Source organism: Microtus oregoni, unplaced genomic scaffold (genome assembly GCF_018167655.1).
Source record: "Microtus oregoni isolate MIOR12 unplaced genomic scaffold, Mior012 000003F_ref0000135, whole genome shotgun sequence".
Classification (NCBI taxonomy): domain Eukaryota; kingdom Metazoa; phylum Chordata; class Mammalia; order Rodentia; family Cricetidae; genus Microtus; species Microtus oregoni.
In genome coordinates, this window is record NW_024543062.1 from 68,242,107 (window position 1) to 68,386,285 (window position 144,179).

At 38.9% G+C, this 144,179-nt stretch overlaps 1 protein-coding gene across 1 annotated transcript; it reads right to left on the reverse strand.

Moving 5' to 3' along the window:
* Positions 1 to 3,150: 3,150 nt before the first annotated feature.
* Positions 3,151 to 113,788, reverse strand: Ptprc (protein tyrosine phosphatase receptor type C). The gene is made up of 31 exons (XM_041648684.1): positions 113,694 to 113,788; positions 113,144 to 113,259; positions 64,273 to 64,299; positions 61,117 to 61,248; positions 59,000 to 59,125; positions 55,489 to 55,560; positions 54,092 to 54,115; positions 52,070 to 52,285; positions 50,716 to 50,853; positions 46,224 to 46,346; positions 39,634 to 39,789; positions 37,242 to 37,450; positions 34,279 to 34,339; positions 32,910 to 33,018; positions 32,273 to 32,307; positions 30,767 to 30,876; positions 29,983 to 30,073; positions 29,816 to 29,892; positions 22,430 to 22,466; positions 22,241 to 22,338; positions 21,486 to 21,611; positions 19,764 to 19,921; positions 19,134 to 19,269; positions 17,385 to 17,534; positions 13,276 to 13,366; positions 11,517 to 11,650; positions 10,179 to 10,313; positions 8,690 to 8,812; positions 8,300 to 8,475; positions 5,932 to 6,067; positions 3,151 to 4,630 (listed from the first exon to the last, which is right to left on the reverse strand). Exons 2-31 carry the CDS (start codon positions 113,214 to 113,216, stop codon positions 4,364 to 4,366), a joined length of 3,546 nt encoding a protein of 1,181 aa, XP_041504618.1. The 5' UTR covers positions 113,217 to 113,259; positions 113,694 to 113,788; the 3' UTR covers positions 3,151 to 4,363.
* Between the last annotated feature and the right edge of the window lie 30,391 nt (positions 113,789 to 144,179).

Below are 144,179 nucleotides of genomic sequence, written 5' to 3' on the forward strand. Positions count from 1 at the left end.
CCAAGAACATGGGAGATCTTTCCATTTCCTTCAATTTCTTCTTCATTTTCTTTCTTCAAAGACTTAAAGTTCTTGTCTTGTCAAATAGGTCTTTCACTTCTTTGGTTAGTGTTACCCCAATATATTTCATGTTATTTGTGGCTATTGTGAAAGGCAATATTTCTCTGATTTCTTTCTCAAGTTCTTTGTCATTTGTATATAGGAAGGCTACTGATTTTTTGAATTGCTATTGTATCCTGCCACATCACTGAAGATATTTATCACCTGTAGGAGTTCTCTGCTAGAGATTTGGAGTTACTCATATATACTATCATATCATCTGCAAATATTGAAAGTTTGACCTCTTTTTTTCCAATTTGAATCCCCTTGACCTCCTTTTGTTGTCTTATTGCTATAGCCGGAATTTCAAGAACTGTGTTGAAGAGATATGGAGAGAGTGAAGAGCCATACCCACTCCCATCCACTGGACCCTGCAAGTTATTTTTTTATTTTCAAGTAATGCTTTCATTTTAAGATATTAATTTTAGCAAGAAGAATTATATTTGAAGATGAAAGATGTAATTTTTTCTAAAGTTAATTGTACAGCTTTTAAGTGAAACAGGCATTTTTTTTCAGGTCAAATTCGTAAGATTTTGTGTGTGTGTGTGTGTGTGTGTGTGTGTGTGTGTGTGTGTGTCTTCTTAAAACAGGAGATTAAATAGCCCAAATATGAATGTTTCTCTTTGAAGAAAATCTCAGATCAGGCAAATCATTCCAGCTGTAAATTAGGTATAAGAGAAAGAAAGGTACAACCTGAGACTAGTTGTCACTGATATTTACATCTGTCGAAGTTGCCTGTTTCAGTGACTTCAGAGTGGGAAAATGACCACTTGCATATTTAGAGTATCATGATACAATGTTCCATTTTGTAACAAATTTCTATGATGAATAAAATAATTAAAATTCAGATCTATGCTAGTTAACTCTCAGACACAATAAAAAATTCAATGTTATAAAGAGAATGGGGTAAATGGATACAAAAACTTTGTCAGTTATGTGTTATAGTTACAACCATAAGCTTGAGCATTTTCTTGTGGTATGTGATGGGTTTGTGTGTGTGTGTGTGTGTGTGTGTGTGTGTGTGTGTACATGCATGGAACAAGAATGTATTCATTTATAAGGACATATGTGGTGATCAGAGGTTGGTAAAAGGACTATCGTTCTTAGTTGCTGCTCTACTTAACCATTTTGAATCAGTCTCTGTCATTTTGGCTAGACTGCCTGGCTCTCTGGTTCCTGGGATCCACCTCTCTATAACCTCTAGCCCTGGGCATGCTATCACTTACCCACTAGGTTTTCATCATGTGTGCTTGGGATATGAACTATATAATCTTTAAACTTGTGAGCAAGCACTCTAACTACTGAGCCATTTTCTTAACCAAAGAAGCTTACTTTTTTTGAAATTATATTGCAAAGACATTTTCTGGCTAATGACTTATCATAGTTTAACTTTTTGAGAATATATTAGAATGTATATCTCCTTTCTACAGCCACTTACATGGAATTTATATATAACACTATGTAGTGCTGGATTTTAAGGTTACTGAATGAGTCATTTAGTCCCAAAGAATTCTGACACCAGAAATAAACAGTGAAGAAAAAACATTCTCCTTCTGCTAAGAAAAATACTGTAACAGGACTCTCAATATTATAGCCCTAAAATGAACTAGAGGTTTTGTTTTTGTTTTTTTAAAGTAACTTTTTCTTGGTCTTTTGCTGTTGTTGTTTTTGTTTTTTACTTTGAAGGTCTTAGCATTAGTATAGTGAGGATTAGCTTCAGGAAAGCCATTTTCATGTTCCTTATGAACATAAGCCATGGCCAAAGACGCGACTTTGTTGCCCACACAAATTTCTTTTTTCAGCCTAAATATCAGACTTAGAATTCCACACTCAAGTGCATGGGTTTCTTCTTTCACTTGATGTACATTCTCATAGAACAACCGGCCTCTGAGCTACTATTTGCCACTTCTGTGATCACACCATTCCAACTACAAAGAAAATTGCTCATAGCTGCCTTTTTACATTAATATAAGCTGCTATGACTCTATTTTCTAAGTATTTATTTTGTGTATTCCAAAGAATAGCTTCAAGAAGAAGTGTGCGTTTTAAGCACAATATCCACATCTGGTGGCTGTGGCTGCAGCTGAAGTCTCTGAAGAAACACACCTACTTATAAATAATTTTTTAATAATTTTATACTTTGATGAAGTCCTAAAAATCATTTTGTAAGTTGCAGAGCTTCACATTTTTATGAATCCTGCATATTCTCGGTAGAAAACCTAACACAGACACTTGTGCAAAATTTAGATCAGCCTTCCCCCACTGTTTTCATAGAGTTCAAAGTACCACAGGTTTGAATGCAGTTGCAAATGGATTATTAAGTAAACAGTTGCAGACCTATGCTCCAGTAGATATCATTGAAGATGTAGATGCTCTTTGTATTCTGATGTCACTCACAGACAAGCACCGACACCTGCCTCCTCATGTCCCTGAACATTCTCCAGCATCAGAACTGCCTAATTCCATGATATTGGCCAGTGAAAAGCACAGAAACGTCCACAGGGGAGACTGAGGTAGGAAAGTCTGAAGGACTAGATAGAGGACTCAAAGCCTACTTTATCTTCTGATGCTTGAAACTGATCATTCTTTGTTTTTCTTATCAATGAACAAAACTTATCTCATTTTGAAGAAACAGTTTCAGTGTCAATTTTGCCCTTTTTCCTCTCTGTAAAGAGGAAGAAGGAGGCTTCTCCTGTTTAAGCATAAGTATACAGATTAAGGGCTAGTTTCATGGGATTCATTAAAGAAATAATTTGAACGCAAAATAAAACTAGCTGTACAGACACGGATGGTGTGTATTTAAGTCACTTTGAAGAACCAGACAAGGGATGCCAGGAGCAGAAAACCAAAATTAAAGGCAGTGACACTTAATGTATTCAGCTGGTACAAGAGTCACCAATGGGGCTGTTTCCATTATGCATGAGAAAATTATTATTGAAGAGATTTTATATATTAGAACCTATAGAATTAACATAAAGCAAACTTCAGATATTTTTTAAAGAATTGGGACCAGAGAAAGTATTTTGAAAGTTGTGTTTTGATTGCATTAAACAAATTTTAATAGGCACATACGTATTTCACAGATGAACATGCAACAAACTTCATATAAACAAGGAAGGTAATAGTTGAAATTTTACTATGGTTATCAATATTATTTCTTGGTAAGGGTAAACTAAACATTTACAAAATTCGAAATAGATGTGCTTTAATGAAAGTCAAAGATGGCCTTAAACATGGGAAATATGCATATTCTATCTTGTTTCTCAGGAATACTGAATTCCATAAGATACCTGTATGAGGTCTGATAAGTAAATGACCAGTGCAAACAAGTTTTCATGCTCCTGTTTTTATTTTATGTGTTTTAAAACATACATTGTATTTGTTTCAAGACAACTATTTAGGTTCAGTCATAACCTGTATACATATGATCAAGAGCATCAAGTAGTAATTTTCATTTGTTTTGTAGGCAACAGCCCATTTGCAAAGTTCTATTTCCTACATGTATACAAAATATTAGGCTCTCTTGAGATTTTTATGTTTGATTAAATATTCTTTAACAGATAGTGGTGAAATGACAGTATGTGGAGCATGAATTCTCAAATGTTAATTTAGTTAACTTTCCTGCAGCAGCTATACACACCCACAGCACTCTTATGTACTCTTCCATATCTCCAGAAATAGCATTCTAAACTACAACAGCATCAATAGAACAAGGAGGACATCTTGAGGTCATCTCAGAAATGCATACATTGGTATTCTTATAGTGCCATCATCACACTCTGTTGGTGTCTTAAAAAATGGATCCTTCAAGCAAATTAATAGTCTAGATAGAAATGTATAGTTTCTGTAGGGGAAAATGGCAATGTTTCTCACGAGCGCTTAGAATGGCTTGAAAGCACACACTCTCTCTAATGTCATGTAGCTGTCACACAGTCACTTACGCTTACACATGCACACACACACACACACACATACTCTCTCACACATACCCACACACCATACACACCCACTTACAAACACACAGATACACTCACTCATATTCACACACACACTCACACATACACACATTCTTGCTAAATGATAGATACATCTTTAAAATAAGCATAAAACTGTACAAAACATTTTGACAAAACTTAAATATTTTTCTACAGTGGCAAGGTTGGACACAGATTCCACGAACCACTGCTCAGCCATTTTCTTTCACTCATTCTAGAAAAATGGAAACAACTAATTGGAGATTGAGTTGTCCGATTTGAGCCCTTTCCTACGAAGTTAGAGTTGGGCTCGCAGGACCGTTGGCAGAATGTTCCGGCTCCTCAGTACTGTTGGCGGGCTCAGAAGCTCCCACAGCTCTGCTGCCTTCCTGGGTTTTATTCAGAGCACCACCAGGATGGACACAGTTAGCATCCTGCTTGACTTCACCCACTTCGTTATGAAATTCAATTTTGTCTTGGCTGCTGGTTTTCTTCACTTGTCCATTCTGGGCAGGATAGGTGCTGGCGATGACATCATAAAGAAACTGGTATTGCTCCTGATGAAAAAAAGCATCAAAAATGTTCTTATGTCCAGAAGAAACATGCAAGCACTGACTATCTTCTCTGAAACGTCTACGTGACAGGAAATTTTCGGCTGTGTTTTTACCAGGAGCTTATATCTGACTTCCCATTATGTGGAATCAGAGGAGGGGTGGGTACCTGGTGAAAAACACCAAATAGGGGACTCTCCCCACTACACCTCATGGGGTGACTGAGCCCTAGCCTCTGCCATGATGTTGTTTTCATGCCCATGCTCATAGCTAATGTGCCCAAGTCATTTATGAATGCTAATAGGAATCGCTTCATTCAAGACACTTGCTCAAATCCCCACAAAGTTCCCCTTTTCACCTTCGTGTACTTTCTATGTCAATATAATTATTTAATTATTTAATATTACCTGCCTTTAAGTTTCTTTACAGCCAATATTCTTCTCAGGTATTCAAGTACTTTTAAAAATCTATATGTGTAAACTCAATGTACATGAAAACTATATATTTAGGTGAGAAATTATATTGAGAATAGTTACTGAATTGCTATATTCAACTCTGGTTACCATTGCAACCAGAGGATACACTGTTTGCATACATGTAACAATACTGTTTCCCATTGTATACACTTTTCCCAGTACAAATTGCATGCCTCTTAATTCTGGGCTGGCCTCAGGATTGTGTTGGTTGGAAGCCATATCGTGGTAATTCTACGTTGAGACTTCAAGAGGTCGTACACCCCTTTCTGCTTATGCTCTTAATGTTCTGCCATTTTGTAAGCTTGAGTTAGCCTTCGGCATGTAGCAACTGGCAACTCATTCCTGCTGTCAAAGGTAAATGCAGGCACTTGACAATTTACTGGAGGCAGAGATTTTTTTTAGGTCGACAAGATCAAAGTGGATACATCAGCTGACAGCAGAAATAAACCTGGGTCTCATTGGCTAACCCTGGGGAACACAGCAGATCAATAGAATATCTCTAAAATGTCGTGATGTTATTGAAGTCTAAATTTGGGGTTGGTTTGTTATACAAGACTAGTTGGTAAATGACTAAAGGAAGGAAAAATAAACACTGAGTGGTTATTTAACGGTGTAACTAAATAACTAGTCACAACAAATTGCTGACAAACTCTAATAAGGTCTTACTTATATTAATTATCCTTCATTGTGGTTTAGAATGTAAAAATAAATGGGAAAATAGAAAAAAGAGGAGAGAATGGAAGCGATGAAAATGTGAATAGAGAAGAGGAGAAGGGAAAGCGTGCAAAGGGAAACACAGAGGACTTGAAAGCAACATCCCTGGACACTTACATAGGTGCCCACCATCCCTGGCCGCGCTTTTCGAAGAGATTTTACCACTTGGAAAACATCAACCACTTCTTCTGTTTCTGCACTTTCCAAGAGATTGAACAAAGCACAAAACAACCCCGTCTGCTGGGATCCATCTCTGCCAAAAGAACAAGAGATATTTTTTTAAGTAGAAAATGAAATAATTCAACATTTTAAAGAAAAAAAAATGCTATTAACCCTGAGAGATGGGAATGTTTTTATTTCACATATACTAAAGGCATCTTTCTCTAATTTTTTAAGGACCAAATTAGTTTCTATGTATGCATTTGTTCTCTGACCCCTTCATACATGACATGGGCTACACACACACACACACACAAAAATTGTCAAACTTTAAAATTAATAGCTTAAAGTATGTTTTCTTACTGTGGAATATTGCTTCTGTACACTGTAGAGATGTATCACTCTCATTGGTTAATAAAAAGCTGACAGGTTGGTAGCTGGATAGAAAGTTAGGCAGGTATTTGAGGGCAGACTTATCTACTACATGACTGTGACATTGCTGATTCTGCCATTTCATGAGACATAGATTTGACATTAAAAATATACTTTCTTCTGTTCAGTGCTTTGTATCTTTAAACCCACTTTTAGTAATGTCTTGGGTTGTTAGAACTAATATGAGAAAGTCAATTTGATAAGAGAAGAAGCCAAGATTTAAGAAGCGTAGAAGCACGTTCTGAAGCAGATGAAGCCCAAGTCCTAGCCCCACGTTGCCTCCCTTCTCGGCTTCTCTGTCTACCACTTCTAACAGGGTTTCACTTCCACACCAGTGGGGAAACAATGCTTGACAGAATTACTTACTAAAACAAGGGCATCTGAATAATTTACCAACCACGGGAGGAAGAATGAATAAGGGTAGACAACGCAACAAGTTTCATCTCAGACCTCAAGCCATCAGCAAGTATTCTGGTCAGCCCTTGCTAAGAAATGTACAGTGGTACCCTAACCAATACACTGAAGCCTCAACTTCTGTCCTTTGGTTTTCTTTCCACATAATTTCACTTTAAAATGGCAAATAATCCCGAAAAAGCTATACGAATGAGGGCTTGTTCCTGACTCCGGGATGCCAATAAAGAGGACTTACACAACTTGTAAAAGGATTTTGTCAGATTTACAGCATTAATCCTATATTAGGATTGCTTTTAATTTATCATGTATTTTAATTTTTTCTACAAAGTTTTCATATTATGTATCTTTTCTATATGTCTTGAGGAAGTTAGTTAGCTCTCTGCTACGGAAGACACTAAGTGTCTGCATAGAAAGAACTATTGAGATTAAATATTATCTCTATGAGTGCTCTTGAGGAGCATGGCAGAAATGGGCTTAACATCAAGGTGCCAAGCACTGAAACTTCGGTTTGTGTTTAAATTAAGGGCATGTGGGAAGGCACAGTAGATAGAGGTGCTTGTACTCAGTTCTGGTCACCTGAGTTGATTATTGAATCCCACAAAGTAACAGAAAAAAGTGGTTCTGACAGCTGTTCTCTGACCCTATCATACATGGCATGGGCTACACACACACACATACACACACACACACAATTTTGTCAAAGTTTAAAGTATATTTTCTTGCTGTGGAATATTGCTTCTGTACACTGTAGAGATGTATCACTCTAGTTGGTTAATAAAAAACTGCCAGGTTGGTAGCTGGATAGAAAGTTCCCATCATTCAAACTGAGAATGATGGGAAAAGGGAGGGCAGGCAGGGTTGAGGGAGATGCCAGCCAACTGCTCAGCAAGCAGGATGTGTAACAAATGAGGTACCAAGCCAAGAGTCATGTGGCAAGGCATAAATAGCAATATGGGCTAATGTAAGTATAAGAGGTAGCTAGTATCAAGCCTGAGCTATTGGCTGAGCATTTATAATTCATATTCAGCCTCTGAGTCAGTTATCTGGGACCAGGCAGTTAGGACAGGAAATGTCTGTTTACACTTACTGGAAACAAATCTTTCAGCTCTCAGTAATATCCAGTAGACTGACACAGTGCACCTGAGTCTATGCATAATGAAATCTATCAGCCAATCCATTCCTGCATTTCTCTCTCATTCACCTGTTCATTTGCCACATATAACATTCCTGGTCTAAGGCTAGGCAGTGGAGAATCAAAGATTATTTGAAATGATATTAAACAGCTACAAGTCTAGAGTAACTGCTTTTACAACCTTCATTATTTATAGTATTATTGTAGGTATAATGCAGGTGATTGACACAAGGGGAATTGCTTCATGGGGATTGTCACCAGTCACACAGTTTGCGTATCAGGAGAATAGATTGCAAAAGAAGTAAAGAAGCCTGCCAACTATAGAGTACATCCTGTCAGCCCTCCTACCTGCAGTGAACTAGGATTGGTGCGTGCTTGTGATACTTCATCCCTTCAGGGCAACTCTTGGGAATCTTCTGCTTGAGGTTCTGAATCATAGACACCAGTTCCTTAGGTTCTGAAGGAAGCTCTTCCCCACTCCATGTCGTGCACTGGTACTGGTACACCATTCTGGGCTCCTTTCTCTGCAATCAGAGGTGAAGGGAACATTAATGCAAAGGAAATTCAGTCCAGTTTATCCTTTGACAGTTGCATTTTTTCACAGTTGCTTTCATTCAGATAACTTGCAGCTTTTATTCAGAACCATTATATAGGCAGTGGCCCTGATGGCATCAAATATTAAGCTTGCCATCAGACTAATTACATCATAAGTAAATATGTGCAAAAGTATTTACGGACCTTAGAATGTCTCAGTTCAAACATGCGGATAGTGTAGGCTGAGGATTTGCTGGTGTCTTTGATCACCACTTCCATGTCTCCATACGTCTGCTTTCCTTCTCCCCAGTATTGAGCGCAGACTTCCTGGATAAAAAACAAAACATGACTTACCAGGTTCTTCTCAGATCTTGGGTTTTCTCTCTAAGGCATCCAACATCCCTTCTCTCTTCTTACCTCTTTCTTATTAAATGGAAATGAATGTTTTCTAAAATTGAAACCTTTATATGAATCTAAAATCTACTTTAAATACAGTGAAGATCCTTTCACTGAACGGTGTTTGGTTTGGAGGGATTAAGGTAATCTAAGGGTAGTTTTGTTGTCTCTGGAAGAGGATTTTGGGATTTGTCCCATATTTTAAAGCCCGATTATCTAACGTCTTCAAAATGTTATAGAATGACCTGACATCAACTGGACCCTTCCAACAACTTGGGCCCCACTCTTCTCCACTGGTCTTTCAGAACAGAGTTTGTGTTGCTCAAAGACTTCACCCATTATCTTGATGACCAACTCTACGAGAAGCTACATTGAGGCAACACCTAAGTAAATAAAGGATCCGACTGGAGAACAAAGAACCACAGATCTCTGCATACTACCATCCCATAACTGCTGATGATGCACAGGGCCACTGACAGAAGACAAAGGTAGAGGGAGGGAGCGGGAGTTGGAGAGAAATGGAGAGGGTGAGGGACGAAAGTCGGAGACAGAGAAGACAGAGAAAAGGGGACTGAGCAGAAAGGATCTGTAGACGAGAGAAGTAAAAGAAAATGGGGAAATGAAGGCAGAGACAGTAATGAGTCGTGGTGCCTGCTTATAAGGGTTTTACTAAATAAGTCTTGCCACATGTCAGAACTAAAATTCTATCACATGATCTACAACTGGGGAATTTTATTGGTGTCTCTAGGTTCTAAGAAAATACCAAACATATGTCACATGGTTTAAGTAAAATGAGTGCATGGTATGCTTACCCCCAATTGCATAATTTTATGGCAACAATATCATGTAGAAATAAAGAAGGAAGGATATAGCTGAAGATTTCAAAAGGTTTTGTCTTTCTAGAAGAATGGGGTTAGAAAGAGCAAAGGAGCATCCTTTAGGAACAAAGGATGTTTGCATATTAAGAATGCCAGATAGTAAAAGCTCTGCACATAAATAAACTTGTCAGGAGAAGAGAGTGGATTTTACCATATAAATATACGACAAATATACAAAGGTAAAACCTTCCACCATGTAGGTTCTCTCCTCCCCACAACCAGGGATTGAGAAAATGTCAGAATCCACATGTAAGATAATGGAGCCAACCTGACAATGGGCCCAGGAACAGTAGTGCATTGGACTGTGTCACAGAGGAATCAAAACATAGCGAACACAGCAATAAACAAGGAATCCGAGAATGGAGAATGATGTGACGCAATCAAGGGTTTTCTAACATGGTGCTCTCCAAAGTACAAACCTGGCCTCCACTTGTTAACTCTGTCAACATCACAATGACCTTGACCTTCCTTTGGAATACCATCTGCCAGAAGTCACCAACAGTCTCTTTCAGTGGCCCCTGAGTGGCGATCATCAGCTCTGGTTTCCAGTAACTCTAAAAATCACAAAGGTGGGAATTGGTTAGTGCTGCCATCAAAAACAGACTTGTAAACCAAACGATACCAAATTTTGAAATATAGCTGATTTGGTATCATTGCCATTTATAGAAAGTTATGATTCTCAAGTCCAGGAAAAAATGCAGCATCTTTTTATAAAACAGCTAATAATATGAAATTATACTTACAATATGCAATGCTAAAAATAATTTTTCTTTGAAAAATTTTTTCTCCATTAGTTATTTAATTATAAAGATGAATTAACATAAGCTTTTAAAATTATTCTATCATTCATCTACTTAACTTGTGACATAGCATGATGTGATATAAAATAGCATAATTAACCTAATACTCATGAAAGTGTGAGCTGCAGGAAGATCTAGAGAAGAAATAAATCTAACTGAATACTCATGTCTTTACTGGATCCCTTATTTAGTTTTTTTGGTTTAGCTGTTGTTTTCCAAAAAGGTGTATGATATAAAGCCATCAGAGAGACTTTCAAAATTCTGGCATGTAACTATCAAGACTAATAAGCTCAGTGCTGGGGTGGCCCTTACAATAATAAATAACTAATGCTAGTTATCACTGTATCGTCCTACAAATTTGTTTTGCTGATTTGAATAGCTAATGCCTTCTAATAGTTACATTTATTCTAATTTTATTTTTAAAACTAGCATGCCTTTATGTTTGATATAAAATAAGCAATAGCATTTTCTCATCCCGAATCAACTGATAAAATTTGAACTTTTTTGTTTCGTTTGATATGTTTAAAATGGTATCACCAGGTGAAAGTTTTCTGCCTCTGAACACGTGGTTATCACCGAGCTCATCAGCTGTGTATAATACTGCCTAAGAAATGGCCCTAACGACAGACATAATCTCAAAGGGTCAGATCCTGGTCTGGAAGTGCAGGTACCCACCATTACAAACAATGCATTGATGTATTTGCTGGAGTGCAGGTACCCACCATTACAAAGGATGCAGTGATGTACTTGCTGGAGTGCAGGTACCCACCATCACAAAGGATGCAGTGATGTACTTGCTGGAGTGCAGGTACCCACCATTACAAAGGATGCAGAGATGTATCTGCTGGAGTGTAGGTACCCGCCATTACAAAGGATGCAGTGATGTATTTGCTGGAGTGGAGGTACCCACCATTACAAAGGATGCAGTGATGTATTTGCTGGAGTGGAGGTACCCACCATTACAAAGGATGCATTGATGTACTTGCTGGTTTCCTCCGAGTCACTGTCATCATCAGAAGACTCCTCAGACTCAGGCTCGCTCTCTTTGCTCATCTCCAGCTCGTGCTTCAGTGGCACTCTGTTAAAGTCATCTATGGAAAAACAAACGGTAGCAAGTCTTCCCAGAAAAGTAGGCGGGACTGAGGACAGAGATCACCTACGGAGAATGCTCTCAGCATGAACACAATCCGGGGCTCAATGAAAAACTCAAATGAAAAAAAATCAAATTTCTGACTGACAGACTCGTAGAAATGAAAGGAAATGCAGAATTAATTGTACTGGTTTAATGTCAATAAGAGTCTAATCATTAAGTTATTCAATACTTAATAATTTAAAATTAGTTTCAGAAGTCTAAAAATGAAGAAAGTACCCCCAAAAGATTTCAGTAATAAAAGCACAGGTCATACGTAGTGATATTTCATTTGTATTTTAATAAATAAAGCTTGCCTGAAGTTCAGAGAGTAAAACAGCCGCACTGGTCAGCCTTACAGACCAGGCAGTGGTGATACACATGTTTAATCCCAGTAGCCACACTAGTTTGCCACAGAAACCAGGTAGTAGTGGTGCATGCCTTTAATCCCAGAACTAGATAAAAATATAAAACAGGAGAAGGCGGCATCTCTCACACACAGTCTCATTCTGAGATTCCTGGAGGCAGGATTACCATTTAGGACTGAGGTAGATGTAAAAGCTGGTGGCCGGCTGTTTTGCTTTTCTGACCCTCAGGTTGAACCCCAATTTCCATCTCTGGGTTTTTATTAATTGTGCTATAGGCATGAGAAATAGCATCATTATTCTCCAATTGATTGTTCAGGGTTTGATATGAACACTTTCGTTGTGTGTGGACTATCACTGTTCTGGTTACTATAACTTAAAACTTAATATTCTTAGACTTTTGTTTTCATTATCATTTAATTAACATTAAATAACAATGTCTCCTAAGTACATTTTAGATTAATTACTATTTAGTTTTATTTAGTACTAAAGCATCCTTTGTTACTCAATATTTTAAATTAGTAAAAAAATTCAGCTGATGTATTTATCTACATTATTATCGATTCTGTATTTTAATTGTATTAACAAGGACTTCTACATAAATTAAGTAGGTCAGCCATATGTTGATTTGATTCATCTGGTTGTCTTGTTTATTAGCTTGGCTTATATTTCACCTGTGCTAATTTTGGTATAGGCAGCTGGATGCAGCCAAAGCAGCACCAGGTGTGATCTCGTCAACAAGCTTAAAAAGAAGTAAAGCTTTAAAATTGTTTCTAGTTCAATGTGGGAAATTTAGCGATTGATGGTTTATTGAACATTTCCACCATTTATCAATCTCTCAGATATCAGTGGTAAAGAAAACAGATGACTGTTAAAATTTCTGCTGTTTGGTGATTACCTTGACATATACTAAAGATGAAATAAAACAAACAAAGGAGAGTAATCCTTTTTTTTTTGTCCCTGTTCAGAGGCTTCATATTCTTAGAACTAACTTATTTCTGTTTTATTTTTTATCAAGTTGGGGGGAGCTGTTGGGGGCAGAAAACACACTTCATACTGTCTGTCTTCTGAAAATACTGGGATCCAAATAATCTGCTAAAACTAAATTTTAGATAGCCCACAAATCTCTTATTGATCTTCAATCAAGTGTATGCTGTACACTAAATAAGTTCAAACATGGCTTAACTTTATCTGATGCAAGATATAAAAGTAAATTACATACATGGAACAACATTAGAATTCCTGTTTTTCTTTTTATTTTCGTCTTGATTTCCAATGTGTTGTGTTCTCCAGCTCCTGTATGAAGGAAGTCTCTAAGAAAAACAAACAACAATCCTCCTTTAAAACTTAAATATTTCCATAATTATTGTAGCCTAGATATCACTCAAAGATGAGAACTTCATCAATGACTATGAAACGTATGTAACTCCCCACGGGTGAAAGTTTTTAAATTTGACACTGAAACTTTCCTTTGTATTATTCACAAATTTAGTAGCTCTCACATGTTGAAGTGGGACGGAAAAGTGACATTCGTACCCAATAGAATCTGCTTCTTAGTTAAGAGATGCCTTATCACAAGGTAATATAGCTTGTTCTTCCATCAGACAAAACCACAAAATACAGATTTTCATTAATATCCATCATGCAATAGCAAATTATTTTATATGAACAGGTATGGGTCAAAAAGAAAGGTGCCCAAAGAATGTAAGACCCCATCCATTTGGAGACAGAGCAAGGATAAAACAATTCAAACTCATTTGAAAAATTGTCGTTTGAAAAGAGATGCTTACACAAAGAGAACCTTCGTAGCAGGGTATCTCAGCTATGCTATCTAGAGGAGTATTTTACAAATCTCAGCCATGGAGTCATACAGAGACAGTTGCAGCTGTTATCTAAGAGGTTCAGGCTATGTCTCCAGCTGGTCAAAGGACCTGACATTGTCCATGTGACAATAATTTTTCAGGCATGAAAGATGCAAGGGTGTGGATGTTAACAAATTTTCCAGTAAGTTTCCAAAAGCCACTGAAGCCATTCAGTGTGTATCCAGGTTAGATGCCCTACATGGAACTCTGGAGTGATCTGGGTGTGGAGCTGCGAGGTTGCAACCTAAGTTGCAGTGGGTACTTCGGGATTCTGAAGATGCCTGATGTGTGCCATTTGTCACCGCGGGGCGGTGGCGAGACGGCCTGTGATGGAACCCTGAGAACAACCTCTTCTATTATGCTTTCTCCTCCATAATGGACTAAGCCATCAAAGCATGAGCCAAATTAAACCTTTACTCCCTCCTGCTTTGTCTAACCCTAAGTGGTCTTTTTTTATTGGTACTTGGTCACAGCAAGTATAAACATAAGAAACATAGAAAACCAGTTATGTTGAAAACACCATATCATATTGAGAGTGGCCACTCAACAGCCCCTCTCCTCGAGTAGTAAGAACCTCATTTTCTAAGAGGAACTGATAGATCGTCTTCCAATAGTGAGGTTTGAAGGATTGTTTACTCTTCAATCCCTGATTCTTTCAAGTGCCCACAAACCTAAGTCTCTCATTGAAGGTGACAGTGTACAGGGCAGTATATTACTAGCTAGGTGAAGAGGCTACTGATGAAGAGGCCACTGACACTTCATAGTGGAATAAGTAAGGGCAGGGTCCCAGGCTCAATGCATATGATCTTGGATAAAGTTAGAGTATATAGGAAATGAAAGATTATTTGAAAGGGGGCTCTGTGATGCAGCTTCCTTGAGGTCATTATCTACGATGGTCAAGGGTTTTGCACTGATTCATTTAGTTGGAGACATCTATACTATTTATCCCTTTACTTGTGCTCTGCAAGTAAGCCCAGTAGACGAACTAGTTCCTTGGATTAAACTCTGATAGAATTGTGACTTGGGTTTCTTGTTGGGTGTCCTGTCTGGGGTGAACAGACATCTGTTCGTGTTTCCACAAGAAAAGCCAACGGCACTGTGGTATCTCTGCAAATCCCTTTCTCTCAATGTTCTGATGTACAAGATCTGTCTTCAGTGAGGCTGTATCCTGATCCCCTTCTCCCAACAGTTTTTTCCTTTCCATTTTAGGAGATATCACTTGATACCACCAAGAAACTGAATCATTGTTAATCTTTAATTTCTTTGCCTCATATTTTGAATAACAATTACATATTCTCTTTGTTCCCTGCTTCTATTTATACAAATTTTATCCTCACAAAACCCAAAGAATCTAACTTTCTGTCTTTCCCTTGTATTATAGTACTCACTATTCACCATCATTCACTCAGAGGCATCAGCTACTAATTTCAAGATCATCCGACCTCATTATTTTTTGACCTGGTGAGTAATGGACTCTCTTCCATAAAATGATTATCTCCTTGCTCAAACCAGCATTGATGAAATAATATACATAGTCTTGCTGTAGCTTGATACTTTATTCTCACCCCTGGAATTCATCTTTCTACTTCTCACCCACCCAGTTTCACCACTGCACCTTTGTCTATTTGGTCACAAACATTACATAATGTCTAAACTATGACTCGAACCATTCATGTTATTAAAAATCACTCTTCTTCCTAGTCATTTATTCTAGCAACTTGCTCCTAGAAATTTGTGGTTTTTTACCAAAGTCTTCCATATACAGTTATTATCACTTTCTGTCTTGTTTACACGTGACCTCTTCATATGTCATCATCCACTGCTAATAGACATTCATTTACAAAGATCATCAACTCTGTTGCTGTTTTACTTTTACATAACCATTTTTCAGATCTACGTGGGTTTACACAGCCTCTATCTCCAGAGAACTCAATCAAAATCATGGAATGATTCTCTTTCAAATCATGGCCATAAACATCAGATGATCACACAATAACTTCTGACAATTTTATTATCTTTGAAATAACTATTTTTTATTCTTTCTTCCTCCCCACGTATTAAGATCTATTTTGCCTTTCTTCCCCTGATTTCCCTCAATTCTCCAATGATGATTTTGGTTTATAATTCCTCCATAAATTAAAGGCAATTGGGGATGAAGCAATGTAACAACATTCATTTTGATATGATTATCCTGTGTAGTAGACATATTTTGGAACATCCTACTATTCCTCGCAAACATATATAATTATGTGTCAATTAAACATTTTCAATATATTACCAAATAAAGGATACTTATAGACGACTATTTACTTCCACTTTTTGACACCTCATCACCACATTTACCAGCCACTCTGCATCTCTGTCCTCATTGTCTTCTGCTTGCTTGTCCCCAGCCTCTACATTCTGTCTGTTTGGGTGGAGTAATTCTCCAGTCTCTAGATTCTGTCTGCTTGGATTGAGTAAGGTCTCTAGGTCTCTTCCAGACCTGTCCCATATCTACTTACAAAGCACTTTGACTCTTGTGCCTATAAATGTCCATAGTACCCAGCAGAAATTGAATCATACATGTTCAGCAAAAAGTGAATCCCTTTTTCTTTTAGTGAATATGCATACAAGTGTTTACCTTGACTATACCAGCATCATCAGACAAAAGTTATTCATGTGTGCCTTTGTGGGCTTGTGGTCAGTCAATCAGCTCAAAGGAAAGGAAATAATGCTAAAGCTCTTTGATGTTCAGTCTCGTGCTGTGACTGCTGGTCCCCCAGAATAGGGAAGACAGTAGAACTTGGAACCATTAGATGCTGGCCCCATCCTCCAAGCTCAGCCCCATTTTCATCCAAATGGTCATGTGGTCTGCATCCGATAAAAACATATCCCTTCTCTTACGAAAGTAAATGTCTCAGTAAACTGGAAATTACAGGTGGAAGGGATAAATTCACACCGCTTTTGACGATGAAGTTGCTTAAGAATGGCTATGTCAACACACTGAAATCACAGCAAACTAAGTGTCCAGTTAGCTTTCAGACAACCATTTAATAAAGAAGTGGAGACACACAGACTTAGTTTTTATGTTCTGTCTACCTGTTCCAGCCAGCTCAACTTCCTAATCAGTTGTAAAGTCTTCTAATTATTTCCTTTCGAAACCAAAACCAGATGTAGTCTTTAAAGGTAAGATGTTGCATTTACATTGCCTGTGGCAGGCCATTCTGTGGCTGTCGTGAATATTTTGAAACTCTTCATCTAAGCTTAGTGAAACAAGAGTTGTAAACTCAGCCTTCAGGGTTTAAACAAGCCTCTTACATAACTGGTTATAAATTTAGACTTTTTTTTTTTTAAAGAACTCTCAGAGTCTTAGCTTCCTCATCTGTGCTTCACTGGTTTGTAGTCAAATAATCAGCAAGGACTTCAAGAACAGGCAACATTCTGCGAAGCTACTTATAACCATTGACAGTGCCGTGACGATTGCTACCTGGAATTCAGCCTCCAGAGGAGAGGGGTCACTGGGAGGATCTTTCTTCTTCATGTTCTGTAGACAGGAATGTAACTCACACAAGTTCACTTCTGTTTCTCCAAACTGATTGTATTCCACCAAGGCCTGATGGATCAAGATGTACTGTGCCTGCAAGAAGAAAAGAACAACATACATAATTAACGTGCACTATAGACGCTTCTGTGTCACTAATACAGAGTTTCCACATTGGGAAGCTGTGTGAGAAAAGAATATTGATATTTTAGCATACAGTCTTGAAATTGACTCTCACAATTTTCTAGACTATGAATAAACTGCATTTAAAGCTAAAATTCCAAAAAAATGCCTTGTCATATAGATTATCAAATGTATGTGACCTTCATTTTAGGCCTAGATTTTTAATGACTCATAGTCTATTACTTCATTCAGTTATTAATATTGAGATTGAAATAAATATTATTCAAAATTATAATAATTTTCAGTAAGAAAAGTAGGTTGATATCCAATAGAACTTATTATTCAAAGTTAGCATTTCTTTTCAATGAATACTTGAGATCTAGTATGTCAAACTTAAATTTAGCAATTCTAAACATTTTTGTTATCTCATTTGAGTCCTTTTTTGTTTGTTTTCGTTTAAGAAAAATATATAATTCTGATAAGCTTTTAATCTGCCATCTCTAGTTTGACATGTCTTTTGACTGATTATTTTCGGGGTATCACTTATTTTTATGAATCTGCCCTCTTGTCTATTTATTCACAAACACACAAATACATGTACTTCACTGATATTGGTTCCCCTGTGGTATCCATCTCTGTATCCAACCACATAGAGAAATACACACTGGATCGTTCTCTCCAACACTGCAAGTCATTGGCTGTGATTTTTTCATTCCCCACTATAGGTATTTAGATTATTTCCAATATTTTGTTATTCTAACTATCCTAAATCCAAGGATCATTCCTGCACTTGTTTCTGGTTATGATCATTCACACAGGCAAATTTCTACTGTTGCCACACAGACATTTGCAATAAAAATTATCACTTCCAGTTAGCCAATGTCATGTCTCATACATGCAATATGTCTAAGTGCTTCAACTTATACTTTTCTTTTACCCATTTTTTTGTAGTTGTTATATGAGATAATTACTGACTTTATCTCAGTACTATTTCCATTTTGTGGATAGTTGATCTGATGTATAGAAAGAACAAAAGAAATCCAATAGTATATAAAATAAGCAATTCAGGGCCTCTATTTGAATTTCTGAACTCTAGTCCAAAGAGCCAGGTTCTTGAAGGGTGTGGTGGTTCCTAACTCTTAGCCTTGCACTTGGGATGCTGAGGCAGGAGTTCTGCAACGAATTCAAGGTCAGGTAGCTGTATAGTGAGATCCTGTGTGGGATAAACAAAACAAAAGATGCTCTAAGCCCCTACATTATTCTGTCTGCTTAATGTCATGAAAAGCTACCAACACTGTTTCCTCTTTTTTTTTTATCATGTTCAGGCATGTAAATGATTTCACTGTTTTGGGACTATCTAAAGCTTATAAGGTTTGCATGGTATGTTTCAACACAAGCACAAAGTGATTCTAGTGGTGATTAGCTCATTTTAGTTCTCAGAAGTTGAAATATCTTCTTTTTCCACTGTTTGAAGTTATAATGATATGGATTTCTTTTACACTCCCAATCCTCATCCCTGAATATTTAGTCATCAAACAATAATAAACCTACTCATGAAAAGTTTGACTTTACCTCCACTTGTACCATGAGGCATCTCTGTCGCCTTAGCTTGACGACATAGCCGTAAACATCCACTTTGCCCTCTGCTTCCAAGCCTTCTAGCATGGCATCAATTCCAATGTAGGTTCCTGTGCGCCCAACACCAGCACTAGAGGAATAAGTATAAAAGTGAGGTGAGAGGTATACCAGATGACTCAGTGAGTGAAAGAGCCCGGCTGACAAGACTAACATGACTTTGATCCTTGAATTCCACTTAAAGGTGGAAGGAGAGAACTACATCCTAAAGCTGCCCTCTATTTGAACACCACACACACACACACACACACAATTTTTTAAAAGGAATAAAAATGTAACTCATGTTCACAAGGAGGAAGAGGAGCAGCCATCAAGGGTAGGCAATAAGGCAAATTCCATCTTAAGTATTATTTACATATTTACATTCAGGTCCTTGCTATTTATTTCATAAATCATAACATCAGTTTATGCCCCCAGAATTATAAAATGTCAGTTTACAAGAACAGCTGTTTGAGAAATGAATCTTAGTAGATTGTCAGCAAAACAGCACTAGCCAATCCATGTCCCTAGCTGCCCAACAGAAGGGTCGCACAGAGCCACAGGGGATCCTGCCCTGCCAGTCCTTACCTGCAGTGCACAACGATGGGGCCGCTGAAGAAATTGCTGAAAGCATTAACCCTCCGTCGAAGTTTGAGGAGCAGGTGGGGGTCTTCAGGAACCCCATGATCTGGCCAGCTGGTAAACTGAATGTGTGTCACGTCTCTTCCAGTGGCTTTTTCTTTTTTCTGGTCAAGAGATGATGCATTCTTTGAGATGTCTTCTTTCAAAGCAAACTCAAGGGGATAAGAATGGAAAAAAAGAGGACCTGTGCAATAGGTTCCTCATGTAACTACCCCCAAACCTTTGCCTCAGACACTCTCTTCTGTGCCTTTCCAATTTCCTGTCCCAGGAGAAGTTATACTAGCCTCACATGCCCCACCCAGTCAATGAGTGATGAGCAGAGTCAGGAAGAGGAAGGAAAGTGGAAACTTCTCAGACTTTCTATCCTATGATATTAAAGTTAAAAATAATAAAATAAAATATAACGAGAGACTAGAAAAGATAGTGGAGAGGTGTAGGTGGATGTTTTGAAACTAAGCAAACACTGTCCTCATAGCATATTAGAATTCAGCTGTTTGGTTTCCTGCCAAACAGGACTATTTTGCACATGCAAAAAGTATAATTAATCACTTGATTTGCATTCTGTTCTGTAGATTATCACACAGAGAATTATCCACTTTCAAAAGATAGATAATAAAAAAGTTTGCTTGTAAGTTTCCAATAGAAATTATAAAAATCCATTAAGATAGATACCTCAGAAAAGTTGTAGTGACCAGCTAGGCATCAACCCCTAAACAGCTCCTCCATATATATATACAATGGGGACCTTTGTCAAACATGCATTTTTCTATTGGCAATAAATAGGACTGTTTATCCCCAAGAGCAGAACAAGAAGGCTGTAGGAGAAATAGCTAGCAGACCTGTACTTTTGGTTTTTGTTTTACTGAAGATGTATCTGAACTTTGCACAAACAAAGTTAAACTCAAATAAGAAATGCACATTTAAATTGCACTACTAAGATATACATGATAAATTAAAGTGTGTTTGTTACATTCAGAATGGTGCACTGTTACTATCTAATAATAAAACCTTGTTGTCACTGTAAACTAAAAGTCTAAGCCTTTCTGACTCCCCATTTTGACAACTCAGCCTAAGGCAACTACTAATCTATTTTCTGCATTTATAGATTCCTCTATCTGGAAATTTCCTGAAAATAGAATTACACAATATGAGATGACCTCCATTTCAACTCTTTCCAAGGCCATGCTGACCTCATTCTTTGCTGAACTGAATACTACCTCTCTCTCTCTCTCTCTCTCTCTCTCTCTCTCTCTCTCTCTCTCTCTCCTGTATAGTTGTAACTTAGTACTTCTCAAAATGCTCATACAATATGCCATTTATTTAAAGTATTTTTTTTCATAATGCATAGACTATTGACAAGCAGGATTGTTTGTTTTGCCACTTAATAACCTCGTCACTGACTCAGCATCTTGCAGACCCTCTTGTTACTGCTTCAGAGGTCCAGCATAGCAGGTACTTGTGATTCTTGTAGGCAAGCAATGCATCAATCAGCAATCCGAATTCTATCCTGTCAGTTTTCATGGCTATTTCAACCTGGCTCTTTCTCCTAAAGATCCTTAAAAATAATTTTTCCCAAATGGGTTTTAGCTCTTCACATATAATATTCCTTAGCTGCACTTTTATAAAATGTCATGCCAAGCCAAAAGTTACATAATGAAAGGCACCCACATGTGTGATGTTCAGCTTCTGAATGATGTAATCAGGACATATTTTGTGCTCGATAATCTTCACCACGACATCTCTGAAAGCCCGGGTGCCTTCCTCCATGCATGGCCAGTACTCTGCACACTTGTTCTGTGGTTTAAAAAAAATCACTCATGACTCCAAAGTATCATAAAACAGTTTCTGCTTACTCCTAAAACATCGACAATCAAAAATCTATTCAACTGATGTCCCCCCCCCAAGCATTTGCAAATTATTTTAATAACGTGCACTTTGAGCTGAAATGTATTCTATTTCCCACTACGGTTTCTGGATGGGTGTGTCTTAGCAATTAGTCGAAGAACAATCTGCCCGGCCATCAACATCTATTACAAGAAGACTGCAAAAAATCATTAGCAAAAGATGGTCACTTTCAGGCTCTGGTTTCCACCTCTCTCCACACTGTATTATGTGGGTGTCCACTGTCTACCCAAGGTCAGTTTGCTGTGATCATTCACAAAGAGTTGTGAAGCTGGCACGTTGCAATGTACAGAACTTACCAATAAAAGCCTCAAAACCAATGCACTTTACAATTACACACACACACACACACACACACACACACACACAAACTTTGCATACAGATTGAGCTTTTCTACCTGGATGAAAATGTCGATAAAATGTTAACAAGATTAAAACAGAGAATTGTCTGTATTATTCATATGAGATGCAGCTCAGCATTTCCTTTCCCAAGTTCCAACCTCAGCCTTCTGGGCTCTTACCCTGTTTCCTTCTTCACATCGTGTGACCATGACAATAACTGTGGCTTTTTGTTCCCAGATCATCCTCCAGAAGTCATCCACCGTTTCATCCCGGGGTCCTAGAAGTTAAGTACAAGTTACAAGATGCTTTCTTAGAGATGCTGCAAAACCAGTTTCCAGGAATAACTGCAGGATTTGGAAATAAGTTACCTTGTGCAGCAATGTATTTTCTTGGTTCTTTGAAGCCCTGATCAAAACACACAAAGAAAAGAAAGCATTTATAGAAAACCTGTTCATGCAAAACTCTGAATCACAAGAAGTTGACATGGCTCTATCGTGGTTGTGAACACATCTGGCCATTTCGAGATCATAGTAGGGAGCATTTAACGATACAGAGCAGGTTAGTTAGCATTTGCAAACAGCATGCCTGACCTACATATATGTTTGCCACCATTTATAATTAGACTTCCTCTCCTCTGAGATGGTGAGGAATTAGCAAGATGAGTCCAGATTTTCCCTGTTTATAATCTGCCTGCCCCACAGTATCCTCTGCTATTTAAACCTTTTTACCAGTCATGGAGTTCTTTTTCAGAATTTTATTCAATTCCCTGCAATAAATTCCCCAGGGAACACACCTATACTTCGACTTTTTAACTATTACTGGAACATGCCTTGGATTCCCTGGAGTCCTTTTATATCATTCCAGATATGAAAAATAAAAACATTCATTATCTGTAATGACTGCTTTCTCTGCTCCACTGACTAAGACAAGGAGGCAGTGCAGACACAGATAAAATATGCTAATTCCTTGCAAAATACTCTCAAGCACTTTACATTTACCTTGGTAAATAGGGAAATTCCGTAAGAAGAGTTAGTGTTGCCATTGCTTGAAATTTTGCCCATCAGGTATATGAATCCTCATTTAACTTAGTAAGTCTCTTGATAGTATCAGTCATTTATTCATAAAGTCTAGGCTTGGTAGCTATAGTTTGTCAAGAGCCTACGTAGGAACTGACAAGATCTGCTTTCCGGATGGTTGGAGCTCAGTTAGAGAAACATAATTATAGCTCAATCCTATCATTAGCATATATATTTGAACAGAATATGTAGGCTATCTATTTTTAGAGCCTACCTAAAACCTCACAAAATCTCTAACATTGCCATATCTGCTCTGAGTTACATTCCTTTGAAAGAGAAGACACTTGGAAAATAAATCTGTGTATTCAAAAAAAAAAAAAAACTTGGTCACTATAACGGTTGTGACTGCAGAGATCACTTGCTAACATCAATTAAAATGAAGGTGACCAATGACCAATGACTAACTTATTTTGGGAACCACTCTTCACATGTGAAAGTGTTGCTTACTACTGGAAACAAGCTTTACAGAGAACATGAGAATAAGAGTTTATATTATGAAGATCATTCACACATTCAGGAAAAAAATGTTAGATACTAGGGCATGGTTTTCAGAAAGAATAAAAAAATATTAGGTACCAAACATATTTGATGAGAGACAGGTATCCTCAGAGACCACCTGGGGATGCAATCCCAGTCCTGATTCTAGAAAAACTGGAACTATTTTACCATGTGTTGTGGGAGTTGAACCATCCCTGCATCTCAGAGATGAAGCCGACTTGATCATGTGGATGATGGTTCTGATGTATGCTCGGTTTTGATTTTCCAGTATTTTATTTAGTATTTTTGCATCAATGTTTATGAATAAGTTTGGTCTGTAATTCTTTTTCTTAGTAACGTCTTTCTGTAGTTTGGGTATCAGGGTAATTGTAGCCTCATAAAAAGTTTGGCAATGTTCCTTTTGTTTCTATTGTGTAGAATAGTTTGAGGAGTATTGGTATTAGTTCTTTGAAAATCTTGTAGAATTCTGAGCTGAAACCATCTGGTACTGGGCTTTTTTTGGTTGGGAGACTTTTGATGACTGTTTTATTTCTTCAGCAGTTATAGATCTGTTTATTTTATTATCTGGTCTTGATTTATTTTGGCAAGTGATATTTATCCAGAAAATTGTCCATTTCTTTAAGTTTTCAAATTTTGTGGAGTACAGGTTTGCAAAATATGACCTGATGATTCTCTGTATTTCTTCCATGTCTGTTGTTATGTCCCTCTTTTCATTTCTGATTTAGTTAATTTGGATAGTCTCTCTCTGTCTTTTGTTTTATTTAATTAATATATGGAAATCACAGAAGATGCTGATTGATAAACAGAAAATGCATTTAGCAAGTTGCAGTATGTTACCCAGTAGCCATAATCACTTATGTGAATGACTTAACCCTGGAAAGCCATATAATATCTCAAAAAGTGACTTTATTAATGATTAAAACACAGATGTCAAGGGTATATGTATTTATGAATGATTTAACTAGAAAATATATCTGAATTAGTTTATTCTCTTATACAGATTTATTTGTAGTTGATCAAATTATTATTCCCAAATTTTATATTTGTCTGGATCCCTAAATGTGCTTTTAAATGAAAGTGGTGTCTTTGCAAATCTGGGAGTAAAAATGATGTCTTAGGATGTAATGACCAGTGTCCATATGAGTGAAATGGGTTGGTTATGAAAATACGGGAGCTGAAACAGGCAAGAAGGACATGAGGTGGAGGCAGAGACTAGAGAGAGACAGTTATTAGTGAGCAGAAACAAGGATAGATAGAAGCCTCCAGAAGCCAAAGGTGGCAAAATAGGATTTTTCTCCCAGAGAACTTGAGTGAACATGGCTCTACTGATACCTTGCTTTGAAAATTTTAAGTTCAGGAACTCAGAGAATAGAATTATGTTATTTTCCTGGTACTAATTTATAATATTTTCTTATGCCAGATCTCAGAAATGAATATATGTGCGTGTGTGTCCACATTAGTAAAAGAAACATTACTAAAGCTTAAATCGCATATCAAACCCCACACATTAATAGTAGTAGACATTGGGCAACAATAGGCAGGTCAACCAGACAGAAACTTAACAGAGAAAGAAGAGAACTAGCAGATGTAATGACTCAAATGGACTTAACAGACGTCTACAGAGCATTCCACCCAAAAGAATATATCTTTTTCTTAGCACCCCATGGAACCTTCTCTAAAATTGACCACATACTCAGTAACAAAGCAAACCCCAACAGATACCAAAAAATAAAATGGAATAACCCCCTGTAACCTATCAAATCACCATGATTTAGAGTTAGAATTTAACACCAACACTAAATGCAGAAAGTCTACAAACTAATGAAAATTAATCAGTGGTCAATTGAACCAACCCTGGGTCAAGGAAGAAAGAAAGAAAGATTAAAAACTTTCTAGAATTAAATGACAATGAAGACAATATACTCAAACCTATGGGACACTATGAAAGCAGTGCTAAGAGGAAAGTTCATAACTAAGGGCCTACATAAAAAAGTAGAGAAATCTCACTCTAGTGACTTAACAGCACACTTGAAAGCTCTAGAACAAAAGGAAGCAGACTCACCCCGGAGGAGTAGATGATAGGAAATAATCAAATTGAGGGCTGAAATCAATAAAATAGAAATAAAGAAAACAATACAAAGAATCAAGGAAACCAAGAACTGGTTCTTTGGGAAAATCAACAAGATAGACAAACCCTTATCCAAACTAATCAAAAGGCAGAGAGAGAGAACATCCAATTAACAAAATCAGAAATGAAAAGGAGATATAACAACAGAAACTGAAGAAATCCAGAGAATCATTAGGTCATACTACAAAAAACCTGTATTCTACACAATTGGAAAATGTAAAAGAAACAGAGAATTTTCTGGATAGGTACCACATACAAAAATTTAATAAAGACCAGGTGAACAATTTAAATAGACCTATAACCTGCAAGGAAATAGAAGCAGTAATCAAAAGCTTCCCAAGGGGGGGGGGGGGGAAAGCCCAGGGCCAGAAGATTTCAGTGCAGAATTCTACCAAAACTTCATAGAAGAGCTAATATCTATACTCCTCAAAGTGTTATACATAATAGAAACAGAAGGAACATTGACAAATTCTTTTTGTGAGGCTACAGTTACTCTGATATCAAAACTACACAAAGACGTGACCAAGAAAGAGAATTAGAGACCAATCTCAGTCATGAACATTCTCAATAAAATACTGGCACACCGAATCCAAAAACACATAAAAAAAATCATTCACTGTGATCAAGTTGGCTTCATTCCAGATATGCAGGGATGGTTCAACATACAAAAATCTATCAATGTAATCCACCATATAAATAAACTGAAAGAAGAAAACCTTATGATCATCTCAATAGTTGCTAAAAAAAAAGCATTCAACAATATCCAACACCTCTTCTGATAAAGGTAGTGGAGAGATCAGGGATACAAGAACATATCTAAACAGAATAAAAGCAATATACAGCAAGCCAGCAGCAAACATCAAATTAAAAGGTGAGAAAATTAATCCAATTCCACTAAAACCAGGAACAAGAGAAAGCTGTCCACTTTCTCCAAATCTATCCAATATAGTTTTTGAAGTTCTGCCTAGAGCAATAAGATAACAAAAGAAGATCAAGGAGATTCAGATTTGAATGAAAGAAGTCAAACTTTTGCTATTTGCAGATGACATGATAGTGTATATAAGTGACCCCAAAAACTCTAGCAGGGAACCCTTACAGTTGAAAAATACCTTCAGTAATGTGGTAATGTACAAGGTCAATTCAAAAAATTCTGATGGAAGAAGGTCATTGGTTAATAAGAAACTGCCTTGGCCCTTTTGATAGGACAGCAGCTTACATAGGCAGAGTAGACAGAACAGAATGCTGGGAGAAAGAAGCCAAGTCAGGCAGTTGCCATAATTCTCCCACTCCAGACAGACACAGGTTAAGATCTTTCCTGGGAAGCCAGCTCGCGGTGCTACACAGAATATTAGAAATGGGTTAGATCAATATGTAAGAGCTAGCCAATAAGAGGTTAAAACTAATGGGCCAAGCAGTGTTTAAAAGAATACAGTTTCCGTGTAATTATTTCTGGTAAAGCTAGCAGGGTGGCGGGAAGCGGCCTGCTGCTCCTCACAACAAAATTCAGTAGCCCTTCTATGTACCAAAGATAAAGAAGCTGAGAAGGAAATCAGAGAAATATTGCCCTTCACAATAGCCACAAATAACATAAAATATCTTGGGTAACACTAACCAAAGAAGTGAAAGGCCTGTTCAACAAGAACTTTAAGTCATTGAAGAAAGAAATTGAATAAGTTGCCATAAAATGGAAAGATCTCCCATGCTCTTGGATAGGAAGGAATAACATAATAAAAATTCCTACCAAAAGCCATCAGTGGATTTAATGCAATCCCCATCAAAATTCCAAGACAATTTTTCACAGACCTTGAAAGAACAATAATCAAGTTATACGGATCACAAAAAAAAAAAAAACTAAGATAGCCAAAACAACCCTGAAACTTATCCAAAACACTAAAGGAACATCCAGAGGATTCACAATCCCTGACATCAAGCTCTATTATAGAGCTACAGTAATGAAAACAGCTTGGTATTGGCATAAAAACAGAGATGTTGACCAAAGAAATCAAATCAAAGACCTGGATATTAATCCACACACCTATGAACACCTGATTTTTGACAAAGAAGTTAAAATTATACAATGGAAAAGATAGCATTTTCAAATGGTGCTGGCATAACTGGATGTCAACATATAGATAAATGGAAAAGATTTATATCTATCTCCGTGCACAAAACACAAGTCCAAATGCTTTAAAGGCCTCAATATAAATCCTACCACACAGAAACTGACAGAAGAGAAACTGGGAAGTAGCCTTCAATACATGGGTACAGGTGACTACTTCTTATATATAACACCAGTAGCACAGACAATGAGAACAACAAAAAATAAATGGGACCTCTTGAAACTGAGAAGCTTCTGTAAAGCAAAGGACACATTCACTAAGACAAAAAAAGACAGCCAACTGAATGAGAAAATATCTTTACCAACCTTACATCAGACAGAGGACTGATCTCCAAAATATACGAAGAACTCAAGAAATTAGAGATCAAAATACCAGATAATCCAATTTTAAAAATGGGGTACAGAACTAAACAGAGAATTCTCAATATAAGAATATCAAATAGCCCAAAGACAAATAAATGTTCCACATCTGTTGCCATCAGGGAAATGTAAATGAAAACAATTCTAAGACACCATCTTATGCCAGTCAGAATGGTTAATATAAAAACACCAACAATAGTTTATGCTGGAGAGAATGTGGAGTAAGGGGAATACACCTCCATTGCTGATGGGAATGCAAACTTGAAAATTCACTCTGGAACTCAGTATGGCAGTTTCTCAGAAAATTGGGGATCAACCTACCTCACAATCCAACAATATCACTCTTGGGCATATACCCAAGGTATGCCCAATCATATTACAAGGACATCTGTTCAACTATGTTCATAGCAACATTATTTGTAATAATCAGAACCTGGAAACAACCTAGAAACCCCTCAACCAAACAGTGGATAAAGAAAATGTGGTACATTTACACAATGGAGCTCACCAACTCTGGCCAGACAGCGAAGAAACCGGCATAGGACCAAACTGAACTCTCTGAGTGTGAATGACAGATGTATGGTTGGAGCAGTCTGCTGGGCCACTGGCAGTGACACAAGGATTTATCACTTTTTGGCTTTTTGGGAACCCATTCTTTTTGGATGGATACCTTGCTCAACCTAGATATAGTAGGAAGGACCTTGGACCTTCCCCAAAGCAGTGTGCCTTGCCCTCTCTCGGGGGACAGGGTGGAAGAAATGGGAGGAGGGGAGGGAGTAGGAACTAGTATTTGTGTATAAAATGAAGAATAAGATGGCTTGTTTTCTTTAAAAAAAAACAAAAAACAAAATAAAAAAGGAACTATGAATCCATGAGGACTCACCTCTACCCAGAAGAAAAAACTCCATAGAGTGGGTAAGGAGATGTTCTCAGCCATACATATGTGTTTCCCAACTGTGCAAAATTCATTAGTTCACAGGAAGCAAGCTTAATTGAAAATTATATAAGCCAAATTTGTAAGTGTTTTAATAAATTCTGTCTAGATATTTTCAATTTGGATAACTACACAGGAGATGAGCAACATCAGTGGAGAAAGCGGCTACTGCAGTGCCTTGTAGAACAGAAGCACAACAGTTTGGAATCAAGCAGACCTGAACTTCAACTCAGTTAAAACCTTTACCAATTTCATTAGTGTCTTAATAACTAAAGAACCCGGGCTTCCCATCCTCATCTATCTAGAGGGCATAGTGTACTCAGATGAAGAAATACAGAGTTCTTATGAGAAATGTGTGCAGAGAGTTTAATGCACAGCAAAGAGCAGGTTTTAATCTTGGCTAAGAAGAAGCACTATTTACTTCTAGCACCAGCAAGCATATACATAACTATTTTTGCAAACATTAATGTTTTTGTTGTAGGTTTCAGTGTTGTTACGGGTTTAACTGAAAATATTTCTAAGAACTTCCCTAAAGTTTTCCAGAAACAGTAAAGGAACTCAATGGAACACATACATACAAAGAAAATGAACATTTCCAGCAGCCAAAAGAGGCTATAAGGTAACAACATATTTACTCACGTCAATGTAGCTGGCATTTATGTAGGTGGACCCTGCATCTCCATTTATTTCAGAGAGTTCAACACGGTTATAATCATCTGTTTAAAGAAAAGAACACTTCAATATTGAAATACCGAGTAGTCACGCTCTGTCAGCGTAAAGAAGCTCAGATCCCTATGTGCACTCACAGGGAAGGATGTCAACATAGCGGTTCTTATTCTGGTTGTGGGGTTTCCGGGCATCTTTGATAGAAAACTTGCTGAATACCCGTGGAATGCTCTGAAAGACACAAGGATTCTTGGGGTTACAGAAGATTCTGAAAAGAAGAAGGAGAAGGAGGAAGAAGGAGATGAAAATAGAGGGAGGAAGGGAGAAAGGGAGGGAGGGAGGAAGGGAGGGAGGAAGGAATGTTAAGTTAGTTTCCCCTTTGCCAGTTGTCACTGGAGCTAAATGAGGTAACTTATAAATATATCCTTTCTACTGACAAACATGCTAAATAAAGTAGCTGAAATTAATTTTATTATGTATTTTTCAAAAAGCCCACATCTTTCCTATAAAATTAATGACAGATAAATTAAATTAGAAAATAATTTCAGAAAAATGTTTTAATCCTACATTAAAAATATACAATAATCAATGTGACACTCAAAACTTTAGTTCATGACTAATCATTAGATAGCCATATAGAACATAAGAACAAAATGAACCCAATATGTTTTGTGACAGGACTTCATAATCAGTTACAATGCACTAAAACAGTATACTATGATGTTTACTAGTTTTATATTGTGAATGATCTTGCACCCTTAATGAGTCTCTCATCTGTAAATATTGCAGTAACATATGTCTGTATTGTATTACTGTGTTCTGTGGGTAAATTATTAAGGCAAATGGTTGTGCAAATATACTTAACATGTAATCATCTTGATGACTATGTGGAATTTCTTACCCTGTATCAACGGTGACACATACCTGAAATTCAGCCAGAAACAGTCTTCCCTCATCAGCAATCTTTCTTTTATACGTTTCCAACAAAACATCAGCATGAATTGGCTCCACATCCATCAGTTGCTTTTCCTCATCTATAAACAAGTTAGATTCAAGACCAGTGTTGTGCCTGTCTCTCGGATATGCACACATTAACAGAATTTACAGCTTGAACTGAATCCTTAACAATTTTCTTCTCTTCACCTTTGTGGGAAATTTCATTCCCATGGAAGTATTTGCTTATAAATTAATGGCTTTTAAATCTTGCACGTAAATCATTTTCTGACTTTGTACTAGTCTCTTTACTAGAATGAGCTTCTCCTTTTCCTATGCCTAGGTAAAAGGCCCCTAAAAAATTTTCACTATTGTTAGACATCCATGGTTTTGACTGGTGACATGGAATGGATATTAATTGACATTTTTCTAAATTCCATGATTATGATTTTTCTCATCAACATGCTAAAAAAATATCCACCCAGCAGCTCTATTCCCACCCTCCATTTTTAACTTTTGTACATTATTACAATTATAGAGATGATAAGAGAAAGTGATTAATATTTTTCTGTTCATCATTCATCTTAATTTTGTTACAGTATATTATCAAGCATAATATATTCATCTTTTGTATCTCAAGAATATTTAAAAAATTAAGTACATTGTGAAACAACTTTTTATGATTTAAAGAGTGTAGATGGGTATTTTTTATTTTTATTTTTAAGTTTTCTTGTGGTTTTCCTGGAATTTGGTTTCTGGAATAAAGTTTGCTTCTGGTTTATTCAACTTTGGTGGTTTGTGTGACCTCCCCTGTATCCAACATCTTAGGTAGTGGAAATAAGCTACTTCAATTTTTGTAAACATAGTCTAAACATCTTTAATGGTTTTTCCTGGTTCTGTCTTTAAAACATAAAGAAATTTTATAAAGACTGGAAGAAGGAATGGCCTTATTTTATATATCGTCCATCTTATTTATCATTGTGCCTTCAGTGGGAGGATCCACCATCCCAGTCTGGCAGAACCTGAAAGTATTCCACATCACTTCCTCACTGTAGAATATCATCTGCTCTTCCATTCTTCCTTCTTTGCTAGTTTGTCTGAGGTTTCCCAGCAGTCTTGGGCAACTGAATTCCTGCACCCTCCACAAGCAATTTTCTATCATTTATCTTTATACAGAACTATGCACATTACCCAGCTTAACGTTTACCAAACTGTTCCTACTCATCAATAGACCTGGCTTCTTCTATTAGAAACCCAAACCTTAAAGGGCAAAGACCATGGCCTGTCACTATGGTACTCTCAGTGCCATGGATAATATTTGTGATACCTTGAGGACTTCACATAGACGGCTACTTTTCCAGAAACGTAAATTTGCTTCAAAATTTGTCAGTGGACAAATTTCATGTTTGATTTTTTTAAAATACACAGCTCTTATTTAAAATAAGAGATTGTAAATTTAGAAAATAAATCTCAATGGTAAAAATTATTTATACTCACCCCTTGTAACAAGTTCTTGTTGTTCATCTAAATTGCTGTGAAAATAAAAAACATGGAATTCACTCGAAGATCAACTTAACTGAGCAAACAGTGTTTTATCAATGTAGTGAGTGACAGGAGAAATAGAGGTAAGGATAAGAGAAAAGGGGGTAGGGAAATTAGGAAAGGGGGAAAACAAAAGGATGTAAAGTGGAAGAGATAAAACAAGAATTTGGGGAGACTGAAGAAAGCAAGTGAGGGGAGAGAAAGTAACCAAGGATTGCTTGTAAATTTCAGAAGGATGAGAATGAGTCAAGAGAGTCCTTCTAGTTTTCAGAAATATTTATCTTCTTGGGCAAAAGAAAAAAATGAATACACTTCCCAGAATGTCCCTCCTTTTGCATTTGATGTCCTCAGATTACTTTCATCTACTGAGAATTAAAAGAGAAGGTACACCTTCTTTCCACTGAATAGTATCAAAACAGGCCTACAGTATCACTAGCAAATGTAGTGAGTATAAGTACTTACAGTTAGCCAATAATTCCACGTGAAGTCAGGAACTGAAGTCTTCTCTCATTGCTTGGTCAATGCATTTTGGACAACAGCTTGTGACATTATTATAACCACTATTACCTCCTAATTCAACATTGTCTCTTACCTGGATCTTTTCCTACGCAGATCATAGATTTTATACAGAACAACAAGCAGGGCTATTGTTGTCACAACAATCAGAAATATCAGGAATGTAATCAGTGCTTTAGCATTATCTGGAAATAAAAAGTGACACACAAGAACTTATGAGGTCAAGTACTTTGCTAGACAATGTGACTGACCTTCATGAACTAGAATTTTAGTGTTTTTCATTTATGGTAAAGATTCAAAGCTAAAATTTTAGAATAAGATAAAATACATTAGAGTCTTGATTGTGCAGTGATGGGCTCTGTTATTTCAACATCCCCAAGGCATTTATATTTAAAGAGACTAATTAGAATATAGATGAGCCTTCCATTGCTTCTCATTAAATACTGTACTTTTGTAAAAAACTATCATTTAGATTTAATTCCCTTTCACAGTCTCATTTTAAAGGGATCAATGAGGTAATGTAGTTATTACAGCTTTCAGAAAGAAACTCCTAGTTTACCATTGAGCACAGAAGTGGGTAGCCTCCTAAGGGATTCATAAAAGCTTCTACCCCACAAAGATAAATCTCTTACATGCTCATTGGGGAATAGAACCAATTAACCAAGAGACAAAATTTATTTCATTTGACAGTGAGGATTAACACTTTCCCTAGTCTGAGTTTTCACAAAGAATCAATGTGAACCACACGCCTAGGGCAAGCAGGATTGGTATATCTTTATTCTGGGTCACTTGCCATCCTTTCCATGCCCACAATGGAAAGATAATAAACCTATGCAGTGACATCAAGCTTTGAGTCCTGGAGACAGGCTGTTGGGCTTCCATCTTAGTTCTTACTTCCTGGAAAGGAATTTGGCCAGAATCCTATTATCTTTGCACCTTAGTTCCTTGATTCCTAAAATGAGGCTAAATAGTGTAATTCCCGTAAATGATGGACTGTGAATAATGTAGAAAAAAGTAGCTATCCACAATTTTCCGGGCCCCAATTTTTATGCTTTATTATCTATAATGATGCTGTAGACACGTAAGGTATCTTAGAAAATGAAATGTCATCAGCACACACACCAGTAGCAAAATTTATGTTGAACATCACAGTTTGGAAAGCAGTCCCATTTAAAAGAACTACCAAAAATATCTGTCAGTGCAAATAAATATTCTAAAAATTTATAGTAAAGACAACATTCATTTAGTGACTAAATTATCAAATCTATTAATTTCATTTTATGACACTGTATTTTAATGTCTTTACTTGGATTTTTGAAAATTGCAGGTATTTATATTATGTGTATAAGCAACTAAGGAGTCAGTCTATAGATGTAAAATGGCACACCTTGCTCAAACAGATGCATACAGATAGAGGTGGAAAAAAATAGGCCAGGATGACTTACAAGATGTTGATTCATTTTTAACAACTGCTTCTCCCTGATACTTTCCATTGAAAAAGGAGACCTAAATTTCAGTTAAAACAAAAAAAAGAAAGAGAAAAAAATTCAATTTTCTCTATAAGTGTTCGTGGCATGTTATAAAATGTACATTATTTCTCATAAATGCTGCTTGTTTTAATTAAAACCTCCTGAGTAAAAGCTGAGACTTTACAGTTATTTCATTGTACACAGTCAAAGAGTTTGAAAGGGGGTTGACCTCTCTTAGGAATGGCATCAATAACAAATGGAAATGGAAGAACACAGTCCAAGAAATGAATCCAGAAGGAATGATTTTAAGTTATAGTAAATAGACAAAAAATAACATTGTCTATTAATATGCTAGCAGGCTCACGTTTATTTTTAAAGTAAATTTTTATTTACAAGAGTGGGGTATGGAATGTGCATGTTTTTGAAGGTAAAGACATGGACAAATTGCAATGTGGAAATAATTAGCATAAACACCTAGAGCTCATAAAATTTAATACAAATAAAGAAAATCAGCTTGATATAAACAGAAACTGAAAGGGGTGCTGAAACAAGACTACTGATGCCACATAAATTATGCAAAAATAGATCTGAATGACACCATTACAATGAACTGACATGATGTGACAACCATGGCAATCATTCACGGAAGCCTTCACTCTCTATATATGTGAATATAGGATTTCCCAGTATCCATAAACCAGATTGTGTCAATTACCTGTTATAAAGTAATATAATTCACAGCAATATAATTTTAAACTCCACAGATTAGATATAGTACAGATAAAACTGCTTGCTCCACAAGCCTGACAACCTGAATTCAATCCCTTGAGCCCATGGTAGAAGGGGAGAATTGACTTCCCAGACACGTCCTCCAACTTCCCTTTATGTGCACTATAGCATATAGTGGTCACGTCCACATATGCATGTGCCTTCATTAGATAAACTAAAACTGATGAAGAAAATCTCCTCGGAGGAATGGGATCATCACTGTGATACACCTGAGCACATGACCTCACTTCTTTGGAAATAGTTTGTGAGAAGATAGAAGAGTTTGGAGATTCATTCTAAAGATGGCCGAGAATGTTTTAAGAAGAACATAATACATAATTCTTGTAGGAATCAGAAGACCAGAGTGTCAAGAGAATGGCAAATAGTAAATGCCCAGCTCATGGTGTTACAAGACTTGTAGGGAACCAAGACTGAATGTATCAGCTACATAATACATTTTGGCAAAGAATCTGGCTACATTCTGTCTGTGGCTGAGAAACTGAGCAGTAGTGAACTAAAAAGAAATGGATTCATCTCTTCTGTGGAGTAAATCTCATGGTAGCACAGTGTTCAGGCTGTAGGAGGGCTACTGCTTACTGCTCTCATACATCAATTCAGGGAGAAAGAGGAGAAACACGAAAATGTGAAGTTCGGTGGAGAAAATATGTGAGCAAGTTTAAAGGGGAAGATCGTACTAGGTGGAAGATAATGGATTCAAAGTTATACACTTGGGTGTCAAGTTCACAAAGAGACTTATGAGGGTTAATATTGATTATTGCTTTGACAGATCTAGAATCACCTAAGAAATATATTCCTAGGCATGTCTGTGAGGGAGTAAAGTTAACTGAACAGAGAAAACCAACCCAAAATGCAGCAACATTGACCTACCAGGTAGAGGGTCCTAAATGGAACAATTATAAGAGAGCAAGCTAAGCACCAAAATTCATCTCTTTCTGCTTTCAGAATACAGGTACAATGCAACCAGTTCTATCAGGCTCCTGATATAATGCCTTCCCTCAAACTAGAAGTCAAAGAAAGACTATCTTTCTATAAGTTGATCTTTTCATGTATTGAGCAGAAAGTACTAAAGACTTTAAAGGAAGTTGCTATTTACTGAAAAACATGTTTACTGAATTCTGTGTATATTAGAGTTCAATATAGTTATCATTCATGGAATATGATAAAACCATATGATAGAACCCCATGGCACTATTGGAAGTTAAGTAACAAAAATGTGGAAAGGCGAGCATAATGAAATAATACAGAAAAAAAAATTTGCTGAACTTTCTTAGAAATGGTGATTTTATCTAATGCATAGAAATTTTCATTACAAATAACAGAAAGGTCTTTATAATGCCCAGTCCGTGGTGAAATTATAGATATTTAAAGATTCCTGGCATTTATTTTATGTTCAAATGTTTTCTTGAATTTGTTTCTGGTATTTTTTTAATTTCAAAGCACATATAAAATTTTGTAGCTGAAAACAATAAAAATAAATATTTAGCAAAGTAAAGATCTGCTACCCATGAATTGTCTCCTACTAGATGATATGGGAGGTCCTTCTGTGTATGTGTTGCTTTTATTGGTTAATGAATAAAGAAACTGCCTTGGCCTGTTGATAGGGCAGAACTTAGGTAGGCAGAGAAAACTGGACTGAACGCTGGGAGAAGGAAGGTAGATAGAGAGAAGACATAGTGCCATTGCCTGAGACAGAGGTGTTGAAACCTTGCAACCTCCTGGTAATACACAGATTACTAGAGATGTGTTAAATTAAGATGTAAGAGCTAGCAAATAAAAATTAGAGCTAATGGGCCAAGCAGTGATTTAATCAATATCTGTATCTGTGTGGTTATTTTGGGTCTAAGCTAGCTGGGTGGCAAGGAAAAACAAACGGCTCCCTCCAACAACCAGGCACACAAGCAATAACTTCCCTACAGTTTTCATTTTGAAGTTGCAAATACTCTAATAAAATTTTGCCTTAAAACCTTGCTTTTCATTCCAGAAATAAAAAGCCTAGCATCAAATTTTGGAATGTTCTAAAGTGTTGATTTCACAAGTTATCAGAGATCTTTAAATTCATATGAGATTGACCTCAGTGCCATGTAAGTGCTGAGGCTGAAACACTGTGCTGCAGTGGGGGAAAGCAGTGATGATGGAAAACAGTAGCTTACCAAAAATGTATAGTCAGTTGAATAGTAGAGATCCTTTAAGTCAAATCTGCATGTGGTTTCGTTGAAAGTCTTAGGTGAAGAACGTTCACTTTTGACTTCCAAAATGTAAAATTTCTCGGGGCCATTAATTTCATGAGGAGGTTCACATGTGACGCTTATAGCATTTTCTGACATCCGGATGGCTTTCACTTTATTGACCTTGCTTGGCCCTATCAAAATAAAGAAATGTGTGTTATCTTAATCGTTCGATATGCGAGAATTTAAAGAACTTGAAACCTGAGTACAGTGTAAATCAGTTTAAATATTGGTTTGCACACAAGAACACAGATTCAAAATCTATGTCAAAAATCTAAAAAAATAAATCACCTCTTCATTAAGTATTAATGTATAAAAGCTTGCTGGAAGTCTTGAGAATTTGCACAATTCCTGAAGAACGGGATTCGGACTAAATAGCACTGCAAAGTGAGAAGGAGGCAGGGCGAGGAAGGATGACAGAGAAACATGTATAAGTCCCCTCTACACCCCAGGCCCTCCTATTCTCATGAGTCTTCCACTCAACCAGGTAAGATTCCTGAAGCAACAAACCACTTTCATTTGCTCTGACATCCCAGAAACCTGGGAAGGCAACAGTACCATACAGTTGTAGGACTTGGAAATGTTTCAATATTTTTATTAATTCTTTGAGAATTTCATACAAAGTATGTTTGAGCCTATTCATACATGTATGCCCCAGCTCCTCCTCTAACCATCCGCTTGGCACTGTCACCCTTCCCTATTCAGCTTTGAGTTTTACTCCTATTCTTCTTGCCCCCATTAAGCTAGTTCTTGGACTTGGGGCCTGTCCTAATGTGCGGTCAGCCTATTAAAGAAAGCTGACTTTCCTCTGGTAGTATCAAATGCCAACAGTTCCTGAGCTAGGGATGGGATCATGTGCACACTTTTCCTCTCTCTGACAGAATTTTAGGATTTGGACATTTAAATCATGGGCCTAAGTGACATGGAGAATTTTTTTCTCCATGAATCTGGAGCTCATTAGGCCCTACAACCATAGCTCCTACCCTTCCCCCAGACTCTTTCCTCTTCCCTGCTCCTAATTGAAATTAGCAGTTACTGGACACTAATCTTGCTTTGTTTCTGCAAATTATGTGAACACAGCACTGGGAAGCAAAGCCACTGAAGTTCTCAGTCTACAACACGACATAAATAAAGGCCGCATATTGTGAAATGTTGTGTCATGTGAATAGAAGCCAGGGCTCTGTAGGGCATCATAAGCATCGCGGTGCACTTCATGTTTCTAGATAGGAAATTTGCTGGGGACGCAAGGAGGATTGAATGCTTGAAGTCTTACAAAGCACATTGGCTCATGATGCCTCCAAATTTCTTCCTTCAACCCTGTGACTTTATCTAATAAGGACAGTAAACCATGATTAGCAGTTTTAAAATATTTTTTCTAAAATTATTTAAAACCTTAGATGCTGGGTCAAAGGAGAAGGGAGGGTAGAAGGGGAAGAGGAGAGGAGAAGGGGAGGGATGAGGAGAACTTGAGGAAATGGGATAGTCGAGATGAAGAAAGGATAGAGATGAGAGCAAGGAAAGAAATATCTTGATTGAGGGAGCCATTATAGGGTTAGCAGAAACTTGACTCTAGAGAAATTCCAAGGAATCCACAAGGATGATCCCAGCTAAGACCATAAGCAATAGAGGAGAGGGGGCCCATTCTTGACTTGCCCTGTAATTAGACTGATTAATATCTTAAATATCACCATAGAACCATCATCCACAACTGATGGAACAGATTCAGAGACCCACATCAGAGCTTTGGAGTGAGCTCCCAAACTCAAGCTGAAGGGTGGGAGGAATGAGAATATGAGCAACGAGGTTAAGACCATGATGGTTTCACCTACTCAAACAGTTTACCTGAGCTAATAGGAGCTCACCAACTCCAGCTGGATTGGGAAGGAACAAGCATAGGACCCTCTGAATGTGGTTGACAGCTGCATGGCTGGGACAGACTGAGGAGCCACTGGCAGTAGCACCAGGATATATTCCTACAGCATGCACTGGCTTTTTGGGATTCTATTCTCTTTGGATGCATACCTTGTTCAGCCTAGATATAGTATGGAGGGCCTTGGACCTTCACCAAAGCAATGTGCCTTACCCTCTCTGAGGATTATATGGGTGGCGGGGGAGGATGTGTGGAGGGAATGGGAGGGAGGGAGGGACTGGGAATTTGGATTGTTTATTTTAATCTAATAAATTTTAAAAAAATTAGATGCTAACAAACATGCCAGGCCCATGTATTCTCAAACAAAGTAGAAAGATCAATGTACATAAACATGGCATTTGTTGTTCTTGACCATTCATGGAAACAACATTAAAGCGAAGCACTTACGAGCCGCTTTTGTCTGAAAGAAGCATTGCTCGGCACTCCCATTGCGTTGCACCTTGCCCTTGACATAGGCGTGGAGGGACACTCTATAATATGTATAAGGTTTCAGCTGGATCACTTCAGCACGGCTCTCAGTCCCTTCCAACTCTTTACAATTTTCTAAAATTAAAAAGAAAAAAAATTAGTAAGTTTCTGGAAGCCAGGATCCCTATGCATATAACTTGATTTTTACATGATAGAATTTCAAGGAGACTCCAAGTATTGAGTGAATTTATATATGAAGACAAGCGCTGCATGTTGCCTCTCACCTGTGTTCCCAGCTCCACATCTTTAGATGTGAGTCTATGACCTGGAGTAATTGCAGAAACGAGGAAAACACAGAGGAACTGGGAAGAGGGTTCTAGAGAGGGACAGCAGGATATAGGTGATATGAAATGGGACATGAGAGACTTGAAGGGGGCTTTAATGGGGAAGGGAGAACAACACAGAAAAGGAGAAAGACACAGGAAAGAGGGAAGGGGACATGAACCACTAAGGATTCTTGAAGAAGACATTTATTATTATCATTACTTTATATTTACCCATATGTGGTAAATATGTTGCAGGTATGATCCTATTGCTAATGACACCTCATAATTCACTGTGTCATGAGAATGAGGGAAGACTTGGTGAGGAGTCAGAGCACTTAAGCTAGAACTGACCTGGAAGCCTCCTCCCTGAGAACTAGCTTTCACAGTACCAGAGATGACATGCAAGCCACTGAGGAAGGACAACAATCGCGGTGTCATCTATGAATCACAACAATGACCAACACACCAGGGCATGCCTAAGGGTGCAACAGTGGTTCTCTTATCTTGGCAGTACTCAATTGCTGTCTAATTGGACTTAAGACCCACTTAACGGGAGAAAAATTATCCTGGTGCTGTAAACATAGTCAGCTACATGTGGTTAGAAATTGGTCATAGACTCTAGAGGAACACTACCTCTGGCAATATCCTAAACCAGCATTCTGCCTAACTGAATTCTAAATATCTATTGTTATACTAAGGTAAGTGTAGCTTTTACCCATCATCAAAGAAACTTATTTTTGTGCAGAAAGAGCCCATTACAGAAAACCACAACTTGTCAAATAGCAGAAAACACCTGACAGTGAGTGTTCAGCTCCAGTTAATGTATCAATAACACATCTCCTGCACCTTAGGCTCAGGGGATATCAAGGAAGAGGGGGAGCAAGAGGACTTAAAAGTCAGAGGACCAAGAAGTCTGCCGTGTAATTGTGTCCTCTAGCTAGGACAGGAAACCTGCGCTGATGAGATTTCAACACCAGAGCTACCTGATGAGACCTGAACAACCTGACAACAGTTGACATCCAAACCCAGATGGGGGAAACTTCACTGGGCCCAACCTTAAACTAAGAGCTACAAGGTGTTAACAACTGTTGAGATCAGAATAACCCGTCTTCTTTAGGATGATCCTTTTGATTGGTTATTTGATAGCAAGTGATATGCAGGCAACCCTGAATGGACTCAGAAGGCTGTATTTTTATATTTCTTAACTTATGTGTATACGTAGCAAAAATTAAATATGAGAACAGTGTGAGATTTTTTAGAGAAAGGACCAGGAGAAGCATAAAAAAGAAGAAAGGGAGGGAAATGAGGGAAATGGTCTCTGTGCTTTAATTATATATACATATAAATATATATGAGAAAGCAATACAAACAATATTGAAATTTCATTGAATAACTTCAATCATTCTGACAATCTCAAAGCATGCAACATTATGATTACATATCATTAATGCATATTCCATTAACTTAAACATATTTGTGGAGATTTTCTCTTCTGGCACAAGACGGGCCCCAGTGAACACTACAAAACCTTCATTGTTTTCATCACAGCTTTTCTGATACTTAACTCTGACCTTAGAGCATCAATGGGAACTACTGCCTTTCAGGAGAGAAGCCCTCAAATCACCAATAACAAGGCTTACTGTTTCACATTATTTTAAGGCTGTAGAAATTCATGGGGCCATGAGAATGAGGGAAGACCTGATTACGATAGCTGAAATCTGGACTTTGCAAGGAAAGATGGGTTAGACTGAAAGAGAAAAACTAGATATCTGGGGGCAGGGGAGAGTCTAATCCCTGGACTGTGCATGCTCTACAAGCATGTTGCTGTTGAGTTGCACTGCCACAAAACATTAGAAATGAAAAAAAAAGGATGTTTTGAGCCTATGGACAAACATGACTAGCATAGCAGATTTTGGCTATATAAATGAAGAGGAGAAGTCAAGACTTAGATATACCATAGGGCATAGCTTGAAAAGCTAATACGTGTTAAATGGGAAATCATTGACACAAGTTGACATTTTAGTTGAAAAAAAATATAGCAAAGAAATTATAAGCAGCATATTATCAGACAGAAGTTACAATGATAACAATAACACCAAAATGTGATCAATGACTCTGTACATGTGACAGTCACTGTTTATGTGATGGATAAGTTAATTGATTTAACCCTCACCATAGTTACAAAGTTGGTATTTACCACATCATTGGATTTTATAGAAAAATGAACCTAAGGAAATTAAGCTACTTGTCCATGACCGCAGGTAAGGAAAATGAAGCCAGAATGGAGCTTAGAAACTGAAGAATAGAATTTGAGCTCCTGCATTTATCATTTCACCTGCCCTCTGGAGAAAAGCAGGAAATAAATACCCACAGTGGGGTGAAGCCTGAATTTCATCTTGAGAACATACTTCTCTGGTGTCTTTCAGGAACAGTATCAAGAAAGACTCAACCCAAACAGATCACCAAATTTCTATAGTGGAATATCACCATGGAAGTCCCAATAGTAAGGGACAGAAGGTAGTTTCTGTAATGGTATCTGTGTCTCAGGATTCCCCAAAGCCTGGGTATAGTGAGGTTACTTTCTAGATTGGGTCTGATTTATACGTAGTGGGAATCCTCTCCAAAAATGCTGCACAAATGAAGGGTCAGATGACACCCTATGACCCAGGCCTTCTGCTATGTTTTTATATGGTGTCTGGTTTTTAGGATAATTCTTCATCACTGGGACAATATCCAGGGGTTAAGGGTGCTGATCTCCAGCTCTGCTTGGCTTTTATTTAGTGACCTAAATTCATGAGCTTGTGTACCCAATCTCACAAGCATTCTGCATCAGAACATAGCTTCTTAACGTAAGTCAATGAAGCTTGTATTTTACCTAATGCAACAAAAGCGAAATGGTTCATCTTAGTTTTGAACAATAAATCTGAAGATTTTTTTTGAAGAGGTAACTTAGTGTATAGGCAGAATGTTTGGGATGTTTGTTTCAAATTACTAAGAATTTCTAGCTTTGGTTGAAAGGCTTTGTCATAGTTAATCTTGATTGACAACTTCATTGGATTGAGAGAGGCCTTAAAATTGGTAAGTCACACTTGTATGTCTATGAGGTGTTGTGGGACATGATTGACACATGATTCTGTGAAACGAGTGAGACAGATCTGCCCTGGATATGGATATGTGGAATAAGGATGAAGCTCGGTCAAGAATGAAGGGCAGACTCTTTTTGAGTGGGTATGGCTTTTTCTGGTGCCTTCACATACCTTTTTAAGATCTGAACACAGCTTGTGGTGGTGACCCTACAGGAGGCTTTTAGGCCTTCGCTTTTGTATTATGGTCCCTCTTTTCTGAGGATCCGAACCTCTTGAACTAAACAACTACTGCTTTTCCTGTCTCTGCAGCTGGCCGCTGGACACTGAAGGACAACCCAGTCTTAGACTGTGTTAGCTAATCTAATAATTGTTATTCACATCATCTTGATTTTCTTCTGGTAAAGAACCCTCACTAACATATTCCACAATACTTTACATGAACACTCTTGGTTCCTTCATGAACCCAAATACTTTCAGGTCTCAGAGGAACAAACTGTGTGAAACAGAAGAATATCACTAGGTGGTGGTGGTGCAGGCCTTTAATCCCAGTACTTGGGAGGCAGAGACAGAGGCAGGCAGATTTCTCACTTTAAGACCAGCCTGGTCTACAAAAACTAGTTTCAGGACAGGCTCTAAAGCTACAGAGAAACCCTATCTTGGAAAAAAAAAAAAAAAGCAAAACGCAAAACTAGAAACACCTAGAAAGGTTGGGATTTTTTTTTTCACCAGTGTTTTATATTTATTTTATACAGACTAACACAAGGAATGAACTGATAATTTCCAGACTTGATCTCTAAATGTGTCTTCATGGGCATTATTTCAAACAGTGTAGACGTGGGTGTCCCAAGAGGATTATCGAAAACATACAGATATCCAAGGGCCATTGCAATGTCAAAAGAGACAAATAAAAAGTCATATTTAAAGGATATACATACACAATGATTCCTAACATCATCAGAGTTTCTTTTCTTTTTTCTTTTTTTTTTTTTTTGTGTGTGTGTGTGTGGGGGTGATTTTCGAAACAGGGTTTCTCTTTAGTTTTGGGTACCTGTCCTGGAACTAGCTCTTGTAGACCATGCTAGTTTCAAAATGTATTTAATAGCTCTTAAAAAACAATCCTTTAAATGCACAAAGTTGAAAATGTGTCTTCCTCAATGACTGGGGGGGGGGTCTTCCTGTCACGTGGTGCCATTAAGTTGATGACACAAACTTGAAGCTCCTCAATAAATAACATATGGTAGATATGGTAAAAACGCGAATGCAGGAAGCTCACCTGAAGTTGCTGAAAAATCATCTAACATTGTGTTAATCTGATTTTCATCATACAAACAGCTCTCTTGAGATATGAGACCATTATCAAAAATTCTTGAAGGAGAACATAAAAAAAATCACCAGCTGTCCCAAGGGAAATAAATAATGGACATATCCTCTTCTATTTTCTAACTTTTGGAGATACTGAAACAGTTACATCATGAAATTTTGAGATAAAATGTGAACTTTGATTTAAAGGAATTCATTTCAAAGATTTAGACCTGTGAATTCTGAATGGGGCTTTTCTCCTGGACTAGTGTGCACAGTTCATAGGATTGAATGATGCTGTGATCCTGGTAGATAAACTGGATGCTAATCTCCCTGCAGTACACCTTAGACACGAGTGAGAAAACAGAGGCCAAGCAGCAACTTTGGGTTGCAGGCAACACATTTTAACTGCAGTCGGAGATATTGGACCAGAGACCAGCTTCAATAGATCTTTAAGGTGGTGTTGACGCCATCCAGAGTGGACACTCAATTAACTTACTAGCGCAAAGTTTGGGAGAATGGAAGATACATTATCATCCAAGTTCCCTTCATTCCCCTTGAACCATGTGCAAGCATTATGCCTGGACAGATGTCTATTTAAGTAACAGTAAGAAAAGACCTTATACTGACTGCAGACAAGCAAAACTCTCCCAACTTAATAATTCATCCTGTCCTTTACCCTAGTTATTCAATTCAGTACAAATATAGATTTTTCAGACTCTACAAAGTTCAAATAAGCCACATACACATGTAACTCTACCAAATACTATCATAAAAACAGTGCAGTAGAAAATATCCCGAAGTAGGAATGCAGCAAAATAGAGTAGTAGGAGAATCTTAAAAACAGAAAGAAACCCCAACAGTGCACTCCTGAAGAAGCCAAGCAGAAACTTCCATAAAACACATGTCTGATGAAGCAGGGGACATAAGGAGCCCCTCCATTTTATCTTCCTAGAATCTCTATTTCTCTTGTCTTTTCAATCTTATCAGATTCTCAAATGGACCGTTTATATTTCTTGCCCATAACACTTTGGCTAAGGACAACATGCCTCTTAACTTCCTTTTAGTCATTGGATTATTATGACTTCAAGAATAGGGGAAAATGCTATCAAAACATACGAGTATACAAAAATGTTCTTTTAGCTTTCAAATTTTGTAACTTATGTCTGATTTCTTCCAGCCAAACCCAGAGAGGACTCAGTGAGTGCTCTGTTCATTGCGACCTCAGCGCAGAGGTAAAGAGCTGTCCAATGTGCAGGCTTCCCTGAGAGGCAGTAATTGTCCATGTTGCTTTCTATAAATGTTCTAGACATTTGGTCTTCTCCAGGAGATAACTGTTCATTTAAGCAGAATGATCTAAAGCTAGTCATGCTGAATTTTGGGGACTCCATCAATTCCGAAGCAGACTAATTAAGGACTATAAGTGACCCAAGTTCCCACTTTCAGCAGCTAAATGGGATGGTGATCATTTGTTTGAACCCAATATTGTGTGTCTGCATTTGTCTGTGTGTTTATCTAGGAGCTTCAGTGGGGAGTTCAAGATAGTACAGACCAATTACATAGAATTTGTAGGATGTATTATAAATAATTGTTTAGAATTTTTTCCTTCCCTGGGTTCTCAAATGTCAAGATTAAAGTTAAGAAAGATTAAGAAAAATATGCAAGTGTTAGAAATATTCTTGATTTTTGCTACATCTGAGGCAGGAAAGTCATTTGTGAATAACAGTTCTGAAACAGAGCACAGAAATCTCACCATTCACATAAAAGCCCTACAGCCCCCAGGTTAAAACCATAGTCCCAGCATTTAAAAATTCTTGATTTTTTTTCCTTTGTGGGAATTACATTTTTACAAAATTACCTGAACTGGTCTTATTGGAACACAAATAATATCCATTGAGAAAAGTTGAGGGGCGATCCCAGATAACTAATGTTTTGTTCTCAGTTACATTCTCACATAAAACCTTCCTGGGTTTCTCTGGAACTGTTAAAAAAAGAAAGAAAAAGAAAAAAGTTACAATGCAAAAATAAGTCACTGAAAAAAATAGTATTTACGTAACAAGATGGAATCACTAACAGCCATCTTTTGATTGATTGTGAATTAATAAAATCTCAGTGAAGTAGTGTGGGAGAATGGTCTGTATTCTATTAATTATATTTTAAATAAAGGATGATTGGTCAGTAGCGAGGCAGGAAGTATAGACAGGACAACCAGACAGGAAGTAGAGGCAGGTCAATGAGAACAGGAGAATTCTGGGAATGAGGAAGCCCATTCCTCTGCAGTCCTGATCCATCCACAGAAGGAGCAAGATGTGATTGCCTCGCTGAAAAAGGTACCAAGCCATGTGGCTAACACAGATAAGAATAATGGGCTAATATATGTTATAAGAGTTAATAAGAAGCCTGAGCTAACGGGCCAATCAGTTTATAGTTAATTTGTAATTTTCTTTGGGACTTAACAATTGCAAGAACCAGGCAGAACAAGGACCAGGCAGGACAGAAACCTCAGACAACAGTGAAGTCCTTAGATTTCTACTGTATTCTTTAGATAAGATTTCTTTCATAGAGTCTATTTTGTTCCAATACAGCAGTAGGAAATCTAGTATCCCACTGATTTGAAGAATTCCTGAGAATATTCTCTTCTCATGGATGCTGGTGTTGAGATATTTTGATATTTTAAGATATTATTGTGTGAAATCATTCAAACAAAATCAATGATACTTGCTTAAGGTGTAGCTTGATGAATTATGAATGTATGCATCCATGTGCTATATCACAATACTGAAAACTTTCTATTGTCCTTCTATGTCACTTAACAGTCAAAATGAGCCCCCTGAGACACATATAGCATATTCTACTTACTTTCTACTGCTTAAGATTGAATATAACTTTGTTTTTATTGTACATAAATAGAATTAAACAGTAATATTTTTCACAAATTATATTAGTTTTAATATAAGACTTGGATATTTTTTGCACATCATAACTGTGTTTTTTTAGTCATCAGTAAGACTATGGCTTGTATGTTGAATATCACAACATGTCTTGGTGGGAAGTTGGAGAGGTAAGACCTAGTGAAAAATCTTTGGGCCATTGGAAGTACACCCTCAGATGGAATCAAGGGTCCCCATCCCTCTCTTTTCTTTTTCCTTATTGATACAAGTGATGAGTAGTTCCCTTCAAGATACATCCCTACCATTCATTGTCATCTGGTGTCCCTACCAGAAACCTAGTGCCACAAAGTCAACCAGCACAGGTCTGAAATTTCCAACCTCAGAATCTAAATGAATATTTTATCTTTATGTGGTTACTGTCTTACTAGAGCAAGGAAAGATAAGCAATGCTCTTACTTATGCCATAATTTCTCTATTACTAAACACTTGGTGGCTGTTTGACCTCTTTCCAAGAGTGGATATGTAGGCACACATCCACTTTTCCTTGCAGATATAGAATTTCTATATTCTCATCAATAATGTTGCCAGTGTTTTGTTAGTAGATGTGTATACAATCTCCATCTGGTTTTGACTTTAATTTTCCAGATGGCTAATGAGGTCGAGCAGTTTTCCCCTGGACTCGGTCACCATTTGTATATCTTTTGCTAAAAGCATAGTCTAAATGCTTCCCTGTATTTCAATTGGAATATTTGGTGTCTTGTTTTGTAACTGGAAGGTTTTTCTATATATTTTGGGAAATTGTCCTTGTCAAATATAAACAAATCATGGCTACTTTGCCACAGTACACAATTTATATGTTATTTCATTCAGTCATTTCAATGAGACAGAGTATTATTCAACTATGAACTCAAATTTACAGATAATTTTATAATTCTTGCTTTTTTCCTAAGAAAATACAAATAGTATCTCACATGGTTTTGATTAGGTACTTCATAACTTTAGCTTTTAGAGCAACAGTACATTTGTATGTGTTGAGATCCAATGGCTGATTGCCATTTGATATACTTGCTCTATAGGGATACTAAAACAGTTAACTGACATGCCTTGTATTTTATTAAATATAAACATTGTTCTTTTTAAGATTCCCCATTATATTACATTGATTTTAAAAAGTTGGACTTATCTTGGTTTGTTTATTTACTTATTTGTATAACTGTGTCCATGTGTGTCCATGTATGTATGTGTGTTCATGTATGTGCGTGCACCTGTGTGTGTGTGTGTGTGCATGTGTGTGTGCATACCTTCTATCATATGCATCCTGTGAACAAGTTCAGGTCTTCAGGCTTGGCAGCAAGCACCTTTACCCACTGAACAATCTGCCTGACCTCACTCTAAGTTTTTAATACCCAACATGATAGTAAACCTGTCTTCCTACCCTGCAGCTTCCTTTGCTCTTGGTATAGTTAATGTCAGTTTGGAAAAATAGGAGATGTGGATTTGGACATCCCCTATGGCTTCAACTATGAAACAAATTAGAGTCATGTTAGTATAAGACCAGGTAATCGTAATGCACTTTGTTATTGCTCTGGTTGTTTTCAACAACAGAATTGCATGCATCTCAAGCAAGCCTTCCCACACTGTGCAGGTCTCACTTTTCAACCTGGCATCATCCCACCTCAACCTCCCAAGCACCTATGCTGGGATATCTACCATAATACCTAGCTTTCTGCCTCTCTGTCTCTCTCTGCCACCTCCCTCTCTCCTCCCTTCTCTCCCTCCCTCTCTCCCCCTTCTTTCCCCCTTTCCTACTGCTTCTCTTCTCCTTTTCCTCTACTGATATATACAAATATGTTTTCTAGAAATGTCTCTACTGTTTGTGAGCAATGATACCTTTTGTCTTTGTCATAGTTGATTATTCATTAATCATCATAAAAATTAATATTTACCAGCAAATTTTACATTTAATTGGGATTTATCTCTTCTCTCTTTCCAACTGCTGTTAATTTCAGAACCCCTTTCCATTTGTTAAGTTTTATCTTGTAATTAATTAGAATGCAAAAATTTGGTAGCCACAGTTCATATCTTATACTTCACACTTAGATTTGTCTGAATTATATTGGTCAATTTGTTTACTTCACTCTTCTGTCAGAATCAGGACATGTCTGGGGGAGATGCATAAGAACACAGACTGAAGGGTGTTCTAAAAGGGAGGGCAAAGGAAATGAAGAAAGTAGGAATGATCCATGTCCATCATCTCAACCCTTTCCAGCAGTCTTGCAACATATACAATTAAAACAACAGAAAGAACAACTTTAAGTTTGTAGAATTTACTTTTAAATTCACCTTAAAATTCGTTTAAAATTTTTCTTCTCTGATATGCTTTCTGTAACTTGATATCATTATTTTCTGTGATTTCCCAAATAATGTAAGCCCAAAGAAGAAACAGAAATTCTGTTTATCTTATAAATGTAAGTAATGTACTCACTCCTCAAATCGGTCTCCACAGTTTTATTTTCTTGGACAAGTATCACATTGTTATATAGGACTTCTGCAGCACATGTGTAATATGTTTGGGGTTCAAGACTGGGTAAGAAAATTTTTTGAGAATATCCTTGAGAATCTGCAAGAAATAAGTATTGCACATGGGTATATGCAGTGACACATAGTGTAAGGCCTTCTTTCCTGACACCATTTTTTTTAAGACTTACTGTTGGGGTGAAGCCTCTGCAAATAGCAATACTAACTCAACTTCGTTGAGAAAGCAGGACGACACCTCACTTAGCCTTTGCTTAAGAAGTTTTAGATTTTTAAAATTGATAGCTCATAATATACTTGTTTCTGCTTTGGACACAATGCTTGAAGCATAACCTAGCAACTTCTCGTTGGCACGATGATGACAATCAGGGCCATACATTTCTTTTCTGCCCCTTCTGCCTCTGCATGTGTGCACAGAGGGTCACGTGCATCTCTCTGCCTATCTCACTGAATTCAAGTATTTCTAAAAAGAAACGCTGCTTCATTACGAACCCAAATTCCTTCCTAAAAGCACTTGTTTTCTTGTTACCTCCATATTCTTGAACTTGCAAATGATTTTCATTGATGAGAGTCAGAAAACGTAACCTCTGGATTTATATAATACCATGCTTCCTTTCTACAAAATATGGACATCATCATTCTTTTATAATTTCCTCATCTTATCATCCTTTCAATGATGTCTGGCATATAGCAGTAATCAAGAAAATTCAATTCATTAATTTTCAATTTTTTTCAATAGTTACCATCCACGGTTGTTGGTTTTTTTTTTTCTATTTTGTGAATTCGTTTGAGTGACAGATACTGGAGTTATTGTATTCTAATTTACCACAGACCACTGAGGGTCAGGGGAGGAGGACAAGCATATATATAGAAAGAACATTTAAACCAGGCGTGATGATAGAATTTCTCTACTCAGTACCTTACCTGCAGTATCATTACAGTGAAATTTGTATGTAATTTTTGTGTCGTCACAGGCAGAGGGCTCTGTTTTCCACTCCAAGCAAATTGTAGTATTAGCATATATTTGTTCTGTGCAGTCATGGAGGGTAAACTTCTCAGTTCCTGTCAAGAGAACAGAGAAGTGTCCTTAGGTTACACCTCTGGTGTGAAGGTGTGGTACCGACTATAGACTCTGAATCACACCCATGAAGCCCAGTTTTAAAAGCATGAGGTTGCATTGGGAGAAACCTAATAACTCCCTGGGCTTGGTGCTCCTTGATTATCTAGTTCCCAATCCTAATTTTTAATTTTTCTTTGTTTCAGTTGACACATAATTCGACAAATTTGCATACTATATGGTGTTTGGATATATCTATATAATACATACTTCCCAATTACAGACAGTCTGTCTATCACCTCAGACATTTGCCATTCACTAGGGAAGACAGCATTTTTTTTTGGACCACATATTTTTAATAGAAATGTGTGCTGTTTTTCAATAGAATCCACACCGCTTTTATAAATGAAACTCAAGGAAAAGATAGATAAAATAGCTGATTTTTCCCATTTGAAAAAAAAATTCTTTGAGGTTTTGATACTTGTTTGTTGGTCTGTTTTGAGTTTTTAGAGATACGGTCTCATCTTGTAGCTCAGGCTAGCTTAGAACACACTATACTAGCCCAGGCTGACTTTGAACACAGAAACTGACCTTCCACATGCTGGAATTACAATTTTGATATTAACATAACTAGAACTCTCCCTTTGATTTTTTTCAAAAATATTAGATGTTTAAGTTTGTTCTTTTCACTGATATATATAAGAAACTTCTGGCAGGGGAAGTGGAAAGGGACAAAAAGAATATTTTGAATTTAAAAAGAAAACCTAGAAATCTCGTTTAATTATTTCACAAAATAGCCTGTTTATAATTCAAAGCAACCCCTTTTTGTTGTTTGTGTGTGTGCTTGTTTTGTTTGTTTGTTTTGTTTTGAGAAAGGGTTTCTCTGTCTAGCCCTGGAACTTGCTCTGTATACAAAACTGGCCAGGAACTCAGATCCACCTGTCTCTGCCTTCCTAGTGCTGGGATTAAAGGTGTGCTTCACCACTGCCCAGCTAGGAACCTTTTTGTTAAAGAAACAAGACAAGCAGGTGATGGTTCTAAAGAGTAAGTATGTAATTCTTCATGCTCTCCAGGGTTCTCAGCAGGAAACTCATTCTTATCAATGCTGACTTGCTTTCTCTTGGCTCTTTTCTCTAACCACATTAGCCCCCAGGCACACCATAACACACATATGAAATCACACTGATAGAATTATACAGATAGAAAGAAATTGACATTCACCTGGTGGTACATCTAGTTTTATAATTTTAGCTGGAGTACATGAGTCATCAAATACATTGAAATTTTTCTCTGAGCATTCTTCTAGATATTTAAGCTCTTCACAATCCACAGGTTTACATAGATTTTGTGGAGGATTGTCATATACTGGCTTTGCCTCAAAAGACTTATTGCTACTGTTATATTCGTAATGAACAGTAATGTTCACAAATTTTTCATCTGGAAAGAAAAAAAGAAAATTAGTATTATCACTATTCAGAATGAATGAGAATACATTGGATAAGAATGCCTTAATATACTCTTTTGTGCAGAGAAAGATCTGCAAAAGAGTGAATTTATTAAGTATGCAACAAACAGAAGTAAAAGAACGATTGGCAAATATCGAATAAAAGCAGCAGATAAGACACCAAAATATCACCAAATCAGGTTATAGATTTTGATACAATATCTTCAGGAATATGTAAGATATAAGAAAAGTATTATGGGCCCCATGTCATTATTACATAATTCCTTTTTCTGATGAAGGTCCCAGTTTATGCTGAGATAACTGTTGGATTGACATCTGTCTTGCCTAGTAAACTGTAAAGTCCATGAGAGCAAAAGCTAGTCTATTTCAATCTTCATCATCAGTTCAGGTTCATGATTGTGTATCTGTCTGTTATTAGCAAGAATTCGATAATTACTTGTTGAATTAACTGACAGACAAGTTTATCTGCTTATGAACTCATATGCAAAAAAAAAACCCTTCTGGCTTTATAGCTACTCTTGTTTTTTAAAATGTCCTTATAAATCATTTAGTTCTCTCGTCATGAATTATTCAGAGAACAAAAGTTCTCACTCATTGCATTACATATATATTATTATGCATAATAATAAATTCTTCATAAAACCTTTTGACTAGTATCAACAATTTCTATTGCTTGGTGAAAATTTCTTTTAAACAACTGTTAATTTCCATACATAGTTTAAAATTGTTTTTTGTGTATATGTGTGTTTGTATGTATGTGTACATGTATGTGTTCATCTGTGCATGTATGTGAAGGAGTGAGCATACACATGGGTGCATTAGCATGGAGACTGGAGATTGACATCAGGCATCTTCCTCTATTTCTTTTGATTTAATTTTATGGGTCTTTCTCTGATGGAGCAAGAGTATCAGGCCAATAGCTCCAAGGATCATCCTACATCCACCCCAGCAATAGGATGGCAGGCACCTGCTACCAAGCTCACCTTTTAATGTGGGTATTGAGGATCAGAACTCACCTCCCAGTGGTTGTGTGGCAAGCACTTTACCCTCATCTTTGTAGCCCCTATTTACTTGTTTTTATTTTACAAAACTATGTGCCCTTTGTCTTAAACACTAGGAGTACAAAGACAAATCAAATGAAATTGGTTTTTAGAAAAGCAAAGTATTAAATTGAGATGGACACAGACTGAAACAAGAGTTAAGCAAAGACATAAAAATAAGATGAGACAGGATAGAAGACCAAAAAGAGACATCTATTCAGATTGGAGCACAGGAAGAACTCCAGATGATTTGGATTGATTTTTTCAAGTATGAGCAAGATGTCAGAAAACAAATGAAGGAGCCAAAATAAAGAGGTATGGAAGGGCTCCAAAGGCAGAAGAAGAAAAGCAGAGAATATACAGTCAGGAGTAAAGACACATGCAGCACCATATGACTCAAGGCAAGAGTATAAGTGAGGAGGTGGTCATGCAGAGGGAGAGGAAAGGGACTTGAGCTTCAGACATCATGATAAGGAAACAAACCAATGGAGGTTGACCTTGACTCTGAGTGAATGGGGGCATAACTGCATGATGAGTTTCAAGCAGATATGGAAGGGTAACACTGGCCATGAAGAAGAACCACAAGGAGAGGAAGAACATGAAAAGTAGTGACTCACTATATAGAGTTAACCATGAGAGACAGAAATAGTGTGTGCTAAGTTTGAAAGCTTGGAAGAGAGAAATGATTGAAATAATGTTCCCAAGTGACAGAGGCTGTCTTTGGGTCAAGAAACTTACCACAAGTTTTGGGTCTAGTAGTAGCTGTAATAGAGATGAAAAAAAAAGACAATTATTGACACGTTATTTTAGAATGTGTCTGCTCTGTTCATCTTTGAAAATCTGTTTCATAGACTTTTTGTAAACTGGAAAGTCTACCTGCTTAGGCTTAACAATAATGCAATTTGCTTAATATCTTATTTTCACCTCATATATGCAAATGTTATAAACTAATGAGAAAACTGTAAATCATCTTAATTAACATATATAATAAACACAACTGTGACTGTTATTATACGTAGACTTTTGGGTACAGATCTGATGCCAGCATGGGACAGGACCAAATCTAAAAACTGTCAACATATTCTAAGTCTTCATTCACTTCGTTGGTCTCAAACTGCATTGCCATAGTTATAGCCCTTGTAAAGCAATGCTCTGTTTTTGTTTTTCCTTTAAATCAGATGATAATAATAAAGGCCTATTTGCTCCCAGGTTTAACCTCTGTAAGCTTCCCACACCCAAGATCCAGGGTAGCTAATTGATCTCACAGAAATGACCTTGTATTAATCCTTGTATTAATATATGCATTTAACTCAGAGATTTTCAACCTTCCTAATGCTATGATCCTTAATACTGTTCTTCATGTTATAGTGCCACCAACCATAAAATTATTTTTGTTGCTACTTCATAACTGTAATTTTGCTACTGTTATGAATCATAATGTAAATATCTAATATTTCTGATGGTCGTAGGTGACTCCTGTAAAAGTGTCCTTTAACCTCCAGGATGAAAACCACTGATTTAACTGAAAAAGTGGGAGTCTGAGTCTTTGGAAGCAAAAGGACTTCTGATAATCTTCTCAAAATTGGAAGAATCTGGGGATCATGGTGGGCTTGCCATCACTGGCTTCATGATCCTAGGCAATGTCATTGCCACAGATCTTCCAGGAGGTGTCGCACCTTCGTCTTTATGCTCCTCAGTAACTAAGTGAAAACGGCATCAGTCCCCTACCTCCTCTCAATGGAAAGGGTAGAGGCTTTGATAAAATTACTCATCGTACACTATAAATGCTCCCCAAAGAAATTAAGTTCTAACAGACTTGGCTACTGCGTATGTGGGTTCTTATAAATGCCACAACTCTTGGTAGGCATGGCAGTGACACAGGAGCCTCTTGGTCGTAGCTACTTGGCTATTGCTTATGTGGGTTCTCATAAATGCCACGACTCTTTGTAGGTAAGGCAGTGATGCTATAGGTTCGTGGTCCCAGCTACAAATGTGCTACACTAGTGTCTAGATTCTGATCCATGTCCAGAAGTCCACAAAGAAGGCAGACTCAAGTAGACAAAACCAGAGAGCCTGTGAGGACATGCCCAACAGTGGCAGAGATGTGCCTGTGTGACTGGAGGTAAGGTTGTCACCTATTGTGTTGCTTGCAGTGACAGTGCTTGCAAGGTCCTGAGTGGATGGTGCAGTGGCTGTAAGGTTGGCACCTGCGAGGAAATGAACAGAAGGATAAACGTTAATGAGTTTGTTGTCTTGAAGCTTGAGGAAAAGCTCTTTCCTGAAGATAATTTGCTGAGTGATTCTTTCCTCATTTGAATCGATACTTTCCAAAACAGCAAAGAGAGTCAAAAATTGATATATGAATTGGTTCAGAAAATACACATTTCAAGTAACTGTTAATATTTTATTACAACTTAAAGAGCAAGTTATTCACTCCTTAGTATAATTCTTACCTGAAAAACAATTTTCCCATTTTCCTCAAACTCGTATTTTCTATTGAATTACAGCTTTCCTTATTTTAGATACGAATTAGACTAATTAGACCGGTGGAATGTATAGTCTTCAAATCAATTTTATGAAATGAGTTTATTAGGGTTACTTTCATGAAAAGGAAAGTGAGTTACTTATCCAAGATTATCTAGAAACCTGAGGCAGCTGTATTTGATCACAGAGCTACAGGCCATTAATGTATATTATCCACTTCTTTGTCATGATCTTTACAATAATAATAGTAAAACTGCACTTATCCCCCAAAAGTTTCCTCACAAGTTTCTTTTGGCTAATTTCTTATCGAGATGATTTTTTTTTATGGATGGGAAATCTGAAAATAGTATTGGGAGTAAAATAAGAGCTACATTCAAGTTTGGAGCCTCCGTAGCCGAAAACATATACCAGATAATGGCCAGACCTGAGGAGAAATCTGTGGTGCTGATGTTGGAGGTGTGTGCAGGTGAGGCAGCAGAGCTGTTGAGTGCAAGGGAGTGGGTGGCTGTAGGATGGGCTGTATCTGCAGGAGAGGTCCCCAGTGCAGTCGTCGCCCCTGGCACACCTGTAATCAGAAGGGTCACCAACACTGTCACTCCGTCATGCCACATGCTGACATAGATATGATTGCAGAACTAAGACAGAGGAATGAGCTATCTGGTATACCTACTGCAGTAAAATGTATAACCAAACCCTAACTATAACCCTAACCCATCACATAGTCCTAATTCCATAGACTGTGCTGTCAATATGAGAACTTGCCAAAAGATGAACTCAGAGACAGACACATAGAAACCTATACGACTTGGGTATCAGTTGAGAGAAAACAAACAAAAATAAACAGTTTGGGCTTTGGGAAATATCTTGGTTATCCCAAGGAGGTCCAACCTCCTAGTCAAATGTTGTCTTACTTGGTATTAAAAATATTTTGGAGAGAAGGGAAGGACGATGTCTTGGAGATGAGAAGGCCATACAGAGTAAGCACGAGTCTGAATATAAAAGGGTTGCCTCCATAAGATTGTGTGGGAGATAGCATGCCTAGCACCTGCTTAGAGTCACAGGTTGCTGTGCCACTCTGGGGAGGGAAGCCCTGTGTACAGGTGCTCAGTGCCAGTTTCCCTGAATTTGAGCTAAATGGTCTCCTGCCTGCACAGCAGCTGAGCCCCGGGCTTTGTATCCTTATTGACTTCTGGTCACAACATTTCCTAAGCAGGCTCCCATGCCAGGAAGATATCAGATTGGTTTTATATAAACACACTGCCCATTATGCTGCTATCATCTCCTCATTTCCTGATTTTTGGCAGAGCACCAAGTGAGGTAGCTAAAAGAACTGCATGTCCTGCTTAGAATTTCAGTGTCAGGCTTCAGGGCATTTCATGCCTGTTCCATGTTTCCCCCAAACATTGCAGTCGGAGCTCAGGACCAGACAATCCATGTGTGGCCCTTAATTACCCATCCAATGACCAGCACTGTGTTAGCTGTCATGGAGAAAGCAACAGAAAACGTGAGCTACCTCCTAATGGGGTTCTTGCCGGAGGACTTCTCTGTCAAGATCTCCAGGTTCAGCGATGGGAACTTGGCCTCACATGGGAGGCCAGTGTGTGCGTGTTTCAGTGCACAGTGCTCTGTTTCATCAGTGGCCTGTGAGTGTGACCTAAACTGCTTTGCTGAAAATGTGCCAAACATCTTCCATTGGCAAATGGATGGAGTCTGTAAGTGATCGCACACATGGTTTGGGAGATGGGAATGAATTTCCTTGCCAATTGAGTTTGTTCTTGGCCTACTCTTCAAACAGCCCTGAACTCTCCCAGCTGTAAGGAAAGCATGGAGTGGAATGAAGAGGGAGCATCCACCTACTAGTTCCAGAAATAAGCGAAGGATTGGATCCACAGTAAAAGGAGGGTAGGAAGGGTTGTGCATGCTGCCTTTTCAAGTGTCATTTCTACACAAACTGGACACTCGAGGAATCCCCAAAGCAGCTGGCTCTGCTTATTAGACTTCCACCTTCTCTACTGCTTCTCCCTCTTTCTAGACCCTTCTCCCTGCTGACCACCTCTTGTGCCTCTGATGTCGAGAGACCCCACTCTACTGTCTTCAGAATCCCTAGCTTCTGTCTTCATTTGAAAACTACATTTTTCTTATTAAGTAGGAAATCCCTCGCCCCCACTTAAGAATGGCATTTACCATTTATAATTACATTGATTGCACAGAGTAGACCTTCTAATTAGTGAAACTAGCCAATGTGCCAAGAAGATTTTTTTGCTCACGGTAGAGCAGGCTGGTTTGTGTGGCTAGCAGCCCTCAGAGCGGGCTTCTGTTCATGGCTTCTTCCCTTCCCTGCTGTCTAAGTCTGCATTTACTGAAAAGCACCAGCCCCAATTTGCTCTACTGGAGTGACGGGATCAGATGAAGCCACTCTGTGCACTGTTTGAAGCGTGCACACTGCCTGTACTGGTGTTTTAGGCCAAGGGAACAGTATTAGTGTTTCAAAATAACAATTACTGTGTATGGACTTGAACTCAATGCTTGATTTCATTCTGAAGCAAGACTTTTTCCTGCCAGCCAGCAAGTCTCTGTTACATGTCTAACTCACGGCCAAGCTCTCAGGCCACTGAATGTATATGTGTGATATTATGGAATTATGACCTAAGAAAGGACATACTTCTCTTTGTGCCATATAAAAGGACACCATGAAGTTATTTAGACTCTGGTTTGGGAGAAGATAGGAAAGAATATGTTTCATTGTTTAAAGAACAGATAAGAAAAAGGAATCTTGAAGTCTGCCTGGGAAATACGAGCATCTGCTTCCCCTTTTCTCACTCCCTAAGTGATAGACAATGACATTATGGTAATTAGTTTTCAGTCCACCTTTTAGATAAGAAATCTTTCATTCCTGATAGATGTTTGTTGGCTCAAGGTATTAAGAATTCACATATATTAGTCTTTATTACTAGAGAATGAAGTCTTCACAAACTGTAACTGCAAGTGCACAAACAAGGAACATTGTCATGTCATAGCCTCCATCCCTGAGCGGTATTTCATCTCTGTCACAATAACCTTTGCCATCTGGTTTTGCAGCCTAAGGATAACCATAACATCTAATTCCTCAAGTGGCGACTGTCCATACTCTTTATATCTGTGCATGTCTAAAGGACACCAAACCTGGTGAGGCAGGCCTACCCGAAGTAGGCATGAGTGTGGGGGGATCAGCCTGGTTGCTGAGTGTCTGGGTGTCAGTTCCTCCGGCAGAGGGCGTCTGCAGGTGAGGCAGCGGCGTGGATGCATGACCTGAGGTTAGAAAGTGAGATGGTTAAGTCAATCTCTGCTGCTCCTGGCAATTTAAAAGCTCCGAGAAAACCACCCGGAGCAAAGTTGTCACAGTGTGAGGTGACCCGATTTATTAATCTCTTGAAGTTTCCTTCAAGGCAGAAAAGTGTCTCCTGGGTTCTTAGTTGCAGATTCCTCCCCAAGAAGACGCACATGCCCAGCTTTGTTCATTGACTCCCCAATCCCTGAAAGGTTACTGGGTTCTCTGACAGCTCTGTAGACTGATGCCAGCGAAAGTCTGCCTTTATAGACAGAATAGTAGAGAACTCCAAAATTCTAAAACATACTAAATTACTGTTTACAGACTCACGAAGGAGGAGAAGGATAATGCTCAAACACGTATGACAGCCGGAACATATTTGAAAAGATGCTTATCACTGTGAAGTATTGCAGAAATGTAAAATCAACAGGAAGCATTTAAATTGCCCTACGAGCAGTTTTAACAGATTGATAATATCCAGCATTGGAAAAATTGTGGAGATAGTCAGGCATGCATGCTTACATATACATGAATTTAATTACATCTGAAAACTACTGATCGATCCTGAATATAAATTATACAACTTTCCTCAGCACACCATTGAAATATCACTAGATAGCAATTCCATTCTAGAAAAGAAAATATGCTCTTTTGTTTGGAAGAATATGAAAATTTCCAAGCAAATCTCACCATCAAATTGTGCCAAGAAATATTTGATATTACTCATCCTTAATCCCAGTTCATCTCCCTGTCCCACCCCCTGCAGCCTTTTCCTGAGATGGGCAATCTGAAACCCTGTGTGTGGTTTTAATGTACTGAAAGTACACCGTGTGCATAAAAGAGAGATGCCGCATATGTGTGTCTTGTGTGTATGAAATGAGACTGGAAATGGAAACATGTGTGTCACCACATGTTCTACCCAAGCCCAGTGGGCTTTGCCCTTACACTACCATGGGCATTGAACCATCTGTTCTGAAGGGCACACCGGTTCTAAGAGACCACTCGGCTGGTGGCAAGGATAAAGATGAGTTACATACGAAGTCCTGCGTTTGCTAACAGAGTTGCTCACTGATGTAAACTGCTTCCTTCCTAGCAGGCGTGCTCAGCATCGTCCTGGAGACACTGAACTGTCTGTGTCGGTGTTGCGTATGCCTGTCACTTTTTTAGACCAGGATAAATGGTTCTGGTAGGGAGTAGACTCACTGACTGTCGTAGAAAGCATGTTTGGAAGCCTATTCGCCTAAGAAAACGGCATCACTGATGGGATTCCAGAAACATGTGCACAGCTTCCTGGCTGGCAAGTCTCAACTCCCACTCCTGATGGTTACTTATAAACATAGCTGCAGGACCTTAAATTCCACGACTAGATTTCCCAATTCTGTTTTCCTTCTCTTTTAAGAATTGAAATAATGCAAATATCGCTGGAAAAATTTCACCACCCCAAACTGAATTCTCTGAGTTGATTGTTAAAAATAGTTGCCCATCTTCAGTTTTTCCGATCATGTGAGCCTAGAACGAAACTAAGAAATGGGAATAGCCCACTTCAGAGGAACTGCAAGGAAGTCTAGGAGCGGCAAAGCAGAACTGTCACCCGCCTAGTGCAGCAGGAGGCTATGGTCAGTCCATGGGCAGCTGTGGACACACAAGGACAACAGAGAGCCTTCCCTGGTTTTACTTACAGGATCATCTTCCCTTAGCCCATTTCCATCTATAGTGTCATGTCTGAGCTCTTTCCCCTCAGCAACCTTCACAGATGCCTAATATCTCCTGCACTTTACTTACCTGACGAAAACCGAATGCGTAGAAACTGTATGTATTACTTAAATTTTAAAAATTTGATCACCCTAGAAAGTTTTTAAAGGGCACATTCATCTCCAGTATCATTTTTGTTAGGGATGTCTGTGTGACAACCTTTCGTAATAAGATATCAACATTATCCAAGTTTCTGGGGAGACCTGGGTCAAATGGTCACCTGGAAAATAGGTGGTCTCTGAGGAGCCATTCTCTCTTTCAGAGATGCTTGAGGGTGTGAGGTCAGTGGTGTGAGCAGGTAAAGGGCTACTGTGAGTCAGAGGAAGGGTCTTCTCTGATGGGTTCGGTCCTGCTACGTTAATGGGTGATGAAAGAGAACAAACATGTGAATCATGTCCCAAAATGCCCACTCATATGCATGTACTAACATATATATAGTACATGTATATAATGTCCCAACTCCACACACAGAGATCAGGCTTACACACACACACACACACACACACACACACACACAAAGACATACACACACATACACACTGGCATACATGCACACATACTTACACATACATACATACTATGTAAAAATATACACATAGAGAAATATATATATCACACAGTTATCTATATTCAGGTATGCACACATATGCACATATACACACATACCCATACCCATTCAAATACACACACATATTTATCACCATATGTCTATAGATTTTAATAATGCATAACATTATAGATACAAATTATATAATAAGAGTTAAAAATAAAATTGAGGAAATGGACTCAAAAGAAACTCCCCTTAGCTCACTTCTCATTTAATTGTTGGGTAGCTACCAAAACCAACCTGATTCAGAAGACTGTAACCCAGGGAGTAAGATGTCTAACGGAAATCTGAAAATACTTACAAATGATAAGTAACCGTGGAAAAGGATAAAGCCAGAAATAAATTATTAGGAGAGTTAGGATTCAGAGTGGGAAAAATATGAAAAGTCTAGATGAATCAGGTGGACTGGTCGTACCTGCAGCTCCATCTTTCAAAAGGCTGAGGCAAAGGATTGCAAGTTCTAGGTCAATTTGAAATACATAAAAAGTTCCTGTCTACAAACAAAATTTTATGTATGTGCTGATTCAATAAATAAATCAATGGAAACAAGGAGAGTTAAGTGGGTAAAATCTGGAAAACAAAATTCACAAACACAAGTGTGAATGATCTGCTTTTATGAAAAATATCCAAACGTGTTTGACTTTGTAACTAGACACATGGTACTGAAATGCAGCTGTTCTCACTCACTGTTTTACAGGAGTGATGGGACAGGAGGGAGTGATGGGGCAGGAGGGAGTGATGGGGCAGGAGGGAGTGATGGGGCAGGAGGGAGTGATGGGGCAGGAGGGAGTGATGGACAAACGTGTGCGGGGTACAGACGGCAACTGCTGTCTGCAGGGGAATTAGCACAATGGAGTAAGTCTAACATTGCTTTCCTTTCTTTAAGATGTATTTCTTTTTGTGAAACAACTAACTACATCAAACTTAGTTTTTAAAGCTATCATGTTCTCTTGGAGAATATAAGGATGCATTTTACCTAAATATATCATGGGTAACATGTATTAACTTCTTTGAATAGTAAAATGTGCATTTTTGAATATCCAGTTTATCAAAACTGGGTGCATTTGAACTAGAGGCAAGCCACACGTCTTGTCTTCAAGGTCATGATTCTGACCTAATGTCTTTCACCCACCATGTTCTGAATAAAAAGAAGAAAGGACTAGATAAAAAGAAAAGTGCAAAGCAGAAGGAGTGTGTGGGAGATTCGGAAAGGTGTTCAGAGAAGTTACCTCATGTAGAAACATTAATGTATTTGCACACACTGAAGTTCAAGTTTCACAAGGAGAATTTACAACTGTAAGTTTGCCAATTCCCTATTGTCCTCAAATTCTCGCTTTGAACACTCTACATTTCCATCAATTATCTTCCCATTGCTAATATCTGCGGGGAGGCGCCATGTTCCTTTGCATTATGGTTCATAATTCTAACTTAATTCATCCCAATCTGCTTGATTATGGTTATGCAGAAATAATGAAACTCGTAGAAGGGTAAGGAGTAGACTGCCATCCTATCCCACACCCAGCCCTCTTCTGCAACAAAATCTCATCTATGTGGCTGAGAGTAACTTGGTATGTTGTAAAGGAAAATGCCATATTTCATTTAAGAAGTTGGAAAGAACCAACCAGAACCTGTTATACAGGAAGTGCTTTATGAAAACTCTCTGCCATACAATGAAACTATAAATTCTATTATTAAACATTGGAATTTTTTTTAAAAAAAAAATGCTTCTCTGTTTAACTCAGGAGTAGGATTAGTTAGTATTAGTATAGTGTTTCAGCATTCTGGAAAACTTACATTGAATGACAGATAATCCCACGAATAATCCAATTTTGGACTGTGCTACATATGTTCCATTTGAAATGTGGAGCAAATTAAGTTTAAATCCCTAAATTTAAATTGCTCACGCAGTTGTATTTTGTGGTTTCACTCACCTCCTTAAGACACACTGTCAACCCCATTGTTAGTCAAAGAGCAAGCATTTACAGCAGTGATAACATGTAAGGGGGTCAATTTCTCCTTAGCCACCTGCAGGTCAATTCCTCTATAATTTGGCACTTGATGAATTTTAATGTGCTGGCAGCGTCATCATTATTTAAATTTGCTTTTCTCAAAACTCAGAAGCTTTTAGAAAAAATAACTTAATGTATAGTAGGAAATTTTGCAAACAATTAATACAAAATCTTAATATCAAACAGATTTTCAAGCATAATTGGGAGAAGGGCAAATGACTCTTGAAAAAATATTATAAAATTAATTTTTACCTATATGAGAACATATATAATTAAATTATAAATGTAAGCAAATTCTAGAACCAACTAATTTATAAAATACATTAGTCTTTAAGTATTTGTGAAATTGTATTTAGGCTTCTCTCTACTTCCCTAATTCAAATTCCCTAATTAAATTTTATACCATATATTCTGACCACAGTTTTTTATTCATATTCAAAACTTAACTCATGTTGATTCATACAGCTTTTGAATTTATTTACCATGTTGAATTTTAAGGGGGCTAGAAACATGCTGTCACTTCTGTCAATTTTAAATAAAGTTAAAGTTTTATTAAGCACAGTAAATTTAAAAGTATATTCAAATACTTAGTAAACTTTATATACAGACAGGCTTGTAAGAACGTGTGAAACTCAGGAACCATACAGTACTATTAACTTTCTTCTTCAAACTTACTTCTTTGCCAAATAAATAAATACTTATATCTATATTAAGTACATGATTGTTATAACAAAAATAAAAGTTAAACATTAATTCTTACCAGTAGTGGTTGAAATCTTATCTTGCCCTGAAAAATATAAAATTAAATAAAATTTTAGAAAGTTTCAGATTTAAAACAAGCATGTAATTTTTATATATCATAGATGCATATTTATTTTCAGCATATTTTATCTTAATGATATTAAGTTCCTGTTTTATTTTTTCTGAGAGTTTCGCTCTTCTGAAGACAGCTACATGCTGACCTAATGTATTTAATGTGTGGCCCTAAAGGAATAAGAACGTGGGAGTTTTCTCACAGTTCGGAGTGAGTCAGTGAGGTGATGTCTCTAAGTGGGGGGTTAAAAGGAAACATTTGAACGTTGAATCACATTCATAATACAGAAAGTGAACACGAGGCCAAGCTAAGATAGAGGCAGAAAAATGCAAAGACTACACCAAGTACAAAAGATAATGGCGATGTCCTATATAAGAAAGTGACACTGGGGAATAAGTGGGAGACAGAGCATCTGTGAAACACTCAGAGAGAAGCCGCAAGGGCTTCCCACGTCTTTGGAAGAGAGAAGGCAGGCTGAAGCAAAGGTGAAGGTCACATGGGTGTTTCTACACATTTCTGAGTTGCTGAAGAGGGACTGTGGACATTTTCGTTGAACTGAAAAGGAAAGAAAATTCAAGAGAGAGAGGAGAGTTAGATATGCTGATGATTTTATGTGAAATCCTCCAGAAGCATCTGCTTGAAGAGTTCAGGGCTCGGGCTACACTTCACTGAGGCACACGGGTGGACTGGGTGGACGCTGTAGCTCTGGGTGTGAAGCAGATCCCCAAACAAAAGTCCAGGACAGAACCCGGAGGTTAAGTGAGCGACCAGGAGCAGGCCAGCAGAGATGATGAAGCACTCCCCAGAAGAGAAAAGATGCGGACAGAGATGTTTCAGGAGAGGTTTCACAGAGACAATGAGGAAATGACATGCATCAGATGGGCCTGTCACGTGTTTCCACACGTGGTACAGGGAAGCTGTGTGAGTGTGAGGGAAGCCGGGTCTGGTCCCCTGTGAAATGAGAGGATTCGTCACCCTTCCTCCTAAGAGACGAACAGAAACAGGAGGAAGCTATTTTCTCTGGAGAAAAAGCAATGCTGGGAAAGCAAGCAGACTTCAGGAGGAAAAAGAGACGGCCCAGTAATAAAGATCGCTGCCTGTCAAGAGGTTTTCCTTTTTTAAACAGAAGAAATCTGAGAAATTCTTCTCCCCTCAAGTACAATCAGAGATGCGTCCTTGTTTTACGTGTACATGTGTCTAGGTGTTTATATACCTGTATGTCCAGATAAATAAGCTGAAAGGTGAAACTGCATAGATTTCTTTGTCTTCTACTTTCCTCTCTACCATCCACACTTAAGTACTATCATCGCTCATCAGTGAGCATTTCTTTTGGGCCACACAGCATGGAGTGATTTCATCATTGTGCTAATAATCATAGAGTATATTTTCATGATTAAAAAGGGCTGTAATGTCACCGGGTGACAGAATTAAGGACCAACTGCGACTGAGACACTGCTATTTGGCTTACGACTGCATCGTTTTGAAAACCTAGTCAGTTTGTTCTTTTTTATTTTATCTAATTTTATTTTCCTGTTAAAAACATTTCTGTCCTCTGAACCATTCTAACTTCCTTCTAAGTTTCTTAGAATCATGTTGATTGGCAAAAGAGATAATAGAAATAAACAAAGTATTAATATATCCATAATTAATAGACCACATTTTAAATAACATGCAAAATCACTTGTGGTAATTGGGAAGAATATAGCATTTCTAAAAGCTTAAAATATTCAAATTAGCTTGACTATATGAAACCATAACAAACAGTATCCTGTCCTTCTCTTGTGAGATATCTAAACTTGTCTAGAAATTGTTTGATACACCCCTTCTCAATACCAGCATTTGGCTCACTCAAGTTTAGGAAGTAATTATTGTTTTGTTGGTTTGCTGTTAGAACCAAGAGTCAACCATGACAAAGGCATGATCCTCACCTTGAAAAGCCAAGAATGCAAAATACAAATTATCTAGTAGTCTGAAAACACATTGAAATCATATCTGTAACCTATTTAGAGCAATAATCGACAGTCGGCAAGAACTGGACTATTCTAATGAAGAAGAAAAGAGTGAGAAGCTACTGTAGTGGGGTACGTGTTATCTGCTATGTAATCACGGGCAGAGGAATCCTTCGATGACTTTGAGCATAGAGTAAACATGAAGGAGAAGGAAAGCCCACGTGGTGACAGTTTCTAGGCATGAGCTCAAGAGTAGGCATTGCAGGCCCTGACAAGGTATTGAATGTTCGCCTGAAGATGGCAGAAACCACAGGATCGATGGATACGGAGAATAAAACAAATAACAACTCTAGTTACAGGGACAAGAGGAATGTTAGAGTAGATTCTATTACTACAGCATTCATTTTGGAGACCATTCTGCTGCATGGGACAAGCTTATTGAAGTATATGATAAACGACTGTAACCTTACAACTTACCACATGTTCAGAAGAAAAAGCTAGCAATGAATCAAAGGTGTGAAGGCACACTTGTACATATAGCGGAGTAGTGTATGCACGTGTTCATGTGTGCACAGGGACAAATGTGTGTTGGGGGAGCCAGTAGTCAATGCTAGCTGTCCTCTTCAGTCACTTTCCACCTTAATTTTGGAGACAGGGTCTCCCACTGAACCTAGTATTCATTGACTCAGCTCCCCAAGGAGTCAGATCTCTCTGCTATTCCAACACTGGGCTCAAAGGTGAATGTCATTGTCCGCTATGTTCAGCTAGTCTGGATTTATCCCATGCTTTTTCAGACCTAGGCCAGCTGGCCTTGGTGAGATCCCAATAGAACATCCCCATTGTCTTAGTGTGTGGGTGCACCCCTCGTGGTCCTGAGTTCCTTGCTCGTGCTCCGTCTCCTTCTGCTCCTGATTTGGACCTTGAGATTTCTGTCCGGTGCTCCCGTGTGGGTCTCTGTCTCTGTCTCCTTTCATCGCCTGATGAAGGTTAATATTCCTGAGGATGCCTATGTGTTTGTCTTTGGATTCACCTTATTTAGCTTCTCTAGGAACATGAATTATAGGCTCAATGTCCTTTATTTATGGCTAGAAACCATATATGAGTGAGTACATCCCATGTTCCTCTTTTTGGGTCTGGCTTACCTCACTCAGGATAGAACATAGCGGACAATGAGGAATACTGAGAACTCAAGAACAATTGCGGTGGGTTTTTGATCCTACTGCACGTACTGGCTTTGTGGGAGCCTAGGCAGTTTGAATGCTCACCTTAGGAGACCTGGATAGAGGTGGGCAGTCCTTGGGCTTCCCACAGGTCAGGGAACCCTGATTGCTCTTCGAGCAGATGAGGGGGGGGGGACTTGATCGGGGGAGGGGGAGGGAAATGGGAAGCGGTTGTGGGGACGAGGCAGAAATTCTTAATAAATAAATAAATTAAAATAAAAAATAAAAAATAAAAAAAAAAAAAAAAGGTGAATGTCACTGCACCCACCTTATTAGCTGTTTCACGTGGCTATGGGACATCCAAACTCATGTCTTTATGCTTGCGGGGCAAGCACATTCATGACTGACTCATCTCGCCAGCCCCTGTGCCTGTGATGTTAACAAAGGCCTTTAAGAACTAAAGTGTACTTTCTAGAAATACTTCCCTTTTTTCAATCGATTTTTATTGAGTTCTACATTTTTCTCTGCTTCCCTCCCTGCCTCCTCTTTCTCCTTCAGCCCTCTCCCAAGGTCCCCATGCTCCCAATTTACTCAGGAGATCTTGTCTTTTTCTACTTCGCATGTAGATTAGATCTATGTAAGTCTCTCTTAGAGTCCTCATTGTTGTCTAAGTTCTCTAGGATTGTGATCAAATGGCAACTATTCCTTGTACCACCCTCATAGGAAGTGTCTCATAAAGTGAATATAATTCAATCAAATCTTCTATAACATTATTTTGATGAAAAATCAGTAACAGACACAAACATCCAAAAGCGTCAAGGTAAGCACTTCAGCTGGGAACTGCATTCTGAAGCTTGGTTATAGGTTAACATCTACATATCTGATCTAACTAAGGTTTAATATTTAAGGTCTCCCAAATTCTTTCATCTTTAGCGTGATAAAATTTAATATCCATGGAAACCCCGTATTTAAAGATAGATCATGCTTTCATCTCTTCTCTATTGATGTGTACTGTCTCCATAAAGACTTCTCAAGTCGCTAGCATCTTTTCTCTTACACTCGCTTATTGCAATACAACGTTAAACTTCTTCATTCTGAAACCTTAGTAAAATACTACCACTTACCTTTTATCTATAAAATATTACATACAGACACAGAAACACACACACACACACACACACCTTAACCTGTTTTAAAAGGAAATTCCAGTACCCAAGAACTACGTTTTAGAGTCAATGTAAGACCAAAATTACTTGCTTTGTTCCCAAAAGCATTCCCAGCAGATTTTAAGCTCCCGTCGCACTCTTATTAAATGTGATACACAAAATTGAAAAAAATTAGCCTGTCAAAAAAAATCTTTTAGCATGACTCTAAGGTTTTTTAAAAATAAGAAACTACTCCAAAATATAAAGTAATCACTGTAAGAAACTATGCATTCCCCTCAGGAGTACACAGCATGTATGAATGTTCCCAGGTATTCTTGTGTCAAATGAAAAATACAAAATAAATCTGAAAGCAGGAGTGCAATGAAGTTTCCCTACCTAAGTAGCCTAATTAAAAAGCCTCTATCTGAAAGCCATGCATTTTTATGCATGGACCATTTCAGACATTTTGCATATAATAACAGCTACCTCTGTATACATACCAAATAGGCCAGAAGGTAAAAGACTTCCCATATATATTCATAGGAGCTGTGCTACTAACTAGCTACAATTTCTATTTTGTTCTTTCTATTTCTATGACATTTCTGGAATTCTTTCTAAATCACCTGTGTAATTGTCTATTGTATTCCCTGTGCTCACATTAACAGATTGCCATCAAAATCGTAAGTAGATGCAACCAGGATTCTTACACAGGAAGACCTGAAATGATTGGATTTGTGGAGCATTTAGTTAAAACATGGCCCTCTCATTTGACTGGTTCCAGGGTCACAGATTAGCCATCTGGAGCCATGCAGAGCCAATGAGTCCAGGTATCGTTCGGATCTGTTCCCTGATAGACAGCACTCTCCACCCCAGGCTCATAAAAGCAACCATTTATTGTCAATACAATTGGTATTAGAAATCAAACCTTTGCATAGTGTTTCCTGACCAGTGAAACTAGGACAACATGTTAGTAAAAGTAGCATCACATATATATGAGCAGAATTTGAAAAAAATAAAAATAGCTGAAGAAAAATACATGAAAAGGCAGTATAAATTTAAAGAGTTCATGTACTGGTAGGACACAGTAAATAGAAAAAAAATCACTTTTCTAAAGCTATGAATTTCAGGTTCTTTTCTAAAATCTATAAACACAGCAAGTGCTCTACTCCGTGTCTTCATGTGTCACAGAACGCTTAGGCAGCTCTCTTGCGTTCTTTTCTTTAGCAACGTTTCAGTAGATGGCGCCAGAGCACCAGAAATCGGTACATCATCACCTGGTGAGTGTTTCCCCATTATATTCCTGTTGTGAATTACCAGTGGAATTGACTAGATACATTAAACACGTGAGCACGGAGATAAGAGAACCCTTGATCTTCAAAGCTCTGTTATTCTAACACGTGTATTGTTAACTGAATTTACCTTTCCCAATATGTTTCTTTTACAACTCGAAAGGTTGAAATGATTGCAAATCAAAGTTACCTTGAAGTCACACCCCTAAGTCTGCCATGAGAGATTTAAGAAAAGCAGGAATCAATTTGAGTGGAAATGACATTTCAAAGGATATACTTGGGCTTTAAATACCACCCAGTCCACCACTAACCTCCTTTCCAAAATAAAAAAAAAGAAAGAAAGAGAACCCCGCGGAATAGCATTTGTGAGGGGATTTCAGCCAGCCTGCTTTGCAGAGGCAGAAGAGTCAAGCAGAATAGATGAAATAAATACTTACTCTGAGTATTAGTTTAAAAGAAATTGGAGTGTTTTCAAGATTTAGAACGTGTATCTGCATAACTACCCTCCGTGGTTACAAAGGCTATTTGATACTGGGATCAGTAGCTAGAGAGAGCTAGAAGAGCGAGTACACTTTCTCTTTTTACAAGGCATGACAATACCAAGAGTCACAAATAAAAACAAAGGATTATATCTACTCTACAAATTAGGTATATGATGTAGTCTATAACGACCACCAAATTAGGATCAAGATTGCGTAAACCGGGCGGTGATGGCGCACGCCTTTAATCCCAGCACTCGGGAGGCAGAGACAGGCAGATCTCTGTTGAGTTCGAGGCCAGCCTGGTCTACAAGAGCTAGTTCCAGGACAGGAACGAAAAAAGCTACAGAGAAACCTTGTCTCGAAAAAATCAAAAAAAAAAAAAAAAAGATTGCGTAAGCTGTGCACCGTAGCACAAGCATGCAGTCCCAGATATTCCAGAGGCTACAGCATGAGTCACAACTCCCAAACCAGACTAGACTGCTGACTGAAGCCTAGGAGAGCCAGGCAATGTGGTAAGATTGTATCTTGGGTGGATGGGTGGGGGAACAGAAAAGGTAAAGTAAAAAGAAATAAGCAAGGTGAGAGTTCTGTGAGGATTGCTCAGTGGATAGCTTTTGCTTAGCATGCGAGAACCCCAGGGTTCCATCTCCGGTACTTCCAAAAGAAAAAAACAAAAACAAAGAAAAAATTTTAGAGAACTATAGGAATAGGAAGTAGCCTTTCCTGCTTCCATCCACTCCTCGGTAAGTGAACACTGACAGCAAACAATTCGCTGAAATCCTATTACAATCAGATACTGCCAATGTCACTTTGCCGTCAGTTGTTTTTAATCTCATCAACCCAATAAGCTGTGCAAGTCAGCACTTCTTCTCTATATTTTATAGGGAATCAAGCGGAGAGCAGAAATGGCTGGCTTGCGGTCACATGATGGCATTTTAGATTTGAAGCAGTGTGTGTTTAACCATAGTCCTTGTTCTTTTTATCAGCTCTATGTTAATCATGGATGTGTCAGCATTGTTCCTTGAGTCTGGAGTGAAAGAATGACTGCCCGTCTCTAGAAAGCAATGTTATACTCACAGGCCAGCAGAAGACTCCCCGGGTGTCTGTTGAGGTAGAGTCCAGTTGGTGGGAAAGAACACTAAGATGTAGAGAGTGCATGCCTTTCTGCTGTGGTTTAATCCCAGGAGGGGCTCTGAATCTACTAGCCTCACCAAACTCAGAGAATTTAACATATATTCATTCAGGCTTCACTCATTGATACATCGGACATCAAAGAAATACAAGACAGACGGACAACAGGATGAACTGGAGAGTAACTGGAGACAAACAGAAGCAATACATAGAGCAGGAGAAATTAGAACCAACTCTAACTCACAACCTCAAAACTGGGATGCATTGTCTCTGGGAGCAATGAGCAGGGGATGAATAGAGCAGGCATTCAAAATGGAAAGAAAGATTTAAAAGACACTGTCTAGTCCGGATTTATCCCATGCTTTTTCAGATAGAACATCCCCATTGTCTTAGTGTGTGGGTGCACCCCTCGTGGTCCTGAGTTCCTTGCTTGTGCTCCCTCTCCTTCTGCTCCTGATTTAGACCTTGAGATTTCTGTCCGGTGCTCCCATGTGGGTCTCTGTCTCTGTCTCCTTTCATCGCCTGATGAAGGTTAATATTCATGAGGATGCCTATGTGTTTGTCTTTGGATTCACCTTCTTATTTAGCTTCTCTAGGAACATGAATTATAAGCTCAATGTCCTTTATTTATGGCTAGAAACCAAATATGAGTGAGTACATCCCATGTTCCTCTTTTTGGGTCTGGCCTACCTCACTCAGGATAGTGTTTTCTATTTCCATCCATTTGTATGCAAAATTCAAGAAGTCCTTGTTTTTTACTGCTGAGTAATACTCTAATATGTATATATTCCATACTTTCTTCATCCATTCTTCCGTTGAACATAGCGGACAATGAGGAATACTGAGAATTCAAGAACAATTGCAGTGGGTTTTTGATCCTACTGCACGTACTGGCTTTGTGGGAGCCTAGGCAGTTTGGATGCTCACCTTACGAGACCTGGATAGAGGTGGGCAGTCCTTGGGCTTCCCACAGGTCAGGGAACCCTGATTGCTCTTCGAGCAGATGAGGGAGGGGGACTTGATCGGGGGAGGGGGAGGGAAATGGCAAGCGGTTGCGGGGACGAAGCAGAAATCCTTAATAAATAATTAAATTTAAATAAAAAAAATAAAATATAGTTTTGTAAACCACACAATATAATTAATACACTGTTATCAAATACCAAAAAGGCATGTTCAAGTTGAGAACAGAAATACAAGAGTCAAGGTTGGGCAATATGATTGGTATTGAGCGCTAATCTTGCTGACTGTAGGCGGCATACTGCAATTAAACATTCAACCCTAGCTTCCACACTATCCTAAAACTATAAATCACAAATAAGGAAAGTGTTAGTATGCAAAATACAGGTGAGGACAAAACCGGGAAATGTTTAATGAATGAAGGCACTTTAAAATCGAAGGATACATTGTTTTTCAATGCAGGAATCATGTCTACCTCTCTTCTAAAGTCATGGAGTTATCCCAATCTATTTGTAATTATAGATGATTCTGTGTAACACACCTGTAAAACCTTAAAAACTTGTGCTTTTCAGTATTTTGATTTTGACTAAATGTATCACCCTGTCAATTTCAATATGTTAACTAAATAATTAAATAAGAAACAGAGAGTTGGGAAAGACTGGAAAGCTGGGCACAGTGGCACATAGTGAACCCCCCCCCCCAACTGGGAGGGTCTGGGACTCAAGATCATCCTTACATCATTGTAAACTCCAGATAAGCCTGGACTCCACGAGACTCTAAGGAACAAAAATAAAAATAAATAAATCCAGGAGCCATGTAAGCAAAACCGATGTTTCTCCTTTTATTCTTTTTTATCTGGTAACACATATCTACACTTAAGGGAAGCAATGGTCACTTCCTATGTAATGATGGCAGCATCAATGTGTAATACTGGCAGCATCAGGGTCTTTGAACTTGATGACCACATTTTAAAACCGCTCATGTTCAAAGCATTGAGAGTTGAGGCAGGAGACTAATGAGTTTGAGGCCATCTTGGGCTATGATGGGACCTCTTCTCAAAAGTCATCCTCATCTCAATGCCTTCCTCGGCCATTATCAGAGAAGCCTCCTCCTGCCCTCCTGCAGTGGATGGGAACAAATAGTGTCCACATTCAGACATTGAGCGGAGAGAACGTGGAACATACAGCCCTAAATGGGGTGTCTCCATCAGGGAACCCTGAAGAAGATAAGGTGGAAAGAGTATAATAGCCAGAGGGGATGGAGACACTAGGAGAACAAGGCTCTCTACACCAACTGAGCAAAGCTCATATTGGCTCACGGAGACTGAAGCAGTGAGCACAGAGTCTACACAGGTCTGCACCAGATCCTCTGTGTATATATTATAGCTTCCAGTTTAGTGGTTTTTATGGGACTCTTGAGTGTGGCAAAGAGTGTGTGTTTCTAATTCTCATGCCTTCTCTTGGACTTTTCTTCCTGCTGTTGGTTTTCCTTGTCCAACTTCGATGTGATGCTTTTTGTTTTGTCTTGTATTTTATTTTGTTATGTTTTGTTGTTGTCTCTTAGAAGCCTGTTCTTTTCTAAGGAGAGACAGAAAGGGAATGGATCCAGATGGGAGGGAGTTCTGGTGGAACAGGGAGGAGTAAAGGGAGGGGAAACTTTAATCAGGCTGTATCATATGAGCAAAGAATCTATTTTTTTTTTTAAAAAAGGGGGGGGAACACTTTGAAAAAAATCATCATCGTCGTCTCCCCAAAATGTTTGTCATTGCTCTGACATCCTGCAGGATAGCTAGGAGTATGAGCACAACAGATCTGTGGGGAGCACAGCTGAAGATGCTTTAGATAGCATCAATTATGGATATCTGTGCACGTGTATATGCTTCTGCATAATCAGTATCGTAATCCTGACTGCTTTAAAAGACGCATCCCGCGTTTGTGTTACTAGCTGACTGAGGACCATGTTGACAGCACAGGCTCTATACAGAAATGCTGATGTGGAAAGCTGTAGTGTGACCCGTTGTCCTTGTTATTTTCTTAAGCTGTGGCCAGGACTCGGGTGGAGAAGTGAGGAAGAACTGCTGGTGGCAATAATCCCCACCCACACACTCATCTAAAACAGTTCCCCTGGTAGGCTTATTCTCAGACTTAGGATGTCTATTTTAGTCTTGTGTAGCTATCTATTTTCCATTCTTTAAATCCAGGCGTGTATACCTGATGTACAGAATATGTGCCAGGTAGCAGAAATTGTTTAAGTATACTCACTACCATTTTAGTACGCATGTTTTTGTAACTCCCTGCTTCCTCTGAAACAGACTAAGAGCATAGTCAAAGAATTATACAGAATCACCAACATGGGCTGGAACTGGTGGTAAAATTGTTGTATTGCTTTCAGTGCCCAGGAATAATCATCATGATTTACTAAGCAGATACTAGATGTATGGCACTGTAGTGAATGATGCTAAATTATACTTCACAGAACATTACAGAAATTTTCTATAATAGATAGCATTGCCCTCTCTCTCAGATAGAGCTAAAGATCTTAAATAAATACATGCAAAGCTAAAGTACTTAAGGTAGTAAAGTATAGACTTAACTGAAGATCTGCTTGATATAAAAAAAAAGCCCAGGCTTATTAAATCACACTGTGATATCAGGAAAAAAAATCATATTAAATGTAGTCCTTGTGCTGAAGAGCTACGAGACAGTCAACAATGATCAAGGTATCTTGTGTAGATCATCAACATGGAATCCAGCGTATGACATATTAAAATGGATCAGTGTCTTCTTTCGTTTCATTTTGTGTTGTTTGAGAGCAAGTCTAGTGAAATAGCTGAAGCCCCTTCTGAAGCTGGGATGCAGCCTTGAGCTGCTCTGCACTTCCTAACACTCCTGCCACAGTCTCCCAAGTTCTAAGGTTATAGTCATGCACTCCCACTTCCAACAGACCGGATCATTGAAAACGAAACTGTTAGCAAGGCACTCTACATACGATACAGATACACAATGCAATTGTATTCGGCTATGACGAAGAGTCAGTAACAACCGTCACAGGAAAATGGATCAAATTAGGGATTATGTTCAGTGAAATAAGCCAGACTGGAAAAGATAGATATCACATGTTTTCTTCTTATGTGGAACTGTCTCTCTCTCCCTCTCCCTCTCCCTCTCCCTCTCTTCCTCTCCCTCTCTCCCTCTCCCTCTCTCCCTCTCCCTCTCTCCCTCTCCCTCTCTCCCCCTCTCCCCCTCTCCCCCCTCTCCCCCTCTCCCCCTCCCCCTCCCCCTCCCCCTCCCCCTCTCTCTCTCTCTCTCTCTCTCTCTCTCTCTCCGTGTGTGTGTGTGTGTGTGTGTGAGAGAGAGAGAGAGAGAGAGACAGAGAGAGACAGAGACAGAGAGAGACAGAGACAGAGAGAGAGAGAGAGAGAGAGAGAGAGAGAGAGAAACATACAAATGGCATAAAAACGGGAAATGGTCAATGAGACGGAAGAAAGAAGAGGGGGAGAGAGGCTATTGAAGGTTAATGGATTATATAAGACAGTGGTTCTCAAACTCCTGATGCTGTATGTAGCTCTTTGATACAGTTCCTCATGTTGTGGCAGTCCCCAATAATCAATTATTTTCCTTGCTACTTCATAACTAATTTTGTTACCGTTATGGATCACGATGTAAATATCTGTATTTTCTGATGTCTTAAAAGACCCCCGTGAAAGGGTTATTGATGCCCCCAAAAAGTTCATGACCCCCAGATTGAGAACTGCTGAGATAAGACATAAGAGCAGAGCAGAGAGAAAGACTATTGGGGGAGGAGGGAGACCAGTAAGAGGAGGAAAGGGGTACCAGGATGTCACTGTTGGGGAAAGACAGACTTTAATGATGTCTATGTATAAAAATGCCCAAATTAAACCCATTGCTTTGAATACTAACTAAAAAAAATCAATAAAAATGCAAATTCTCAGATGGTGATGGTAAAAAGAGAAAATCCCTTTGTTTAAAAAAAAAATAGAAGAGAAAATGAATAGCCTGAGAGACTGAAGCAAGAACATCAGCTCGTCTTCCCTTTCACCCAAACCCTCAAAGAAAGAAGTAGGAAAATAAGCTTAGAAATGTCTTTTTATCAGCATTTCCATGATTTAAAACAAAACAGCAGCAAAAGATGGTGTCATAGCTTCAGCAGCTCTAAGCCATGGGTTAAGGTACTGCATGGTGAGGAGGGTGAGCTTGCCTGAAGCTCTTCCGTGTATCTTTCTGAACACTGAGAAGGTGTGTGTGAGTGTGTGTGTGTGTGTGTGTGTGAGTGTGTGTGTCTGTGTGTGAATGTGTGTGTGAATGTGTGTGTGTGTGAGTGTGTGTGTGTGTGTGTGTGTGTGAGTGAGTGTGTGAGTGTGTGTGTCTGTGTGTGAATGTGTGTGTGTGAGTGTGTGTGTGTGTGTGTGTGTGTGTTAGGTCAAATAACAAATAAAAAAAAGAGCACCACATTGTGGGAAGTCTACCAAACTCTTCTCCATCTCATGAACAGCATCAAATGGCTCCCAAGGCTTCATCAAGTCCCCCAACCTCCTCAAAGCTGTGGATAATCAAAGCCAAGGCTGATAAATGCCCAACTTATTTCTCCTTATTCCTCAGTCATGAAAAGTGCAGAACAGAAACACTTGGCTTCCTTTCAAAATCATTAAAGAGCAGGCATAATGGGAAAAGCAAGAGAGGCAGCTCTCAAGCAGGAGAGGATTTCAGTGTGCTGTTCTCGCCCCGCTGCTGTTTGCAAAAGCTAAAGGCTCACAGCAGTGCCTTCACTGCCCTTGTGGTTTCTCCTCCGCGCACACTTCTGTTTTTCTTATTCTGAGTCTTTAGAGGAAAGGAAGAGGTGCAGCTCATGCGGTTAAGCACACAAGAGCTTCCAAATGGTGCAACCGGTTGCCATAGCACCAGCATAATCAGCTCTATCTCGGGGTAAAACCGCAACTTCTCTAGTTCATGTTGAAGCTGCCTGGTTGTACATTTAACTGGTACAAAACACTGAATTTCAGGTTTACTTGGCTGGGCTCTAGTGAAGTCATATTTCAAAGATGAGGCTCCGTTTGTGTAACAACTGGTTTGGGTTCAGGAGCACTCCATTTTGCAAGCCACTCACAAAAGATATTTTAACATAAACAAAAAACATTAAATCCCATCTAATATTTAAAAACGTAAGCACTACCCACTTCGGTCAGCATTTGCATTTCACTAAGAACCGCACAATGAAAATTGGAGTGGACAGACTATACAATAGGAAACATCCAACTGAAACTAGAACATATTCCTTTTCATCCAAGATTATGAAAACTTTCAGAGATTATCAGGCAAAGATTTCCTGTTCTTGTGAAGAGTCCTCTATTATCATGTATGAAAATAATGCCCATCTTTAGGAAATATCATAGGGCAGTCTTTGTAATTTAATGAGTTGGATGATTTCCTTAATATTACACCTAATAGAACCATGAAAACAAGGCCTGAAAGAAGTGTGCCGGGACATTTCTCTTCCTGTCCACATAAACAAATGCCCATTTGTCCCATGTGGAAACATTTTTTCCATGTTGAGGATTTTTACTGATGTTCTTTGTGATATAGAAATGTATTAATATAGCCTATCAATGTTCATAAATAATATTGGGATTATGAGACACTTTCTGTTTAGTTGCTTAAGAAAAACTCATATTGGACCAATTCCTTAAACTTCTTGTCAGCAGAAAAGTACTGCCTGTCTAGAGTAAAATAAGTAGCACACTGAATCCTGCTACCTGGTACAGTATCTTCCAGAATCTTCATATTAGCCCTATTTCAGTGATTCTCAATCTGTGGGTCGCAGACCTCAAGGAGATCACATATCAGATATCCTGAATAGCAGATATTTATATTACAATTCATAACAGTAGCAAAATTACCATTATGAGGTAGCAACGGAATAATGTTATGGTTGTGGGTCACCACAGCATGAAGAACTATATCAGAGGGTCATAGCATTAGGAAGGTTGAGAACCACTGATCTAAATGTTAGAAGAATCATCCTTTCTCCAGGAAGCCTTTCCGAGTTTCCTACCTGGAAATTCAGTTAGAATAGCCCTTGCCTAACATCCAGGAGGCTCAGATGAAACCCCCAACAGTGCCGTGAACAGGTATGGTGGCATCTGCCTGTAACTCTGGTAATCAGGAAGTAGACACAAGAGACTCAGAAGTTTGAGCTCATCCTCATACTTGGCTACCAAGAGAATTCAAGGCCATTCTGGCCTAAGGAGACCCTGTAAAAATCAACAAACCCCAAATCCCAACCTGGATCCAGTTTTCCTTCTCCCCAGCCCCGGATTTCCAATCCTCAGATGTTCTTTTTATTTGTTCTTTGGAGACAGAATCTCATGTAGCCCAAACTTTACTCAAACCCTTTGTGTAACCGATGGTAACCTTTAATTTAGGACCTCCTCACTCCACTCTTTTAATGTTGGCATTCCTGACAAGCACCACCATGCCAGGTTCCTGTGATGCTGGGAATCGAACTGAGGGCTTCATGCACGCTAGTCAAGCACTTGCTCCAGCGAGTCACTCTTGAGATTTGAGAAACTTTCTATTTTATCAGGTTTATAAGCTGCTTAAAGACTGTTAGATGAACAGGTCTCAACCTGTGGGTCACAGCCCTTTGGGGTCAAATGACCCTTTCATGGGAATTGTCTATAACCATTGGAAAACACAAATGTTTTACATTACAATTTATAACAATAGCAAAACTATGAAGTAGCAAAACTATATGTTTGAAGGTCACCACAACATAAAAAAAATTATGTTAAATGGTTGCAGCATTTGGAAGGTTGAGAACCGCTTCTCTATTTGATGAATGATGCTATTCTGGATCTATTAAATGAGAAGGAAAGATATGGATGGCTTAAGTAAGTTGCTTCATAATTGAGTAAACAACAGCACCAACCCTCAATCCCAGGCCAGTCAGAGTACAAAGTCTGATTTTCTCAAAACTTCATAATACTTTCCTTTAGTCTTAGAGGATTCTGAAAATCCATTCCCTGTCCTTTTCCTCAAGTTTGAAACAAAGACCTTGACCACCTGACCCCGGAAGTCCTCTGTCTCCTTGTCCATATCTGCCTTTTACCCTAGGTCAGCATCATCCCACCCGACGCACATGCTTTATGTGCATTTCGTAACTGTCAACTTCCCCAGCTCCCCCAAGCACTCTGCAGCATTCTCTTTAAAGCATCCTGTTATGCTTCTTTCCCATTAAAATATTTTAGTAGCAAACTCCACACTCTTTGCTACTTCCATCCGTTCATCTTCAGTTACAGGAAGGTTATAGTATCAACTTATGGGGCTGCTCTGACTCATTCCGGGGAGGCTGCATTCTTTGTGTCCCAGAGTGTCTGGTCTATGATAAGAAAGCAGTAAATGGTTCTGATGGACACTTAGTTCCTTTGGTCCCATCACCCTAAAATTGCAACAATCGTGTGTTGAAATACACTGTGAGAAAATGCATGTGTGGGTTTCCCTTTCATCAGATACTGCTGTGTTCCCTGTTGACAGTTCGGTGCACTTCTGGATTTTCATACATGTCTACACTCACATTCAAGTACTGGAGAACAAAATGAAAACTGATAATCCAAAAATATGAATACCTGCTTTGAGCAATAAACTGGAATTTGTAGCGTGGTGTAACTAACTTGGTTTTGAACCCGAACTGAGCCAATCGGGATTGTGTTCAGGTTTTAAAAACCAAGCAATCCCAATCTTGGACTACTGGATACGTGCATGTACATAGAAATGAAATCACTCTACTCAATAAGCTTCTCAGCATCCGTGTTCATTTCAGTTCTGCTGACAGTAGCCAGGAAATGGAAACCTAAGTGCCCATGAACACATATAAAAAGACAGAAAATGAGTTACACTGTAGAAGAATACCATTCATTCGCAAACAAGATGGAATCCTGCCTTAGGTATGAGTGATGTCGGAAAGTCTGGTTAGGTGAAGTTAACTAGGTAAAGACAATAATCTTAATCACATGAATCTAAAAAGTTTGAGACATAAAATCAGTGAGGACTATGACTATTAGAGTTTGCTGAGGAGAAGGGAGAGGCGGAGGAGGCAGATGCTCAACAGTTGTACAAAGGCACAATTAAACAGGGGGATTTGGAAAAATGGTACATAGTTAAAGTGATCTAGAAAAGAGTTTTGAATATTTTAAATGATTGAGGTAATAAATAAATTACTTTGATTTGATTAATGTTATATATATATAATCAAATCATCACACTGTATACATAAATTTGTACAAGCATCATTAATTGAAAATAAAGTAAGCAATATTGTAAACTTTTGTCCACAGACCAAAAATCATGGCATCTAGTTCATATGTGACTTGTTAAAATTATTTAAAAAATGCAAGAAGGGAATTTGGCATTACAAACAGGGAGGGTGAGAATGGTTGTTTATTGCAGTTCATTTCTTTGATCATCAAACCAAGTTCCATGCTATTATAAATTAGGCATCTAAGATGGCTACCATCGGCCATAAGATTTCTGCAAAATTCTTCTAATTGTTGCAGTATAACTTCCTCATGTTGAACAAAAACACCGAGTGACATTCCCAGATAACAGTACTCATTGTACCCTTCAACCTGAACACAACTATCACATTTGGTGTTGTAAGTTATCACATGCCTTTCGTGTGTCCCCTCGTTTCATGGCAAGCTTTAAAGAGATGTTATCAAAAATGACACTTGTGAGTGACAATCAGGATAACCCTACAGGCCACCTGGTTTCCAAGCAGTCACTTGCAGGTCTATCTCTATGCAGTGGGGTCTGCTACCCTCAGGGAAGCATTTCTGAGTCCCAGGCCCCTGGATGTTCTCAGAGCAATGCCAGGTAAGCCAGGCTCTGGGACTATTTCCTGAAGGTCACCAGGAAACTCTGTCACTCCAACTCAGCAGACACTGGTTTCTTATCCTGGACAACTGTCCAATAAAATTTTCACAGTCGAATGGGAAAAGTGAAGGTCATTTTGTAGATTCATGTTTACTAATCATCCTCCTAATTGACTCAGGCATTTTCAAATGTCAAAGACACTTCATGTTTATGCTGAGCCTATCATAAGAGAGCTCCACTAAAACTTCAGAAGCTTGCTTCCTTTTGGGCTCCTGGTAGCCAGCATCAGCCTGTCCCTCATCAATGTCAGCATGGACGAGATTGAGCTAATGAAACAAGCATGGCAGCTGCTTGCCCTTCACAGTCATTGGAGGGTAAATTAAGCTAAATTGCCCATATTCGGTCTATTTTGATTCACGTCCTTCACCACAGCATTGGCACCTGCACTCCAAATCACAGCCATAGCCTTGGCTTGAGGAGACACTAGTGGAGAAGTGGGATTCTTGTCACAGTGCTTTGCTGAAACAATGCTCTCAGGCTCCTCTGTGGATCCTTTCAAACGAAATCAGCAGTTTCCACAAATCTCCCCCACCTGCTCATTGCAGTACTTGGCTACTGGTTTAATAAAGCTGTCATTAAAAGAAGGCTCTCACCTTCCTTTAGAGGTGATACGGTCTCTAGGGGGAAACACATCATTTGACTATGTTGGTGGGATGTTTCTGATCTGGAGCACAAGGGAGGCTGGGTGAGGAGGAAGAGGAGGAGGAGCCTGAGTCTTCCTGTGCTACACATAGTGAGAAGCTGTTCTAAAATCAAAATGGAAGGTGGGGCAAGTGAGCAGAAGGAAGAAAGGAGAAGGGAAGGAAGGAACTGGGTTTCTGTTTGAATTAACATCTTCCCAGTGTGGTCTCATTAATGTGACTTATGGCATGGGAAGATAACTTTTGTGTGGTGTGAGACAGTAGAAATCCAGTTCCTGGCATAGTCTGCCACCTCCTGACAAAGAGATTCGGTAGAGGACTGTTATAAAGATTTTCATGAAGTACTTGTGGAGTGTTTATTTTTTTCCACAGCATTTTGTCTCATAATAATCTAACTAGATTACTCCAAATGAGGAGAGAATCAGGCTGAAGCTAGCTAGTTTCTTGTTAGCACGAGTTGACAAATGGCATGTGCTTTTCAACAAAATAAATACTTGATGTTGGTCACAAATTAAAGGCGAGTTTACAGGGTAGAACTACAGTTTACTGTTTCATAAGGTGTCTGGGGCTGAGAAATAGTTTAGAAACATCAAGGATGACTCTGAAGTATTACATTGGATCTTTAAACACTGAAATTTGGCCTTCGAGTCACAGAAATATTTTAATTAAAACACGAAGCCCAGGTTGTCTGGTTTCTGATAACTTTTTGATTGAGTTAATACCAATCTTGAAAGTGTGGTGAGAACTCTGGCAGCCTATTGCATAGGAAATAATTCTGTGAGTTGAAGACAGAAACTTTAGTGCAGCCGCCTAGAGGACACACGCCACTACATTAGCATCCACTGCTGTTCACTGTTGATGGATACCATCCCCTGAACTCCTGAATTTCTATTACTTAAATTGTTATAATAAATGTATCACTTTAATTATGAATTGGTGTTGATTGTTCCTATAATAAAGTTATTTGAAGCCATATTTTCTCTGAGTGTTTTCTAATGAAGTTCTTCACCTGATGAGGACTAAACTGAGTAACCTTATATCTTGCCTTTGGAGCAAGCACTGTGTCCAAGATCCACAGTTTGAAGATGCTTGTATAAAAAGAAGGCACATTTTGCTGAATTGGAATGGCTGTTCTGCTTCATGCACTAACTGCAAAGACTGGTGACACCTTCAAAAAGAGAGAGGGTGAAATGGCAGAGTTAAGTAAGCGAACATTGGGATTGTATGGAGGTTCCCAGCTGCAGTAGAAATGGTGTCAGTAATGATGAGAACTTGAAAAGTCTGATGTCTACCCATCTGTCTGCATGTTAACGTGCAGTAGTATTCTGCTGAAGGGCTCTAGTGTGCTTCCACGCATCCACTGTTCTGATGTCTACCCATCTGTCTGCATGTTAACGTGCAGTAGTATTCTGCTGAAGGGCTCTAGTGTGCTTCCACGCATCCACTGTTCCTTTACATAGCAGCACACCATTCTCTGCAAGTTCTGCTACTAAATTGCAAAGGTTTTAGGGCTCCTCCCAGTCTGTTACTACTTCAAGGTTACTGTTTCTGTAACAGATGTCCTGTCAGACTGTGAGTTGTTACTTGACAGTGAGTGGGGATGCTTAAGGTCCAGTGCCAAGTCTGTCTTTTAGCATTGCATGGACTAGATCCTACCAGTGTGTTTTCCTTTTTATCTGAGCACTTGGGAAGGTGAAGAAAGCCTATCTTGTCATGGTGTGGTGAGCATCAGAGATTAATTTTGTAGGGAATCAGCTACCAATTAGCCCCTCCAGGGTGATAGACAGGCAAACTGAACGCAACAAATGACCACCTACAGAAAGGGTGTCACATGCATCTGGTGAAAGTTGTTTTAGAAGGAACTCTGTACTCTCTAACACTCACGAGAGTAAATGTTCAACTCCCTTCACTGCACAATATGGGATGTGGATGACTCTCTGTGTTCATGGGGCAGCAGTGAAGAAAGCATAGAGGTCTCAGCTTCAGGATGGCTGTGAGCATTCAGCAGTATGTTCTTCATGGGAAACTATGCAATTCTAAAAAGCACATTAGTTTTGATAGCAAAATGACTTGCAATTAGCATCCGCGTTCAAGAAAGAACTTAAATATCCAGATCACACGTAATATAATCTAGATTTAAGAATATTCACACATCTACCAGGAACTCAACGGTTTGAGGCTATAAGAGAAAAAACAGAGCCTCTATCACCAATCAGAGAAGCCCAAGGGAAGTGTCATTAACACATGCGCCATGGAGCCCTGTGCTAGATACTATAGTAGAAAATAAAACTCAATTTTAAAAAGACACAGGATTCAAACAAAGGCTATAATTTAGTTAGTAGCACTGTACCTCTGACTTTTATCCCTAACAAATGTGCATTTTGACAAATATTGCTATCAGCAGAAGCTGAGCAGGGCATGGGCTGGGGATCCATACTTTCTCTGGAATGCTTCTATAATCTAAAGGGATTTCCAAGTTACATGTTTATTTTTTAAAACAGTCTTAGTTAACACTTTGACGAAATATAAAACAACTTATTTTTCATCTTTTGAACTAAGTGTTTTTGAAATTGCAAATGTCAAGAGAACATTAGGGAAGTACGTGTAACCGTGGCCCATCTTTACAATAGACACCAGCATGGCGGGGCTCAAGACTGCAGAAGAAGCCAGGACACATACCAACACTTCAGGAACAAGAAAATCTCATGGCTAAAGCATAGTAATGCTATCTCTTCTGTCCTCCATGCTCAAGCTTGCTTTATAAAATCACCTTTCACCCTTTGTGAGTTTCTCTTCCAATGGTGGCATCGGATGCTCTGCTGCCTTCTTTATGGGTGGCAGCAATAATTCCTGCACTCAAGAGATGGGCTTGAGGTTCTGCTGTGGCCCTAAACATGGGAAGTGGCGTAAGACCAACGAGACCTTGTCATGTTCTAGTCGAGAAAATGAAATTCTGGTGACAAAAGGCTTCCAGGTGCAACTGGAAAGGCTGAGCAGCAGCCTTGGGCTGCCAGGAAGTCAGTGGAGAACTGGGTTTGTGTAAAGGGGAAGTCAGGAGTACAAGGTTAGTCATGAAGCTGTGGACCAAGGGCCTGTAAAATGGTTTAAACTGTCTTGAAACAGTTCCTGCAGCAATTAGCAGGTAAAAAAGAAGAAAAGGAGGAGGAGGAAGATAAGGAAGAGAGCGACTCATGGATTAAACCCTAAGGAATTTATTATCTCACAGATCTGAGTTAATTTCACCTTAACCTGTAATGTTCAACCTAAAATTCCATCCTTAGTTTTGTTCTGGCATCTGGAGAGTAAGGGTCTAACCACTTGCTTGATCTCAAAATGACTGTTTGTTACATTCAAAAAAATATCCCCAGAGACAAGACAGGAATCTAGCCTGGGGATTTGTCTTTTTTAAGATGAGAGGAACAGTTTCCTTAAGATGGTTTCATGTCTCATTGGTCTAACAGCACTGCCAAAGAGAAGGAACTCACCAAGATTGACTCTGACCAATCAGAATCTAAGCTCAGGTTTCAAAAAATGGTAAGACCCACCTACAAGTTCATAACAGGTAAAGACCCAAATAGTTATCCTTTGCAACTGAAGGTTTCCTTAGCCAAAACACACAAACAAACAAGCAACAACAAACAATAGAGTTGTGGAGGATGTCAACCCCAGAGACTCCTGTCAAAATACAAGTCGTCCAAGTCAGAGTTGTGGCAATGAAAGCAGTGGACACTTTCAAAGATGAGAGTAAGGAGGAAAAATTAGTGCTTTACCTCTGAAAACAGCCCTATGAGAAATGGAGAGATTCAGAACATGACCTAGATTTTTAGTGGGAGTGAGTGGGTAGAAACCTATAGACAGAATGGAAGAACAAGGCAGGCCAACCAAAGTTTTGAGTTCAATTTTGATAAAGCTGGACATGTGGTATCAATGGGACATGTGTAGGTGGCGTCAAGTAGATAGCTGGGAATGCAGGCCTTTCCTATAGAAGAAGCTGGAGGCAGACAGAGAAATCATCTTGTAGAAGACAAATTAAGCTGGGGAATAGGCGATGTCATTGAGATAGTATGGAAGGAGAAGGGGTAGGTCCCTAGAATACATACCAACACAAACTCCAGGAGCTAGAAGTAAGGAAAACTAAGAGCTCTGAGTAGAAGCTGGGAGAGACCAGATTTTCAGAAAGCAAGCTATCTCTCATATGTTCAAAACCCTCTGAAAGGTGATGTCAAGCAAATGCTTGAACTTGGTCTACTGGATTTAATTGATTAAAGAAAGGATCCAAAAAAGATGCTGTTGCTGTGTGCATGCCAGTACTTTCGGGGTCCAGCAAGGAGAAGCACAGTGCTGGCGAGTAAGGGAGATGACCCTGTACAGACTGAAGACAGATGAAAACTGATGGTCTCATTCAGAACCCCTGACTAGCCTGAACCTCCGTGGAGACCGAGCTGGCATTGAACTCGCTTGAGGTCATCCCATCTCTGTCTGTCAGCTGTTGGCATTATAGGAATGTGCCACCATGCCCAGATGACACCAAAACAAATCTTTTAAAATTCTGAGAAGCACAAGAAAGAGCTCAAGGGTACTAACTTGGAGGTCCTATTCTGGTTTGTGTTTATTTTCTCTTATTTGATTTCTTTATGCCTATTTGTGTCCTAGTGAGAGAAAAAAAGGATTTGAACTTGGGTAGGTGGGGAAATAAGGAGGATCTAGAATGAGCTGGGGGGAAACTATAATTAAAGTGCATTATATGAAAAAGCCTATTTATTAAAAAATAAATAAATAATAAGTTAAGCCTTTAATGCTTGTAAGAAAATGTGATAAGCAATAATGCAATAAGTAGTCCCCTGTCTTGTGTTATTTCACCTTCTCTAGTTCCAGTTACCCCTGGGTTAGCACTGTAGCCAAACTGAAAAAAAAATGAAAAAAATCAGAAATTAAAATATTAATTTTTTTTAAAAAAAGAAGAAAGATAAGGTAGACAGAGACCAATTATTTGCTATTTACATTACCATTATTATTCTCCACAAATCAGATTTTAATATATAGCAATATATTCTATATCAATTAATATATTATCATATAGTTTATATTTGGCTGATACATACATTTAAGTATTGGGGATGTCTATGTTTTAAACATGGTGTACAAATATTGCCATTTCATTCTAGACCAGAATTATTGGATATTTATATATTTTCTCTCTCTGCTCCGGTTCACTTTGCTTTTAAGAACCAAGGGTGTGAACAGTCCTTTTCATCCCTTTCCCGCAGCAGGGTTTTGCTGAACTACTAATCCTTAAGCCTGGAGCTATGCAGGCTGGTATTTAGGAAGTTGAACATGTTTTTGCACCTAGTAAAATCAGAAGATGCTGCTCAATAATTATAAATATTTCTCTGTGGGGTTTTAGGTGGACACAGTTGATTCTTAGGAAGAGAAGCTAAGAAAACCAACAGGAACATTTTACTTGATATATCAGACCGCATCCGCTGTGTGCCCTGACTGAGCTACGCCACAGCTTCTTTCGCTTCTGACCTACCTTACACACGTCTGCATCTTTATAAAAGCTCCTGAGACAAATCTTAAATAAAAGCCTATGACATCTTAACATGGGGGAAGAAGTACTTTGGCAGCTCTAAATTGAAACTCTTCTATCAGAAAAGCAAAAAATGTATTGATTATTTTTTATTGTTAGTGAATTTCATGTGTGCATGCAAATTGTTTGATCAAGTCCTCCTATTTCCTTCTTATTTAATTTCTCTCTCTACTGCGGCCTCCCAAATTCATGTTTTGTTTTGTTGTAAAACCCATCAAGTCCACTTAGTACTGTCAATATGTACTTGAATACAGGTCTACCTCCTAGAGTATGACTAGCCTCTTGGAATCTGCATCCTTATGCTAAAGTCTAAAAGAAAGTCCACCTACGTACCTGATAAAGTGCACCAAATGAGACTCTCGGGATATGGAACATAAGAAGAGAAGAGGAAGAGGTGGTACTTTGGGTAAAGTGGTATCATCATTTAACAGGCTTTAAAGACCCTAGGTTTCATTTAACAAAAACCTTAGATTTTATAGCTCTCTCGCTGTGTCTCTTTGCATTCCTACATGAGAGGTATGCTGATCATTTGCTCTGCAGAGGGAAATCCTAGATTAGAAATGGGCTCTGCTTCAAATACCATGACTGGAATGACATCCCAAACTGGCACACTAGGCAGATATTACAAAGAAAGGCCCACATGGTTTCACGGTGGCCACAAATATAAATAAGGTCATTATCAGGGTTCAAATTGTGGTAGATTTGTGAGTTTGCTTGGCAGTGACTAATCCTTAGAACTGATTCTTTCGTAACCACTGCACGTGTTGGCTCTGCCAGTTTGCCAGCCTTTTCCGGGCTCAAACCCGCTTACCTGTGCCCAGTGCCTTCCTCTTACAGTGGCCGCCCTCCATTTCGTAAGTGTGCTCGGTCTCACTGCCCAATCCTAAGACTCCTCAAACTACAGAACTCATTTTTAAAAAGTATCTTAAGAATGTAAAAAAAATGCCTTTTTAGTCATCTTCATAAATCCTTTCCTTTAGTACCACCTCTTCCTTGCACTTGTCTTAAGCTCAACCTTTTGAAGCCACTGTTAGGTGGCTTCAGAAAGTGGTTCATTTGTAGAAGGCCTGGTACCAAGCCTTCGTGTTCTTCAGCTTGACAAACAGCTGCCAGTGAAGCATGCCCTTGCTGCCTGGGGATTTTGCTGCTGTGTTTAGGTACAGATGGTGGGTGTCTGCTCTCCTCTCCCAATTTTCCCTTTAGGGAATTCTAAATCCTCTTAATTCCTTCTTAGAAAAAGAATACAGTCCTAGACAGGGACTCCAAACTCTCAGTGGCCACTCCCTTGTTTCTTTCTACAGAGTTTCTGCAGAGTTGCTTTTCTCTGCACAACTAGTTTCACGTTCAGCCATGGACACTTGTCATCCAGCCTGAAAAATATATGAATCTCCTCCTCCTTTCTCTCCCTCTTCCTCCTCTTCTTCTTTCTCTTCTTCTCTTCCTCCTCCCCCCTCCTCTTCTATCCCCTACCCTGGTACAAGTCTTCCTAATTCCTCATAATCCAGCCTCACCTTAACCTTGATCATGTCTCTTTCTGCCAAACCATGTGAAGAGATTTGTTATTTATTACCTTCCAAGTGCAGGGACCTTTGTCAATGCTCAGCCCTTCTTTCTGTCTCCATCCCACAGCATCTTGATTACAGCTCTCTGCACAAAAGTCCACACTTCTTAGGTTTAAGCATCTTTTATTTTTTTCTAGGTCCTAGATCCTTTCTTCGTATTCATGAAGGAAACTTATACACTGTCTTCAAAGCCCTGTTACATGTCAATCATTTTAGACACTATAACACTTTGTTCATGTATTTCTATAAAATGATAAAAGGTAACCCTATGCTATCAAGTCTGTTTTTTGCTTAATGCTTCTTCTTATACGGTTGTCCCTGAAGAGTCTACCTCAGTGTTCTACTCCTAGGGCAATGTACTTTAACTTGCACTTCTGCTTGAAGGATCAGCAACAGGATAAAACCTGGACAATACTCTAATTCTGCACACAGATGTAGTCCCAATAGCTTCACTTCCCTATCATGGGGTTTATTTTCATATGTTTCCATCCTGGCCAAGGCCTAGAATGCCTGCGACATAATAATCCCTGCAAATCTTAGGATCTAAATTGTCTCACTCCTCTGGATATCCTGGCTCTTACAAATATGCTTACACATTTTACGGTGTGCTATGCATTGCCATTTGTATACGTATTTTCAAGACGAAGATCAGGGTTTTTCTTGTCTATGGTTTTACTGGACCTGACTTTACTTTCCAGTTAGCTAACATCTGTAGCACAGAAGTGAATGGTGGATCCCACCCCTCAGTCCATCAGCCATGCAGCTAAGACAAAACACTGGATTTCAAAACTTATGTGGACAGGTTCCTCAGTCAAGAATTACTCTCATTTAAGAAAATACCATTTTTTCCTTTGTCTTTGTACATTATGGAAAATCATCATACAAAAGGGCCTTATGAGGTGGTGTCAGTCACAGCTCTGGCAACTAACAGGCACAGCACATTTTTCAAACCTATTTGGAACCTAATTCTTCCATGTTTCACTCTAAAATAGAGTCTTTAAAACAAATGTATTTTATTTCCCAATACCTCTCCCACCATTTCTAGCAATGAGTCATCTTGGAATACATTTCTAGCCCAATAAATCTCTGGGGAAGGTTTCAGCCTCTTAAGGAAAGACAAAAGCATTACTGCTATTTTGTCCTTTCTGTTCTTTTCTAGAAGGCTGATGAAAGGGGCGAGTGTGTGGCGGCCTCAGGAGACAGACAATGTGGCAGGTAAGCAGGAAGGGCACCCCGAATGTAGTGACAGAGAAGGGGCTGCTGATTGTCTGGCTTAGGACACAGCTCTACCCCAGGCTAGCCTCTGTTTCTGTCACTCCATTGCATTTTACCTCGTATGACATCTGGACAGAAAGATAACTGATACAGCAATCTATAGAACTTTATTGAGAGGTCTTTTTTTTTTTGGAATAAAATTGCTTAACTAGGGCTGGGGAAATGGCTCAGTGGTTAAGAACCAGGGGTTCTATTCCCAGCACCCACATGGAAATTCACAACTGTCTGTAGTTCCAGCTCCAGGAAATCTGAAACCTTCGTATAGGCATGCATGTGGGCAAAAACCCCAATGCACATGAAATAAAAATTTAAAATTTTCTTAACTAAATATGAGTTCAACTCATATTTTTTAAATATTTAATTTAAATATTTAAATTTTTATTTCATGTGCACTGCTGGTTTTGCCCACATGTATGTCTATTTGAGGATGTAGCCCAGAGTGAAAATGTTCACTATTTTCTCTTCCTCTCAGTTTTGATTTTTGCTCATTGAACTTTTCTTAACTTTAGCTTAGTTAGTTACATTCTCCTAAAAGAGTAGGTAAGATTTTGTTTGTAAAGAACAATTTCATTTATATAAAGTGATTAACATACTGAAAAATTTTCTACCCTTCCTCTCAGATACTATAAGTTGTCATTTATCTATATTGTACTAATCTAACTGTAATGAGTCCCGGCCACTTCTATAGACGCTGGTATATTGTATTTTTCCTTTATTGTTCTTTTGATTTTTCCAACAATTCTCTTATTTTGTAATTTTCTATCAAAGTGATTTTGACGTGAGAATTGATCATACAATGTCATACATTCTCCATATTCTTGAGTACATATTATAAAATACCACTTAAAATTATCCAATTTCAATAAACTTTCTCTACTATGTTGTAAAACAAAAAAAAAATGACAAATGAAAATGGACCTAGTATTTTAAAAGTATATTCATGGTGGAAATATGCCTTGGAAAACCCATCACACCAAGGTCGCATTGCTCATGGGGTGCTGTATGTATGCCATTGGTTTTACTATTGAGGACTCAGCCCTGTCCTGCATGCTCTCAATTATTCTTCCTACACACTAAAGGTTGTCCTTTCATCACAGCCTCACCTGAGTTACAAGTTAACAAGAATTCTTGTTATTTTACATTTACTACAGCACCAATGTAAGATTACTAAATAATTTAATTCTCTTATTTTTTTTATAAAATAGGCTAGTTTTATAAGTAATCTGTAAAAGCCTTTAATTCAGTAAAGATCTATTAAGACCAAGAAATCTATTCTGAGGCTATCATGATCACCGATCTACATTGATTATGATCATGATCTACACTGATTCATTCTCTGTTTCCTACAAGAGTGTAATATGTGCGCGCACACACACACTCATGAGACACACACACATGACACACATACGTCTCTCACACTCCACATCACACAGCCACGTGTTTTACTGCTATTATTCAAGTCTGTGTAAACAGATGTCCTGTATCTTTAAATATGAGTACTTGAGCAGATTGAGTGGTAATTTATTCTTTGTAAGTAAACACATACACACACACGCACACACACACACACACACACAGACATACACATTGTCTTCCTAGGGTGGAAAAGAGATTCATCTACCTCTTCATCCATGTTTTCGTTATTATAAAATTATCTTAAAGACACGATAATATTATATTAGCCCACAATGACCTCAAACCCATGATCCTCTGTCTGTGCCCTCTGCCATTTATCCTCAATATATCAGTCAGAACTTACTTACCCCACAGACTCAACCATCTGAGCTGTGGTATTTGTTACTAGGCCTTGCACATCTTTACACACTTCTGTTGTGTTTACCAATCAGACAATGAGAAACCAGGGGAGGTAGTTAGGCACACTCAGTAGGATACTACATTGTAGACATCAGGATTAAAATTAGTTCACCTGCAGGTAGGGTCTGGCTCAGGGGTGCTGCCATTTTCAGCGGAATATGCTACATTTGGAGATCTGCCATTTCACCTATTTCATTCTTATGCCCAATCCTCAAAGTACACATAATGTCAAATGCCATCCATTAAAATTATAATGAGTAACACAAGGTATATCTCTAGAAAAAAAACTTTTTTTGTTACTGTTTGTAACCCCTTCAGATCCAAAAGAAACTTTCCAAATGAGAGGCCTAAATCCATCTTCTTAGGGCAATGATACCAAAGTCTTTCTCTTTTCATCAAAAACCATGACTGATGTTTGCATTGCACAAAACTGAAAGATGCATTATTGTGCAGGGCCAACGCAGTGGCAGAGTGGGGTGTTGGTCCTCAAGATAACAATCAAGGCTGAAGGTGACCAGGGAGAAAGTTTGTTGTCTTCCCAAGCGACTGCTAGAGAGGTTCACACAGGCAAGCTGAAGGCCAGAGCAGCTCGGAACACCTGACTGAGAGCCTTCTGGGCTCTCAGAACACTCGCAAGCAGTTAAAGACATCTTCACCGGACTGCATCAAGTCATGTGATGGTCTTCAGCATGTCCACTTCTTAGCTACTATGAAAAACACTACTAAAAAAGCGGGGAAAGCAGTTCTGTTTTCTACTGAGAAGTGAGTAGGCAGCGTCTGCCTTTTGCCCTCACGACTCGGCTGCAAACCTACCAGGACACATGCCTAGACTTACCCTCCAAAGGACAAGTAGAGACCTTGTTTTTCTCACTCACAGCATCTTTAGATCTACCGTTTTCTATTAAAACGAATGCTAGCACTATAAATGCACTGCTCAACTATGGCAGAGTTAACTTCGGGCAACTCTTCCAGGCAAGTACTTCTCATCCTCATACAGCTCCTTTGAAATATGGGAAGATGCTCTGTTCCCTATTTCTCACAGCTGACCACAGGCATAAATAAAAGACCATAACCCCCTCCATGATCCACAGGCCAATTCTCTGAGGGGTTGTGTATGTGTGCCTTTACTTTCACACAAATTGATAAAATCTGTAGTAGAAAATCGCTTAAGTAATTTTATTTTGCATTTTGGCTACTTCCTTATATTCTTGTTTTTATATAAACTGTCCCTTAGATGACAAAAAAGCATGTAGAATGTAAAAACATGTGCATTTAGAAATACTAAATTGTTTACTGTGATTATTAATACAGGAAACTTTTCTTGTATTCTTGAACATGCAGCATGCTCTTTTGTGTGAACTCCTTTGCTTGCCAGGTAGCATGTTGCCATACTTAAAGGAATGACTAAAAATATAGCAGCAGTGATAATGATTGTAGCATGCATCTGTCTGTGGCCAATCACTTTACTCCTTAGTACTTACAAAGTAGACAATCAAGAAATGATCATTTAGAGCTAGTGAAACTGGAGTACAAAATGTTTAACTAACTTCCCAAACGAATGAAGACAGAGCTGAGATCTGATTCAGGAAGTCCGACTATTAAAGTCTGCTGTCTCAATGGCCACAAGCTACTTTGCATAGCAAACTTACATACTATGGTCACCACACTAGATCTGATTGAGAGCAGTTGCAAGACTCCAGCGTCCTTACTCAGACCACTTTCATTAAACCAAGTTTAACTCTATGGACTCCTTCAGCTTTTGCCAGAAGCTTGCTGGCACCTCGAGAAATTACTCAGACTGAGGACTGGACTGAGCACATCTAGTTCAACAAACCCATCTGTGCCTTTTTATACTTGGAAGACTTTAAAGCTTGCTTAATTAGATAATGGGATCATGTAGTTAATGGTGCTCCTGACGGCTCTACATTTAAAAAAAAAAAACAGAAAAAGTTAAAGACCATTATCATTCAAATTGTAAGCACTAGCAAGCTTGCTTTGGCTCTGCTTATAGCCTGAAAAGAATAGAATTCAGCTAGGTACAGAGGGGAGCAGGTGTACTCAGCAGGGCTCGGGCCCAGGTAGTGCAGAATTACACAAAGGAAGTAGGCTAAGTTCAGTCTCGCCTGCAGCGCCATTGTGCTACCAGAGTGTCTTCATTCATAGGAAGGTGATCCTGGGCTCAGGGGTCCAGCACACTTCCTAACTGCGGAGACTTGGGAAGTAGGACACAGGCTCTCTCTCTCTCTCTCTCTCTCTCTCTCTCTCTCTCGCTCTCTCTCTCAAGCTGCAATTCACAAGTATTCACGGTGTTCATTCTGCCCAGTGACTCCTGCATAAGGGAGAGTCAGTCGTTGGCCCAGAATCAAACTTGAGAAAAAAATTTAATTTTTCCAGTTCCTTACTGAAGTATTTTGATGCTATACTTCAATAGACTGACATTTGAAAAACAGAAACATAACTGAAGAGCTAAAAGTCTCAGCTGTGTCTGTTAACATTGTCCTTGGAGGAAAAGAAAAGAGTGTTCTGTGGCCAGTCACAAAGCTGAAAATCAGACAAACATGAGGAGGGACATACTCTTCATGGATTTCAATAATCCTACTGAATTTCTCTTTTCTTCTTTCTTTTTTCCATTTCCCTCAATGTTTCTCATTTCTATCAAAAATCTAATCCAATTACAACATTTTAGACAGAAATCCATTCACTGTTAACAACTACAAAAGATTCTGATGAAATGATAAAAATGCTCACTTTTATACTTATGTATGCACACACACATATCAAAACACGATCTTGGAAAAATATTGAGACTAATGATTCTTTCAAGTGTTTTGGGATCGATTCTTCATCTCCTATTAGTTATACAGTCACAACTGTCTAAATCTTATAAACTAAAGATTATGTAACCCAGAAATAAAAACACGTTCATTTGCCCCAGAGTTACTGCAAAATGAGGTGAATGAGTTAATATATTCGTCACATATAACACCTTTGAGTACAGTAGATGTTTATTATTACCAACTGTTTTGATAATCACTCTTTTTAGGTCATTGCTATTAATACAATAGGCAACCCACCATGGATCAAACACATGGCTCACATCTGGATAAGCTGATCACGACATCACCAGTTTGTCATACAGAAATAATAAAGGATGAAATTTTATAATTTATGGCAACATCGACTGACCTATAGGAAAATAAACCAAGCACAGAGGTAACACATGGTCTCATTCATAGGTAGAATTTTAAAGAGTTGACTCCATAAAAGGAGAGGGTAGAATATGGATTATCAGATGATGGGGAGCCAAGTGAGACTGGCAGGCGCAAAGTTACAAGTAGATGGGAAGAAACTTAGGACCAGTGTTCTGCTATGCAGTGAGGGGATTATAATTCATGGTAATGAGTTATGCATTTCAAAATAAACAGAAGAGAGGTCTGTAAGTGTTCTCACAAGACAAGATGGTTGTATGAGGTTATGTGTATGCTAATTACTCTTCATTGATAATCATAGGAATCAAATCATCACACTGAAATCCATAACTGTGTCTCACAATTGCATGTATACCATGAGTAGCCAATCAGCATGGACATGCTAACTTTTTAAGAGACAGTTTGGGGAAGATATTATGTAGGGTTTTTTTTTTTCAGTAAAATTACCAGGTCCTAAGGGTGCTGTTTCCAGTGCCCTTCACTGGAGAAGGAACTGAAATTTTGCTGAAGGGGGAAGGGGATGGAGATATGGAAGGTGAGATACAGAACAAAGAGAAAATAAGAGCAAGCATAGGATGTTCTGTTCTAAGAAAGGACAGCATCGGTGAAGATGTCACAAACATGTTCAAATGTTTGCAGTATTGCCGTGTTCCATGCTGCTCTGGGGACATAATCTCAGCCTCATGGCTGAAGTCGGTGTTTTCAAAACATGTTCGAGACACTCGTGGTGTCCCAAAGAGCCACCTCTCATGCATTCTCTGAATTACAAATGAGGATTATTGAGTAGTACATATACTATTATTTTTATGATAATACCAAAAAGCAATTTTGTCTCCCTCATTCTCTCAGTAGTAAATGATCTTTCTAGAAATGATAAAGCATCTCACATGCAGGAAGGTGGGTAGGAAAGCAAATGGGGCTTCCTGGCACTTCTCTAAGCAGACAGTTTAAAGAAGAAGAATAACTTGTAAAACTGCAAGGTATGGTAGCACACGCCTTTAATCCCAACGCTCTGAAGGCAGAGGCAGGCAGATCTCTAAGTTTGAGCCCAGCCTGATCAACAGAACAGCTCCAAATCTGCCAGTGCTACACGGAGAAACCACGTCTGGAAATAAAAAACTAAACAAATAAACCAAAAAAGTTTGTAATAACTGCAACACTAAGTCTACTAAATGTTTTTCGTATGTGTGTCATTTCTATTAGTACATATTGGGTCTATTATTATTATTAAAACATCTATTTTAACTGTTATCCTTACAGTAAAGTACACATAACACACTCAGAAACCGTAGAATCCACAGTTGTGTTTGAGGATGAAACTGTTTTGAAGACTGTTCAAGGAATCCTGACTAAAAGGTCTGAGAGCCTCAGGTCAGGTTATAGTACAAGATTTTGAAAATACGAATTTAAATTCCTTTGAGTAGTTGAAGGATTCTGACTGGGTCCCTTAACATAGCCTGGAAAATGTTGGAATAGTGAGGATGGATGGGAGAAGCCTTACAGACATTGGCCCTAATGGCTGACCTCTAAAATTTCTTTCAACTCCACCATGAAAAAAAATCAAAAAAGATAAGGCGTTTACTAAATGTATTGTTTTCAAAGACTTGGTGTGAAAGTTAGCAAAGAGGCATATGTGGTTAGAGGTGGAAGATTGAGGGTAGCGCAGCAGGTGCAGAACCCGAGGGCGGCAGGATGCCACATTTTGAATCATCCTACTAGCAGTGGCTTCAAGATGGACAGTCTCATGAGACACTGGGGTGGGGGGACAACACTGGGAAGTCATCTACATTTGATTGTGGGCTCCCTTCTTAGGAAGAAGGAGAATGGGGTCTAGATGACCCTTCTGCGTTTCTCTGTGCCTTCTAGAAACTATAAGCTCAGACTCTTCCTGAAAGAAAGATGAACACAAGCCCAGACAGCCTCAGGCTTTGCCATAGCAGAAAACCTTGTGACCTCGGGCCGTTGCCTTAAGTATAACACACCTGGTCCTCAGATGCATATTTATCTTTTATACAACTTCATATAAAATTTTTTTACCACAACGTGTGACATGTTCACAGAAGAGGAAATGTAAAGGATAATGACGAGTGTTAAAAATACACCTGCAGCTGGAGAAACAGCTCAAACCAGAGCGCATGCTTAGTAAGTATGAGGCCCCGAGCTCAGTCAAAAGCATCTCAAAGAGGAAAAATACAAAACACATTAGGATTTAATAAGAATTCGGGAGCAATAACACACCTAACAGTTAATTAGACAAATAGCAGTAGTTTTACCTATGAAAATAGCATGTTTCTTATGATGATGAAATTTAATGCGAAGGGCAATTCAGATTTATGCTAGGAAGAACTGAGGCAAGCAGGTTTTTTACAAAGCCATCTGCCAGGATCTATGAAGAAGCCTCAACTTTTTCTAGTCTTTTACACAAATTTTTCAGGTCTAGAACTCAGTCTTAGAAATTAGACTCTCTCCCCTACCTCCCTCTCTCTCTCACACACACACTTCTGTCTAATTATGAAAGATGCTACCATACATGTCTAAGGGTCAACAGTATGGGAAAGGTAGGAACATTCGTATCCATTCAGGAAGAGGGCGGAGATGGGAGACAAAGGCTCTTAAACAGTGACTCTAACTTGTCAGAGGCTGAGTGAAGCCACCCATTGGCGATCTGGAGCTGGGAAAAAGCCTAAGAGACAGAACTCAGCAGAAAGTGGACTTCCACTGACTTCTGGTATTTCTATTTTGGTGAGAATTGAGGAAAAACTACAAGCAAAAAGATTTCTCATAGTATTGTGTAACTTCTGCTTCCGGACTCAGTCAGAATCTAGAAACAGCAAGAGAATTTGAAATGAAAACACTATTTATTGGAGTTATAAGCGATTTTGACTAGTAAATGGGGACATGCACACATACATTTCATCTCAGGTGTATGTATGATTTTAGGGCAGTATTTACAAGAAATTATTTTTATTTAAATGAGAGTGGTTGATTAACAAGGACACCAGGGTAATTTTCACTCTCTAGTAACTATATGTTTTAGATCAGAGCGTAAACTTCACTTTATGGAAAAGCTAAACCAAAGCATTTAACCTGAACTTGGATACACATATATGCAATCTGAGTAACATGTTCTTATTTCATCCTGGGGTGGGCTTTACACATCCTATAAACACAAACAACAGAACTTCCATTTTAGGCAAAATCAATTTTGTTTCCCTTTTCTGGACTCATCACCTTGTCTAATATTCTTTTCTGTTATTGTAAGGCACGCGTCTGTCCCCTTTAAAGATTTTTAGTCACAGGATGTGGTGCCTCCGTTTCGACGCCCATCTGGAAGACTGTGAACAATGTCTGAGCCCTTCTCCCACCTCACAGAAACTAGACTTCCTTATGTACCCACTCTGCAACCCGCCTCCATGACGTGACTTTCTTGCAAAACACAATGTCAGTTAACTTCCTCAGGGAAGGTGGAGCAATGGATGAGAAGATAGCCCTGTGCTGCGGAACAGAGTTCTACACACTGGCTGCTTTGTCTGGCACCAGCTGCTAGTCTGGTATCTAAGATACCTCAGTGGTCCCAGAGCAGACTACTGCATCTGTACTAGGCCCTCATCCTTTAGCAACAGGTACCAGGACCAGGAAGAGCAGTGGATAAGAAGGACAGAGGTAGGAAAGAAAGAGAAGCAACAATATTTTTCATTTAAAAACTAGAGCTAGCAGATCCCGACTTCTTCCATTTACAAAGAGTAGAAACACATCTATAACCATTAGTGTTTTCTGTCCCAAAAAACATTATTTAAAATCATTACCTACATGGTTGCAGGGATCTCTTTTAAAGAGAACTCTGCCCAGTGGATACCTATGACTTAGAGCCTGTGTTTCTGAAACAACAGCAAACTGCCTTTAGCTCATGCAGTTGTGGGTGTTTGCATAATTCTCCCAGTGAATACATGGTAATACCGACTTGTTAACCCATCCTCATTTATCTTTGTAACTGACAATATTCTCACCTGTAAATGTTTCTGAACTCTTGAAGTTTTTATAAACGAAGCGATGCTCCCTTTGAATCCCGTATACAGCACTCAATAAACTCCATGCAAATGTGTCATTTAGAAGCAGTGATATCCATAAAAGAGATTCCCATTCCTTCCTATCCCATTATATGTTGTACAAAAAAATAATGCATTTGACTACATCTACACCATACAATCTCCATGAAAGTAAAAGAGAAATAAGCCATGAAAACAAAAGACTACTACACTGAATTAATTGAATTGTTTTGATAGATCTGTTTCATTATGATTTCTCCTTAAAACATATTTCCTCCAGTGCTCATGTATCTGTAACTCATAGTACCTTTAAGCAAGAAATAGTAGGTGTTTGTAATTTTAATTTTAATATTTGTCATTTTCTATAAAATGCAGTTTTGCTTTTATTAAAATGCTACTGTTATACACACATTCTTCTGGACTTCCTGAGACCTTCCTTCACCTCGTTTTCTCACGTTACAGAGTTTATTATTTTATTCTCTGATACCAAGGAAGTGTGGTTGAAAGGAAGAAAGAGGAAAGGAAATTAAAATATCTTTAGAGAGGGGCTTAACCAAAGGACTGAACGATACTACTGTATTTTAACAACTGAAGCTACATGCATAAAGTCTCACCAACACAACTGCCTTCCATGAGCTGACCAAGACCAGCAACAGAAGTGCCGAAGTATAGGGGTGGCGGACACCAGGTCTCAGCCCTAAGCAAAGAACTACAGGCAATGCTGAGAACAGGGGAAAGAGCCTTCCCCAGGGAACAACACACCAGTAGGTTATCCGGTACCAAACAGTCAACTCTGAAAACATACATTATAATAACATTACACAACTGAGCAGGGTATATTTAGAAAATTAAATGTACATATGCATATATGCATGTACCAACAATTCATGGAAAAACAGGCCAGGAATTTGAAAGAGCAAGGATGGGTACATGGAGGGAAGGAGGAGATGGGAAATGATGTAATTATATTATCATCTCAAAAGTCAAAGCAATAATAAAATAAATGTTAGTACATTGGAACAGTTGTAAAGCAAAACAACAAATTAAAATAGAAAATGTATAGTTGTCTATCTTCACAAAACCAAAACTTGTACTGAGAATCTATATCAGTTTATATATTATACACACCTTTATTTCTCTTTTATTTACTATGAAATAAGAGAATAAATAAGAGTAAAAATTTAACTATGACTTGGCTGTTGCAATCCATCCACCAAACTTATCTGAATGGAGGAGAACAAACTATAAGGTTTGGGGGTTGCTTTTCTTTTCTTTTTCCTGCATAAAAAGAATTTTAATCTGATCCATGTGCCATCATTATTGTGAACTTCTGGACATTTTAACAACATTTTGATGGACCTTAAATCAATTAACACTATAAAGGAAAACATCTGTAGCCCTAATGTTTTTCAATGTAGCTCTCAATATTTTTTAAAGAAATTTTTTTAAAAAAATGTACTTAATTTGAAAAGCCATTGAAAACGCCACAGTTACCTGCAAGTTATGACAGCCATTATTAGACTCCGGCCACTTTCCCAACAAGCATGAAGCACACATATCTGTAAGAGGATAATTAGGAGAGCCAGGGGAGGAAGTGGCCCTTTCCCATCAGATCCAGGTGTTCAGGCCATTAAACGGTGGCCAAGAGTAATGCGCACATTCTGATCTCCCTAGAAATGAGACTGTCTAAGGAAATTCCCAGCCAAAAGAGGTTTGTAAAATGAGGTTTGTTTTACATTTGTTTTAAAATTACTAAACTTTCTGTTTCAACTTCATTTATGGGGATAGAGTCATAGATAATTAAAATTAAAAACCGATGAGTGTGGTTTTCTGTTTGCCAAAACTACATTTATGTGAATATTTTTTTCTAAGTTATAGCAATCTTGTCTTTGATTAAATGATACATCTATGAGAAGTTTTTTTTTTTTTTTTTTTTTTTTATGAACACTGACCAAACATAGCCTGGCTTTGTACAAAACCTCTTTGTGAGTTGCATTCATCATTTTTTTTACTGTTGTTCTTAATACAGATGCCTTTCAAAACAGATTGATTTAAAAATAGGAATCTACATAAAAATTGCTGGGCATTTATTTTTTTCTTTTGATTTAAAATAATAACATATCAACTATCGATTGCTTTGAAAGCAAGATTTCACCTTACGGCCCAACTCTTGAAGAACCGAGTGGAAGCTACACATATTAGTAACAGCAGAATTCCAACCACTTTATAAACTCCCAAACACTTAATAGTGTGCTATCCCTTGTACCGTCCCACCCGTTAGCCTTATGAAAAGCTTTCACATTGATTTTCTGTAGTCACTCCACATTTAAAAGCATAAATATTGAAATGGATGCTAAGAGAATGGGTCCCATTAAAAGAATGAGGAAAGGAATTTGTGTTTGAGCAGTGTATACACCTATTTTCTTACAAGTTGACTGAGATACATGGGAAGCTATGTATAATTAAATGGACATGCATAGAAAATATCTCCAATTTTACAGCACTCCCGGAAACAGAATGTGACAGAACTGGCACACTTAGACTTGACTGCTCAAACAATTTTTATGATCTCGTTCTCCATCTTTGAAGTCCCCCTCATGCTGTATCCGACTTGTTTCGCTTCCAGCGCTTTGAGGCGCCACTGGTCTTTGATCTCTCACTGGCCATCCTCCATGTTGGTTTTTCCACGCCTTCTCGCTGCCCTCACAAACCACTGTCTATGCTCAGAAAAGGGAAAAATCTGCTCTTTCAAAGGCTTTGGTGACTTCCTCTTATACGTCAACCTGTAAGTATCTGAAGGGTTCCATCTGGGCTAAGACTGCCTGCCACCCAGCACGGGCTGTCCACAGCTGTTCACATTTATAGAGAAGACACTCCTCTATCATTTCAACAGAATGATATCTCTACCTCCCACTTTTACCCCTGGACCAAAAACGTAGTGCTGGGGCATGTGGTAGAGCTAACGCTTCTGGGGACAGATTGCTTGCATTTCCCAACCTTACGTTTACATTGTCACTGCTTATGCAATGCAGGTTTCTCTACCTTGCAGCAGTCATGTTTTCTGGTGCACAGTTGGTACAGACTACATGTGTGATGCTCTATTTCTCGAACACTGGAGTATTTGTCTCCCTCCATCCCTCCTCATTCATTTGCTGCACTGATTATTCTTTCAGACAGGGCTGCAGCAGATGTGCCCAGGTTGCCCCTTTATGGCTCTATGAAAAGTAAGAGCAGTAAGAAAAGACTGCATTACTTCCTCTCCAGTGTCATTTCATATGTCTCACTACAGACATCACAGACAACTGGCAAAGCATCTAGTGTCTGCTTTAAACTTAATAAAAAGACAACAAACAAAATAAGTGCCCAAAACACTTAGATCACTCATTTCTTTGACTTTAGACACATGTGGCTTCCCTTATTGAAATGACTGGCCAAGGGCCTAGAGGCTTAGCTCAGTGGTAGGGTACGTGCCAAGAGCACTTAAGGACCTGGGTTTTGATTCCAAGCAATGGCAGATTGCAATTGTGTATATTTAAGTAATTTGTAGAGAAACAAGCATACAGATACTTAGCATTACTTCCCTTTCCTTATTTATTCTTCCTCAATTTTAGTATTTATTATTACAGCAAGGAAAATTAAATATAGATATTTCCTTTTAGAATATATTACTGGCACATTAAATATTGTTATCTCCTTTGAGAATATGGCACTGGTCCATTGCCTACTTATCTGGAAAACTCTTTCCTCATAGTTAGCTCTCTCATTAACTAGTTATCAGTGAAGATGCAAACACGTTGTACTTAAATAAAAACTGAAAAAACAAACGAGCAAAATTTTACCATGCCTGAAGTCAAATGCTGCATGTCTCATGTTAGTCACCTGACTAAGGCTTATTCCCATGGGCACAATTCGTAATCATCAAGGGTATTAGTGCCTACCTAACACGTGCCAACTTGATAGTCAATTGGTTTCCAAATTTTTCAACAAAATGGAAAATTTTAAATTTGGTTTAGAAACAACCTTTTAAACAACAACAAGAACAACAACGACAACAAAAATCTTACAACAAAGCCCCATGTCTCCAGTAAAAGGTACTTTTAACTATCTTCATCACAGTGCATGAAAATAAAACACAGACCAAAGTGGGGGTCGCAATGACTCCTCTGCCTCACTTTCAAGAAGGGAAAGGATTTGGGAATTTTATGTGCACTTAAATGATGTATCGGTGCACACCAGCAGATGTGCTCAGTCCTTCACACTCATACAAGACAAATCTGTTTTCTTCTCCTCTCTGACTGCCTTGTTTCCCCAGCAGTCCTCTTCAGCATCATTTTCCATGTTCATGTCCCTTTCCTGAAGCTACTTTTCTCAGTTCCATGTAAATGTCTCTCTCCCCCAACACACACACACACACACACACACACACACACACACACACACCCCAATTCTTCCTGTTCTGATTGGTTTACATTTAACCTATTTTCTTTACAGCATCCTGAGTAGTGTAGTTAACCAATAAGATTAGATAGACCTCTTCTTAAAGATTCCAAATGGCATCTTCTCAGCATCCTCATGTCAAATTCTATTTGTTTTGTTTTGTTGTTTTGAGACAGTGTCTTACTATGTAACCCTGGCTGTCCTGTAACTCATTTTGTAGACCCAACTGGCCTCAAACTCATAGAGATCTGCCTGCCTCTGCCTCCCAAGTACTGGTTTGAAGGTGTGCACCAACATGTCCCACTTATGGAGAACTCTATACTTGCTCCTGTTCCTCTTTCTGCTTACCATGACACTGCACTTGACCTTTCTGTGCCTTAAACACACTAATTCGTTTGCTTTAACCTTTTTGCCTGCCAAACTCTAATCACCTCATATTCTCCTTCATGTCAGTCAACCAGTGGCTCAATGACTTGTCCTCAAGGAGATCCTCCTTGACTATTGCATTTAAAGAAACAGGCACTCCTGCATCTGGCCTTCTCCCGTATTACGCCATTGAATGGTTGCTATAGCCTTTATTAACATGTGACCATTTCTCAATCACTTCTCCTTTCTCAAATGTGATCTCCCTTTGCATGGAGGTGGTGCCTTTTCTTCTTTAGAACAATTTCCTCACTCTGAAAGCAACTGATTCAGCGAAGAGATTATCTCACTTAATATTTCCTGTTATTATTCCCATGTCACACCTGAAGAAACTGATGTCTTGATGTGTAATTTCCACAGTTTCCTGGCAGCAGGGCTACAGGAGAATCTAGGTTAGATTTTAAGACTGACTTTTTCTGTACATGACTGGATCTGATGTTACCACCATCTAGTCTGTGCTACCAGGCATAGCTCCCACACACGGCCCCTGTTTATCTGCTAACCTTCCCTTATGTCACTCCCTCCCAGAGTCAAGACCCTGAATCAACCCATTAACTGGTTGTTAGCCATTGTATGATTTTTAACCACTAAACTATCTCTCCAACCCTCTATTATATGTTGTATTCATACCTAAAGTATCCATAATAAAATTCAGGTCCTAACGACCCAGGTCATTGGAAATGAGGCATATTCAAGAATCATAGGGTGTAAGTTCACACTTGACCTTAGAGGGAAGAAGGGTATTTATAAATCCATGTCGAAAAAGTCAACAATTGTGACTTACAATTTTCTGACGGGCAATCTGTATTTATTATATTAAGGCATCAGTAAATATCTTGCTTTCTTGCTTTCCCTGAAGCTGAGCCTGCCTGTTTCTGGAGTGGAAATGTGCCAGTGCCTCTGTGAGATGTCTCTGGTGTGCTCGGGGGTGACTGTGGAAAAACGAGCTGGTGCCTGTACTTCCTGAACACTGTGTGTTTTCCATGATCAAGGTACTGAACAAAGGTCAAATTACTTCCCTTGCACTTCAAAACAAAAAAGAGACACTCGAGTAAATTACTCAGTGCCTCTCATTTTGTGTAATCTCAAAAGCAAGTTAAATGAGGGGGGAACATCCTCATATACCCACCTTCAGAGAGACTCCACCCTGTGCTCTCTCAGCCTCCTGTGTTCTCATCACATTACTTTTGAATCAGTTAGGAAACACATCTTAATCAAAGATGCTTTTTGCACTTTTCAACAGAGTTGAATCTCAAATGAGTTAGATTTGGCCAAAGATGTCCAAGAGACCCAGTGGGCAATGGTGCATGGAAGGAGCTATACCAAGTGGGTGGAATCTGTGGCTCTCGCCGCACATGGAGGAGCTCTTAGCTGGCCAGTTACCATTTCCTCCTGCTGTGTTTTACATATGAACACTGTCAGCCTCCAAGTACCTGGTTACCAAGCTGGAACCGTAGCAAGACTGACTGAACACTAAACAAAGAGACTGATAGACAGAGCCCAGGTAAAATGGAGGTCTCCCCGTTACCACGCCAATCCCTAATCTGTGACTTGCTAATGACTGTGTAGTGTTACCCTGGAATGCACATTAAGCCAGGAGCTGCTTATGGGGTAGGAAAACAGATGTCTCTCTTCAGACTTTTCTCCATGTAAGTACTTTCTGCTGAAAAGAAATCACAAAACAAGTATGGCAAACCCCAGTGGTTGCCAGTTCCTATTAGTGTCTATCTTTTTTTCTCATAAAGCATGCAATCACCTGCACAGACACTGCGGGTTCTAGAATATCTTCCACTCAAGTGTCTACACACACACACAGAAAAAAAATCCAGTTGCACTGGCATCCTGAAGACAGTTTACGAAAGTAGAAGAGATACGTTTTGTTAATTTGTTTGTTGAGTAGTATGTCTTAAAATAGTTACTTAAAAATGTATTTATAAAAAGTTATCACCGCCAATAATTATCTTCATCAAAGTACATTACTGCTTTGAGTAAGAACCGTTGAGTCTACAGTGGGAAACGGAAGACTCATAATCTCGTCTTAGCCAACACGCTGCTGATCACAGACTTTATGTGGACTGGTGAAAGGTGTGACGTTCGTGGGTGCTGTGGGGAGAATTCAATCACCAAAATCTGATTCATCAGATTCCGGATTAAATAAATGAATGGATTGAGTTGACCTAGTTAAATGAAATACTGAAGTCTATTTTAGGTCTTGGGTGCCCATAATCTACTTCTCTTTGTTTGGGAAATCTCACCTTCATTTTACTCTGACTCTGTTTATGTCTGTATTTCTAATTTGTCTGAAACAATAATGGTTTATTCAGAGAAATAAGAGGGTTTTATTCATAGCATGTGATATAAAGAGGGGGTGCATAATGTTAGCATCTGCACAGTTTCTTCTCTTTCTTGACATTCCTACCACATAGGAAATCTCAGAGCAATTTACATAAACAACAACAATAAAAGGGCAGGATTTAAATTATTCCTATGATCTGGTAAGTGCTTTATACACACAGAACAGGGTCACAAGGTCACATTCAGAGACCACCCAGCCCTTCATAGAGCAAGCAGTGTAGACAAATCAACCATGGTAAATAAGAAAGAATCCAGTGATGGCTACTGGGGTTCTGTAGGTCCAGAGAGAAAGGAGGAGAAGTGGGGCAAAGAGAGGGAGAAGAGGAAAGGCAGAAAGGAAGAGAGAATGCCCCTAGAGACTCCCCACAGAGTCCCCACAGACTGGCATAGAATGAAGTGGAGAGGGGAAGCCATTACAGGGATATGACACTAGAGATAAATTTTGAAAACCAATTATAATTTGCTCACTTGAGGGCAAAAAAAAACCCACACAGATGAAAGGAAAGCATGGCCAACCTTTGAGAGACAAAGACATTTTTCTTAGAAGAATTCAAGTTAGAATAATAGATAAAGCCCCAGATGTGCAGACAGTTCAACAAAACTTGTGTCCACAGTGCTAATTGCTTTCATTTTTATTAAACACAAGCAGCCACAGAGGGATGCTTTGACACTTCCCATCCATCATTTTCTACTCTAATGCTGTTCCTTAGTCCCTGCTCCACTGAGGAATAAGGAACTAGAGTAAGGTGCATATGCTAATCAGAATGCTATGCAAATGAGCGATCATTGATCAAACTAATTCTAGCTGACTCAAGAGCAATCTTACAAATGACATTCCCATTGGCTACCAAGAAATAACTAAACTTCTTTCTTAAAGAAAAAAAGAAATAGAAATAGAAAAACTCAAGATGCATCTGGCTGAAGGGGCTCTCACCTCACCATGTGGCCAGGAACTAATCCAACAGATGCTTCCCAGTGCTCACACTGCCCCAGACTAGTTTGAGAAAACATGAAGGAATTGGATTTTGTTGTACTGCACGTGACACTAAAACTCCAAAATAAAGTTTGAGACAGTGGAGCTGATCTACTGGGAGCTCACCAAGGCCAGCTGGACTGTGACCGAAAAAGCACGGGATAAAACCGGACTCTCTGAACATGGCGAACAATGAGGGCCGATGAGACGCCAAGGACAATGGCACGGGGTTTTGATCCTACTTAATGTGCTGGCTTTGTGGGAGCCTAGCCAGTTTGGATGTTCACCTTCCTAGATATGGACGGAGGGGGGAGGACCTAGGACTTAACACAGGGCAGGGAACCCGGACTGCTCTGTGGACTGGAGAGGGAGGGGGAGAGGAGTGGGGGGAGGGGGAGAAGGGTGGGAGGAGGGGGAGGGAAATGGGAGGCTGGGAGGAGGTGGAAACTTGTTTTTTGTTTATGTTTTTTTTCTTCTTTTCTTAATAAAAAAAATTATAATCACAAAAAAAACTAACAGTGACTGTAAGAACACTTAAAAAGTGCTTATTGTTAAGAATTAGACCATTTTTCAATTACATTTATTCATAAAACTAAATATGGCTAAGGCTATGTGCACAAAATCCAATGACCACTGCAACTTTTAGTTTTGTGTATTTGGATATTATACATCAACCGATATCATACGATGCTGCTAAGTGAATAATCTGAAATGTTTAACTTGTGTTTTGTAATCCTCTCTAAGAAGTCCCATCTGTGTGAGGAGAAGCTTTGCTGATCCCTCAGGGATAGGCAACTGCTATGGGGTTTGGTGTCCAGTACTGAAAAACTAGTAGTTTGCTTGGAGAGAAATTGAGTTCATCACAATTTCTTTCCGCATGAATAATTTAATAGACAATGTCTTTATTAACGTCATATACACCAACAAAATGAATCACCCTGGTAGATACACTATTTGTCTACTCTGATTAGAGTCTACTGTCCCACTAAATAGGAGAAATGACTCTCAGGCACTCAGCAAACTTTGTGTGTTCAGTTTCTCCCATTCACCTTTAAAGGGAACCCCAGACCAGCAACATGAGCACCCAAACTAGTGTTTACCAAGACTGACCCACAGGTTAATGCTGCTACGTATGTGCCTTCCCTCTTCCTTCCTGATTCCCCTTTCTGGGGGCATCTTTCTCTGAAGAATGAACCTCATCAACAAGATCCTAGCAAGAGACTTTCAAGGGAAAATAGTCTCAAAACATGCATTTCTAGGAAGTCAGGGATATTCTTCCCAACAGGAAATCAAATAGATATGAAAAAGGTAAATAGCAAGGAAGGATCAAAGTGTAAACACATTAATTAAAAATAAATTAATGCGACCATAACAAAATTTCTATTTTCACTTTCTCAGTTTGCCTTTTAATTGCTTTTATTTGCTTATTTTCTCTTTCTGTCCTTCCTCTCTGAGATTTCCCCCTCCCTGTCTACACCTTCTCCCCCTCTTCTCCCTTCCTCCCCTTTTCTTCTCTATAGTCATCATCATCATTATCTACAGTTTTATCAAGGAGTTCCATAAGATACTTACAAACTAACCAGATCTCAGATAAAAATTCGGATATAGAATTTCAGAAAGATATAATATATAGTTTCTACTTTCATGTAGGGTACAGGCAGTTAAAAACCACTGGTTCATTTATTTCTGTCATCATCACAATAATTGAAATAATCCTTGACAGATTCCAGGGAAAAGTGGTAGAAAGTATTGGAGGGAAAATGGGAGTTATGGAACCTTAAAGGCCTGGAGGGCGTAGGGAACTGGATGTTGAAACCACAAACACACACACACACACACACACACACACACAAAAAAAAAAAACACTTGTTCTTTTTGAATCAGTCATGGAAAATATGGGAAATGGAAAGAGAGAAGGAGGGAAAGGGAGGAGAGGGAAAAGGAGGAGAGCGGATTAAAAGGGAGAGGAGGGGAGGAGAGGGGACAGGACAGGATGGGAGGAGAAGAGAGGAGGAGAGAGAAGGGGAGGGGGAAGCTGTTCAGGAAGAGGAATGTGAAATAGGAGAGGGGACAAAGACCAACACCCGCTATTTGCACACATGGCTGAATCAATGCCATGATTGTGTACAGTACATGCTGACATTTTATAAACAGAAAATACAGCTAATGAGGAAATCTCAAGATCCCTTCCTGTCCCAGCTTTAATACTTTAAAATATATGAAGAAAGAATGAGATTCATACTAGTGGGAAAAAAATCTGTCATGTGTTACAGACAAAAGATAATGAAGCCTGGAAATGAGATCTCAACAGACAGATATTTTTTTTTTCATTTTTATTTTTTCAGTCTGTGGAACACATGCGTGAATTCACTGTGGAAAAGAGCGCTTCCATTTCTGAAGGACTGGTTTGGAGGCTGGAAATAAGCTCCCAAGCACTGAGGGTGTAATCAGTCTGGATTGAGGAAAACTTGCCCTGCTGCAACACTTACTTACGGAACCCCAGCACTGAGCAGCTAAGTGTATGGAGAGCCCAGCAGGCAGACATGAGAGATGACAGCAACGCACAAAGAAGGCACTGTGTATATGTGTTATGTGGGCATATCTACAAGTATGTATGTGCACACGGACAGTGTAAATCCATCTATGTTCTACGCTCATTGCTTGTCACGTTGGGAAGACACCAAATTGAATGGAGAAGGCAGCACACCACTCTTATCCTGAGCTCAGAGTGCCCCGCAGGAGAAAGGAACCCCTCATTTCTAATCCACCTTTCCTTTCCTCTAACAAACGCTTTTCTCATTCAAGCAACGACAAGGGTCACAGAAAACACTTTAGCAGTTCAAAAAAAAAAAAAAATAGTAAGTTGCCATTTCCATAGCCCAGGCTTTCCTGTTATTTTCAGAACTTAGTAGGAATGCTTGTCAAATTCAATAAATAATTTATATCAAATGCTTGCAGTATACAAGGCCAAGTACATATTTTTTACATTAGATACTTTAATGTTGATGGAAAATTAAGAATTGTGCTCAGGAAGTGAGTTTTCACTGTTCTGACTCATAACAGAACTCACTGCACACTCTTGAGGGCACAACCGAAGGCGCTGTGAGCCGTTAGCTGATGGGTGGCAGATAGGCCTCGCATTAGCACTTCATTAGAGGCAAAAACCCTGCACCCTACCTGCACTCTCTACGCCATCCTTATGCCCTAGCATTAGTTAGAACTTTTGAACAAGCATCCTGTGCCCAACTGTTGTGGCAAAGGGTCAGAGAGCAGGGGGATCAGAGACATCTTGTAAATATGAACACAGCATCGCTGTTGGTCTGTAAGAATTTATTTGACATTGGTCGCATGCAGATTTTAGGGGTTAAATAACATGCTGGAGTGGAGTAAATTTTCCACTGATGTCTCATTTCTATTTTACTGTACTTCTTTATGTTTCTAAAGCACTTAATAAAAAGCTGCTGCCTAAAATTTTATTTCCTATAGATACTGAATTAATTTAACATGCAGAGATAAAATAAGTGGATATCTAAGTCATTTGTTTGTTAATAAAGTGTACACTTCAGAGCTTTCATAAATTCAAATAATAAATTCACAAGTGTGTAAACTGAGTCTAAAATGTGTCTAGAAATGCTAAAAACACCGTTTTCTAATAATATGGTTATTGTACCTATGTATCTTCCAAAATAAGCACACATATTTAGAGAGACTACCAATGTTTTTTAGAGAAGTATTTACCCTCGGTGTTTTGGGAGAAATTGTGGTAAACTTGATCTTTTGAAATCTTTCTATAAGCTACCTAGCACCTATCCATCATCTGTGTATGGATTAATAATCTATTTCCATCTAGTTACTTATAGAATAAAATATTTAGCCAAGTTGATTTAAAGGTTTCTAGATCCCTTCATGCACTCTTTGATGACAAATTCAAATATATTTCTTCTGCTAAAAATACTAAATATCCTGATTTAAAACTTTGAGGGTGATTTGCTCCGAGGCCTGAAGGTATCTTTCATACCCATTTTAAAGGAATTGGTAACTTACCCTGAGAGGGGATTTACAGTGGAAGTATGTTGATTTATGATGAAATGCCTATGTATAACCTTAAGTTCTTCTCCATAATTTTCTTTAGAGTACAAAAATTATAGAGGGATGATAACATGAGAACTTGTTCGCATATTATGACAAGAATCTCTAGTTCTGTGTAGTTTTAAAAACTAATCTTTATGTTGAAAACCTAAACCAAGCAAATTCATAACTTATGAAAGTGGATTTTTAAAATTTCTCTGTACAATTAAAGACATAACAAATTTATTGTGATAATAACAACAAAAAGTTCTCTCTGGCTGCATTTCTTTTCCAGGTCATAGATGACCAAAACAATAATTTAATAACCACTTGACACATTCAGCAGCTAGTTAGCGCCCTGACTCTCAGAGGAAAGCGAAAGAGCAGTAAACATAAAAAAGTAATAAATTTGAATAGTGATTAGATTTAATATTTTTCCTATTTAAAAGGATCTTGAAATTTCTATAAAGACTCATTGTCAATGCCCTTTGATTAAAAAAAAGGATGGCTTTAGGTTAAATATTATAAAGAGAAATGTTATTAGTCACTTAATAATTAACAAAACACATCCCAAACTGAAACAACGCAAGACATATCTATTGACCAGATCACATGTGGAGGAAGATCTCTAACTTAAGCAAGAAAGCCAGAACACAGACTTTGTGTGATTCTTTGGAATTTTAATATTTCCTTTTTCAGAGCTGTGCTATCTAGCTATCTACCCATCACCCAGGAAGGGCAGTGGCTTTGCCAGAATTTCCACAGCAAAATTCATAAGAACCATTGTTGAGGAACTAAAATAATTCACTCAAAATGTCTTCTGAGGTAAACGACATGAAATGTTCAAATTTTTGAAAGCATCTCACTCATCTGTGAGCCTTTCTGTAGCCAAGTATTTGAGACCCTATTTTAATAACCATCAACATTTGAGGAAGTCACCTCCCATCTGAAGAGACTGGCTTCCGTACAACCAAAGTCGTCTCACGATTTTAAACTGTTCCTACTCTGCCCAAAAGCATAAAAACTGACTTATTTAACAATTCCTTTGACTGTCATAGACACATGTTCAGGTCTGTTGCTTTAGCGACATCCTCGAACAGTTGGAAAATAGAGAGAGAGCAAGACTTTCCTATCAAATTGTGCCTCTTCCCCGCAAACAGTTATGTCTTCTGAACAGAAACAGCATATGCTGTATCTGTTGCCGTGCAATGCTCCTCTGAGCCACAGCCTTGACCACGGAGTAGTGGGCCTTCTTCCTTTCAGTCTCCATCACACACCATTTAAAAATATTCATTTCAATCCAGCCTTCCCCGCAAAAGGAACAAAACACAACGAAGTAAAAATGAATATTGAAATGCTTACCTGTGACAAACACTTCTGTGTCCAGAAAGGCAAAGCCAAAGGCCAGAAGTTTGAGCCACAAATAGATGGTCATATCTGGAGATCAGCTGTGTCCCTAAGAAATAGCACGCGTCCCCCTGAAAGGCAAAATAATGGTTATCTCTTTAGAAGTTGGACTCTGTAAAAGCTAACTCAAAGTAAGAAATGAACGCACACTTTGCACTGTGTCTTATCAGATGAGGAGCAGGTTTCCTTCTCTGTTACCCTAAGAACAAACCACTTGCTAGCTGCTTGCACTGCTAAATGGTGATGTCAGATTCGGTTTTACTAACTTCTCCAAAAATACTGTAAAGGGTCCTCTTCGCAGGAAGTTAAAAAAAAAAAGCGTTCAAAGTCAGTGCAATGGCTTACTTCCTTAATTCACGTATTACGCTGTTGGTAGATCTTCTCAATTTTCCTGTAAGGGGAAACAGTCTCAAACTACTTAAATGTTACTCCTTTATAATATTCTTTTGAGACAATTGACTCATAATTGATACATCCATCCCCAAATCATCAATAATTTTCTTACCCAAGAGATGACAACACAGATTCCCCATGGGTAGATCAACATCAGGGCTGGCAAGGTAATACAGTGACTAAGCTGGTACGAGGCATCGATGCTCGTTTCAGATGACCAAGTGAACCAAACTAACTTTCTGCTATGTCTGCCAACTCCTGCTATCTATGATAAGGAGCTCAGGCCCAAATGATACACCAGTTTGCTCAGCTGCGTGGCTTCCCTATGCAACACTACCCCCACTGGACTTAAGGAGCTTCCCAGATTGTTTTGTTTGTTTTGGTTTCATTTGGTTATATGCAGGTGTCATTGTGAACAGTGGCATCAGAAACCCTTTTCTGCCCAAGTGAGTTCTGCTTCCTGGAAGGAATGCTTCTACATTTGGTACCACTCTTTTCTATTCATCAGTGACGGGAGAGAAACAAAAACAAGGATTGTCTTTCACAAGGTTAACACGTTTCTTTTTATCACAATACCTTACCACCCCCCACACACACACACACACTCCTGCTCAGTTCCACAGGAACACCATTTTTACATCCTTTCCCCCACTCCCTCTCTTCCCAGAACCCCTCCCGTGTCCAACCTACTGTTGATTCTCAAATTCATGGCCTTCTTTTCTTTAACTATTATGTTATACTACACACACGCACACACACACACACACACACACACACACCCTACTGAGTTTGGTGTTGTGTGCGTGTATGTGTGTGAAGGTCTGTGTAGGAGCGTGCATAGGTGTTTGTGTCTGCGTCTATGTCCATGTGTGTCTATGTGTGTTTAGGATCGACTGTATCACTTAACTACTTAAGGAACTCACCCTGCAGAAGACTAATTCTCACTCTCAGCAGTCCTTACCTACTTTTAGTGCTTCGTCTGGAGTGGAGGCCTCTGAGATTTCCCCCACCAACCTTAGCATGTCAACTGTTTGCTCATTTTTTCAGGTCTTGTTAATTTAGCAAGCTGCTGTTGAGGTTTCATGAATGTGTGTTTCCTGCCATGTTAAAAGACATTACCTTGCAGCGGGCTTCCTGGTTTTTTTTTTTTTTTTTTTTTTTTGGCTCTTCCACTCCTTCTGCTCCCTCTTTTGTAATGTTTCCTGAGCGTTGAGTATAGGGCTGGTGTGACAGATGCATCAATTGGGACTGGACACCTCAAGGTCAGTTGTTCTCCGCTTTTGACTGGTTGTGGCTTCCTGTAATGGTCTCCGTCTACTGCAAAGAGAAGCAAGTATCTTTGATGAGGACTGAATGCTACACTTAGCTACAGGTGTAAGGATGAGCATTTACAATGCTTTCCATGGTGTGATGGCATGCATAGTAGGTTTACCAATAAGAATATGTTCACTGATATTAAAAAAAAGGCACTGTGAAGTCAATAGAACAATTAAATGAATCTGGTACTATTATGTTATCTACCTGAATTTAAAAGTAAAATAGCACATTCACAACTCATTGTTTGAAATACATAAGTAATGTGTGGGAAATGGGTAGGCAGTCAAAGCCCCAAAGTGACTATAATCCCCAATAAGAAAAAGTTGTAGGGATTTGGATTTTTGTAAGTGTGTGTGTGTGTGTGTGTGTGTGCGCGCGCATGTGTACATGTGCTCACCCTTATCTGAGCATGTGGATGTAGGAGGTTACTGTTGGTATCTTCTCTCATTTTCCATGTAAATTTTTGAGTCAGCGTCTCTCCCTGAGCCTGCACCCGGCATTTAGGCTAGACTAAGTAGCCAGCGAACCCCTGTCTCTGAGCCCCAGCACTGAGGTTACACACATGCACAGTCACTTTGACATGGGCTCTAGGGATCCAAAATCAGGTACTCATGCTTGCATAATGAGCACTTTACCCAGGGACCCATGTCCCCAGCACCCTGCAGACACATTGTTCATAATTCAAACTTGTTTTCCTCTTTCTTTGATTTCAAGGAGCCGCAGGATTAGACTTGCATTCCCCTTTGTGCATGGAAATAACCTTATAGCTTATACTCTAGGTAATAAAATTTTCAGACCTCAAGGAACCACGCTAATTTTGTATGTACCCCAAATTATATATAATACATGTAAGCTCTGCTACTTGGACTGACAATACTCTCTACAAGATCCATAGACTATCTGACCAAACTTCCAATACAAGACAGGAGAAACCTCTCTTTGAGTTGGTCAGGATAATCCATATAACTGTCAAAATGATACAGACTATTGCTCTGCCCTCGGTTGCCTCACAGAGATTGAAGGTAAGTTCCCGTTGCTGAAGGTACCACACACTTTGGACACAGGGCTCAGATCTAATCTGAAAGTCTCCTTCCTGTGGGCTAGCTTTCACTGTACCATCTGCCTGAGGAGAAAAGACATAAATAGTCCTACCCAGCTAGCTGTGGCACCTAGGAACCACAGTAATGACCAACATGGCAAGACATGCCGAATGGTACGATAGTGGCTCTCATATCTGGGTGGTGATCAGCAGTCTAGCTGGACTTTAGGTGCATTCAGCAGGAGGGAAATTATGCCTCATACTGGGAACCTAGCCAGATACCTGGGGCTAGTGAGGTCATAGACCTTCGCGGGAACCAACTACTCTCACTTTACCAGAGCAGAATAATCCTTAAGTCCAGCGTTCTAACACTTATCTTTACACTTAACAGATAAGTGTAGCTCTCATCCCCATGTCAAAGGAGAGAGAATCAACTGCTCAAATGCAGAGATCAATCAATTGTGGAAAGCCTCAAGGAACCACGCTATTTTTGTATTTACCTCAAATTATATATAATACACATAAGCTCTGCTATAACCTGTATGGGTATCAAAAATCCTGCATGTTCTTATGTTGTCTTTAAATGTTTTGACTGTTAAGAGATACTAGATTATAAAAACTGATAGATTCAACCAATCTATATATTTTAATGATGACTTCAAATTTTAAATCAAAAGATATGCTACTTTGGGGGAGAGGCTATATATTTATTTCCACAGGAAATGAGAGACTGTGGATTCACTCAGGGTTAAAGAAAATCAGGTTTTTGCCCGGCAATCTTGTCTACTTCCCATAACCAGGAGGATAGCTATATGTTTTTCTTTGGGTTCACCTTCTTATTGAGCTTGGGGGTGGGGTGGGAGAGGGGTAAGAGGAGATGGGGAGAGAAAAGTGAGAAGGGGAGGATAGGGGAACTTAGGGAAACGGGATGATTGGGATAAAGGAAGGTTGAATTGAGCAGGGAAGCACAGATCTTAATTAAGGGAGCCCATCTTAGGGTTGGCAAGAGACTTGGACCTAAAGGGGCTCCCAGGTGCCCAGGGTGATGTCACCAGTTAGTTCCTGGGGCATCTGAGGATAGGGAACCTGAAATGACCCTATCCTATAGCAATACTGATGAATATCTTGCAAATCACCATAGAACCTTCATCTGGCGATGGATGGAGATAGAGACAGAGACCCACACTGGAGCACCGGACTGAGCTCCCAATGTTCCAATGAGGAACAGAAGGAGGGAAAATATGATCAAAGAAGTCAGGACCACAAGGGGTGCACCCACCCACGGAGACAGTGTGGCTGATCTATTGGGAGCTCACCAAGGCCAGCTGGACTGTGACTGAAAAAGTATGGGATAAAACCGGACTCTCTGAATATGGCAGACAATGAGGGCTGATGAGAAGCCAAGGACAATGGCACTGGGTTTTGATCCTACTTCATGCTCTGGCTTTGTGGGAGCCTAGCCAGTTTGGATGTTCACCTTCTTAGACCAGGATGGAGGGGGGAGGACTTTGGATTTTCCACAGGGCAGGGAACCCTGACTGCTCTTTGGACTGGAGAGGAAGGGGGAGAGGAGTGGGAGGAAGGGGAGGGAAATGGGAGGCTGGGAGGAGGCGGAAATTTTTTTTCAATTAAAAAAAATTAAAAAAAATAAAAAGAAAAAAAAAGAAAATCAGGTTTGATCAAGGAAGACCCCCTAAAATCCTGATTATAGACATAAAAGATAAACCTAAAAGAACTACAAAACACATGATACATATTTTCCCTGCTCAAACATAAGACAAAAAAATCATCTTTGACTGAGTTATGTACAATGCACAGTCTGTACTTGTATTAATTTAATATATATAATTAATTATATATTATTAATTATTAATGTTACCTTTAAAAGTTTATGTATTTTCAGAATCAGGATCAGATACCAGTGAAAACAGATGGCCCTAGTGATCCAGCATCTCAAAAGACCTCTGTTATAGTCTCCTCAGAATTTTGCATCCAGAAAAGCTTCAAAACTACCAACTGAGATGATCCAGTCTCACAAAATACTCTAGCCAGGACTTGATTATAATCCTGAAATTTTTTTAGGGGTCCCCAAAGATTGTCAGTGCCTTCAAGCAGCAGGAAGCAGCCTAGAAAACTGTGCCCACATTCCCAAAAAATGAGTTACAGATATTTATTATCATTTAAGGAGAATTGGTTACAAGTTGTTATTGATGATCATCAGGAAATAAAGCTAAACAAAGGAGTTTCAGGGATGCTGTTCTGAAAATCTTTTTGAAAAGGAATATAGAAATGATAGGATAAAAGGGTAGATTATTGATCTACTTTAATCTATAAAAGAACTATTAATCTTCAATATTTTATATTGGTGTGGATTTTGGTTTATTGATGCAGATTTAAAGTTAATTTTGTTATACTATATGTATATTTCTACTCTTGTTTAAGGTATTGTGTTTATGCAGTTGACTTAAAATGTATAATAAATGCATAATAAAAATTAAAAATTAATAGTCACCTATAATAGTAAAACCTATAGACATGTTCAGTATGTTTTCAAGGTCATACACAGATACATTTCAGATAGATAGTTAAACTTCAAACACTTCAAATACCTATAAAATATGACATTTAAAATGTTTTAATGACAGACTTTTCTTCATATGAGGCACATTCCTCCTGGTAGCACCAATCACATTCTAAAATGAATGATGGGTGTCACATTGAAAAAAACTCCATATGGAGTTTGTTTCCTTTATCTCATAATTTAGGCTTGGCAATCAAAGTGAAAATGCTGGGATTAAGAGGGGCAGAATAAAGAGAGATGTCAACCATTCATCAAGCAAGCAGAATGTGTAGAAAATGAGGTAGCAGGCCACAAGCCACGTGACAGAGCATAAATAAGAAATATGGGTTAAGTGTAAAAGTTAGCGAATAATAAGCCTGAGCTATTAGTCAAGCATTTGTAATTAATGTTAAGCCTCTGAGTGGTTATTTGAAAACTGGCAGGCGAGAGAAGCATATGAGTACACCTCAGTTGGTCTAAATCTTTTTGGCCAGTTCCTGCTGCTTCTTCCAGGCAGTTAATCTGGTCTGAGGATCTTCTTTGCAGCTTGGCTCTTCTGTTCCTGAGGAGGTATCTTGTCTTTTATAGCTTACTCTGGCACAAAAGTGCCTAGTGAATCTGGTCAGTGTAATATTTTTTCCATTTGTAGCTTTGGGATTTTTATTATAAATGGGTGAGGAATTCAATTATTGACTTAATGAAAATAAGTGACATTTTTGAATCAGTTTTACTTTAAAGCATGACATAAATGCAAATTAATAAAGTTTTAAACAAATTTACCTCGTGTAAAATTCACTGTACTTTTCTCAAAATTTCAGATGTAAAGTTATAATTTGAAATTTGATTGTTAATCTACTAAGAAAAATAACACTATCTTGCAAAATATAAATTTAAGATCTTGAGACACACTGTGTGATATAATGATATAATCCATACTTCCTAAGATAAGTTATTAAATATGCTTGTCATGTGACAAAACTTTTCCTGGGGAGATGCCATATACATGTATATTCACCATAGATAGGGAGCCCAGGACAGACCAAAGTACAAGCATAGGTACCACCAACGTTCAGCTTGGTGAACCAATGAGTTTTATTGCGGATACTTGCTAGAGTAGGGATGAAGGGTTACTTGCAGGAGCAGAAATGACTCATTGACAGCTGTAGCACCAAAGCCCAGATCAACATGGTGGATAGTTCACAAAAGCTGTGAGCCCAGGCCCAGAGCACACTGCAGTAGGCAGACAGCTCAACAGCTTACAGCATATCCTTTCCAAGAGATGTTGGTCTAAACCTCTTCCAGGTAGTGCATCTGGTCTTAGTCTTCTTTTGCAGATTGGACTGTTTGCTCTTGGAGGGTGGTTCTTTGTGAATTTTTTCAGTTTTAAGAACTTCCTAAAGCTATTTTTAGGTGTTTGCCTTACTGTTTAGTGAACTTCCCTGCTGGATGAAACATCAGTCTCAGAGGAAACTGTTGCACAACACTCCATCCATTCATCTGGCTCTTAACATTCTTTTGGCCCCCTTTCTGGCAATGATGCCCGAGGCTTGTTGTGGGTGATTATACTTGTCCACTTGTGATTGTTTGAATGAGAATGGCTCCCATAGGTTTACATATTTGAATGCTTAGTCCTTAGGGAATGGCACTATTTGAAAAGGATGAAGATGCATGGCCCTGTTGGAGGAAGTGTGTCACTGGGATGGGCTTTGAAGTTTCAAAAACCCATGATAAGCCCAGAGTCTCTCTCTGGGTCTATGGATCAGGGTGTAGCCCTCAGCCACTTCTCCAGTTTGTCCTGCCTGTCTGCCTCCATGTTCCTACCATGATGGTAATAGAAAAATCCTCTAAACTGTAAGAAAGCCCCCAATTAAATACCTTTTTTGTATTGCCACAGTTAACCATTTTTGTTTCATGTGTCTACTACTACCATCTGTATACAAAAAGACATTTAGAGGGATGAATTTTAGTCCTTCCAGTACTTTGTCTGGTTTAGCTGTTAATTTGATTACTAGGGGTTTCTGAGTGGCAAAGAATACTGGTCCCAGGAAAGCCTACACGGCATTGGTGATGTGACTTGTAGACACCACACCTAGTTCTTATAAGTATGTATGCCACCTTTGCAGAGTTTGATTCTGTGCCATACTTAAACGTGGGTGGGCCAGGAAGCCTTCCATTCATCCATGTATTGCATAAGTAGGTTTAGTCAGTAGGGTAGAACCTGTTACAGATTCTACCTGTTGTAGTGTTTTATACCCCAGTACCTGTCATTATTCTGGTGATGTCTATTTCCTTCCATGGCTGAGATTAAAACCCTGCTGAAGCTATCTTCTCAAGTTGCTTTTGGCATAGTCCTCAGCTATAACATTTTGAATTTCTGGTGACTTCCAGTAGGAAGAGACACCTACTAGGGCCCCTGATTTTAAAGTGACTTACCTTTCTCAGTAGCTATCAATCACCAATATCTCTTCAGTTAGGGAATGGAACTTTTTGCTCTCCTCACTTCCTAAGCTGGCATTTTCTCCTGGCTTGGGCTTTCACAGGTCTTGTGTATGTTGTCAAAACCACTCTTAGTTCACATATGCAACTTCCCCAATGTGTAATGAACACACTATTTTGTTATAGTAATCTTCCATTTCTGTCTCTTACAATTTTTCTACCTATTTTTCTATAATAGTTCCTGATACTTGGAATAATAAGTTATGATAAAGATGCTTTATTTAGGGCTGATCATTTTACAATCTCTTATTCTCTGCATTTTGTTTACTAAGGGCCTATGTGTTAATTGCCATCTTCAGGAAAAAAATTCTTTGATGAGGTTTGAAAGATGTACTAAACTATAATGATAAGACATTAAGATGTAACTATGTCTGTTTATTATAATGGTAATAGTAGATTCTCCTATAGGGCCTATGGCCCAGCTCACTTCAGGTTCTTGAACCCAATAATGGCTCCAGGTATTTGATTCATCTTGTGAAGTAATCTTAGATACAATTAGAAAGTGGTTGGTTACGACAATGACAGTGGTGCCCCTATTGCACCAGTGGCCTCTCTTGGTAAGCAGGTGACTACTGTGGCTTACATGGTGCACAGCTGAGTAAGACTGATGTCTATTTTTCTACTGCAATATTGTGGATAGCACTTTCCAACACAATGAAATCTGGTCAGTAAGGATAAAGCTTCCCTTTATCATGGTCCTTTATGTTTTTTCTCATTTGTAATTGTTAACTTCATTTTCTTTTATATGTATTATTTGAGAATTTCATATATGTACACAATGTATCTTGATCATATACATCCTTTCAACTTCTCCCTTCTAACTCCCTTCAGATTCCCCCTTCAAGTTTCAAGTCCTATTTTCTTTTTAATAAGCCAATAAGTCCCAATTAGTGCTGATTTGGGACTATTCACTAAAGCATGTTTAAACTATACCCTTAAAAAATAATTCACTCTCTCTCTCCACAGCAATCAGCTAACAACAACTCCCTACTTAGGGGTAGGGCCTTATGACCTCATCCTCCTCTCCATACTGGAATTTGGGCTGACTTGATCTCATACAAGTCTTTCCAGATAACTTCAAGTACTGAGTTCATAAGTAAAGTAGCCTTTCATATCCAGAAGTCAGCATTTCATATTATTTCTCCACATCTTTGTGCTCTTGCTGTCTTTCTGTTTTTTTCTTCTCCTCTTCCATAGTGTTACCTGCCCTTGTTCATTGGGATTGTGGGAGCCTGGCTCAACACTCAGTCTCTTATTCTTCATACTTTGAACAGTATGAATCTCTGTATTGACCACTGTCCACTGCAAAAAACAAGTGTCTCTGACCAAGATTGAGAGCAGTCCAGTTTTATGGGTACAAGCACAAGCATTCAGAAGGCAGTTTGACAACATAACCATTTAGAAAAGTACCAATAGTAGGTTCCACTAAAACTAAGCTTTTCCAACCATGGGCTTTTAATTAGATTTATAGCATCAGGTATAGTATCAGGTATCTTTCCTGTGGTCTCAAATCTAATCAGAAAGTGCCTGACTATACCAAAACAGTTATGTCACTATTGCGTCAAGGTGACATTTTGCATGGCAGGTCAGTATGGTATTAGGCAGGAGCCGGCACTGGATAAGACCACTTCCCTACAACCTGTATAGTACTTGGTCACTGTGAGGGCAAGCCAGCAGGAAACACGTTTCAAAGTCAGTTTCAAATTGATTTCTCTGTCTTGTAGTCAAAGTATGTGGTATCTTTAGCAACACAGTCATGCCACATGTTTATAATTGGTAAGCAAGAGCAAATGCAATAACCAGTGTTGTTCTGGAGCTCTCTGAGGCCTCTCTGACCAATAATCAGTATCCCCTGATGGGCTTTGCCATTGTTATGCTTAAAAATTCAAATATCCTGGGAACAGCATTGTTCTCCTGTGTAGGATACCTCCACTTAAGTTCCCTTTGATTTGTAATTACACTTTTAAACTAGCTTAGTAACTAGTGGCTTTTCACAAAGCTTTTTAATGCATTCAAGTGTTAGTACTCTACCCCTATATCTTTCTCTTCCTAGCCCTCTACTACATCATTGCTTAAGGATTTTGCCCCCAGGGTCCCTCCATCTTCTTTCCTATTACATGTGTTCTACTAGCCCTCCCAATTATATTTTTTAAATGGTTTGACAGACAGTGGGTTTTCATATGGCTATTTAATAGGCATCTCCTTTAGCCCAACCCATCTTCCCATAGCCCTTCATGTCCAAGTTTTTTATCCTCAGTATTTCACCTCTCTGCTTTCCCTTTCTTATAACCCAATTTACCCCCTCACTGCACCTGCACCCCTAAATGCCTTCTTTCTAAACTCTCTGCTTCTACTTTTGGTCCAAGTTAAACATACAAGAAATGATTTCAAGCTAGGATTCATACATGAGAAGGAACATGCAAATTTTGTTTTCCAGCCTGAATTACTATTCTCAGTCTAATTTTTCCAGTTCTATCCATTACCAGAAAATTGCATTTCATTTGTTTTATGTAATATTCAGTTGTATAACTGAACAACAGTTTACTTTTCATTCATATCTTGAGGAATTTCTCGGATTTGAATTCTTTGCTATTGTGAATATGGCGGCAATGACCATAGATGTGCAAGGATCTCAGAAACAGATTACTCTGGAAGTGGGCCCAGAAGTGGTATAGCTGGGTCATGTGGTGGTTCTGGTTCTGGCTTGGTGTCTTAGTCACTGTTCTACTGCAGTGAAGAGACACTATGATCAAGAGAATTTACAGAAGAAAGCAGTGGAGTTGTAGGAGCAATCTGTGTACATGGGGTGAAAGCAGTTCCATGTGGTGCTATGAAGAACAGAAAAGCATGGGAAATGACGAAGCTGCAGAAGGAGACAGGGACCAAAGCTTGCCAGGACTGTTTGGTTCCAAACATGTATCTTTATCCTAAGAATAATATGTACTCATAGAATCCTTGTAAGCATGAGCTTTGTTGCGCTTGCTAGTGGTGTCCGCATTGCCAGAAGCTGCATTGTCATTCTCTCTATGTCTTATGTGGCTTCCCAGTGGCATTAGAGTTTGTTTGAGCTTCTCTAACCACTGTGTTTTGTCAGCTTCCAAAATATCACCTACACACTGTCTCGAACCCTGATTGGCTTTTTCACAGCAGTTTTCATTTTGGCTTTCCTTATCCACCTAACATTTAAGGATTTCTAAGAACTCAGTGTTGGCCCCTTTCTGCGTTCCTGCGTGACTCACACATTTGCAACTTAAGCCAAGTCTTCCATGTTGACACATAGATTTACATCATGCTTTGACACCATGCTGACACATAGATTTGCACCCCTTGCTCTTGGCCTCTCAAGCTTGCTGCCTAGTATTTTGGCTAACGTTTATCTGTTCTCATTTGTCTAAAGGTTTTATCATACAACTTGTTGCTGTACTACTTTTAAATGCAATATTTCATCTGTCTCTAGGCCATTTCATGCACATTCTCTCACGGTTTACTGTCAGCAGCGTCAGCTAGGGTCAAGTCTCTGGAATTAAATTAGCTGCTGCATTCTTGACAGCCCAATGATTGACTTAGCAATCTTCATCCATCCTTTCTTTAAAGCTTCCTCAATTCTCAACCCTATTGGCAAGGTACCAATATACGCACAGCAACTTTTTCAAAAAAATCAAACTTTGCATTTTATTTCTTCTTTCCTTTTACAACTATATTTGATTCATGAACAAGTCCTTTCTGGTCTGTCTCAGACACCTGTTAATTCTGCCATTTCCACCTGGAATGCACTCATACTAATGACAAAGCCTTTAAACTGATCTCCATACTCCGTCTTACATCCCTTCCATTGCCATTCCAGGGAGTAAATTTGTCTTCTATCAACATAAATTGGGTTATATTAAATCTTGTTTAAAAAATATCCATATTCTCTATGTTTCAACTGATTAAAATTCATCCTCTATGAGTATGACTCAATCCATTTAATTATGTCTTCCCTATTTCCCATACTATGTCTTAAACATGCTGGCCTTTTGCTGTTCCTTTTTTTTTTTTTTTTTGGCTTTTTTTTTTTTCGAGACAGGGTTTCTCTGTAGCTTTGGAGCCTGTCCTGGAACTAGCTCTTGTAGACCAGGCTGGTCTCGAACTCACAGAGATCCGCCTGCCTCTGCCTCCCGAGTGCTGGGATTAAAGGCGTGCACCACCACCGCCCGGCCTTTTGCTGTTCCTTTAAGTGCCATGTTATTTCCTACTTATTTTACATCGACCACCTGGGAACATTCTTTTATTTACATATTAACTCCCTCATAAAGATTTTCCACCTCAGAACTTTGTTAATTTTCTCCAAATCTAGTGATGTATTCATTTCTGTTTCTACATACCTGTCTTCTTCATTATAAACCTGACTTGTAGTTAGTAGACTGTGATGTCTAATCAGTGGTGGTTAGTATAATGTTTATATGCAAAATCTAATGAAGGAAGGAAGGAACCAATGTTCAGACTTACACACACAGCTGGATTTATACAAAATATTGAAGTTGATTGGATTAGAGGCTGTCAGGATGGTGGAGAAGCTTGTGCTTGCCCTACAGGCAAAGTGTACAAATGGGAGCGATGTTGATTCATGAATGAACCAATTGTCACAATTATAGATTGAATAAACATTATTATCAATGAACAAAATATTATAGGAGAACAAGACAGGAACTACCATCATACCTTTATTAATTGAAAATGCACATTCTTAATTCTAACATTTTATCACTTAAAGACTTCTGTGCTGGAGCTGGTAAATGTCTTGTGGGTTTAGATCCCTGACTGTTCTTTTAAGAAGACCAAGGTTCAATACCCAGAGCCAATATGGCAGCTCCCAACTGTCTATAACTCCAATTCTAGGAGACACAACTCTCCCGTCTGGCTACTGTGGGCCCTGTAAACCACTTATAATACATAAAAACAAGGAAATACTTTTAAAAGAAATGGGTTAAATGAGAAATTCAGTAGAGAAACGCCTCTCTACTGAGCATAGAAGTCTGCCTTACTGGATAACCCCCCTCTACTGTCTTTGTGTTTAATGAAAATACAGATTAAAAATTAGTCTACTGGGGACCAGAGAGATGGCACAGATGGTAACGGCACTGAACAGTCTTCTAGGGTGTCAGGGTTCAATTCCAAGTACCCACATGGTAACTCATAACCCATTGTAACTATAGTTCCAGAGTTCTGATACCTTCTTTTGGCTTCTGGTACACCAAGCACACATGGTGCACAAAAATACATTCATGAAAACTAGCATTTGACTTCCAGTTCCATTGAAAAGGAGGAAAGGAATTAGATGCCAATAAACAAACAAGATTTTCCCTCAGACCTTATCCTACCATCTCCTTTCTTCAAATTGGACAAAGGCCTTTGACAAAGGGAGAGGTGAGGTGACAGAGTGGAGACGGCCATGAGACTGAAGTGTAAAACTGTAGGGAGGGGACACACACAACTACAACTTTGTGGCAACGACTCTCTGTGTGATGAGGTGCAATCAGGAGTTGGTTGTACTTTTCTGGCCAATGGGAAGAGACTGTTGATTACAAGATGTACCCTGGTCTATTGTCCAAATATGCTTTAGGGCACAAGTGAGCCTCTCACATGACTGACATGTGGCGGCACCACATAGAAGACGCAGGAAAGCAATATGATTGTTTTAGGTTTGTTCAAAATAAAAGCTCCTTCCAAAATGATAATAGCAAAATTTAAAATTCCGAACAGCAGTCATACAGATGCTCCAGGTTGTAATTCAGAGCCTTGTGAAGGCAGAACTGTCCCATGGATCCTGGCTTGGTTTCCACTAAAGTGAAACCAGTGCAACTAAATGAAATAAGACCTGAGCTAAAGACTTCTGAGCATGTATAAAGTTGAGATCATATGAACCCAGAATTCAAATTTAGTTTAAGTTTCAACAAAAATGGCCTCAGAATCTCAAAGCCATAATTTACTACTTTGACTAACATCTAAAGCACCTTCAAGACACCCACCCGCTATTCTATTTGTCTGAACTTATATGCTTATGAGCTCTAGTTTCCCTAGTTTTAGAAGCAATATTGAATCTGTCTCTCAGGCTAACAAAATGGGTGTTTAGATGCAGGTTAGATACTTTTTGTTCTTATTAGTAGCAACAGCTTCTCGGATGTGTTGTGACTATAACAACTTTTTCCCAATAGTTTATACCATTCTTAAAATTCAGTTTGTTTAATTCATCACTAATAATCTTTCCAATGTTACTCCCTAAACATATCTTGAGTTTATCATTTTCTCTAAATTTTTAAGTTTTTTAATATTTTTATGTGCATTAATGTACTGCTTACATGTATGTTCATGTGAGGGTGTCAGATCTCCTGGAGATGGAGTTATAGACTGCTGTGAACTGCCAAGTAGGCAGTGGGAATTGAACCTGGATTCTCTGGAAAACAGTCAGTGCTTTTCACCACTGAACCATCTCTCCAGTCCATTTCTCACATCTCTTAAGCAGTAAAAATGGTCCTTCCCCCGGCAAGCTTGCTAACATTAATTATTCTCACTTTGCAATGCATTCTCCATGACTTTCTAAAAAAACAAACAAACAAACAAAAAAAAAAAAACCAAAATCACAACCTGTACTTAACCTTCCCAGTGGATTTAGCATTGCTCTTTCCTAACTTCTGAAGCTCCCAATCTCACAATCTCTAAGGTTGTTCATCCTCTCCTCATAAACATTGGCTCAACCTGGTTTTAACCATGGTCTTCTCAAGATAAAAGAGTTCACATACAATTGTTTGTTTGCCTTAAAACCCTGCTTTCCTCCTCGTATCCTTCTATTGCTACCTAAGTTTTTTGAAGAATTCAAAGATTCTTCCAGTGTTTGTCCAGTGAAATTTTTGCCTTCTTCATAGTACTTGTTATATTTTTGGTAACTATTCTATATGTTCTGCAAAATCTCCTTAGAGATTGCTTCCCTTGCCCTTTTGAAATGAACTGTAGTCATGTGTTGTTGTGATGATTCGAGAGACATCCTGATGTTTCTGCAGAACCTAGCACTCCCATCACTTTCTTGCAACCACAATATAGAGAATAATTTTCCTAGGAATAAAGTTTGATTTAATTTGAATTACAGGAAAACAAAGGAATGTATTTATTTTGAGTGAACACCTAATTCGAGATGACAAAACTCTATCTTCTACACTTATTGAATTTGGCACCTTTCTTCTTCCTGTTTACAAAGACAAAATCATTTTCTACATCTATTCAGGAAGAAGTGAGCATGTAAAACCTAAACTATCATTGACAGATATAATTCTGTTTCAGGGAAGGTCTTTTTACCTTAAGCACCGTCAATACTGCCTTCCGGAACAGTAAGATTTACCAGACACGGTAGAAGCTTGTTTCTCTCTTGCAGAATAGTCTAAAGGCAAGGATTCTGTCTGCTCCATTCCAACTATCTTATTCCCTGGGGCTTCTGTCTTTCATGGCAGAAGGAGAAGTTACACAGATAAGTCGACACAGGGATAAGATGCCTTGGCAATGAAGGACATGCATCCCTTTGCGATGTAGTCTACTGACAATAACCACTCACGTTGTCAAAAGCAGCGATGTCTCTGTCTTAGTGTAGACACCTTCCAATGACACTGTGATTCAGGCCAGGCAGTAAGTCATGGTAAAGTACCCATTTCATCATTTTCAATCCAGAGTCTAGAGAGCACAGGCTAACCCATAAGCCAGCTCTCAATTCCACCTCGAAAATGTCTACTAGTTACACCTGTTTCTTCGTGTTTCCACTGCCATCCGGGCTAGCTGTCACTGGTACTCTGCGGGACTCCCTCTAACACATCTCTGGGCTCAACCTTGTGCTTGGCTTCACGATTCCCAGCACTGCAACAGAAAGTTTCTCAAATGTTCGCAACTCCGTTGCTCCCTGGCATTAAGTCTGTCTAAGTCTGTTCTTGAAAGTTAAACAAAACTTAAAGTATTTATCAGCTCCCCGGAGGGCCCTGTGGGCTCCAGTCTCGTCCTGTTCTCACCTCTGGTCCAAGCATGGCTTTGACTATAATTTCTGCCTGTCCATCTTGAGTTCACCCTTACCTGATTCCATGTGCTGAATTCAGATAGGCCTCTGGCATCCCTACTTTGTCTCCAGGTCTTTTTCATAAAGATTTTCTTTGACCCTCCTTTTGGAGGTCACAACTCTCATTCTCTACTTCATCTCAAGCCCTTGTTTTTATCTTATCTTTTTTTTTTTAGTTCATTTATTTGCTCACTTTTCATCTGATGCCCCTTTAATATAAGGGTCAAGTCTTGTTTACTTTGTTCACCTTTGTATATTTGGTACAGGGATCTGTACTTACCTTTTGGGAGGTGCCTGATAAAATCCTGTTGGCAAAGGAAAGAATGGGATATGTATATTCAAGTATATAAATGAGCAAATGAATGAATAGTGCATATTTGTTTTTCCCATGTGAGGAATATTAAATATAAATAAATATAGCTTTTGGAGGTATTAAAAACAACATTGTTCTCTTTAGAGATCTCATGTCTTTAAGTCACCTTGCCTTCCTAACTGTGAAACTCCTGTATCTGGGATGTAAGACCTCATAAAGAGCAATTTGTTTTTTTCTTAACAGTTTCCTCAAGTGAAGAAGCTCATATTGCCTTCCAGTATTAGAGCTTAAATGTAATGAAATACCATGTCGAGAGTCTAGCAGAGTGCTTCTAACGTGAAAGAGGCATAGGAAATGTTCTATTCTCAGAGAATATAGCCTGCCAGCTAGACCTTAGCGAGGTGCAGCAGCCACCAGCACATCTATATTCTTTTCCTGGGTATGTGACTCAATTGTTCCTGACCATTAAACCACTTAAAGCCTTTGCCTCTTCCTCGTTAGAAAAATAATTTGCAGCCTTAGCTTCTGCAACTCGTGGCCAGAGTCACTTCTGCACTTTAGGAGTGACAAATGGGTGAAAAAGTAAAATGCTAACATTTTCAGCTAAGATTCTAATCTAGTTCCCAAATGTTGCAGACCATAATTTAAATCTTTTAAACAAAGGAGTTTAAACCTCATCCTTTCTAATCTCTTATTTAGTATGCTAGTAAGCGCTAGAAGACCTTGAGTTAGAAGATCCCACTGTCTAGGATGCCTGTGTATGACTCTGATGTTTCTGTTGCTGGTTGGACCCTCACGTGAAATCAGTTGGCTCTTGAAACATTTCAAGACTTTTCAATGTCTCATTTTATACCGCCCTGTTTGTTTGTCTCTGAAACAAGCAAGCATTGTTTCTCTACCACAGGAAGTGACAGAGGGGCGGACAGCAGCCTGAGTGGAGCACAAGGAATGAGATCAGGGCAAGATCAAGACAGACAGGCAGGAGAGAACAGTGAAAAGTCATGACCAGACTGGAGCTCACAGGACCCTTGGAGTCTGCTAAGGAGTTTAAGCTTTACTTAACTTTCAAATGCAAATCTTAAACAGATTAGATGCCAGGAAAGAGCAGATTTACTGACATTAAAAACTCTCAATCACCCAGAGTTGGGACTCATGAAGACAAGAACAAGGAAGGCACCGAGTAAGATACTAAGGAGGGATTGAAAAGAGCATGCTTGTCCATCTCTGAGACTAACTCTTCACTATTTCCCATTAAAATTAACTGTATAGCCTGGTAATTTTTGCCAAGAAATAAGGTTTTCCATCTTTTGTCTTCATATTTTAAGAAATTTGGGGTTGATGCATTCTTTTTCATTCATATTCTCAATCCACCTCCATCTCCTCCTTCACTCGCCCCTCCCACTTTTCTTTCCCTATGTCTTTTGGTATGGTGGCATTGTATTTTAGGGCCAAAGAAAGCTGACCTTTTTACTTTCTAATGACCACACTGTCCAGTTATAACATTGGGTGCCATTCTCTAGTTTGGATGCTTCAATATTAAAAGATCACCACAGAACAAGTCAGAGCAGACACAGCCATGAAACCTACTTTCACTTTTAGTTTCTCTATGACTGTGTACCAAGTTTTAGTCCTCTTTTAAAAAATATTTTTAAATGCTTTATTTTAAATTTTTCCAGTTAGCTCATATTGATCAAGAATTTTGCCTATCTTTTTACTAGCAATTAGTTTTCTTGGTCTGATAGGACTCAGTTATCAAAATGTGTGAAGGTTTAAAATTATATTTACGAGTATACATTATACTAAAATCTAACAGCCGATAAAATTTCTAAGTTTTTTTTTTCTAGAATTGGATCCCAAATGAAGTTCTTCGTCTCTAATAGAAATCTCAAAGAGAAAAGATTTGCCTCTTTGAGTAAACACCCCTACGCTTCTCTCGGTTTCCTTGGTTTTGGAACAAGGCCTTACAGAGAACGACTGTATAGATGAGATCTAAGCCCATTAGAAGAAAGGTCTTTCCTGGCCAGAGGCCTTGGTTCGACAGTGAGAATGCATGCCAGTCACCATAGAGGATCCGTCTAGCTAGTATTTCTGAGTAAAAGGCTCTTCCCACCCACTCTACTCCGTTTTTTTTTTGGACTGAAAATTGCAAAACCAAGAAAGCCCGAATTGGAGACCTCTCTGGCAACCACATAGATTCTTTGTCTCAAACTAAAATATTTTAAATTCAAGCCAAGAGGTATGGAAAATTAAGGTATTTTGTGCAATCTGACACTTACATCTTACCTAGTGATGTCCTGAAATGGCTTATATTTAAGAAACGAATTGTCTGTTTTCTTGAGTTAGAGCAAGCAGCCCAGACTTTGTAATAGCAACAACACGTGGTGGAAGACTTACTCCCTCTAGAATAGTTATGTATTTACTCTTTGAGGGATGTTTTCTGGCATGGGTCACAGGCCTTCAGGGCACAAAACCCAAGCTGAGAGAAAGTCACACTGACCAGCATCTCCCTCTCTAGAAGTGAAAACAGACTCATAAGCCAACAATTGAAGGGTGGTGTGACTGATGTGTAAAGGCGTTGTGGCTTGAAGGAGGAAGTGATCAAAGATGCTTGAGGCAGTGGGCTGAGTGAGTAGAAGGTGCAGAGAACAGGGAAGAGGGTGGGGCCAGCAGTTGGTGTCCGAGTGTGATGGGTGTGGCGCATTAAGGGAAAGGCCATGGGACTGCGTAGGAAGCAGAAGCCAAAGACCCACATTGGCAGCTTAGTGGGAGGAGACGTGGGAAACCTCTCAGGCTCTGAGAGCTTGAGAGCCTGGAGCTTACAGTGATATTCATAAGAGAGAGTTGTTATGGATGAAGGTAAAATAAAAATGTTTTAAAAATGATTTTCTTTCAGTTTTCCATATCTGCTACCAACTTGTTTTCATTTTCCATTAAAAATATTTTCTTTTTTTGTCTTTGTATTGTGATGTTTTAAGAAAATTTTGGTTGATGTATTAATTCTTATCCCTATTCTCTCTCTCCCTCTCTTTCTCTCTCCCTCTCTTCTTCCTCCCTCTCTCCTCCCTAACCCCAGTACTCTTTCCTCCAACACCAACTCTCTTTTCCTCTGCCTTTTGTCCATACAGTCAGAATGTGTGGAGTGCCATAAAATCCCAAGAGAGAGTGGCAAGTAGAGCTGAGATGCATTGAACAGAGTCGCTGGAAAGCAAGGATAAGGAAGGAATGATGACACCTAAAACCCATGCATTTGTATGGCCAATTCCCAATACAATGCTCTGTCCAAGGGGTCTCCCATCAATGTACGGTGTATGTTGAGACTTCTTGGCCCAGAAGATGTCAAGCAGTTGGTGGAGGGCTCATTGTAGCTCTCTGCAAGCGTGGCTCTGCCTTCTGATGTGGGCGGAAATGATCTCTGCCTGCCATGCTCCCTTGGTTTCACCCTCTCGCTGGGTGGCACAGCTGCAAAGCATGTGCTGGAAACCTTGTGAGCTCACAGTGAGCGGCGCTGGGCCACAATCATGGCAGAAGCTGAGGGGCATGGGAAACCAGAAGCTTGGTAGCCTTAGCTTTAGGAACATGGGGTCTTCCGTGTTACCAGAGAGAGCTTTCCTGGCCCTCAATGCAAAGGACCTTGGAGCAGCAGGTTCAGAGGTGTCTGTGCACCCTTTGAGATGAAGTCCACAGCTTCCACAGTGCTGCAGTCAGGGGTGAGAAGAACCCACACTCACAGGAAGTCAGTGGTTCCCTTTTTAACACTACCTGCCCCCAGCTCATTTTTCTTCACTGCCCTTCCTGGCTCTTTGCATTGGACAGGGAAGCTGAACTGCGATCTGCTGTCCCATGCCCTGGCTGGGACTTCCTTCCAGGAACCTGGAGGATGTGGGGTTGCTGGAGAAGGAAGGAGCAGACGGGTTGCATTGCACCCAGTGAGGCTGAGGATCAAGTTCACAGCTGTGTGGGCTTTGCTCAATGCCTGGGTTAGAGTTCCCCTGGGGGTTGTGGTGGAAGTGAGTTGCAGAAGTGTAATTCCTTCCGCATGGCAACAGCTCAAAGTTCATATGCATATTACAAGCACATTAGGGCCAGAGGCTCCTCCCAGACAGGGGAGGCCTCCTCCCCTACTTAGTCTCAACATGTAAGCTGTACCAGCCTCCATCCTCCCCCTGACTGATCATTTCAACTCCAATAAGAGATTGGATATGTTCAAGGTTGTATGGCCATAGACCCAGCGCTATACAAGGTCCTACTCATTTAAATGTAGAGGGCAGAATTTGAGAGCACCTGGAATGGATTGAGAATCTGTGCTGTACCTGGAGATATATGAGAAAAGAAAGAGCTTTGGCTTCGTCACAGGAGATTGGTTGTTTCTGTGATGGCAGCAAGTGATTTGAAAGATGAAAAAAAAAAGAGTGTGTGGAACTGCATGGTCTAAATGCATTTCCATCCTGGCCACCAGGCTAAATCAGTCTGTCTTGGTAGGTGTGCACTTGGATCACTGCTGATCCGTAGGTGGATGCTCCCTGAAGCCAATGCTTGGTTGCTTTTAGAGGTTGATTCCTTGATGCAGGAAAACTCAGCCCAGTGGCTGGACAGTTAGATCAGCAGTTTCAAGTGTTTACTGCTCTGGGAGAGGACCAGGGTTCAATTCTCAGGATCCGCATGGCAACTCACGACCATCTGTAAAACTGATGTCCTCTTCTGACCTCAACAAGCATCAGGCGTGTTTGTGATGCCTGTACATACAGACAGACAAAACACTCATGAAGTAGAAATAGATGAATCTTTTTGTAAAAGTAAAGAACCGAGGCCACATCTGCACTGCGATCAAGCCCTTGTCCTCAGCTGCTGGGCCCTGAAGGCAGCTGTAGAAAGCTGAATGAGAATCTGCCTTTCTTGGAAGGACTCAGCAGGACCTGTAGCTCCTCCCACCTCTGGAGAGAAGTAGCTCTTAGTCTGTAGACAGTGGCATTCTGTCAAGAGTGCATGTACAAAGAAATGAAGATAAAACTCTGTGACTCAAAAGTCATTTAAGGACCATGTGACTTGGCATTGAAAGAGTTGAGCTACCCAATTGCAGTTAAAAGGATTCTTCCCCTAGTTTTTGCAATTGGACTGTCTGAATGAGTTGTCTGCATGTAAAACAATACTGAGGGATTTGTTTGAGGCTTGTGGCATGGATTGGGTGCCCTTTATATGAAATGCTTGAGGCCTGAAGTGCTTCAGATTCTCTGGAGCTTGACCTATTTGTCTATACATAGTGGGGTTCTGACCCTAGAGATTGGATTTAAGTATAAAGATGAGATCCATTTGCATTTAATGTCTTCCTTTTACATAAAGACAAGGTGATTTGATTGGATAATATAGAGAATTATGTTCTCACAGCAGCTCATCACTGAGGTCATGTATGGACTGCTTTGTGGAATCACATCAGTGCTCACAAAACTTTGGATTTTTGGAACATTTCAAATTTTAAATTTTCAGACGCTCAACCTGGAATCATAATTACATGTGATAATGTGAATATTAAACAAGAGGGGTTTAAATGTTTCTGAGAAGAAAGGCCAAGAAGACTATATTAGGAGACAAATAAAGAGGCAACTCAACAAATATTAAAGCAGAGACAGGCATGGTGTGGTATGTGGATGGTCACTGTACTTCACTTTGCTCATCTGTTGAAGCAAGTGTTACAAAAACTTTAAAATATAATAAATGTAATAACCATGACATTTAACCTAGTAGACTGACCTTGTAGTGAAAGTCTCATAACCATTTGGTTTTTATCTTCTGAAATACTGTATTGTTCATTACTATTCAGTATGATTTGTTTAACACTCCATTAAGAAAGAAGCCACTGCCAAGTGTCCTCGTGGGTAAACTCACTCATCTTCCTATAAAATGGAAAAGTAAATTGATGTATGGAGAAAAGAAGTTACCTAAAGGCCATACCACAAGTTCATATTTAAATGAGTACATTTTTATGTTTGTGTGAGAGAGTACATACAAATGCATGCATAGAGAGACATCCACAGTATGTCCCTACACCAACCACAGAGTCTGAATACAAGGTTGTCAGATGATATATCATTAGCTTTCTCATCACTGTGACCAAAATACTAGAAAGAAACAAATTAATCGAAGAAGGATTTGTCTTGAAGATTCAATTCAACATGGTGAGGATGAGGTGCTACAGAAGGCCGGGGTGGTAGGAAAGGGTGACACAGCCCCTCTTCTAGTTGCTCCCTCTGTCCCTTTTAAATGCTTTGGGCTCATGCAATGGTGTCAGCCACATTTAGGGAGGATCTTCCACCAAGCCTCATCTTCTCTGGAAACACTCTCATGCCTGCACAAACACACCTGGAAGTATGCCTCAACAATTTCCTGGGTGACTCTAAATGCAGTCAGGCTGACAGTGAAGATTAACCACGACAGGATAAAAGGATTGTCTTCTTTGTTACATCTAGTCTTTTTTATAGGACATGATCTAAGTTTATATTAAAATGTGTAATGTAGGAAGTAAGGCCTGCCCAGTTTGAGAAACACATAAGCATGATGCTGTCCAGAAACCACACAGGCAGCTTAACTGATAACTTCTCAAGGAGAAAGGCAATGGCTCCGGCTACTGAGTAGCACCAGTTACAGGAAGTGTTCATGCAGAAATAAAACATTTGAACTTGAATTCAGTTTTCAAACAAAGGCACTTTTCTTTGCCACAGCTTGTGAATTTTCCATTGGTCTCTGTTTCTCTCTCTCTCTCTCTCTCTCTCTCTCTCTCCCTCTTTCTCCCTCTTTCTCTCATTTTTAATTCTATATGTCCCTCTACAATTCCCAATATCTCAGCTACAGCTCCAGTTCAGCTTCAGGTTCTGGTAAGCATGGAAATGGTTACTGAAATTTCTGAAAGAGCTGAGGCCTGCATCAGAGCACTGCTGCTGGCAGCCCCTGGGATGCATGTGTTTCTGATATAAAGGATGGTGGTCCTTGGCAGAGACTTCAGCATCCTCAAGGCTGTCCATCCGCTGCCCTAGCTTATTCATTTGTAGATTTCAATGGCCATGATAGGGATGAAGAGTATGCACACACCAGAGCAAGAAAGAAGGGAGACCAAAGACGGCAAGTGGGAGCAAGTAAGGATAAATTCAGTTCTCTGTGTGTGGTATCACTATCACTTCATGGGAGATTCTAGGAATTGTTTAAGAGTTTGGAGTTTACAAATAGCAGAAGGTGTATTGAGAAACAAAACATACCCTTTTGGGGTGGCATAGGAAAGAAATTTTATGTCAATTCTAACACCACAATTTTGTTTTAACACTAACTACAAGGAAATAACTTACGACTAGTTCAAATAATTCATGGTAGGCCTACAAAATGGTCCTGATTTCTAAAATATTAATACAATATTACATATTACATGAAATAGATATAATGTCAAAAACAATGAAGTATATAAAGCATCGCTGTTTGATACATATATGCTTAAACTGCAAATTTGTATAAATACCTACTCTATGTTAATTATTGTGATTATCTTATAAATATTTAGCAAAACTATGTAATATTCACCAACATTAAAGATAATTAAGGTAAATATGGAGAAAGATGTAAAATATTAATAATAAGAATAAGAGTACTATGCCAATGCCTTGGTTCTTAGCTTCTGTATACTACAGATTCATAAACCTATATAACTATTTCCTTGAGGAAGGGAAATCATCGCAAAAACTATCTCTCTGTAGAGCTGGGATTGTGGATTTCAAAGCAATCATTATAACTTTTGGCTGTTATTTTGTTCATGCTCACATTGATGTGGCTGTATTATGGTTTGCATATAAAATGTCCCCTTCAGGCTCATGAGTCTGAACACTTGGTCACCAGCTGGTGGTGTTGATCTAGGAGTTACTGGCACTTTTGAGAACATAGTTGTGTTACTTGCATCTCTCATTACTGTAACAGGATTCCAGACACAAACAACTTCAATGAGAATGGGTTGTGCCTCTCTTATGATTCAGAGATACCCTTCACGGAGGTATGATGCTTGGAGCACTGGTGATCTGTTCTAGTACATTCATGTGCCAATTAGGTCCTCTATCTAAAAGACTTCATAATCATCAGAAGCAGCACCCTCAGCTAGAGACCATATATTCAAATGGTGGGAGGCCCTTCACATTTGAATGAGAAGCGTTTCCTGGCTAATAGAAATAGCGGGAATAAGTGGTTTCAGTGTCTGGTCCATCATGAGCTCTGAATCCTTTCTGCTGAGAGGACAACAAGCCAGATGACCAGCTCCAGCAGCTGCCTGTCTCCCACCACATGAACCAGAAGCCAGAAGAAATCCTCCCTGCAAAGTGTTGCTTCCACCATATTTCTCACAGCGATAAGTGAAGGAATTAAAACAGGATGCTTTAATTTGGATTGGTTGACAGCATTTAAAAGTAAGAAAACTGAATTGGGCATGATGGTGTGTGCCTAGAAAGGCAGCATAAGAAGCTGAGATGAAGTGTCATAGTTTCAAGGTCAGCTTGAATTATACAGAGCAATCCTTTCACACACACACACACACACACACACACACACACACACAGGTCAGTGGGTATAGGAAGAAAGAGAAATTAATTAATTAATGGTATTTTCATATTTTTAGGTTCTCTTCAAAACCTAAAGGCTCACATTCTTAGTATGACAGTTAAAGGTAATTAATGATCTTTTAATGTAACATCAATTAACTTCCCATTAAATAATTAAATATTATCAATATATAGTACACATATAGAAAACGCCAAGATCATATTTGATTAGGTAAATTTTTACAAAATGAATGCAAAGTTTGATTTCACTGTTAAAAAGCAAAAGAAAAACAAACAAATAAGTACCCAAATCAAGAAACAGAAGAAAATCAACAGTTCCTGAGCCTTCTCCCCTATAGCCCTACCATCTTCATCCAGGTTGGAAACTCCCAAGACCAGTGCTGCTCTGATCCCTTATACCATATGTGCTTTGTGCCTTTGAATGTTAACACAAATAATGTTCACTCTCTTGACTTCTACATAATCCACTGGGTTTCTGAGCTTCATGTATGTCACACTATGTTTTGGTATCTTGGTCATTCTAGTTGTAATATAAAGTTCCATTCATGAGCATGTCCATTTATTCTTTTGGAACACATCTGTTTTTGTTCTTATTTAGGGATATGGTATACAATGCAGCTATGGATATTCCCATGTGTATCTTTTGGGAAACACATAAGCAATTTCTCGTGGGATTAGCCCATTGGTAGAAATTTTGGGTCATGTGATATGTATACACTCAGCATGATCTGGCTAATGCATTCATAGAGAAATGTAGAATGCAGGAAAGGCTCCAGGGTCTTACTGATAGTATTCTGCCTTACCTTGCTTGTTTACATACATTAAAGAGTATTAGGGCCTTTGATCTTAGCTATTCTTGCAGGTATAAGATGGTATCTCAGAGTTGTTTTAATTTGCATTTCCCTGATGGCTAAGGATGTTGAACATTTCCTAAGTGTCTTCAGCCACTCCACTGTTGAGAATGCTCTGTTTAGATTTATACACCATTTTAGATTGGATTATTCATATTTTTTGTCTAATTTATTGAGTTCTTTATTTTGGAGATAAGTTCTCTGTCTGATGCGGGGTTGGTGAAAATCTATTTTCATTCGTTAGACTGCCTTTTTGTCATATTGACTGTGTCATTTTCTTTACAGAAGTTTCTCAGTTTCAGAAAGTTCCAATCATTTATTGTTATTCTCAGTGTCTGTGCTATTGGTGTTACATTTAGGAAATGGTCTCCTGTGCCCATGCATTGAAGGCTACTTCCCATTTTCTGTTCTATCAGGTTCATACTAATAATAGCTTATTCTGGAGAGGATATGGAGTAAGGGGAACACTCCTCCATTGCTGGTGGGAATGCAAACTTGTACAACCACTCTGAAAATTAGTATGGTGCTTTCTCAGAAAATTGGGGATTAACCTACTATAAGACCCAGCAATACCACTCTTGGGCATATACCCAAAGGATACTCAACCATACTACAAGGACATTTGTTAACTATGTTCATAGTCTCATTATTCATAATAACTAGAACCTGGAAACAACCTAGATGCCCCTCAATTGAAAAATGAATAAAGAAAACATGGTACATTTACACAATGGAGTACTATTCAGCAGTAAAAAAAAACAATGACATCTTGAAATTTTCCTGCAAATAGTGGAACTAGAGAATAAAAAACCCTGAGTGAGGTAACCCAGACCCAGAAAGATGAGCAAGGTATGTCCCCACTCATAGGAGAATACTAGCTATAAAGCAAAGGATAAGGAGCCTATAGTCCATGGCCCCAGAGAAGATAAGTAACAAGGAGAACCCTAAGAAAAGGTTAGGAAGGGAAAATAGACAAAGTCTCCTGAGAAAATTGGGAGCATGGAGGTGGGGGAGAAGGGAAGGAGGAAGTGGGAAATAGGAGGGGAGGAGGGAGGAGAACCAGAAGTAATAGGATGGTCGAGATGGAGGAAGGACAAAGATGGAAAACAAGTAAAGAGATATCTTGATTGAGGAAGCCATTATGAGGCTAGCAAGAAACCTAGTACTTGAGAAATTCCCGGGAATCCACAAGGATGACCCCAGCTAAGACCGTAAGCAATAATGGAGAAGATGCCTGAACTAGCTTTGCCCTGTAGTCAGATTGATGACTATCTTAAATGTCATCCTAGAACCTACATCCAGCAACTGATGGAAGCAGATGCAGAGAACCACAGAGGAGCATTGGATTGAGCTCCCAAAATCCAGTCATAAAGATGGAGGAGTGAGAATATGAGCAAAGAAATCAAGACCATGATGGGACTATCCATTGAAACAGCTTACCTGAGCTAATGGAAGCCTTCCAACTCTGGCCTGACAGGGAGGGAACCAGCATAGGACCAAACTAGGCCCTATGAATGTGGGTGACAGTTGTATCACTGGGGCAGACTGTGGGGCCACTAGCAGTGAGACAAAGATTTATCCCTACTGCTCATTCTGGCTTTCTGGAACTCATTGTCTCTGGAGGGATACCTTGTTCGGCCTAGATGTAGTGGGAAGAGCCTTGGTCCTGCCTCAAAGCAATGTGCTAGACTTTGTTGACTCTTCGTAGGAAGTCTCTGAGGAGTGGATGGGAGATGGGATGGGGAGTGGAAGGGGGAAAGGTAGAAGGAACAGGAGGAGGGAAGGAAGTAGAAAATGGATTTGGCATGTAAAATGAGAAATGATAGGTTTTTTAAAACGTAAATTAAAATAAAAAATTAATCTTTAAATAAAAAAGGAGTCTTAGGGTCACTGAGATTTCTATCTGCATTTCCCCTAGTGAAGAGTAAATCTGAGTACTTTCCATTAGCCCCTTGACCACACCCATATTCTCTTTTGTAACATGCCTGGAAAAGTTTTCTGTCCCCCAACCCCCTTTGCGTTGTCATTGCTTATCTGGTTGACTCATAAACCTTCTTGTATGAACTTACAATAAAGTTTTATTTTATAAGTAGCCTACTATGCAATATGAAGAAAGAGAGAGAGACAACACTATAGGTTCCAAAGGTTAATTCACCACAAAAAACCATCAGTGATGAATCAGGGCTTCAGGACAAGGACTCGGGAGCCATGTTTCTCCTGACAGCCATGAGCAGGGCCAGAAGTGGGCTTTATAAGCATAAAATTCACAAACTTCCATTGCCAACCTTTCACCAGTCAGGATTTAGAGATTAGAAGCTTCCTTGAATGTTCCATCATTGCCAATCAATATACAACTCAGGCTTTTAGGTCCAACCAATCAGATTCATTCATTCTCTCTGTTGTGAGAAACAGCCATGATGTTTCTAGAGAACTAAAGATGTATAGCAACTATTTCTATGGTGTAGGGAGGAGGTTGGTCAGCCATTGGAAGATTCTCAGCTCCCCTAGGGCTTGGGAACCTGAACTTTGTTTCTTTCACCCTGCACGTAAAATGGAGTCTGGAGTCAAGATGGCAGTACTCAGGTCAAGGCGATTTTGCTTGTTCCCCTCAATTTGACTCATTGCTGTTAATTTTCCTCTGTGGAGCCACTTGGTTTCTCACACAGCCATCATACATTTTGGTAAATACAAGCTCTCTATTTATATCCTGTTAACTCGTTGCCCACATGGCATCCACAAACTCTGTTCTGCTTTCTTCTTGACTATCTGCTATTTAACCTTGCCCATTCATGCCTACAGTTTATCCAGAACTGATCTTCATCTAGAGTTGAGGTCAGGCTTTTTCCCACATGAATATCAAACTGAAAAGCATCATTTATTTTAAAAATCATCATTTGAAGCTGGATAGGTGGATCAGCAGTTAAGAGCATTTTCTGCTGTTGGAGAAGACCTGGGTTCAGCTCCCAGCACCCCATGGCAACTCAAAACTTTCACATACCTCCAGTTCTGAGGAATATAGTGCCCTCTTCTGGCTCCCATGGGCAAAAGACATGAACTCAGCACCCTCACACACATCCAGGCAAAACACTCATACATATAAAAGTAAAAAAAAAAAAATGTTTATAGAAAAGATCCTTTACTCTAGTAAGGGGTAGTGTCATAATGATTGTCATCTTCACTGTCAACTTAATGGGGCTGAGAAAAACTTAGGAGATCAGTAAGTAGCATCTCTGGGTGTGTCCTAACTAAACAGGAAAAATTTGTCCTGAATGTGAGTGACACCATCATATAGACTAGAGCCCAGATTTAACAAAAAGGGAGAAATGAAAGGTCCCACAAGGGCAGACATCCTCCTCTTCTATATAGCCACCAAGATATGAATGGTTCAGCTCCGTCATTCAGTCCTTTCTATAATAGTCTGAAAGTTCAGTTCCAGGAGTGCCTTTCTTTCTTCAACAGCATATACAGCAAGTATTTTATTACAGCAATAAGAAAAGCAATGTCAGCTCCTTTACTATAAAGTATGTGGCAGTTTGTTTGGGCTTCCTTTAAGTTATACTCAGTACTCTGGTCAGTTGATCTTGCCATACACCAATACCACACAGCCTTAATTATCATATATTGGGGGAAAATCAATATATTAAAATATAAGTCATCTAGTATGACTGATCTTTAGGAATGCAGTGGCTAAACTTGATCCTTGCATTTTTTATGCATTTCAGAAATATATTGACATTTTCTAAATGTATCTTCTGGAATCTTGACTGAGAAGGCATTTGATAGATAATCTTGAAGACAACTCTTTTCTTTATTTTTCAGATCACTAATATAATGTACACCTCAGTTTCTATTCATCTTTCTTAGGAATGCTTTGTGCTTTGATTATAAATACCTTGAACATTTTTATGAGATGTATTCCTGAATTGTTAATGCATTAAATTTTATGATAAATTGAATTATTTTAGATTCTCATTTTCTATTATTTTGTACTTGATATAAAGTAGGAAAATTGTGTTTTTAAAAGAGCAACTGTAATTTTCTATGTAGATTGCCATACGCCTTACACTCATAGCTTTCTTCTTTTATTTCTGTTTTGTTTTAGTGATCTAGGATCTGCCTCCAACAATTTATGGGGAAAATTCTATATTATTTCTTTCACAATTGCACCTGTAATACTGTTTTGAATATCTGATTGTGAAACTTTATCTTTGCAATTCACTATTTTTTAAATAATAGATGTTTATTTGTTCTGAATTTGTAAAAATGCGATCAAGTGATCTCTCTATGTATGAGTGTGTGTGTGTGTGTGTGTGTGTGTGTGTGTGTGTGTGTGCATGTCTTTTATTTGGGGGTAAATTGAATTTAATATTTTTGAATACTAAATAGCCTTTTCATTCTTGGATCAAAATTTGAAAGTCAAATTAGACATCATATATTATGCTCAGTGTATTTTTTTACGTGTCTCTAACAGTTTTCTTATTATTATTACATTATTTTGTACCACCCTACCCCCACCTCCAGAAATGAGAGCATTTAGGGGAGTGAGGCTACACAGCCTCTTCCAATGAGAAGTGTTACCTCCTAGCTGTTCCTGGCACAAGTCTGTATACTACTACTGCTTCTTCTCACAATAAGACAGTGGGGAAAATGCAGTATTTTCCTCACCCTTCACAAAGAATATGGCTTCATGCTTCTAAAACAAAGAAGAGATTCAAAAAATAACAATATATACAATCAAAGTTTTACAATTCATAAAAAAAGCCTCCACTCAGGGGAAACTGGTGTTTTGTTGTTGTTGTTGTTGGCTACCTATGATTAAAAAAATAGTTTAAATGTGGAGCAACGTGATCAAACAAAGGGATTGGACCTATTGGTGATGGAACTGCTGTGAGCACCCAGTGATGTCTCTCACATGCTTCCTGGCTTCTCTGTAGCAGGCCTTTCCTCTGGGTATAGGACACAACATCTGTCACACAAGGGTCTTATGACCTACTTTCAGGAGAAGTAGGTCAGGTAGTGATTTTCCTAGGTTTTATGGCTGGCTTGGAGGGAGAAAGAGAGATGAGAGGTAGAAGAGAAGGGTGGAGAAGGTCAGAAGCATCTTGCTTTCTAGGCTGTCTTGTCTCCCTTAGCTTAAAAAATGCTCAGTGAGCCCGGGCACCATGCTTTGATGTATTGTGTCCTTAGCCCTGACAACAGAAACTGTCTGTGTCTAAGGGATGCTTAAGGTAAGAGGAGAGTAAAGATTGCCATAAAAGAAACAATGCGCAGGTTTAAAAAAGAATTTCTGAATTTTCAAGTTCATCTTGATTCAGGTTTGTGGTTCTATTTTTAATATTAATAATAATAAAATCAAAAATTATGTATAG

Excerpts from the sequence above, each read along its gene's own strand:
- Ptprc (XM_041648684.1), bottom strand. The coding sequence starts at position 113,216 with ATGACCATCTATTTGTGGCTCAAACTTCTGGCCTTTGGCTTTGCCTTT. Across the intron at positions 52,286-54,091 it reads TACTAGACCCAAAACTTGTG|ATGAAAAATTTGTGAACATT; the intron begins GTAAGTTTCTTG and ends TTTTCTTTCCAG. Across the intron at positions 37,451-39,633 it reads CTTTCAGACAAAAGCGGCTC|GGCCAAGCAAGGTCAATAAA; the intron begins GTAAGTGCTTCG and ends TTATTTTGATAG.